Raw genomic sequence first — 133,767 nt, forward strand, 5'->3', positions numbered from 1 at the left:
TTAACATCGAATTGTCGTAAGAAATTGATTAATTTGTGTTTTAGCATATTTTTCACTCAAAGTCCCATGTGGGATAACTGATAACGTAGATGGGAGTTATTCACGGAATTACACTCACCAACAACTGCTGCACCCAAGAATGGTATCGGTATGCTTGTGGACTCACACCGCTAAAAATTGGGTTTTGATATTCGTGATGGGTCGAGCACAGATAACCCATTGAGTATCTCTTCTTTAATCCAAATAAGCAATCCAACTCTTAAAACGTTATTTTCTAACCGAATAAGTGTGATTTGACTTTCATTCTGAAAGCATACCCACAGCCTTAAAGATTGAAGTATCTTCTTATGGCGATGAGATATGAACCATAATACACGCGGGTCTACTTTCTTTTTCTGCTAACTCTAAGGTCAAGCCCTGTCCATTAACACTTTCAACAGGAAAAAAAACATAAAATTATTCGATATGACCTTGTGTATTGCCTCTCTTCAGTAGTTAAAAGCCTGAAAAAATGTCTGTGATTTGAGATACAAGTCAGGGAAAAAGGATGCGAAATTGAGCATGGTTAATAATGACCCATTTGCTCCAGGTCACGTTGTAATACTAACAGTTATACAACAAACCTCATTAAAAGAAATGGGATAATTACGCCTATATAATTGTAATTCGCTGTTTCGCATGTTTTAATTTATTTGATGTTGCTTTAAGCCACAATGAGTTATTACTTGTTTTTCTGCCAAAAATAGTTGAATAAATTTCAGTATATGATTAATATATTAAAAACATTGAGTTGTTAGTTTGGGAAATCCTCACCTGTAGAAAAAACGCAATCTAATTTTTCATGTATTTCGACAAGCATAGTCAAACAAATCAAATTAGATATTAGTGGATGAATTTTAGTTGGGTAGTTAAATGCAATAACAATGCAAATTCACTACAAATATTTCACTATTCATATATATATGTATCGTTTTGTTGGTTTCAGGAACATTTGTAACCCGGATGAGGGACTGTGAATCATCGATTTTTCTCTCTGGGCTTCTCGACGTAGGCGATGAGATTATAGAGGTTGACAAGATTAATGTAAAAGAAAAAGACATCGACGAGGTAGACCACCTAATAATGAAGAAAAACAAAGTACTGTTGAAAATACTACCTCGATCAAAACGGAATAACAACTAAAAAGAAAGAAAAAAGTTCATCGACCATCGCCAGCGTTTTTATTATTAAACATACTTTTGTGAAATAAAATTAAATTCTATTAAATTCTATATTTACTGTATTATATGTGTATTACAAAATTTTATTTTACATCCGTTGTTTCTCAGTATTAATCTTTAAGTCGTAGCATATATACATATGTACAGATTAATACTGAGAAACAACGGATGTAAAATAAACTTAAATTCTATTCTTATTCTTTATTATATGTGTGTTACAAAATTTTATTGGTCAATAAACTGAATCATACCCGCAGAATAGCTATAGATGAATCAATCGATGAGAGATTTAAGTTCTGTATAAAGTTTTACTGAGACTAAAGGGTTTCAGTCCCTACAACCAGAATAATTAAACAATGTAACTGTTTTTACCAACAGATCTTACGTGGTTGGCAGCGCTTTAAAGATAAATCACTGTTGAAAACAACATAAACAGTAAAAAAACAACAAAGGTTATGTGGAACATTGCATACAGAAACTTTCTACTCAAATTATAACAAAAATTATAAACTCTAGTTTACTGTTGTTCATCAAAAATATTTTTGTATGACCGAACTTTTATTATATTTTTAGTTTTTTCCATGCAACTTCTAACTTTATGTAATAGTTATGAAAAACAAAATATAATATCCATAACTAGTTACTCCGGCTCTTGTGCAATACGCAGTCAGATGTATGTAGGAATCAGATGGAGAGATGGTGTCATACACAACATGACACGTTTACCAAATTAACTTTTTGGAACAGCATGCAGCCTATTTGTCCATCTTAACTGTTTCATCCTCTAAACTAAATTAAAATAATTTTAAGAATTATAGTCAGCCGTTGAGCATCTGAAGGTAACCCATTTCAAACGCCAACCACTCTCTTGGAAAATTGAAACTGTATGAGCTGAATATGACTTCTACTCTGTCAAAACTTATATTTGTGTTCCATATTTCAATCAGATCTACCATAACTCTTCTTTTAGCAAGAGAAAACAATTTCAGAAGATTTAATATCTCCTCGTATGACAACCCCTTCATCTCAGACACTGTACTAGTAACGCTTCTGTGAACCATTTCCAACAATTCAATGTCTTTCTTAAGGTAAGGATCCCAAGACTGAACACAATATTCCAAATCTTACCAAACTTGTGACAAGTTCAATGAAATCATAACCTCTTTAGACTTATGTTCAATATTTCTGTAGCTACAATTTACATTTTTATTTGCCCTATCACAAGCAACATCTCACTACTTAGAGGGAGACTGATCAATCATTAAACCACGCTCCTTTTCTTTCATGATATTGATAAGGTCGTTCCCATTCAAACTATACTTATTATAAAATTATAAATACTCACATGTAATATTTTTCGTGTTCCATAATTAAAACTCATATCCCGTTTATTTTCTCTTTTTATATAATTTACAAATATTTTCCCACAACTGATGTAAAACTAATGGGTCTACATTCACTGAGACAATTTGTGTTACCTCTCTTGAAAAGAGAATATACCTTAGCTAACTTCCAATCCTCTGGTTTTTGACAACTGTTTAAGAACTGATAAAAATAGTAGTAAATGTCCCACCTATCATAATCTTTAACCTCCCTCAAAACCATTAGGGAAATGTTATCTGACTTAGGAGTCTTATCATTTCTTTAATCTTCTAATATTTTTCTTAACCAGTTCAAAATTAATTCAGTAAAATACTTCAAACTCGTTTACATTAATCAATTGTTCAAAACGTAGAATACTGCTTAAATATTCGTAAATAAAAATCGAAGAAAAACAAATTTTAGTAACTCAGCCATCTCATAATCACGATATACTAAGCTTTCTATATCACCCTTGAAGGGCCCGAACTAACAGCATTCTTACATTTTGTTTACTCTTTATGTACGTAAAGAAATCTTTACTGTTAATTTTTAAATTTCCAACCAGTATTTTATCATACATCCTTTCCGATGTTCTAATTTCGTGTTTCACGATTTTTTAAATCTTCTATAATCCTGTGAAACTCTTGTCATACAAGTCAATTGATTATGCTTTTCTTCGAGTTTATCTCTTAAACCCTTTCTGAGCCAACTTGTTCTTTTTTTTTACCCTCCCCGCTACCCCTTTCTTTCTCTGAGGAATATATTTAACATGAATATTGAAAAATTATCTTTAAAAATATTCCACATTTGAGCAGTGTCGCCACATAACTTACATGACCAATTAACAACAGATAATTCTTGTTGCATCCTCTCAAAACATTTTTTGAAACTTGTAACCAAAATATCTTTATCATTTATCTCCATTTGTACCAAAACATTAAACCTAATAAACCAATTATCATTTGCATCGAGATGTTCTCTAGCTCCAACACTCTTGATCATTTCCATATTTGAAATTAACAATAAATGTAAAATAGCATTGTTTCTGATAGGTTCCTTGACTATTTGGTAAATAAAGTAATCCTGAAAAGATTCCAAAACATTTGTCGTCATGGTTTGACCCTAGCAGTTCCCAATATATATGCCTAAAATTAGAATTGTCCAAAATTATTACTTCATTAACAATTTAAATCGTAATCGCATTGTAGAGATTCTCAATTATTACATCAGCATCATTTGGTGATCTGTAAGAAATTCCCACTAAATAGCTTTTCTCTTTTTATCCACTGATACAGACCGTAATGGATTTAATCTTCATACTATTATCTTTAGTATTTTCAATTACAACAGGATGTAACCTACATTGTGCATATACAGTCACTCTTCTCCTACCTCTTTAATACTCCATCCCTAATAAATAGCCAAAAACCTTCTACTTCAAAACAACCTCCATATCAAAATCATCTAGGGTTAGTCGTGTTTCGAATATTTTCATTATATAAAAATCGTCCATTCCCACCAGTACTCTAAGTTATCTTTACGTCTAGTATTACAATAATAACGATTAAACTTATCCTTATAACTCCTTCTATGCTATTACATATCTAAAACATTTATTTGCCTCTTATTTGTTTTGCATTTAGTTTTTCAAAATTTCCATGTTACACCAAGTTAAAATAAAAATCTGAGGAAGATAGATGGGCTGTAAGATCAAAGGCAACGAGTGTATATCGTCCCGTGTATTCGTCATATCTTATATCGATTTGTTGATCTTAAAATTGTTTTCTGTTGAATTAAATATTTCATAAAGCTCTTGTCACGTTGTCTCTCCCTCCATAAAAGGCACCTGGTAGATCAAGGCATGAAAGTACTGCCTCGTCCCTAAAGAAATTCATTAAATATGTATAATTAGACTTCATTTTCTTTAACATTATCCCCAATATTGTTATGACCTCTTATCCTAAAGTTTTCCATAGTTTACATTTATCAAATATACGATTTCAAATAAACCACATGGGTCCATTTAGAACAACATTCTTTGTGTCAATGTCATAACATTTATTGCAGCCATGTTAGTGGCACCCGCAAAACTCGTGTATCATATTTTATTCCATGCAGAAACATTCTAGTCTATAATTCAAGATTTGTTTCTCTTCACAGTTATGAACATGTGGTATATTTACTTCACTGGTCTTTTGTAGATAATCTAACCATTGAATATTTACTTGGCTGTACTTTTTGGTGGTAAGGTATTAACGATTAGGTATGAGCGCTATCGACCGTAGTGATATAAACCTCTGAATCCAGTCATACATATGGTAACAATAGTTAAAGGTGTGTTATCTAGTTAAAACTAGATAGGTGTGTGGTCATATAGAATTCCAGTTTCATCAGCCACTTTTCCAATAAACGTATGCAATCGTTAAACTGTTTCTGTAATTTTTTTTTTGAAAGTCATTTTAATCAACCACTCGTGGCGCCACTTCTCACATATTTGGAGAAACAAGATTGCGTTAACATTTAAATAAGACCTTCAAATAAAATGCAATTAATTTTTCATATGTAAAAGAAAAGGATTTAAGGCCTAAGGGTGAAAACAGGTCATCTTATTGAATGTATTTTTATTTTTTATCGTACTTTTCAAGGGTGTCATTGTTTAATGGTTACTGTTTTTGGATAATCAAAAAGATGCAGTTTCAAAGTCTTCCTGCCTCTAATGACAAGTCATTGTGCCCTTAATCAAGAAGTTTTTCCCCAAATGTGCTTCAGTCTATCAAAATGTACAATTTGTTTGACAGTTAACAGACGGACCAACATCCCTCCAGGAGGAACGTGTAAACATCTGTTCTCGTTACAGAAAATTGCGGCTAAACATCCAATCAAATCAAATCCTGGTATGTAGTCAGAATTTAATTGAAGTTTCTCTTCGCTTCTTCTTTGGATTGTGCAATAAATAAAACTCAGGAGACATTACTATGTTTTTCGTGTTCTTTATTTCCTTTACTGGGTTCCCGAGAACAAGCGAGAAGAGAAGCCGATAAGCCAGACCAGAAATGTTTCATCTTACTCATGTTGAAGTGAATAGAAACTTTAAGGCCGAGAAAAAACATAAGACCAGAAACATTGTTTATTAACAATTCAGAGTTACAAAGACAATGAAACTTACAGAGAACAATCAATAAGAGGAGAGATTACAATTTAGCAACAATAGATACGACAAGTCAATAACTTACAAACTACATAATTATTCAACTCGTATTCTATTCTGTATTCCTAGCAATGTGTATGAGCAGTTGTATTTATACACAAGTTACTTGTTTAGATAGAAAAGCTATTGAAAAAATAGGTTACCTACCCCACTGCTTAGTGCTCTTTATTTATAGCCTGAATAGCAATTTTATGCTTCTAGTTGGGGGGAGATACATATAATAAAAAGAAAATTGATATTATTTATTGGAATTAAGCACTAAGCCACACAATTGGCTAGCTGTACTCTACCTACAACGGGTATCAAAACCCGGTTTCCTAGCGATATGAATCCTCGTCACACCAAATGTGCTCGTTTTTTCAGCCGTGATGGCGTTATAATATGACGGTTAATCCCACTATTAATTGGTAAAAAAGAGTAGCCCAAAAGTTGGCGGTGGATGGTGATGATTAACTGTTTTCTCTCTAGTCTTACACTGCTAAATTAGGAACGGTTAGCGTAGATAGCCCTCTTGTAGCTTTGCGCGAAATTAAGAAACAAACAATACTATGACGGATTAACTGTTGCATATTTATTTTAATATCGATGTTTTTTTCAGTTAAATATATATTTAAAAACGCATTAAAGGTATAATGTTAAATTTATATTGCAAAATTACCGCCTATTCATTAAATTTGTAGAAGGTTCTTGAGTGCAAGGATCAACAATGTATTACGTGAATACGTAAAATAATAGTGATCGCCAGCATTGTTATTTTAGCTAAAGTTTCTAGCAATTCTCCTCTCAAGCTTATAAAAGATAGTCATCGCAATACGCGAAGAGAAAGTATTTTATCTTAGTTTGCTACAACTGGTATACTCTCAACCTCGGAAGCTGTAACTGTGATTAACGCTTATTAATCGGAAAACTACAGATATTTGACCAGGATATTTATAGATTTCGAAATTCACAAGCCGTTTAACTTCAGAGGAATACCATCGAACGTTAATATTTCTACGAAGACATTATATAACTTTGGTGTGATTAGTGAAGAGCTAGCTAATTCCTCGTTAAGTGAACTGTACCGATACAAACTCGAAATTAATCTGTTCATCGTAAACTGTCGATGAAATATTCAGTTCCAGACCAAATAGAAGCCTCAATATTGTTTGTAACTTTGTAAAACATTTCTATATAAATCATTATTTGTAATAGCAGTTATTATAAATTGTATAATTACTTGTATATTAAAATATATTTGTATTAAGAAGGAAAACTGTGTGTATCAATATTGTTGAAAAGTAACAGAAATTTAATGCATATGAATATTTAATTAAATACTAAATTCAAATTCAAATTACTCGTTATTTGAAATAGTAATGTGTAACGTACGTAACATAATAAATCGGATACCTGTCAGAAATAAATTATAATATGTAGCAATAGGGACCCAGTGTTTTAGGAACTGTACAAGAAGAAAAAAAACACGAAAAGCATACAAGACCTGATATTCGAGATGTTTGTTTGTTTGAATTTCGCTCAAAGCTACACAAGAGCTATCTGCGCTAGCCGTCTCTAATTTAGCCGTGTAAGACAAGAGGGAAGGCAGCTAGTTATCACCACCCATCGCCAACTCTTTGGCTACTCTTTTACCAATGAATACTTGGACTGACCGTCACATTATAACGCCCCCACGGCTGAAAGGGCGAGCATGTTTGGTGCGATGTGAATTCGATCCTGCGACCATCAAATTACGAGTCAAACGCCTTACCCCACCTGGCCATGCCGGGCCGTATTCGAAATTAACTGCTAAAAGTCAGGGTTCATCAGATTATTTGTGACGTCATCCATCTAAGATATTAAAAATCATGTGGTAAACTCTGAATCATAATTGATGAAACAATTGACACTGTTAGATATGTCGACGTCACTTTTCGAGCCCAAGAAGCATTTTTGAAATTTTATATAATATCTCATATGTTATCAGAGACAATACTACAAACACTTGGATATGTATTTTGCAGGAATGATACATCTGTTCCGAAGTCATTGTTATGATGAAAAGGCTTCGATGGTATGGCAGTACAGGTTAATAAAGTAGGGAGGAGGGCAATTTCTACTTATTGTTTTGGCCATGTGTTAAAGCTTGCCTGTGTGTGTGTGTTTTTCTTATATCAAAGCCACATCAGGATATCTGCTGAGCCCACCGAGATGAATCGAACCCCTGATTTTAGCGTTGTAAATCCGTAAACTTATCTCTGTACTAGCGGGGAGCAAACCTTGCCTGTTAGAACATCTTTAGCAAGCTGTTATTATAATAAAGTTGTTTTTAACACTGCATAGGAAATCATTAAGCTGGTAAAAATGAATCTATGAAATAAAAACAATTTTAAGCAAATAAAGCAAGATGGTGTTGGTATCACAATATTCTGTCAGGTGGATAGCGAGTGATGTCTGTCAAATCTTGGGGAGATTCACATTGACCAAATTACTGGAATCCAGAAATCAGTTCAATGATATCCATGCATGAGTGAAATGCGAGGGACAAAAAACATGTCCCCTTCCCCGAAAATGTTGTTAACTTGTTATATATTTTATTTCATAACAGAAAAATGTGTAAAACTATATGTTTTTAGAACGCATTCGACGAGACCTGTTCAAATATGATCTCAAATCTTACTTTTAACTCCGGCTTTCGTAAATACCTGAACTTTTATTATTTTAGTTACATTTTCTCATATGAAGTGTTGTCCACCTACTGTAGCTTCTTGGATCTTTTTATTCCAATTATTATACAGAATTAACAGACAAGCTTTTCTGCAATAATCTAACATAAAATTGAAACTCAAAATGACACAAACTAATTTCACAATGTCATTTATATAATTCTTAAGTGAAAAGATAATTCATGCAACTGCAACAATTTCAAATTCTTGGCAAGGAAATATCTATTTTGAAATAGTTGAATAATAACCACTTGATTTATTACTAAAAACCCTTTTACAGTCATGATTGTCAACTGTTTTTGGATATGTTTATTTGAAAAATACGTGTTTTATACTTTAGAAGACTAATAAGGTTAAATAATATATTGTGCACACAGTGAAATTTTGAAAGATACAGAAATATAACTTCTGGTTTTTCTGTGAATTTAAATGCTTTAGTCTAAGGCAAATACATGGGCCAAAGCTATCTAAACTTCCTTTCAGCTGATATGCTTCGGTAATATGTTGAAATAGCCCACACTATTTGTGTGTGTGAAACTGGTTATTTGGTCTCAAAATCGTTTGATGGCAAACATATAACAGAAAAAAATGGTAAGTGGTACTTATGTAAAGTTGTATATAATCATTTTTGACAATCAGGGTTCATCAAGCTTTTAGCCTAGATGCAAATACTTTACAATCAGCAAGAAACATAATCTGTTAATTTTCCTACAGAAAGTTATGAACATAGTTTTATAATGTTTTACTTGTAAAATAGAAAGACAAGGTGCATTAAAATCCTACAAAACAATAGAAATATTGTCCTTTGTAACACTGACCGCCTCAAGTAACATTATCAATAGTAAGACTTTCTAGCATGGCCAGGTGGTTAGGGAGCTCGACTTATTATCGAAGGGTCGCGAGTTTAAATCCCCGTCGAATCAAACATGCTCGCCTTTTCAGCTGTGGGGGCGTTATAATGTGACGATCAATTCCAATATTCGTTGGTGAAAGAGTAGCTGAAAAGTTGACGGTGTGTGGTGATGGCTAGCTGCCTTCCCTCTAATTTTACACTGCTAAATTAGGAAGGAGGTATAATGTGAGCAGCACCTACATTGAATATATATATAAACTGAAATTTGATGTTTGCATAAGTATTAAGTCCCTTCAGTTAGTACTTAGTGGAAGAACCATCAACAACAATTACTGGTGTGAGCATTTCTGGATAATCCTCTGTCAGCTTTGCAATACAAGATGTTTTGACAGTTTCGTTGGGAAATATTGATGGAAAGCAATATTTAAGTCTCACCAAACATCTTCTATTGGATTAAAGTCAAAATTTTTACTGAATTATCCAGAACATTCACATTCTTCTTTTGAAACCGCTCCAGTGTGGCTTTTATCTTGTGCTTCAGGTCATTGTCCTGAAATGTAAATGTTTGACCTAGTTTGAGATTCTTTGCTGACTCAAGCAGGTTTTTATTCTAGAATTTTTCTGTACATTGCATCATTTATTTCATACACCTCTCAGTAGCACAGAGGTAAGTCTGGGGACTTACACCACTAGAAACCGGGTTGTGATACCTGAGTGGTGGGCAGAGAACAGATAGTCTATTGTATATCTTTATGATTAACTTGACCAAACAAATATTTCTCTCAATCCTGACAAACTTTTCAGTTCCTGCATCCCCTTCATTACATTCTGCTGCCACCATGCTTGACAGTTGGGATGGTGTTGAAAGGACGATGTGCTGTGTTGTGCTTGCTCTAGACGTAATGCTTTTAGTTTAAATAAAAAAAAAGACTCAATTTGTGTCTTGCCTGACCAAAGAAAAAAAGCAAAACCCGCGATATGTTTTCAACATCATTTACATGCTTTGCTACAAACTCAGTACTAGATTTCAAATGGTTATTTTCAGTAACAGCTTCTTTCTTGCCACTTGCCCATCAGGCCAGTTTGTGTAAGAACCGGGATATTGTCGATGTATGAACACTAAATGTCGTCTCATAAATGGAATTTTGCACATCTTTCAAATTCACTGTTAGCTTCATAGTGGCATCTTAGTTTAAAATGGCTGTATGATCTCTGTAGTTATTAAGTGGTCTGAAGCACATTCTACTTTGTTTGTTTTTTGAATTATGCGCAAAGCTACGCGAGGACATCAGAATAAAAGCATCATCTGTTCAAGCCACAACTCACATTGTGAAGATCAAGAAACTTTCTAAACAAGTCAGGGATAAAGTGGTAAAGAAACATAGATCAGAAAAAGGTCACAAGAAAATTTCAAAGTTGCTAATTATTTTTTCGAGTACGGCAAAAGTCCATCGTTAACAAAGTGGAATGTTCTTCAGACCACCCAATCACTACCGAGATCACACCGCCATTTTAAAGTAAGATGCCACGATGAAGCCAACAGTGATTTTGAAAAATGTGTAAAATTCCACGTATGAGACGATATTCAGTGTTCATACATCGACGATATATCAGTCCCTACACAAAGCTGGCCTGATGGGGAAGTGGTAAGAAAGAAGCCGTTACTGAAAAGAACCATCTGAAATCTGGTACAGAGCTTGCAACAAAGCATGTAAATGATACTTCAGACATGTGGCAGACTTTATTTTTGTTAGACAAGACGCAAATTGAGTTTTTTTTTTATCTAAATTAAAAGCATTACGTCTAGAGCAAGCAAAACACAACCATCGCCCGCTCAACACCATCACACCTGCCAAGCATGGTGATAGCAGTATCACGTAATGGGAATGTTTCTCATCAGTGGGGAAAAATTTGTTTGTTTCTTTGTTTTAAGTTGATCACAAAAATACAATCTGCTCTACCCACCACACGGGTATCACAACCCGGTTTCTAATGGTGCAAGTCCGCAGACATACAGCTGTGTTACTGAGGATGGGGGAGAGAGAAATGGTTTGATTTGTTTTGAATTTCGCGCAAAGCTACACGAAGGCTATCTGCGCTAGCCGTTCCTAGTTTTACAGTGTAAGGCTTCAGGGAAGACAGCTAGTCATCATCACCAACCGCCAACTCTCGGGCTACTCTTTTACCAACGTATAGTCGGATTGATCGTCACATTATAATGCTTCCATGTATAAAAGAGCGAGCATGTTTGGTGTGACAAGGATTCGAACCCGCAATCCTCAGAGTAGGAGTTGAATACTTTAACCACCTGAGCATGTCGAGCCGGGGGAAAAATAAATGGTGAGACATGAAGATTGCATTCCATCAGTGTTCCCCAATGAAATTGTCAAAACTGAAACAATTTTGCCAGGACAAATGGGCAAAAATTAAACCATCCCATTGAGCAAAGTTGGCAGAGTCTTATCTGTACAATATATATATGTCAATACCGCATCAGCAAATTAATATACTTACGAATAACTTCACTGACTTCTTTAAATTCAATTTTTGAAAAATTGTAAGTACTCGTCTTGCTTTTTATTATCAATAATTTGACATTGTTACGAATGAATATCACATTAAGGCCTAGCAAGTTTAGTGGTTTGTGTGCCTGGCCTGTGAATCCAGCTACACTTCGCTTCTTCGTTGTGGGTATTTGGGTATGTTTAATTTCTAAATACTTAGAAGGGTCAGGTGCACAAGACATCTTCCTCCATCCCTAGCTTTCCATGTCGGCTACTATTAAGAATTTGTTGTTGTAGCAGTGCTTTTTGGCCAGAGTATCCCACAGTACTCCAGCCCTTTTCAGGGTAATGTTCATGTACTGTCTTGGCTTGCCCTTTTTTTTTATCCTTTATCCATTTATTATTTTTCCTTTTTTATTTTATTCTATTTTTTAATTTTTTTATATTTTTACTTTTATTCGTGTGTGTGTGTGTACATACATATTTCCTTTTTCCATATATATTTATCGGCAAAATAAAATAATAATAAAGAGAAAGGGAAAAATAAAACACAAAAAAGAAAGAAAACTAGTTTTAAACGTCTAATGCATGGTGGCCAGCTTGATTTATATTTCTTAAATATATATTTATAGTAGAGAGGTACTTAGGACTATGTTCATCATGTACGTGATATCTGTCGAGATAACACATTAAGTCATTTTATGCCAGTTCTTATTAAAATAATTTAGTACATTATGCAAGAGTCTTACAGATGTTGTCTCTATGTTTGTATACCTGTGCATGAATTTTGTATGTTTTGTAGTTTATATAATTGTTTTTGTGCTATGTTTATCCAGGAAGGAAATGCGTATTCTATTACAGGTCTAATGAATGTTTTGTACATTTTTATTATATTATCAGGTGATGCACCTTGATTTTTACCTGAAAAGACTTCTTTCATCATTTGCTCTTTTCCAGATTCTAATCAGAATATTGTTTGTTTGCTGTATCCACGTTAATTTGGTATCATAAGTTAATCCTAAAAATTTAGCAGAAGTAGTAGCCTGTAAAAGTTATCGGTTCATGTATAACTTTGGTGGATCTTTTTTCAGTTTATTTAATCTGCTGAATAATATTACTTGGTTTTTCAGAATATTTATTTTTATTTTATATTTCTGGCAGTATTCTTCTAATCAGTGATGTCGAGAAAACCCACTTGTAGAGAAAAATATATATGTAAAAATGGTTCGTTTGGGTTCACAAAATATTTTACGTAGAGGAGCGAACCTGACGATGACCGAAGAAGGTCGAAACGTTGTTTGTTCCTCCACGTTAAAAAATTTTCTCAATCCAAACGAGCCGTTTTCACATATATAGTATTCTTCTAAATTATTCAGGACTGGTTGGAGGATTGTTGCTGCTGTTGAAGGAGTGGGGGCACTTTTCCAAACCGCTACATCGTCAGCAAATTGTGATGCAAAACCTAAATTTAGGTCCGACAGTGGAATATTACTCACATACATTATAAATAGGTAGGGCTAACTACCCCTCCCTGTGGAACTCCTGCCTCAGGTGAAAAGAATCCTGAATGGGCCCCATTCACGTCTACCTTACACGTTATATTCTCCATAAAGTTAACTAGCCAGCGAATAATTCCCTGGGATAAATCCATTTCTGATAACCAGTGGCGTCATCCGTTACGCCACACTGTGTCAAATGCTTTCTCAATGTCGCGAAAGCAAGCTACAGTGCATTCGTTTTTGTTAAAGCTATCTGTAATTGTTTCTGTTCATCTGATTAGGTTGGCTGTATTTTCTAAATCCGTTTTGAATTTTAGGTACTTTTTATTTTACTTCTAAATATATAGATAGTCGATTACTAATTATTCTTTCTAAAATTTTGCCGATACAACTGGTTAGGCTAATTGGGCGGTAATTGTTTGGTTTCTTTGCTGGCTTTCCTTCTTTCTGGAACATTAATATTACTGCTTCCTTCCAAGAAACTGGGATATATCCGGCTAATAATAAGTTAAATAAGACTGTTAGGTGTTCATATAATTTCTGAATACCATGTTATAGAAGGATAGCTTGTATAACATCTTCTCCAAGAGCTTTGTTTTTTGTGTTTTTGATAGCTGTTAGTACTTCCGCTACTGTTATATCTTTTATTAGTTGATGAGTGCTCCAGTCTATTGTTTTCTCTGGTTTTATTAATGTGTTTACTGGTAATTTTGGTTTTGTTATGTTCAATGAAGTTATTGACTTTATTATAAAAGTATCGGTTCACGTCTAGTTCATTGTGTGTTTTGTAGGTGGTCTTTAAATATTTGCTTTTTTCAGGTTAGTGTAAGCTGTTTTGTCACGTGAATCCAGTAATTCATTGTTTTCGAATTTCGCGTTAAGTTGCACGAGGGCCATCTGCGCTAGCCGTCCCTAATTTAGCAGTGTAAGACTAGAGGGAAGGCAGCTAGTCATCACCACTCACCGCCAACTCTTGGGTTACTCTTTTACCAACGAATAGTGGGATTGACCATGCACTTTATAACGCCCCCACAGCTGAAAGAGCGAGCATGTTGGGTGTGATGTGGATTCGAACCTGCGACCCTCGGATTATGAGTCGAGTGCCTTAACCACCTGGCCATAATTCATAGTTTCTATGCTTATTACAAGAAATAAAACCAGCCCAAATACAATGGAGGAAAACAATATCGAAGATATTATTACAATTCCAGAAATTCCTGCACATTGTTTTACAAATTTTATCAAAATAACTCCAAATTTAAAGCTTAAAACAAAAACTTGTTTTGTTTGTAATGTTTTAATGAGAATCTTTTGTTCCAGTTTTAAATTTAATATAAATAGGGGGTGGAGTTAAGTTTAAAATCCAATGGGAACCTACCAAAAAGTTGCAGTCATCATTGATAAAAAAAAAATTATCTAACAGGTGCAAACACCTTGTTCCTTCCTCTTGAAGTGAGGTACCCCTAACATTAGTTTTTCATAAAATGAAAGTAAAACGCATCTTAAGATCAAAATGATTTTCGATAAACACAAAGAAGAAATTTTCTCATAATTAACATCTGAACAATATCCAGTGTGTGTTCTAAGTCATGACATTGAAAGAAAAGGTATTGAAGCATGTACAAAAATTACAATGTTTTACAGTTTTATACGTAATGTGGTTTTAGTTAGTTAAGATGACATAGCATCAATGGCATTGTTGAACCTCTTGAAGGATACCTCTACTTTTGAAATAACATTTGTAAAATAGGTTTTTAAGATTCACTGTGTATTTGATGGTGGAAATTCTTTTATAATTCCTTATAAGCCTGAAGATGTCATTCGCTTTAGGTATAGAGAAGGGATGTATAATGAATATAAGACTTCTAAATACATTTTTTCTCCATTTTATTGTTGTCCACACTACTTCTCTGTACTCATTAACCTCTGCTGGGGAAGTAAAAGGTCCTCCCATACCAGATCTTTGTTCTCCCAGTTGTCAATAGTAAGGCTGTCAATCTCCTTGTTCTGTAACTTTTGCATGTTCAGCTCTTGCTGTTTATAATTCCTGACAAACATTAATTCTATAGGGTGTTAGAGACTCTAACAGTCCCAGACTAATTCTTTTTGATATCAGATTACAGAACATAAACTTTACCTATGATGAAGCAGTAGCAGCTAACTATGAGGCACCTCTTCTCAAAAGTTTTAAGCTGTGAAGTTAATGCTTCTTCCACCATCTATAAAATGTACTGAAGTATTGTCTAACTTGTCACTTGGCATCTTGGAGAGATGGTGTAGTACATCTTGATTGTAGCCCTTAAAGTTGAAGACACCCCCTTCATCATACCTTGTGCTGCTGACACAAAATTGAAAGCAGGTTCCATTGACATTTAGTAGTTTTCCAAAACCTACTGTTGTCAAATCCAAATACAGCTGTTGATATGCAAGTAAAACCTTAGAATACTTAGTGCTGGTTGATTTTGGTTCCACAAGATGCAGGTCAATCAAAGCTACAACACAATACATTATTTTGAGAAAATACAACTATAGAAGTACTGCACTATATAGGCAAGCTGATTGGTAACATTTTCATACTTGTGAAGAAAGACATATCACATAAACGACAGAGTGACACAGCATTCATCTTTAACACCAACTGATTTGTTATTTCTAAGTGTTATGTGGGTTCTTGACAGTGCTGCAAACTGTGGTTTATTTAATGTTTGAGCCATGTTAATGACTGGTTAATTGCCTGCAAATAGAAAGAGAGATTTACCATCACCAACTTCTATGTGCAACACCAATGTCATATGATTCTGTGAAAACTAAAACTATTTATGCCATACAGACAAGCTAAAACTAATATTAACAGTACAGCAACTCTTGTATTAATTTCTAAATTTATCTTAATATCAGATCATCACTCAATAAGATATTCCAACATTTTACATTTCTATTTTAAACTATTTTAAAAATAAGTATATATTTTTATAAAATGCAACAACCTACAACATTACATTAGAAACATTAGTGGTTGCTTACTGTAACTGGCCTTTAGGCTCTGCAGTATAGTATCTTATTAAAATAATAATATATATTTTATTTATTATTTAAAGTATATGACAATGAAATATATTTAATAATCAACTGTATGGATATTTACAGAATTAAAACTTGTTTTAATGGTAAATAAACATATTTAGTTAAGTACATGACAATACAATCAACAAGGGCCCTAAACCACTCAAAAATGTCAATTTTAAGGGGCTAAGTAAAGGGGATAAATCACTTCCTATCATAAAAAAAAAATTATTTTCATCTTTAGAACAACCAACTCCATGTTTGAGGGGGGCAGACCAAATATATCTCCAACTTTTTAAATTAATGCCATGACTAAATATAAATATATAGAACAAACACATGAATAACCAAATTGAAAATGACGTACCTTACATCAAATTTAGTTAAAGTGATGTGTTTGGTTTTTTGAGAAATGTTTATCATAATTAATAAAGTTACTCAAATAATAAAAATGCAACCAGTTTTCAAGAAATCTGATAATATTTTATTAATAGAATTTTATTTAAGCTTTTTTAGAAATTTGAGGAAACAGAGTAAACAGTTAATAATTGTGGTCATTACAGAATGTAACAAGTTATGTCATGTTGATTAACAGACTCCAATTTAAAAAAAAAGTGTACACATATTTGTGCATGTGTGTGTATACAATTCTCCTTTTCCCTCACCTTGACAAAGGCTATTCATGCATTTATGATTACCTTGTAATCTACATTAGTATATTTCACAGTAGTATTATTGTAGAAGTTCCTTATTTTTTACTAAAAATAAAACCAGACATCTTACTTAAAACAAATAAATGTTTTCTTGAAATGTCTTTTATTCTAAAAGTTGTAATTATAAATACATTAACCACAAGTCTTGAAAAGTTAATTCTTGGATACTAATACTAACTGAAAAAGTCTTAATTGTAAAACTAATGACAAAATTAAATGTCAAAAGTCAAACATCATAAAAGTACACGGAGAATGTAAGCGTAAATGTTTTACCAATGAGGGCAAAGCATTTAAAGAAATTATAAAACAGATTAAAAAAAAAAAAACAAACAAACAAAAGGTGTACCCATGAAGATGTGGATTGGTTACAGCTTTCAAAAGAAAATACCAAATGAAGGAGAAACATTAAGCATTAAAACCAAAGTCTTAATTTAAACAGATGAAAGAACTATTGATTAAGACATAGATTTCTTTCAGATTCAGAAAGAACACTGTTAAAAATAAGAAGTGATATTATGTACAACAACCAAAACCTTAACTTAGACAAAAAAAAACAAAAACTACTGTTTAAGACATAGATTTCTTTCATAAAGCTAAACATACTTAGTAAGGAATGCATTAGTTTAGGATCTGCAGGGGAAAAAAAGTTACAAGAAGAAGTAAAACTAAGTAAAAATCAATATTTTAGGATGAAAGAACCCCATAAATTAAGCATAATTTCATATTTTGTGAGGGAAGTCCCTTTGGCATTAAGCTAGAAGATGGTTATGCCTTAGGTAAGACTGAGATAAAAAATCACACATACTTTAATTTACTATTATCATGTTTACACTTGGTTTTGAAAAACCAATATGCTAAAACTTAAAACAAAATTAATATTATGGCTAAAAACTAAAACAGTCCAGTTTCACACAGTAACAAATCTGGAAAAATTTAATCTTAACACATATGGATAACCAGAAAATGTACAATAACACAAGACTCAAATTAATAAAACAAGTAAAATTTAATAAAGATTCTAGTTTTCACAGACAACATTTGTTTTTTCTTGCTGTCAGACTTAAAAGCTTCTACCTGGTAAAAATTCAAACTTTGAAACTTTCAACCATAAAAGCTTTTTTTGCTGAATCATATATACTTTGATATTTGAAGTACTGGTGACAGGCGAGTAAATAACATCTCTTCCCAGCATAAAATCATTCACATCTAAGCCAAATTACCAGATCAAAATACAATTATTGACTAAAACAGACTTCCACCTACATAACAGCTTATGCTGTGAAACAGTATTTATTTTATTTTAACTGAAAATGTTGGGAGGGGGGAAGAGAACTTAAGACTCTTTAATAACAAATTCTTCAACCCTTTCCAGTATAGTTTTATTATATAGGCTACACCTGCATTTGCAGTGATAAAAATTAACAATTCATAAAGAGAACTATCAGAAACACAGATGTTTCAAATACAGAATATAAAACTATGGAAGATTTCTGAACCTAAGTAAAATTTTTTTGTTCAAATATAAAGTTATGATATTATAAAACTATGTGACACACATCTTTATGTCAAGTTGTCATGGAACACATAAACTCATTGATTGAAAGCCAGGTTTATCATGTTTATTACCAATAATATAATCAAAATCCTAATGACAAAATTCATTACTAGTCCATTTCGTTGACAGACATTTTGCAGTAAAATATCTTAGACTGTTAAGATAAGTACAAGTACAGCAGTCATCTCAATAACATTTACCTATATATTATCATTAGATATTATGTTCAGCTTAAGCCAGGTAAGTACATCATAACACTACAGTTTTAAATCATAAGTAGCACACTTTGTAAAGCAATTACACCAAAAAAATTAGCAAACAGGATAGAGCACTATCCTAGATCATTTATAGAAGAAAATCAATAACCTTCTGACATATTGTGTAGAAATTTATAAATTTATAATACACATAAATAAAAGATGCTATACAGCAAGTAGATTGTGAGAAACAAATAATGTCATCACTTGGACAAAATATTTAAAATTATTTTAGCTTTATCAGCTTGGAAGTTGCAAAAAGAAAAATGCAATTAGTTAAAACTTACAATTATTGATATGATCAATTTAAAAAAAATTTTTTTTTAAATTATTCAAGCTAGATCACATATATATATTAGCAACAAATATGTACAGACTTGCATTTTTGTTTTGTATGTCGAGTACTTTTATCTGCAAAAGTTGGAAGTTTTATATATTTCTGCTCCCCAAATATGAACTCAGGAGTGGGATCAAAATTAGGGTTAGGAGACAATTTTTGTTTTGCTATATAAAACAGATGTTTTTAAAATATACATTAAAAGATCTAAATTTAAACATTTTAATTTTATTCTGCACGTGATTTGAGGAGGCTGGGTAATTTTTATAACTTTAGTAATTTCATTTAACCTCATAAGAAAATGCAAGATACCAAAGAGGAAAGGGTTATAAAGCTTACAATGGTCCATGAGTTACATTCTTTACTTAATCTTAAAATACTTTAAGTATTGTACTTTGCACAAATACCAAACTTTAAGTAGAAGCCACAATATAAGCATGGTCCTAGGCATAAAATAAAAGTGCTGTTAAAAAAACAGATATAATAGACATATATACAAACTTAAAGAAAAATATTCCAGTCAGAGTAAACTATGCATTCAGAGTGAAATTAAAAATTAACCTGGCCATCAATGCACCTACACAGATAAAGTCCAATAAAAGTAGTTTAAATTTATTTTTCAGTAACAGAACAAGCAACAACAAGTAGACACAGCTTGATACTGACAAAACCTTCCCACAAACATGGGAAAAACAATTTTCTGACAATTTTATAGCACACTTAGAGATTTAGTGTTGGTGATATGAAGCAAGTAATTTTGCTATATCATGTTTGACATAAAATTATGTAAAAAAAACTACAAATCTGTATTTTTTGCACTTAATAATGACTAAAGCAGTTTCAATATCACAGCTTCACATTATAAAAGACAAAATGCCAAGCAATAAATTTCCAGTTAAATATGTTAGGAATCAATATTCCAATGGTTACTTTTGGTCTGCAATAATCTGGCTTCTGACTGAAATACAAAAATTCTCGTTTTGTTTCTATGTTCTATTATTAATGTTGTGATATGCTTTTCAAAATATGAAAACATTTTCTTACTTAATGTAAAATTGGAAAGAAAGCATGGAAACTTCTGATCACTGTCATGAGCAAGTTTGGTACTTGGATAATTTTAGCTGACTAACAGATTAAGAAAACTCTTAACTAATTTGCAAACTTACATAAGAAACAGCTACAGAAAAAGCTTCATATTTAAGTGAGGGCTATGAGACCTGACATTCACTTGTATTAGTTATGGTAACAACATTAACAACAACATGCAAGTAATGATAATTAACAAACTGACAACAATGTTATTGTTCTCTCTTATTACAACAATTTTTTTTTCAGATTAACAATAAAGTACATCGTGCTGATGTTTTCTTGAAGGCAGTAAACGTTATTTTTGAGACCAACTAAACGAGTTGCTTTCCTTGATCAACTGAAAAACTTCGTCATCAACCAAACATATTTTTACTTGATCACAAGAGTTCCAGTAATAAAAGCTCAATGCTGAGCACCGTTAAAATTATAACAAATAAATAGAAGAAACAAAGACTACACCACAACCCAGTCTTCACTACTACTGTTGTTAGGCCCTTTTCGTTTTTGTCGTTGCTTGATGATAAGTTCTAGTTGTACCTTTAAGTTTTGTCGTAACTGACAGAGGCTCTCCTGGAACACAAAATAACGTTTAATCAGCAAAACCAAATTTTTTTTATTGTGGACTTTATTTTAAATAACCATTGATGTGGTAAAATGAAACGTTGTTTTCTAAAGCGATTTCATATCAAGTCCGTTAGTATCTTTGCTTCACCAGCTTACAGTTCTTACTAATTGTAACAATTTTACAATACATTTGTGAACAATATCAGAAAAATTCTTTCTCACATTATAAGTTTCAGTCAAAGATATTCCATCTTCGTTCATGAAAAGATGCTGTATTAGAAATAGTTTCTGTTGACATAACTGTTGAATCATAACTATAAACTAAAGCGACTACATTCTTACCACTTCACTTCTTAACTGCAGATACTCTTCCATGAAACTGCTTGTTTTTTGTTGATCTTCCTGTAAAGCTTTGCTCAGTTCTTCTCTGAAATACAAGAAGAATCTGATTTATCCTGAAAAACAACTTAATCATTTTTAGATCTTCAGAATCTAATGAGGAAATAAGAACATCAGAGGAATTATTTAGTAGTTAAATTGTATTAATATACTTCACCAAAATTTGTGAAAATATTGATTACTAACACACCTAACAATAATTAGTTTTTAAAATGTACAGAAATTATTAATAAAATATGGTGTGGCTTAGTGGTTAGGGCACTTGACTTGCAATCTGCAGGTTGCAGGTTCAAATAATTATCACCATACATGTTCACCCTTTAGCGTTGCTGTCAGTGCCAGCCACCCACGTGTCAAAATTCTTCACTGATGTAAAATATACGAGTAGCCAACCCCAATTCTAGATGGAATTAAGTTCTTTTAATTAAATATATACAATATGTACTGAGCTAAAGAATTGCTACAAGTTCTGCCATAAATGTTTATAAGTGTTTTGAACCTCTGTCTATACATGTAAAAAAGTATTTTTTGAATATTACAAATAACTGCTTAATACCTAAAAACACAGAACTTATTCTATTAACAACTATAACAATGAAGATGTTCAAAATATAAAAACATTTTTCATCTCAGAACGTGGAAAAAACTTTATGATCCTCACTGAAGACAACAAGACTTATTTTTTGTTTTCATCTAAGAATGTATGTCAAACAACTCTATTTTACATTCATATTTCATTATCTATAAAAAAAGTTCACTTTCAGAAGTAAGTTGCTGGTTGCTTACCTCAAAAATAAATTATTTTAACTACACAAAAATCTCTAATTAATTATAACACAAAGATATTAAAAACAAAATGTAATAAATAAACATTTTTGCATTTCACTGAATAATGCAAAGTAAAAAATAAAAGCACTGGGATAGAAACATGTTCTATGGCATCAAAACTCAACAACTGGTTCAACAGTAAAGTCATATTCTGAAATAGAAAATGTACAACACAAACTAGTAAGCAGATATACATTATCATCCATAAGAGCTCTGTGGCATCTAAAGATATAACATTGACTGTATAATTGAACAGGAGAGCAATACTTAGAAACAGACTATCAACATTTCTTCTTTTGTTTATTGTTAAGTGTAAAGCTAGACAATGGGCTATCTGTGTTCTGTCCACTACGGGTATCAAAATTCAGTTTCTAGCAGTACAGTGGAGTGCCATTAAGCCGCGGACCAGTAAACCGTGAAATCGCTTAAGCCGCTGTAGCAAGTCTTGTCCCAAAATTTTTTATGTATTAAATTTACTACCTGGCTTTTTAAAGTTTCTCACACTCTCCTTGTCTTTATAACTTCAAGGGGATATTTAAAAAGGATTTGCTTTAATTTGGGAAATAAATAAAATATATTACAATAGAAATCGACCATTAATCTACCTTATCCGCTCTCTGTGTCAGCTTTATGGAGGCTGCCATTGTTACCGAATCCCACCTCTCCATACATTAAAGTTAATCCATGGTAAATCCGTGAAAAAAGTGATCAATAATTAAAGTATTATTTTTAATTTGATAATCCGATATTTTTATGGAATTGTATAAATATTGGCCACAAACCCAATAGAAATCACTTCAGTTTCTGAATTAATAGTGAGCATATCATATTGACATGGCGGCCTGCATGTTACACGGGAAGACGAAATTTTACAGGGAAAAGCGAACCATCGCAATGCATTGGTCATTTGTGTTAAAATGGCACTTGTCAATTGTATCTGAATAGTCTATACATTAATATTATAATGATCACGCAATGGCCCGGATGAGGCTCCTCGGCGGAGCTGTTGGCGACTTCGGCTTTTCAGTCACAAAGATTTAAGTCGCAGACCACTTAAGCCACGGTTAAGCAGGCTGACCCCCCAAATACCGCGGTTTAACGGCGCTCCACTGTATAAGTCTGCAGACATTGCTGTGTCAGGTACAATACCGATGTTAATAGGTACTGGACATTGATACATGTATACAATATCATCTGTTTGATTTTTACAGAGCAAAGTCACATTAAGCTATCTGATATGTGCACCATAGGGAAATAAACCCTTGATTTTGGTGTTGTACATCAGTAAACATAAAGCTTTCCCACTGCGAGACAGCTATAATATCGTTCATATCAGTTAATAAAAAGTGATAGTTAGATATGCAGTCAAGCATAACAACTACTAGATGGTGAGAACTCGGGATACAATATGATCCATAATAAGTATTGAACAAAAGTACCCACAGAAATGAATCATAAGAGCTACTGAATAGTAGTACCTAAGGATATAGTACCACCCATAACAGCAACTGGACAGTGGTATATACAGATAGAATACCAACCATAACACCTACTCAATAACAATACCTTGATATTAAGTACTAACCATAACAGTTACTAATCAAAGATACATAGGTATACAGTGTTAATCATACTAACCACTAGACCATGATACCTATGGATATAGTGTCAACCATAATAGCTTCTAGACAGTGATACCTATGGATATAGAGTCAACCATAATAGCTACTAGACAGTGATAACTATGGATATAGTGTCAACCATAATAGCTACTAGACAGTGATAACTATGGATATAGTGTCAACCATAATAGCTACTAGACAGTGATAACTATGGATATAGTGTCAACCATAATAGCTACTAGACAGTGATAACTATGGATATAGTGTTAACCATAATAGCTACTAGACAGTGATACCTATAGATAGAGAGTCAACCACAATAGCTACTAGACAGTGATGCCTATGGATATAGTGTTAACCATAATAGCTACTAGACAGTGATAACTATGGATATAGTGTCAACCATAATAGCTACTAGACAGTGATACCTATGGATATAGTGTTAACCATAATAGCTACTAGACAGTGATAACTATGGATATAGTGTCAACCATAATAGCTACTAGACAGTGTAACTATGGATATAGTGTTAACCATAATAGCTACTAGACAGTGATAACTATGGATATAGTGTTAACCATAATAGCTACTAGACAGTGATAACTATGGATATAGTGTTAACCATAATAGCTACTAGACAGTGACACCTAGACATACACTGTTAACCATAGGTACATCTGTGGAAGAAAATCTTGACACCTTTTCTTAGAAAAGGTATTTGTAGAAAGGAAATGTTAAGAGCACATTATTTTGAAAGTTCATTAAATTTGTTGTAACACTGAAAGAAGCTTCAATGTATTCTAATGGATACTACAAAGACTGGTTATTTATTATCAGAAATTTAAAAATGTTTGTGGTAACCCAAGTTCCTCATACAAAGAGAAACTTAAACTTTACAAAGTGCACAATAAAGCAAAGGTAAAGTCTCATTACTATCAAAGAAATGTATGGATGCAAATCATTTCTGATGTGGTAACTGGAAATGCAAAAAAGGTGCTGCTGTATAATAGTGTATATGATAAAAACTTTTAAATTTTGTGAAATTTAGCATTTTGTTGTTCTCAGGTTTATGTGCTAGTTATGTGAAATTTCTGTACTGTGTAATATGGATGTCAAGATACAGTCTCAAGTCACACGTTTTAGTTCACTGAGGAACTTATTCAAATGTTAAAGAAGTTGCCAATATTCACACTAAACCATTTTCAGACATATCTGTGAAGTCACCTGACTAAGTGTATGTGTAGACTTTTGTCCATTTGGAATGCTTAAATGCGGTGTTGCAAGCTTGGTTGATTTAGTGTTTTTTTGGCAGAAAGCAGCTAGGCTATCTGTGCTAGCTAATATCCACATATGGTTGAGAATTTTATGCAAAGTTTTACAACAGGTGTTATGCAAGACTGATCTTGATAAACTGTGATGTTAGCCATAGTGAATAGGCCATGAGAGTGAGCACAAGTGACAATGGATATTTTACATTCCCAAGGACAGCATAAGATCTGGAGCATTGTTCTTACATTATGAAAATCCTTTCTAACAGATGGTGAGTGTTATCTGCAGATACAATATCAACCATAATAGCTAATAGTCACTGATATCATGACAGTAAAACAACAATTTAATGATATCCTAGACATCTTGAGAAGCACATAAGTAGTTTTTGACCAGTGGTATGTAAACAGTACAATGGTAGCCTAAATATCTACAAGCCAGTGATATCAAGGTTGTAGAGCAACTTAAGTAAATCCTGGGCAGTTGTGCAGTAACTTAAGTAACTCTTGGACAGTTGTGCAGCAACTTAAGTAAATCTTGGACAGTTGTGCAGCAACTTAAGTAAATCTTGGACAAAACAACAACATAAGTACATCCTAAAAAGTAGAAAAACAACAGTAAATCTTTGAGAGATGAACAATATTAGTAAATGCAAGACAGCAGAACAGCACCATGTATAGATCCTGAACAGAATAACAACAACTTAAATCAATTCTAGACAGCAGAAATAACAATGCAAGTAAATAAATTAGAACAACCATTTAAGTAGCTACTAGACAGTATTATGTAAAAGGTGCAACAGTAAATTAAATAGATAATGGTCAATGATACCTAAACAGTAAATGTGAAATACAGAAAGAAGACAAGTAACCTGGGGTGACCCAAATATAAAAAAAAAGGGAACATAGAGTTTTACCGAGAGAAGGACTTCTGGAGGATGTGATATTGGGTAATAAATTAGAGACAAAATGCTTAGGTTAATTGTAAATATATATATTTTTTCCTTTAAGATAATGTGTTAACAGGGTCATATATTTTTGCTAAATTTCATCTCAAGCAATAATTTTTCCAATTTCACTGCACAACACAGTTTTAGCTTCTTGAACACTGGTGGGTGTTCCTTATAGATTTTTGGCTGCTGATCATGAAAATCACATCCAAATTTGCCCATCACGTACCATTTTATCAAAATCTTCAGTTTAATCAGGACATTGCTACAATGGAAAAATGATATCAGGGCAACTGGAATCCATCAATGCTTGCTTACTACTGTTGGACACTGCAACGTGATGCACAGGACATTGAATACAAATGAAAATCAGGAGCAAAACACTTTTAATTATGTTAACTTAATAGCGTATTAAAAACATCAACGCAATTAAATATGTTATTGCTGGTAAACAGTTAACTGTCTATTTCTCAAAGTTCCTACATGATGAAGCAAAACCAAAACTATATTTGTGCATACCCACCAGGTACCTGTCACAATCAGCAAAAACTTTTCAAAAAAATTGTTGTGCAGTGTTTTTAATGCCTTTTTCAAGTTTTTCATATACATTTTAGAACTCTATGCTCTTAAAAAGTTGTGCATCTGTAAACACTTTAGAATAACAAATTATTTCTAACCAGACAACTTAGATAAAAAATATTTAGATCTAGAATATAATTCAAATACACAAAATGAAAACTAGTTATATAAACAATAACAGAGCAAACCTTCTTTCTGTTAAGAATTTTATTTCTGTCTGGACTTGGAGATACTCTTGAGCCATCTTGCGATGCTCCTCAAATATAGCAACAGACTCCCAGCAAGAGTGGGCAGGTGGAAGTGGCTAAAGAACCAATAATGTGTAAAAGAATATCAAGCTAATTTTTTGTAACAAAATGTGTATTATATATATATATGTATATATTATAATCAAATTTTTAAGCCATAAAGAAAACACATTAAACTTAAACAAAATATGCTGCACATTTTTAAAAGATCCTACGGTACAAGCTACAACGTGGGATAATAAAATGCATCCTAGGTTTTGGAAGTGGCTGCAGAAATAGGACCCACATTCAGGTGGAGATACACCATTTATCAGTCTTAACTTCCAATTTGATAGTCTCACATAAGAAGATTAGAAATTAGGAGAGCAAGATGTGGGTGCTCAAGCCCACAGTGTCCCACCTCTATATCACCCTTTACTGTCTGCAGACACTTTTTATGAATCAACCTTTAAAAAAAACTTTTAAAATAAGATAATAAACCTTAACAATTAAAAAAAAGGAAAGGTAATTAAATTATTATTTCTATTAGACAAACAGAAAATATTTAGTTCAACATAAATTTTTATTTGAAACATATATGTTGCTGGCATTAGGGACAAGTTATGGTTTACATAATTAAATAATATCACTATTTTATCTTATGTTAACAAATAAATCTTAAAGCATGAACATAATTTTTTTTTACAGTTTTAAGATAACACTTTAGAATTGGGAAAAATAAATGCATCAAACTGTTAATAAGATAATCAGTTATTTTAACTCAAATAAATACTTCAAGATCACGCTAAGCCACCATAATTAAAGGCTAGAAAAGCTATACTTAACATAAAAACACAGCATCAGATGCAAAGAAAAATAAACCAAGATTCAAAATCATACTGTTGCTCAGCTCAAGTTGAAAAGAAATATAAATTTGTATCATAGAAATGACTAGTATCAGGGGAGAAATTAGATCACAATTTTTATTCCAAAAACAAACAAAAAATACTGTTATTATGAGTCAGTAAGTTAAACTTAATTTCCCATGCCTTGAATTTCAGCATCAAATTGTGAAAAAGCTAGCATTCTACTTTGAGGAATACTCCAAAACCATGTTTAAAAAATAGATAAGATTCATAAAAACACTTGATACAGAATAAATGTTAAAAAAATTATACTAATGGAACTACTGAGCACTGGGAGATATGAAAGTAAGAACCACTCTATATCATAGTTTAAACAAAACGGTTTATAGTCAAAGAAACATCACAGAAAGAGTAAAATCTATTTACATTGGGATAACTACTCAAGGTAGAAATCAAGAATGAAAATGTGTATGAATAGGACAATCAGTCAGTGGTCAAATCAAGACAGGTATATAAAATTTATGTCAACAGAATCAGTAACAATTACAGGGTTAAAATTAGTACTCAAACTGAAGGGCAATAAAAAGGAACATTATCTTCCTTGTTAACAGAATATAAAAGAAATCACTGCAATCTGAACAGAAGGAAAAACATTGAAACACTGACTGTCAAATGTCTGATTGTGGGAACATGCAAGGTTTCAGGAGTTCCCTTTGTTAACTTTTCACAACTTGAGTGCTGGTTAAAATCCATTATAAAAAGCAGTGTGCTTTCTAAAAATTATTCATCTTGGAGTGAAAACGGGAAGTATAAGTAATTTATTTAAAAATGAAAGCGTATATTGATCTAATGATCAGTTTATAGGGCAATAACAGAAACAAATCACGTGAATAAAAAATAGCAGAATAGAAATAATTTTTTTTCATATAACAGTGTTTACCTGTAGCTTAGGTTCCAAAAGCAAGTATGCATTTAAGTCTTGTGATGTTGAATTTTCCCTCTGAAGATTTCCTTCTATAAAAAAGAATGCCAAAAGGGTGATAAAATATCACATTTTACTAAATTATTACATTTAATAAGATTTACAAGCACTTTCTGTGATGCATTGAAAAATGTCTACAAATATTATCTTGATTTTTATTCCCATTACAATTTTACTGAAGTGAAAATACTACAGAGGAAAGTACACCACTTTTAAAACAGGCATTTCCAATAGACTGATAAAGTAGTTGTTATTATTATTAGATAAATCTTTAAAACTAATAGTTAATGATCCATAATTATTACCTTGTATTCAGTTTTTTTCATTACAATTTTGGCATCTTATCATGTCATTTCCAAAATTATAAATTGCTACAATCCTTATTCAGAGATCACTTTATCAATGAAATGATAACAGTATGTTGTTCAGTAATCATATTGCCATCAGGATGATAAAGGTATTTACAATAAACAATTACTTCAATATATGACATGTGAATAACCAACTGAAAGATCAGAATGCCCTCCTAGTGGACTTATCAGCCACTTGACAGGAACCCATCTCATTCTTTTGAACCAAAATTTCATGCAGGTAGGTTGTGTCTTTAGTCTTCTTAAAATTACATTTTTTTAAAAAACAATATGGAGCTCAGTTACTAAACCTGATAAATTATAGTGGATTTCTATTGTATTGATATACAATTATTTATGATATTTCAAATGTATACATATAAAACCTAAAAAAAAATTAATTTTGTTTCACATCCTTCACGTATAAAATTTGAGAAGGCTTAGCAACCTTTGGCAAACAGCAAACAAGTACAAAGATCATTGTAATTAGAAGATATAACTGTTTGCTATACTTACTTATTTACTCTTCTATGTTTTAAGAAAAATAAGTCTGAGAACTTATTTGTAAGTAGTAATAATCTATACACACATGTAATGTATAATAATTAAAATATGACTGAATTTTACAAAATACTAGTCCACTAAAGCACAGCCAAGACTGGTCACTTTATAAATACTAGAGGCCAGTTTTATATTAATGGATACGATTACATGAGTGCACATGCACAACATCAATGGAACTTTCATAATGTTAACCAAGAACAGCTGGATGGTTAATACAATACAAATAATAAATAAATATAAATGTATAATGTTATGAGATTTAAGCTATTTAGACAATACATTTGTGTTTTTGAAATTATATTCTGTAGACATTCTAGAATGTAAAAGTCATAATTTATATTTATTTCGTAATTTCTTATGGTGGTTATGAAGTTGGTCAAATTGACAGACCCTATATAGTTAGGGTAGAGAAAATAACAGACAAAATATAAAGTTCTACTGAAAACAAATGCTTGAACTGTACTTAAGAAATTTCAAAGATTATATAAATAATATCTGAAATTCTAGGGATGATGAACAGTATTTTAATCATAACATGAAAATCACTTCGCACTCAGATTAGCAACGAAACAGACTATAATTTCACAAACAAAACTTTAGTAAAAATATGTCATTAACATAATTTGATATTTTTTTGTGTACAAAAGACTTGTAAGCTTTACTAAGTCTGCAAAAGTTGGTGAAGGTATACATATTGAACCAAAAGTTGCAGTATAAATACTTAATTCATGTATATTATACTGAGCCAGTCATGAAAGTGTTAGAAAACATGTGACTTTATTATTTTATACAAAATTATATCTAAAAATAAAAAAATTAGAAACATGTTTAGATTTTTCTTTTTACCCTTCATAAAAAAATGAATATTTTATTAACAATTTTATTTAAAAATAAAAAAATTAGAAACAAGGTTTTCATATTTCTCTTTTTATCATTCATAAACAAGTGACTTCATTATTTTATTAATGATTTCATCTAAGAATAAAAGATCAGAAATATGCCATGTTCAGATTTCTCTTTTTATTACAGTTAACTCTCCAACTCACTGCTTCACAATTTTTTTTTATACCTCATCATTTCCCAACTTACTTTCATGCATAAATTACATTTAAATGTTTTGACTGATAATGCTGTTAAAACAACATATGTAGTAATAAACTGTGTTTAATTAATCAATTCAAATAATAAATTTCTCTGCTTAACCTGAAGTTATAATTTTCCTACACTGAAAATGTGTTTCCAATTAGTACTTATCTTCAGTCACAAAAGATTAGCTATTCTTGTTTGGTGCTGTCCTTTAACATGGAACTTTTTTACTAACACATGTCATGAGTCTGTTGAAATTGGAAGATTCCAAGATATCTTACATGGAAATCATCATGTATCACTTGTTAACCAACAGCAGCATTACATGCTCACATGATGCATGTGGTTCCCTCTACACTCCTGTACCTAACCATCACTTTAAAGTTAGGCAGAAAAAGTGAGCATTGGCAGTAGTAGGGAAGAAGGATGGGAAGTGTGAGAAAGGGTAGGGTAGGTAAGTACCAATCGAAAATACATTTTCAATGTAAGAAATTTATACCTTATGATATGGTACTTACCTTCACCACATTTACACGAAGGATCAGCATGAGGGAGAAAGAGATACTTCCAAAAAGTGTCTGAAGGAAACCTCTAATCAGGAAAGAAAAATGGGGGCATCTGACTATTTTCTGAAGCTGGTATACTCTTCACCTTTGTGTATAATTTTGAAAATATAAGGTGTAATGGATGGTACATAGCATCCAATATCTATACTCCAGGAAACCAGTATCCTTAAAGAGTAAGATTATGCCCATGCCCACTTAAAATCTAATCCAGGAATTGGAGATTAAGATCTACACCAATCCCAGGATATTTCTACTCATGCAATGAATTAGGTGGATTTGTTGACTCTATTCCTAAACTTCCTCTTTGGTGAACCGATATCCCATGAAAGTAGGACAAGAACACCCAACTAAAGGGATGAGCTGCATGTAATACCTCAACTCCAGGTGTTGCTAAAGTGCAGCCATTGTGGTGTATTGATTCACTCTAATCCAAAACCTCCTTTGCAGGGAACTGACATCTAATGAGGGAAGGATGAGGACACCCAATCTGAACATGCAACACTAGTAAAGGACACATTTTTTTCCTTAACATGTTTTACACCAGCATCATGCCCTACTCCCAACTCAATGGTTATATCCATCTAAGTGTCATACATCCAGGAGGAAACTTCCATGATCCACCACCCCAGCAGTTTCAAACTGGTAAGTTGCAAGGATTCCTGTAATCAGCTTGAAGAAGAGGAGGAAATAACATGTGGAGAAGTATGGAGAGCTGTTGCCAATGGAGACAATGCAATGAGGTGACCAAGAAACCATATTTTTAAAAGCAGATCAAACCAAGTTCTTCATTCAAGGTGTAATAGAGGTGGGCAGCTATCTCCATCTGCTTTACCTATGTCATCCATGGGTGGTACAATCTAGGATGGGCATATTTATGAAGCAGATAGTGAGTTTTTAACCTACAAATGATCTTGCACAACACCCCATCTTTTTGATGACCGTATGAAGCCACAGATGAGGGCAAGCTATCAACATGGCATATAATGCAAATTTAATAGTTAAAAATAACTGGTAAGGCAGCACTTGCCACAGAGAGGTACCCTTGAGCAAAGTAAGGGGCACTGTAAGAAAAAATAAAAGAATTAAGAAAGACTTATCCAGTGTCCATGCTGCACCAAAATGTGAAGTAACGCCACAGGCAGTAGGCAATACCCAGAGGATACAGAAACTGTGAAGCAATGGGAGATGAACATCGGCATGAAGTACATGTCCTAAAGTTAAATCTCCTTCAAGGCCAACCAAAAGGAGAACAAGAAAAAGATGAAAAGATTGGATGAGAAATGTGAACAAATGGAACAGAAGGCAACGTGAGGAACAAAACAATGGATGAAACCACGACCCAACTGTGAAAGGTAAAGGGAGAAATATCCAAGGAGGAAGAGGGTTGCCTGTGAAGAAACTGCCAAGAATAGAAACCAATGAAGAAAACTGTATGGACAATATAATAACCAGTAGCATTAACACCACATGGATCTTAACAAGGATAAAGGATGAGAAAGGAAATTAAGTGAAAATGAGTTAATATTACAAGTAGGTAAAGACAAGGAAAAGAAATGGAAACAGGGGAGGACATGGACAATGGTACAGTGTGCAAGGCAACAGAATGGAGTATAATATGAATGTCCAATCTGGAAGCACTGGAACATGTAAATGACTAATGCATCTTGAAAAAAACAGGATAAAGGGTAAGAACAAGGGAAAGAAAGATGTTGAGGTAATGAAGAATGAAGAGAATGAGGAAAAGGAAATGACACCCAACATGAGAACCAGATCATGCCATCAGGGACTGAAAAGTAGTTGGGCATGAAAAAAAAGAACAGGAAAATGGTAATGTAGAATTGGTGACAGTGATCAAAGAATGAAGAAAGCAAAGGAAGAATAACTGCAAATAGAGTAAGAGAAAAACCACACGTAAGAGGACCAGAAATGAGCAATCTGAAGGACCAAGAACAGAATCTATGAGAAAGAAAATAAACTGACAAAGATAAACAAAATGGGATGTGTTCAACCAAATATAAGGGAAGACAAAACCTGATGATAGGGAACAAGTGGCCAAACCCACTAGTGAAAAAAGGAAATAAATGTACAGGCATAAAGGTCAAACCACTAAATGCCAAATCAGTTATCAAACTGAAACATTACCAAATGACCCCTGGAAATAGGAAACAAGAATACACTAAGTCCAGCCAATAATAAGGAGCTCTAGGATGGTAATAAGAAGAGAACATACAACCTCAGACCGAAAGCCCAAAGGCACACTGTGGTTGACACATGCAGCCTAGCTCTTATGTGACCAATCTGTAAATAAGAGAAAATCTATACACAACAAAGGGAGCCTGCTTCCCACAGAAGTATTAATCTGGACTCACCACTAAAAGAGATAGTCAATATAGTAGTAAAGAAGGGAGAATCCAAAGGATTCCAAGCAATGATTTCATCAGCCATGGAAAACCCATTAAAGGGACCTTAAACGAGTTTGACCAAATGGTAAGAAAGGAGCCACCAAAAGTGATAGAACCACTGGAGGAGAAAGAAATGGAGCAGACATGGTGTACTGAATGGCTCATACCAAAGAATAACACAAAAAATGAAGGCTGTGTCTGGCATATAAGAGTGACTAAGAATCCTTAAAAAGTAAGGGACTGAGAAGGATGAGTGGAAGGACTTCAATTGGGTGACAAACCCAACTACTCAAGTACTGTTGTTAAGAAGCTAATAAGTAGGACAGGCCAACATGCACATGGAACAGCAAGAAGAAACCAATAGTCCTAGGAACAGGGAAATGGAATACCAGAAAGTTGTAGGTAGGATATAGGGCCACACCATTTAGAAACCTCAAACAGGCAGGGATGTCTGAAATACTGTTAGGCAAGGAGAGAGAAACCAACAAAAATTGATGCTGGCATGACCAAGGATCCTAAGGAAAAAGAGAGAAACATGCAAGCTGGATCCAGTAGGAGGAGGAAGGGGATAAAAAAACCTTACAACAAGAGGTTGAGCTATACAGGAGCTGATCTGAAAAGAAAGTTAACAGATGAACTCCCACTGAGCAGTCTCCAGAACCAATGTTAGTGTGCCTAACATCCTTGGGAAAAAATGATGAACTACATCAACATATGAAGAATGAAAAGCAAGGACACAGAAGAAAAGGTCTGGTAGACAATGATTAACTGGGACAAAAGTGGAAAAGAAAAGATGGAAAGGCATTGGACCCAATAAACCAAGGGTTCTGGAAAAATGATCAATATGAAATTTTGCAAAAACAGGGCCATATGTGGGACCTTTAGAAAAAAAAAGCCAGGAGAAAAGGTGGATGAATGAAGGCATCAAAACCCAAAATGTTTTATCAACAAAAAAACATAGGTGTCACAGCCAGAGACAAGAAGTGGGAAAATGGAAAGTAAGGATAGAAAAACACCACCTGGAAACCCTTCCTGGATCTCTGGACAACCTCAGACATAAAAAGAAAAAAATGAGTAGAACTGAAATAATAAAAAAAAAAGAGAGTAAAGATAGAAAAGCAGTGCTAAACAAGAATTTTGGAACATGTCCCACAATCTGGTAAAATGCAACCCACATACTTTGATTTCTAAAGACAGCCAATCCAACAATGAGAGAGATCAGAGTGATCCAAACAAAGGGAAGCAAAGTAAAACTCAGGGAAAATGGATATCCTTCACTGTGCATGATACAAAGTTTTAGTGTCTTACATTCAACATTTTATTAAATCACTTTAAGTTATACTGATTAGTATAACATAAAATCATAGCCGATAATCCCTATTTTAATGGTATATAACTTCTTACTTCTACAGGGCAATATTTTAAAAATTCTGAATTTACCCTAGTGTGACACGACACATTTCTTCTTAGCATGTCATCATCCCTATTTTAATCAATCACTTTTTAAAATAGTATGAAAATAAATGTAAATTACTCTCTATAAGATTGTCATTGCTCAGATAAACCACATTTATTATGGTCTTAAACTCTGGTTACAGAGCTATCAAATAGTTTACCACTTTTGCCACACCCACCTGTCCTCTTTTTAAAGATTTTAAAGTTCTCTCTTATGCTTAATTATATATCACCTATAACCAATAGAAAGCCAAGGTTTTCATTTATCATGTGTATTATAGTGTGTTATGAACAGATAACCATCAATTTCACTTGTAGTACAAGCTTAGGTCCCACAGGAAATATAATGACCAGATTGGATAAATTTGCAAGGCTCTTGTGACATGGTTATAAAGCCAAAAAATTTATGATTTTCAAAGGAAAATGTCATCTTTGTGGTTGTTATTATTCTATGTTCTTTGATGCATAATATAATTAAATAAAAATTATTTAATGCATAACAACCATTAGTATAAAAAAAGTAGGTTTAAGTGCCATTGACAAAAAAAAAAAGAGTACTTGGGTAAGTACTTTATTTCTTGTTTTTCATATTTATTAGTTTTTATTATCATAATAGTAACTAAAATGTAAAAATTATGATCTCTTTGAGTTGGTTACATTTAGATAAAATACTAATAATAATACAATAAAAATATTTAACAAGGCATACACATGAGTAGCTTATGGGTAAGATAATTCAAAAACTTAATATGAGCTGCATGCAACCTGTGTGACTTACAACTTGTAATAATGCGAATAGTAGTTAGACACAGTTCAAATGGCAATAAAACAATAGTATAAATAGATGTATACTATTACAAGTTTAAAGATATTTAGGATAAAGAATTGTAGTTTCATGTTACATTTGAAGTTATTCTAGAAAGTAAAAGTTGGTAATTTAGATTTATTTTTTTTGGTGGTTACAAGGTCAGTAAAATTGATCAACCTTGTATACAGTTAGAGTAGAGAAAACAGGATATAAGACAAAGTTTTACTGAAAATAAACATCTGAATTGTATTCAAGAAGGTTTTGAAATGAAGAAAAGTATTTTTAACCTTAATATGAAAATCATTTTGCACACGGAATATTCATAACAAATACTTGATATATTAGATGTGTCTTTTGTTTTAAAGTTTATTAAAAACACTTCACTAAAAAAATTATTTTTTGTACGTAAAAAACTAATAACGTTTACTGAAAGGTTGACAAATTTCACAAAGATAAATACACTACATAAAGAGACAGTAGCACCAAATCTATAAAGACTTCGAACAAATACAAAGGGGTCATGTGGTTAAACTGACCAAGCTCATATTGCAAGATTTAATAAATGTTACAAGTCTTTTGTGCACAAGGGATCAGAATTTTTAAAATTAAGTATTTTTACTAAAAATTTATCCACAAATGTATGAAGTTAGTGCTAACTGTTCTGAATGCAAAGTGATTTTAATATTAAGATTTAAAGTATTTTTATTCACCTGAAAATTGTCAAATCTCATTTTTATTGTCTCTAAAAACTCCTAAATATTAAACATCTTTTAAGTAAAACTTTAGATTTTATTAGTTATTTTCTGTACCTTAACTGTATGTGCATTTGAATACCTTGACTGACATTATAACCACCATACAAATATGAAATCTAAATTAACCTTTTTCTCCTTTCCAGAATGACTGCAAATCAAAATAAAGAACTACAACTGTTTAATCTAGACAGCTTAAAGCTCATAACAGTCTAAATCTTTTTACACTTAAATTTTATTGCTGTTTGACCAATGCCTAACTAATAATCCCACCACACAAGTCATAAATCACCTAGCAAACGTACAGTTCAAGTTACTGCACTGATATACTTAAATCATGAACTGCCTGCAACCACATGATGAATTTGTTTGTCATTATTTTATATAATCTAACCTAATACACCTTTAATATTGATTTAGGTTAATTTTTACTTTTACATAAATTTATAATAAATAAGGAATAAACAAAAAATAAAAAACATGGTATTTACCTTTATCCTCATTTTTTTTTACTTTTGAATGCCAGTGATGTAAACCTACCTTTTTTATACTAACGATACTAGTACACCAACTAATTTTTATTTATTTAAATAATGAACAGGCAAAACTCTATATAGAGAACAAAGCAATATATCACATCATTTGATAGATTTAACTTGGGCTTTCTGTTTGTTATAAGTAATATGGAATAAAGTATCGGAAAGAACCACTGGTAACTTGTGAAAGAAAGGAAGTGACAAGTTGGTGTAGTTTATGGCTCTGTAAACAAATAAGATAGTAGCTTATAAATATTATCTCTTGACTTAATAATATCTATATCCCAATGTGTAATTTACATTCTTTACTTCTCAGGGTGGTGGTAAATAAATTAGAAAACAGGGAAATTCTGGAAAACAAATGTCACAATTCTCACACAAGGGGGCAGATTGAGAATTTCAAAACAAAAACTTCCTTATAAAATTAAGAACATGAAACTTACATAGTATTTACAGATGATTTATTATCTATGTTTTACTGCAAAGTTTGATTGTAAAGAATGATAATGAGATAGTTTAAATTTTGAATGTAGCTCTCTATAAGATTATGATATCACTTTTTTACCTTCCTATAATGAAACGGTTAATTAGTTGTAAATAATATGTTACGATTGTTTAGGATTTTTCACTACCTTATGATTGACCAAGTTGTTTATGAATGTGTGCCATATATTTACTGATTACTTTAAACAGAATCTCATGAGCTTTCTCAAGTACAAGCAAGTAGACCAACACAAAGTACAACGTACTTCAAATATGATAGAACAGTACAGTTTGAAAGATTATTAAAACTTAAAAAAAAATTATAATTTATAATAGAGAACATTCACAGAACCAAATAGCTACTTTCTTGAATTACACTGAATCATTACAATACTAGTATCCATAATCCCAAAAATAAATATCACAGTTTAGACACCCCAGTAAGTTTGTTTTCAATCTACAGAAGAAACTTTTACCTACGTACCAGGTAAAATAGCGACAACAAAAAACAGTCACTATTTACAAGGCATATGGACACAAATTCTTTCTTTAAACTGACAAACAATACTGACAGTCAGCTTTTGTGTGCTTGCGACAAAATATAAAAACCTAAAAACAATACATACCACTAGTCAGTTTCCAAGAGATGGATACTAACTGTTGTGGCAGTGAAATAAACAGGTGATGCTAAAAACATAAACAGCTGGAGTGACTTGAAAAACGTTATGATGCAAGGTATTTTCAGTTATTATGAAGAGCTTTAGAATGGTTGCTTAATCATGCAAACTTACGTGTTATGATAGGCCAAGATGTTTTTCTGGGAAAATTACCCATATCTTGCAGATCTGATGTTTTAACACCAAATTCTTCCTTATATTTGGAACTAGGTTTTTCAGTGGATAAATTGGTTGCTGATGCTGCTTCATCTGATCCAGTTGTTTGATGCTCTGTTACAAATGTATTACAGTGTCTCAGTTTTACAGGGATGAAATACTTCAATTTTCACATTGTGACATAGAACATTAAAACATCTACAGATCATTCAGTAATATCTGAAAACTTTAATTAAGAATTGTTTTCAACATATCCAATGAACTTCAGGCCTCTTGTATGGGCACCTGATTAATCTGTTCAGAATAATTTCAACAGAAGTGAAATTCTTTAGTAAAAGTTTACAATGGAAACTAACAACGACAAGAAGATGATGTTCCTCAAAATAATTTCATTTAATTTTTTAATTAAACAAAATATATTTCAGCAACAGAGACTCAAAATCTAACATATACATTAAAAAAAAGTTTGATCTTGGTTTTGATCATTCCTTTTCCTCAGAAATACTTATAAACTAAATTGTAATATCTTTACTTTTAGAATATTTTAACAAATTTTTACATAAAATGTTTGTTCTACATGTTAGATATCTTAGTAACTTATCTCTATAGAACTAAGATGTTCCTGGATAAGGACAACATGTTTTATTATCACACATTTTATTATATGCTGATTACTAACAACTTATATTTCAGGAAATAATACAACATAGTTTCAACTGCATTAAAAGTTGATACAATGTGAGTAAAATAATATTGATAATATCATGTATGTTATAGTTGAAGTGTTACTGACAACACTAGATCCAGTGTGATTAAATTACTGTTGACAACACAAGCTCCAGTTTGATTACAATATTGTTGACAATACTACAAGCAGTGTGATTAACATATTGTTGACAACACTAGATGCAGTTTGATTACACTAATGTTGATGACACTAGATGCAACAAGATTACAATATTGTTGACAACACTAGATACAACACACTTACAGTACTGTTTACAATACTAGATGCAACTTAATTACAATACTGTTGACAGCACTAGATGCAGTTTAATTACAATACTGTTAACAACAATAAATGCATCACAATTACAATACTGTTGATGATACTAGATGCAGCTTGATTACAACACTGTTGACAACATGATGTACAATAAATATCAATATAGAGCATCTAATTGGGAACATACTGTACTGTTATTAAATACAGGGTAAATATTTTCATAACTATATAATAATCAATAATTCAAACTAATTAATCTAGAATTATACTTTTGAACTTAGTGTGAGATACTAAGCTATATATACATGCTGCAACTTTATTCACTTCTATGTCTTACCAAGGTAACTACACTCAAGTGTTCTGACACTTGAGCAAGTTCTAAGTTCAATGTGACATGGACATAACAGATTTGAACTATTCTGCATTTTACTAATTTATCTTGTAACTTAAAAAATGTCAACTGCATGTGCTATAAATGCCATAAAAATAAGTACAACTTTGATAAAATATTTCATATTATAAGGATAATTTCTTTGTACTTTTGTGGGTTAAAGACAGCACTGAACTTAAGAGAAAGAAAGAAAAGAGACATACTGGCTATTGCTTATAACAGTAATTTCCAATAAGATAAACATGAATACTCAACAAAACAGGAAATTTATGATAAAATGTTTTATTTCACAGCACAAAATCATTTATGGTTTCTCAGAATAAATTGTAATAATGCAGAGCTATTAACACAGAATCATATTATTATTAAAAAGTGACAAAAACTATGCAATTTTTTTGGAAATGAAAAAAAAAAATCACCAACACTATACGTACTAAACATAAATTTTACATAAAAAACAGGAAAAAATCATAGCAAGGCTTACCAACACCTACTTCTACAGTTTTCACTTCAGCTATATTTGTATGAATGTTGGAGGGAGTCATGTTGCTAGATGTAGAAGTTGCAAGTCTCTGACTTCTGTCTGTACTGTCACCAGCTGCAGAGCATTCAGTGTCAGTTCTTTGTAAATTATCTATACAGATCAAACATCAAAATATGACTAAATATTCTACTGTAAAAAAATTCAAAATATTTCTTGAAGTAAAACTGAAGAGATCACAATAACTACACCCTGCTTTATCTACCTTCAGATCTACTTTACAGAACATACTGCAATAATACGTACGACTACTAGTGTACAATAAGCAGTGTAAGATTTTTTCTTGCAAAATTTCAACAATGTAAAAGGGGATTTAAAATACTGCTGAAATATAAATTTGATTGTGATTCCATGCTACTCTTGCAATTTTTTTCAACATAGTTACCTAACTTACTACATAATAAGTTCACATCAATTTAACTTTTATCATACTTAGCTTTTTTCATTCTAATTAAAACTATCATTTCAATATTCAACTGAAATATTTCTTTGTCTTAGGCTATTAATAGACCACTTTAGTTTTCACGTTATTTATATTTTTCCTTTTTTAAACCTCAGGATGTACGTGGATTAAAGTACACACCATAGCATTTTACAGAGGTACATTCAAAATTCAATTAAACCAAATTTTTATAAACTTATGTTCATAAATTTAAAAAAAAACACAATTGATAATTCAGTTTTTAATGTATATGTTTATATTTATTAATTTCATGAGGAGATATTTAAAGAAATTCTCAATCTTCATTTCTCTCTGTCACATTATCTTCTTTCTCTCTGAATCATCCGTTTAAGGTTCTCTTTCTACCACAATACAGTTCTCTACACAAGGTTCATTATGAGGCAAATTAACTTGCTTGCCAGGTTAGAAATACTCATCCTCAATTTCATTGTTTGCTTTCATGGTGATAAGCTGAACCAGCTCAAATAACTTCCTTTAACTTATATATAGCTTAGTTAGAAATCCAGTTAATTTATAGTAGTTTTAGGATATCCTATTTTTCTGTGTTTAATAATATTTTGTTTTTTAAAGCTGTATATTTAAAATATATACATATATTAAACCATCAACATTGTTAGTAAAAAAAAAAAAATGCCAACAGTGCTTTGTTTGTTGATAGCAAAAGACCAGAGTTCAGAGAATATGTATTAAATTTCTTAATTCTCATAAACATAACTAAAATTTAGAAACTAGATATTCATTAGGGGTGACAAGAAAACCTAACTGAAGAAATTGAAATATTTCTCATAGGATTATAATTTCTACCATGCTCACACTGTGTTCCATGACTGTAATTTAACTGTGACTTGATAATTTGTTTACACAAAGCTGTCCAGCTGTGATAAATTATGACTTTATGCATACACTGAGAGGGTCCAAGTGTAAAGTAAAAGAAATAAATGTGAAAAGTCTATTAACAATGGCTAGAAAGGTAAATAGTGTTTAACAGACTATTTCAATATGCCAGTAACTATAGAAAGAATATAAAGGGTAATTTAGATTTATTTCATGTTTTCAACTTTCCACTTACCTTTCACTTCTGGTCTCCCTACAATTTTAGGGTAAAGAAAATAAGAAATAAAATATAAAACTTTACTAAGAAAACCTTTTGACATTCATTTAGGAGGTTCTAGAAGTGAATGAAGTATGAAAATTTAGGATGAAAAGTTTTTCTATTCTTAACGTGAAACTATTATTGATACTATACCAGTAAAGGCTTCATAAGTTCCTAGACATATCTTTAATTAAAATAATCTCCTAATAAAACCTGATTGTATGCAAGAGATTTTGTAACATTTACTAAAATTGTGCCATATTTTATTTAGATAATAAATAAATCCTTTGAATAGGATGTCCAAAAATCTGGAACTATAGGTAATTTGCAGAAATTCTTAATTTCAGGTATATGACTGAGCTTGGCAATGTTAAAGCATGAGAAGGTTGAATTAATCCTGCTGTGTAACAAGGAAGGTTGCTGTCAAACATAATACATTTGTGTACAAATATAATATCAAGAAGACTGAACATCTGAAACAACAAATTAACAGTAAGTGACAGACCACTGAAAATGACACAAAAATCTTTCACAATATTTAAGAGAACCTAAATATTATCTCCAGACTTGTTTACAATTACAAGTACAGCATGTAAAACACATTCTGTAAAACTTGTTGAAGTGTCTATGGTTCCAGAATTTTTGGACATCCTGTACATTCAGTTATAGTATGTATTGTTTCATGGTTACAAAGAAACTCAAATTGAATACACCTGAATTTATAGAATCATTTCTATAGTTTTTTTACATCTTCCTTGAAACAATTAAATGTTTTTCCATCTTTTTGTACACTAGAGGTCACTCATGTTGTCAATATTTCAAACAGCAGTGAACTTAAATATTTTTTGGCTATCACAGTCAGCTAATTTTCAAACATAACCTTATTGAAGATCATTTTACATTTCTTATTTATTCAATTTAAAGATGGATAATCTACCCTTTGAGAGGGTTCAGGATATTGAAGATTTAATTTTATAATTAAAGTTTTATACTAAATATTACTTAAGTGTTCTGGATTTCAAAAGAAATTATCCAAGTATATAGATATTAATCGTAACGCTTATGATACATAATTGCTTTATATTCATCTGCTCAGTCTTAGTTGTACCAGAACTTTGCTATTGTCAGTGGTAATAATCATTTGATGTTCACAAAATGAGCTGTAATGTTTTCCATTTCTTTCTTTCAACCCTTTCTCAGTAAGCTCGGTATAACATACTTGAGTTCATCTACATATTTGCACACGTTAAGTATTTGTACTGTAGCTTTAGATTTGGCATGCATATCTTCACAAAATTTGGTAGACTTTTAGTTAAAGTATTTTGCACACAAAAAATTTAATTTACTAATAATATAATTTAAAATAATTTTATGAAATATTTTTACTAAAGATTTATTTGTGAAAATATAATCTGTTTTGTTACTAGTCTGAGTGCAAAGTGATCTCATGTTATGATTAACAACTATTCTTCATTCCAAAAATATCAAATATTATTTGCGTAAGCTCTTAAACCTCTAAATATATTTCAAACATTTGTTTTCAGTTAGGCTTTATATTTCATGTTATTTTCTACACTCTAACAACATGGGGTCTGACACTTAATCAATCTTGTAACTATCATGAAAAAAAGTATAATTTATATTTATTTCCTAACATTACATAACTTGCACTGACACAGTGCACATGCACTCAGGTCATGTAATATAAAACTGACCTTTAGTCTTCCCTGTCTTAGCAATGTTTTAGTGGACCAGAATTTTGTAATATACAGTCACATTTCAATTATTATATATTATATTTATGTATATAGATTATTACTATTCAGAAATAATTATTAAACATTTCTTAAAATATTGAACAATAAATCAAGAAGCAAACAATTTTCTCTTCTTGCTACAACCTTTGTACTCAGCTTTACTGGACATATGTTGCTGTGGTTGCTAAGCCTTTTAAAATTTTACACATGGAGGATGTCAAACAAATATTTTTGAGGTTTTATAAATACAGTTGAATAGCCAAAATATCATAAGTAACTACACTGATATGATACAATTCTACTACAATTTATTAAGCTTAGTAACTAAAATTTATTTAGGTTTTAAAAAATATGAAAATTTAGGCAAACTAAAGTCACAACTTACCTCTTTAAAAACTTGGATTGAAAGAACATAAGTTTTTTTAAATATTAAAACAGCAGAAAAACCACTGTGTGGACATTTTAAGCTGTCGATTAGTTATTCACATGTCATATACTGTAGTAGGAGTACATAAGGGACTGTTTCAAAACATGGAAAGAGTTGAATGAGGATACTGGAATACGGCTTAGGTACTGAATCAAAAGATATGAGGTTCTGATTTTATATTCTAGCTTGTTAACATTAGTAACTTGAGTTTCTAATTTGTATCCATACATGATATTAAAGTTTGAATTATAATCTAAATTGTGATTCTAAACTTATCAACATAAATTAATAAATTAACAGTTCAATAACATTTTGAATTCAAGTCAACGAATGTGATATGGTTTTTGAATCCTGTCCAGTTGTGAAAAAGTTAAGAAACACCCTAGATATCTTGCAGATAACAGAACAAATATAAATATGATTTATATTTGGTTGGAAATATTATAGGTTGGAAAGAAAAACTCCTTTACTAAACCCTAAAACACAAATCTGTATATTTTTCTGCTTTTCACACTGACTCCTAAAGTTAACTGGTCAAAAATAAGTGCTTTAGCTAATTTAAGGTACAAAAATATCATAACTTTAACCAATTCCTCAGAAATAATAAAAAATAAGTATTATTAACAAATATAGAAAAATATGAATCATATCAATAACAAATAATCTGATAAAAATAAACCAAACATACATTATATTGTTTTTAATTATATTCTTAACCATAATTAATTAGTATTTTGACCAACAAAACATATAAATTGTAGCAAATTTAACAGTAAAAAATTAATTCTTTTGTTAGTCAAAAACTTATATAACTTGAATTTAGGTTTGGTACTAGTCTTATAAGAGGTTTCTAACAAGACTGGTTTGAAAGCTTCTACCTTGAAAATATATTTGTAAGAATAAATTACAAAAAAAAAAAATTATTTACCACTGTGTGAAATGGGATATGTAATTGGCTGATCCCCACCAGGAAAAAAAGAAGAAAGTTTATTCATTGTTTCTTCAACTTCTGTCATAGAGGGCCGATTACTAGGTTCTTTGTCCCAACACCTGACAAAATTTTCACATATAATACAATTGTTATCATGATACTACTGTTTAATACAGCTTGATTACTACACTGTGAGCCTTCAAAGTTCTCTCTAGAAAAATGCTTTTGGATATAAAAGTCTTTATTAAAATAAATTTTTAAACTTTAAAACAAATTACTGCATCAAACATAAAAGTTTTGAAAGAAGCTTTGGTTAATTAATTAATTCTCACAGGGTACTTCAAAGCTTAACAAGTTACACTTACTATGCATGACTTGTAGTGAAACAAAATATTTTGTTTGGCTTTAGAGTAAAACTACAATAAGTTATATGTTGTGTCCACAGCAGAAAAACAAACCTCGGATATTAAAATTGTAAATCCATAAACTTATTGCTGTCCCATTGGAAGACAAAACAAAATTAATAGAATTTGAAAAAATCATTTATAACAGAATAAAATATGTTCTTAAATGTTAATGAGCAATTAAGATCATGTTTGAATTTCATGGATGTGTTTTTTCCTTGTAATAAATTGGCATATTTCAGTGATAAAACCTGTTCATACAAAAATGAAGATCTTTCATTTCTCACTAAAAAATGATTTGTTTGTAAAAACACTCTCCAGTTCCTTTGAAATAAAATAAATTGAAATGAGTGAATTTCAACTCAGAGCATTTCCTTTATGTTTTAACAAATATCTTAGTTATTCAATGTCTGTCACTGAAGATTGACTATTTGTTTCTGTGTCTCAACACCTGATATGGAATTATCATAGATAATACAATTGTTAATATGACGTTTCTGATTTAATATAGCATACATATTTAGACATCACATGATGTAACCTGAATTTTTCTTTATCTTAAACTCTCCATACTCTTCCTTGAAGGTTTCTTTGTATTCACAGTACTTGGACAAGGTTTAAAGAACAATAAAAATAAATGAAAACAATCATTGTTTCTTCAACATCTGTCATTTATTTTCTTTAAAATTGGATATAAAGCTTCTGCCTCATGTATCCTCCATTTTTCCCAGTTTGCTTTTTGGACCATGTGTATACATTTTGATTTCGTATCTCTTATTCTGAATTTCTAACAACTTAACCTTTATTTCACTAGTTTTAATATTACTGCCTACTTAAGGGAGAATCATTGGATCTTCATGTAATTCTTTCTGCTTTTTTCAAAACAATATTGTATCTTTGCAAAAATATGTTTGAAACTAACAGTTTTAGTGGTTTATGTTGATGAAAAACTTCAGAGAATAAATAGTTACTGCTTATTGAAAATCTACTCAGTGAATGCGAAGAAGCATATAATAATATGTAAACCACACTACATCTACTATGTTTATGGTCTACTAAAATGAAAAAGTATTCATATTTTCTGACGTGCATGGGTGGAGTTCAAAGTGTGCATGTCATGACTTTTACAAAGTTACATTAAACACCTAATTTAAAAGCTTTATTATCAAAATATGTCAACAAAACTGGCATCAAAACGATTCATAACTCAAGGTTTAACATACAAATTTTGATATCTTCATTTCAAATGAAAATACATAAATTCTCTATGTACAACATAATGCATTTCTGCTCTTGATGCATGTTAAATTTTCTTTATTCTCCTATAAGAATTTCAAAATGTCCAACTAAAGAAACTTCCACCTTCTTTATTCTTTGAGATGCCAATACACATTTTACACCCACCACAGTAGATCCTCCAAACTTGTGCTTTTCAACATACTCATTCTCTGCACAACAAACTTAAAGTGAAAAACTCAGGGTAAATGACCACTGGCTTTTTATCCTGAAATAACTGCTAAATTTCTTATTTTTACGTGTATCGTTTATTAATTTATGTGTATTTGTTTTTCACAAACATTACTAAAATATAAAAAATTAAAACTATTATGTTAGATAATAAAAACTTTAATGAAAAAAGAAAAACATTTTCACCGTGAGGAATATACATACTTAGATATGGTATGATAAAACTTGACATTATCTTCACCTCTTTAATTTTCACCAGGTAATTTACTGGTATTCACAGTAGTTAGACAATAAAAGTAGATGATCAGTGATGTTGAGAAAACCCACTCGTAGAGAAATATATATATGTAAAAACAGCTCGTTTGGGTTGAAAAAATGTTTTTGCGTAGAGGAGTGAACAAAGTTTCGACCTTCTTCGGTCATCGTGAACCTGGCAATGACCAAAGAAGGTTGAAATGTTCTTCACTCCTCTAAGCAATAAAAGTAGATGAAAAAAGATGTGAATTGTTACAATATTGAAACCGATATATCACTGAATTTTTTTGTTACAAACTGCAGTAAATTTAGAAAAAAAAACAGTAATTTATATTTTGTGTGTGTGTGTGTGATGGTTACTGAGTCACTGAAATGGGCTGAATCCATTTAATATTAAGATACAGAATGTAACAGATAAAATACGAATTTTTACTGAAAAAAATACTTTGATATTCATGTAAGAGGTTCTTATAAGCTATATGAATGAAAGTTGAAATTGTAAAAGAAAAACATGTTATACTTAACATGAATACCACCTTACGCTCAGACTAGTCAGACTTAGACTGACTAAAGTAAATTCAGAAACAACTCATTAATAGAAATACTTTTATTTAAAATTCCAGTTTCTGTTGTACAACATACTTGTAACACTTACTTAAAGCCTGATAGATTTTATAAAGATGCATTGAGTAGATAAAAAATGATAGAATTTATTGTAAAATTTAATTTTTGTAATACAGGTTTGGTCCAATCAACTGACCATGTGTTTGTTTTGATTACGATAACTTGTACTGAAGAGTTATCTACTGCTTATGACAAGTTCTTGTTTTAAAAAAATACAACAAACTTCTGTAGAGAAGTATCTATTGTTAACTGTAAGATATAGTATGCAATAATCTAGCATGACCACTAACAGATCTTAGTTTAAAATATATGATTTTTCCTAACAGGACATCAAAAACTAATTTTCTTCAACACAGTTTATCCCAACATACTTTGTGAAAAGAAACATATAATTTAACAAATTAAGTATTAAATTGTTTATACTGTCAAAAGTAATAGCTGTATTAAATTATCACAATTGTTAATACATAGAAAGAAAGCATAATCTAAACCAGATATAGAAGACAGGAAGAGGATATTTTTTCTTTCTTTCTTAAAACAATTATTTGTAAAAGAATAATCAACAACAACTAAACAAAAGCTCTAAATACCTTGTTAATAATGACTCCAAAGTTTTAGGACATCCTTTAATCAGTGGAGGTCTTATACCTGGAAAAGAAATGAATTTATAAATTTGATCAGATAAAAAAAATGATATTTTTCAAAAGATATAAATTACGCTACAAAATATACTTAATTTCAAGCATCTAAAACTATATTCAGTTTAACTGTTCTCATATTTTATACTTAGAAAAACAAAAAATATATGTGCTACAGCTGTACAACAAGATTTTCAAATACAAAAATTATAAGTTACGTGATAAAACATTTCACAGTTAGTGAGAACTTTGTTTACCAATTATCTTGAAGAGAAATTTAAATAGCTGAATAGACACATTAAAAATGCAAGACGTTTAACAATTCACTACAGAAACTAAATGAACAGTTTGTGATGCCAGACAAGAAGTTCAGTGTAAATAAAAATTACTCTAAAAATTAAAGTTGATTGTTGAAGAGACTGAGTGAACATGATACAAAACTTTAAAAATAGAATATGGAGTGTTTTCAAAAATTCTTGCACTTGTATTCTCAAACTGGTTTTGGAAGCCAAAGCAGTAAAACAAAAACAATTACACTGATACAGAACTGCATACAGTTATATGCACAATGCAGAAATAAATAAAATTAAAACTGCACAAAGAATTCTAACAAGTAGCAATAAAAATAACAATTAGAAAAATAACATTAATTACACATTGCCAGTTCATACAGTGCTTTTTTTCCTAAAATAAAACACACAAACACAGGAGCACAAAAGATTTTTATTACACATTTTGGAATAACAAGGATTCCATTAACAGCAATCTACAGAATATCTATATATTACTAATTTACTAAAGACAGAATCCTTAATAACTTAAAATATGAAATAAATATGCTTTGTGCCCTTGTGATTATATTTGTTGTGTGATGCAGTTACTTTTTACAGACAATTCAATCAGTATTTATGTAGTGATATATATATATATATATTTAGAAAGTTGACCATCTAAATACTAAGGCTTCCTTCTGTAACAACTTCAACTAATAGAGTAAGCTCGGTCAATTGATAAGGAAACCGTCACACAGAGTTTTATATGTTTTGAGGTGAATACAGCTTGGATACTCATGTATTTTTAATAACTAAAACTAGGACTATATATCATTTCACAGAAACATTCAGCTCTGCTTTCTTCAAACAAAAAATGAAATAAAAGTTGTTTAGACCTATAACAAAATGATGGAATAAACCTCTACACTAATTGTGATTTTTTAAAATAAAAACTACCACCATGAAAGATTATAGGAGTATATCCTCTGTATTTTGTAAAACTAACGTCTCATTTGAATGTTCTCACCCAGATTGTGAACCTCAGAGAATGTAAGAGTACAAAAGTTTAAATCAACAAAGTTTATGGTAGATTTACTCTTTCAACAATTATAAAGTGAAGATTATGACATTCAGAGAAATTACAAAAATATTTCATCTGTACTAAAACCTTTAATAAATGATAAAATATCAAATGCATTTGGCACACAAATGTTGCCACTACTTTAAAGTACTATATAATTCCTTAAGTTTGTCAATGAATTCTTCCATGTTCCTAAATTTGAAATCATTAGAAGTTAATTTAATGTTTATCAATAACTTATCTTAAGAGTATTCTCTACTGTCGCAAAATCTCAAAAAAATTGATAAAGAAAATCTTAACTATAGTTAAAACTCTTATAAAATCAACTTCATCTTCTCTACAAGTTATTCACTACATATTGACATTTACATTATGATTTAAATAGTTTGTAAACGTGCAGGTGAATTCTTTGTTTGTTTGTCTTTAATCAAACATGTACTGTCATCATCAGATACAAGATTAAATGTTGACTGCATATGCTGCTGAATGTTTGACCATATTCTTTTAAATAAATGTAATTTTACCCACTTAAATCTACTTAGACTCTAATTCATTCAATTACATAAGCAAAATCCCTTTCTAAAAGAACTATATTTAATTGAAGACTCCACAAATCATTTTGCTAGACCAAATATTACTGTTTTTCTACAACTATAATAATTTTTAAATATTTATATTTTTGATTTATTCACACATATTTTTAATGAGCTCATAAACAGCATGTTTGGTTTGCTATTATAGATGTGGCTTCATAGAAATAGCAAAATATATTTTCATAAACAAAAAATTAAAAGGTTATAACTTTCTAACAGTAATCAGTTTGTTGATAAACTGAGTAAACTTTTCTTCAGTTAACTGATGAATTCTCCATATTTGAAGTCAATCAATAACATGATTCACAATAAAAGGATTAAAGTTACTGCAGTAAAACCAACCTGTGTGGACAGCCCACATGATTCGAAATGCAGGTCCTCCTATATCATCAAATGGCTTTCGTCTGGTAAGTACTTCCCATAAGATTATTCCCCAGCTGAAAACATCACATTTTTCACTATATTTATTGCCTGGAGAAGAGAAATATATAGGAAAATTTGAACCAAAATAAAAAATAACAAGTAAATAATATTAAGAAAAGTATAGTTGATGCAAAAACAATCCAATGCATACAAGTACCTTTAGAGAAGTAATACTGCTGTGTACTTTCAAGATGGCTGATATGGGTATTAAAACTTTAATTAAAATACAGAACAATGTTTCAAACTTCTTGGATCATCTTCAGATTAACAAAGAGAGTTTGCAACTGCCATGAATTCATTTCATTACAGTTATTACAGGTTATTTACTACATTCTTAAAAAAAAAAACAGCAGAAAAATATACAAGATATCAAGATACACACTTTGTAATGGTATTAATACAATCACATTTTACAGTTACATAATCTGTAGAAATATTTTATTGGTAGTTTATATGACATTACAACACACTAAAACTTATGATAATTTTGAACAGATCATTTTCTACTAGCCCTATGTGGTATCCAGTAAAAAAATAATATCATTTTAACCACACACAGCTACTGGAAAGGACTTTTGCTCCATAGAAGAACACATCAGGTTGAGTTGTATCCAGCCCAAAAAGCCTTAATCAATCTATATCACTTTTTTTATATTAATTACTAGAGTATATAATACCTCACACGTAGAAAATAACAAAACACACACAGTAAATAGAAGCTGACAAAACTATTTTTGAAAGATTTGTGTGTCCTCTCCAGGCTCACATTTATTTCACTATTTTCAATACTCATTCAGTTTTAACTGGTGAAATTGCAACTTATGAGGGGAACTTTAAGTTTTTTGGCCTACGTAAAATAAAGAAAAAAACTGACTCTTCACTAATCCCCACAACCTTTGAAATATCCTGTCAAGTATTCTACAAAAGATTTTAGTGCAATATAGGCCATTTCGAGCAATTTTATTTTCCTTGTAAGTCTAACATGCACTTTTTTGTGCATAACCTTAGCAATCAATAGTAAAGGTTTTAAAGTGTTGTATGAACTGAATCTTTATGGTTTAAGGAGCGTTTTGGCCAAACATTCTATTAGGATATTGTGCAATTCCTTACAATTATGATATTATGAACCACTACTGTGGTTCACGGTATTACATTAAAGTTTTGCTGGACTCCTTCTAAAAATGCCACTTCAAGCAAAATAAAAATGCTCAACACTCCTCTCTAAGCATTGCTACACCTTAAAAAATACATCAGAAAGTAACAAAAAATTAAATTTAATGTTATAAAATTTGTAGTTACCTTATTTGTGGCCTAAGTATAAACAGAAATCCACATTTAAAAAAACACTTACTGATCCATAAACTTACGATATTGTATTGTTTACTTAAGAATAAAACCGAAATCAGGACCTACCAATCATAACACCAGATTTATTTATTTCAAGTTTAACTTTATAACCTTACAATTTTTAATATTATCAATAAAATTGATATATTTAATTTTTTCTGACTGAGAGCATTAGCTATCACAGAAACGAGAGAGGATTGATTCTACCTAAAAGTTTAAGAATCCAGTAAAATCTTCCCAATGACCAAACAAAATTTTATAAACAGTAGGTTTAAATAACTACAGAAAAATAAACAAAGCAATCTAAGAACAAAATAAAAAGCAGTTACGACCACAAATGTTTTGGTCAACAACTACAGAGTATAATAGGTGACATCTTTCAGAGGTTACTGATTAAGCAGAAAATTTACATACGGTTACATAAAAGACAGCATTAACAAATTAGAATGGGAAATATATGCCAATTTTCATTAGTAAGATATATCTTCAAAGTATGTTCAATACAGTATTCTTGAATTAATTTTCTGGATGTAAGTTTGAAAGCAACAACGAAAAGAAATAACCTAATGAAAAGTTATTAAATTCTCAGAAGTAAAGCCTTGAATAAAGACTTAGTGTTACAGTGAGGAAATAATTACATCATTAACTATGCATGTGCTTTCTTTTACTTAATAAAAATAAACCACTTTTATTTATTTTTTACTAGTCTTTTTTGACCTCCGAAAAATGACAGATTGTAGTTTTATATATATATATATATAAAGGGGATCCCCACCCTTCCTTCAGTTTGTTCACCAGACATCCCCTTTTATCATACAAAACAATAACATTATACTGCAAAACAAAAACATTTTTGAGTTACTGTCTTAAAAAATAAAGAATGGTGCAAATTTAAAATAAAAATTATTCATAATATGAGCATTGCATGCACAAAAGAAAGGATAGTTGGATTTTATACACACACACACACACACACACACACATTACATTTTATTCAACAGAGAAATAGTAGTATCATGCCACAGTTCATGACTTTTATATAAATTTATGAAAATTATATAAAATTCTTATTCAAATGATTTTTATTCTTTTCATTTTATTCTCTAGATTATGACCACATCACAAATCCATCCATATTTCACATGTACCAGAATATATTATTCTAATTAATTCATACAGCTTTAAAAGCAGTAAGAATTTGAAGCACAACAAACCAATAGGCCTAAGGTTTATGGTAAAAATTCTATCACAAAGTTTAAACCTAAAATGTAATTTCAAATACCATAATTAGTTATGACTATTGGTCATACATTTTGGAGACAGCAAAAAAGAAAATAAGACAATTAATGCAAAAAGAGTAATAATTAAACAAAATAATGTTGGAAATTCTAATAAAAATTATAAAGTTAGTAGTCTTTAAATTGCACATTTAAACTTCATTGAGAACTTCAACATGCTTATGTCAAGCTAAATATATGCATAGACTAACACATAAAGCAACACATAGGAATGGAGCATTACCAAAAGAAAACTAGCCTTTACACACACACACAAGTAAAGTACAGGCACACATTGTAGTAGGATACTAACAGACAAAAAGAGGATAAATTATATTCAACTATGTTTGAATAATTATATTAATTGTTATATTTTAATTCTTGCCTGTTCTATTACGTAGGAATTATGCAAATACCATCCCTACTATATTATTTACATGGTTTTTAAAGGTTTGATATAAGCCATCACTACATTTACTTAATTTTTTGAAAAGTTTTTGTCATTACTTGTTTGATTGTTGTTGTTGTTTTTAAAGCAGTGTTTCGACAGGCATAAGAAACTTGTATTTCTAACCAAGTTTTAAAAACAATGATGTTCCACTTGTAATATTTATTAATTATCTATTATTGGCTGATAATTTCTGTTTCACTCTGTACTTAAGCTTTCTTAAAGCAACACTAAATTACCATAAAAACTAACTTCAAGGAGTAATGATAACACTGTTTATGCTAGAATTATGATTTTTTAAAATTACTATTTATTAGTAACATTTATAAAAGCAGATACTTTATTTGAAACTGGTTTTAGTTTTTGAGTTATCATGTAATAACAAAAAAAGCAAAAGAAAGAGGAACACCAAATTTAAATGTTTTGCTATGTACTGCAGAGCAAGTTTGAACATCAGTAAAAAGGTTCCTTGAAGAAATATACTAACATAAATATAAACAAAATGATAATTTTTCAAGTGACTTTTTTTAAACAAGATAAACAGACACAAAAAATTTAATCAAAACTATGGAAAATTTGTAAAATAAAATAAAGGGAAAAATCAACAGATCACGACAAGAGGATTAACAATGAAAGGAGTGGGCTCTGTAGCCAATACATGCTAATGAAGACTACATATGTACATTGAAGGTTGTCATAAACAAGATGGCAAAGAAATTCACAGACAGAAAATCCCTAATCAATAGGTATTTGATGGATTAGCTACAAATCTATCTAGAACACAATACACTTCTAATTTCAATTACTTTTAGTGGAATTGGTATAGTAGTTATTAATATACTGAATAAAAGGGAAAACCTTTTGTTTTGATCACACAAATTATTTAAAGTTACCCAGTATTGGGTCATGCAGCCCAAAGAACCCACAGGAAACTGTGTGTATTAATGGGAGTGATAGTTTAATGATTTTTTCATTTTTTACAATTCAGACTGTGGCAACCTAAACTATCACACTTTTACAGTACATGTGCTCTTACTGGACCCTTACATAATGTACCAAACTTTAAAGCAATTCATTAAGAAATGCATGAGATATAAAATCTCCAATTTTTAATTTTGATTCTTTTCCTTTTTATTTTCTTCTTTGCTCTAAAAGGATGGAAACTTTATTTGATAAAGAAGCATACATAGCTTTCATATTATTTTTTTTTTAATTTGGTTTACCAAAAGATCTTTATAACCTAAAATTAGATGTCAGATTTGGTCTAATTGCAAGCCACATGCACAAAGTTATTCAACAAAAACTGATAACTTTTGCTTGTGCAAAAAAGTAATGTGAGCTTCTAGACTGAAATGTTTACTACAGCTTTACTTAAGAGCAAAATTGGCAAAACTACAGGGTAAAAGTTCATGCATATAAATCAGTATTGGTTAGGTCAAGCAAACTAGATTATAGATGGACAATTATTACTCATTATCCATTTCAATTTTAAGCACATATTTGCTAAACTTTTTGAAATTCTCCTAATTAAAGAGTGTTTAGCATCACATAATAATAGCGTAAACAATTTGAGTAAATGGTGATGCTTGATACAGCTGTACTGAGTGCCTGTGGGTCATAACAAAAACCTGTTGATGTAGAATCCATGGTACTACTGTAAGGGAAACTATTAATACTATTTTGGAAAGAAAAATCTATCACCATATATTTTAAATAATCTATTTGGTTCTGTAAAGTATAATTTGGTTTGGAATAATTGGGTTGCTGTCATAAAGGTAATTTTAGTTACTACTGAGTGTCACTTTTTAATTTGGTGTAATGTTTTTGGTGTGTATTGATAAAAATCATGATATCTAATTAAAAAACACCTTAGGTGTGAAAAAAAGGTGTGGTCAGAAAATAATTTAACATGTGAATTAAAAGAATGAAATCAAACTTGGCAGCCATGTTTTCTGTTCAACTTGGGGCATGAATCAATATTTGCTGTAATATTCTTACCATGCTACATATGTAGTTACCAATTTTGACTTAATTCATTCAAGTCACATGCTCAATCCTTGTTTGGTTACACCTTTCTTTTCACCCTAAGGTGTTTTTTATTAGATTACAGTAGCAGTAACTAAGTCACACACATAAAGAAAGTATTCTTACTTTCAAACACTTCAGGTGCCATCCAAGCAGCACTTCCTTTGTTATTTGTCATATGAGTTTGAATATCACAGGCTGTTCCAAAATCACAGATTTTGAGCACAGTTCCACCCATTACCAATAACAAGCTGAAATAGACAGAAACAATACAGATTTCATTATAAAGTAGAATCAGTTAGTTAAACTCTAAAGTATAAGTTCAGTAAGTAAGTACATTAATCTCAAATCAAATGCTGAAATGTTGACCAATACAGATGACATTTATGTGTCAAAATGCACAACACATCCAGTTCAGTAGATAATAAAAAAAAATTTAGTACAACCCTTGATATAAAACAATAAATATTTTAACATATCTCCAAAAAGTACTGCCCCATTAAATATGGTCAGGTTTCATAATTTTATTCAAATACATATATTCTGGCCATGTCTACATACAGGATACACAGCACTTTGTAACTGTAATAAATTGCAGCCTCACAGCTTATGGATGAAAACTATAAACTTTGTGTCCATAGACCTGGACTATCTAATTGCAAACACGAACAAAAATGACAAAACCTGTGCCCATAAATCTGAATTACTTGATCTCAGACAATGGTCAAATACGTATAAAGATGTTCAAAAACATTGACAAGATATGTGTTAGATACAAGCAGAAAATTACCAAAAGGTAAGTAAAGCAAAACACAGGAGAAACTTTTAAGATCACAAATTCATGTTGTAATTCACATACACAATAAATGTATATTGAAACGTAACTTACAAAGTGATAAATTTAATTCAAATTCATGGTGACATAAATTGATGTTGAGACTAAAAGTATATCCTCTTTTTTCAATCATATTTTTTAAATTGATAATCCTTGAATAAGATATAAGCATAAAAGGCAATGATTGTTCTAAGGAGGTAACTTAAAAAATATGTTGTACTCTGGCAGGCTCTTCTCATTATTAATTTTCCAACAACAACAAATATATGTGATTGTATTTCAACACAAACACTGATGTATTTTGTCTACTACAAATAATGATAGAAACACATGCTAATACATTTCTTAAGAAATTACCATTATTACTGTGCACTATTATTCACTGATAAGATAAATACAGCAGCTTTTGAATCACAGATTTCTCTCAATTTAAAGCAATTAATTCATATCTTGTGTTTTGTTTTGATCAATACATGTTTGTTTCCATTTCTCTTGGTGTAATAACACTATTTCACATGTTATGTTGTCTTTTCTTCATATGTATATACATTAGGTTTAGGACAATACCATTTCCCAGGTTATCTTAACATCCTACTAATGTTGCTTTTGCCACTAACCACCTTTTCTCAATGAAATTAATAATGTTTAAATCTAGAAAATGATCTTACTTATGAACTACAACAATAATAAAATGTACACTATACAAAAAGTATTATACTAACAAATGTATCTAGCTGGGAATGTAACTAAATTTTCAAATGGAAAATTAATACACAAGGTGTACAACAACAAAGCCAGCATATAAGTACAACTGGCATTATCTGTTGCTGACTATAGTATGATGGATCTATTTGCATGTGTTTTCTCATTTCTCTTTTTAAATGATTTTAAAATAATCCAAACTTTTCCTACTTGTGCCTACAAGTTATAGAATGTTTCAATTGTACTTGATAATGACATCTTTGGTAACTAGCAACAGCGTAAGATCAACATAGTACTGAGCAGTAACACCTTTAATAACTAGTACCAACAAAATGTTTAACACGGTAGTGGACAATGACATCTTTGATAACTAGTAACAACACAAAGTTCAACATGGTACTGGAACATGACATCTTTGATAACTAGTAACAACACGAAGTTCAATATGGTAGTTGAACATGATATCTTTGATAACTGGTAACAACACGAAGTTCAATATGGTACTGGAACATGACATCTTTGATAACTAGTAACAACACGAAGTTCAATATGGTAGTTGAACATGATATCTTTGATAACTGGTAACAACACGAAGTTCAATATGGTAGTGGAACATGACATCTTTGATAACTAGTAACAACACGAAGTTCAATATGGTAGTTGAACATGATATCTTTGATAACTGGTAACAACACGAAGTTCAATATGGTACTGGAACATGACATCTTTGATAACTAGTAACAACACGAAGTTCAATATGGTAGTTGAACATGATATCTTTGATAACTGGTAACAACACGAAGTTCAATATGGTAGTTGAACATGACATCTTTGATAACTAGTAACAACACGAAGTTCAATATGGTAGTGGAACATGACGTCTTTGATAACTAGTAACAACACGAAGTTCAATATGGTAGTGGAACATGATATCTTTGATAACTGGTAACAACACGAAGTTCAATATGGTAGTGGAACATGATATCTTTGATAACTAGTAACAACACAAAGTTCAACATGGTACTGGAACATGACATCTTTGATAACTAGTAACAGTAAAATGTTAAACATAAATAAAGTCAATGTGAAACATAAATAGGGATGCAACTTTTTCATAACATTTTTGTTTCTTCCCATCTCTAGCAATCATACTTATCTGTTGGAGACCATTATTTAAATATAATTTCTAGCCAAAAAAGGTCATTTAGTAACAAGCACTCATTAACTGTTTCTATTAACAATGTCAAGTTCATTTGAACTTATTAAAATACTGCAACAGAAAACAGTTGGTGGAGAAATAATTATTTTTATGACATGGTTAAGCTTTATATAAAAATACAGCACATGTAAAGAACACAATGATAACCTGAAACACGAACACAGAATTTTGAAATACTAACAGTTTTTCATTTGTCTCTCATCATTTTGCTAGAATATACATATACCATCTGTCTTGACAATAGCCACATCATACATAATACATACACTGCAAAAACCACACTGGGATTCAATAATACATCATCATAGAAGAAAGGTTACAATTGTTCAAACCTTTCTGGAAAGAAAATTCTAAGTTGTCTGACTACAGAAAGAATTAAATTGTTAACAGACCATAAAAAATTTATATTGTAGTTATGTTATTTATCACTAATTTTCATGCATTTCCTAAATACAAAGGGCTTTTCACAATATATGGCAATAATATGTATATTCAGTCATCTTGTCCCTGGCCTAAAGCATGGTTTGTGATTACACATAAAAAGCTCTTCCCTTCTGTTACAGTTAAGATGAAGTGTGATAATGTGTAACTGCAGACAGTGCCTCAAATTGACCCACTCTTGGAGGGTTACACTACACAACTTTATGGAGTAACGGAAAATTCATTTTATCATTTAAGAAAACAATACTTATAAGGGTGAACAGTATTGCTAAAGCAAGGGAAGATATTATTCCAGCTGGAAACAAAAACAAGACAGACTGTTCTATGGGACTAGCTACAAGTTGTATGCTGGAGGTAACAAAAAAGTTAAATGGCTTGTCAAAGAAAGTAGTCCAAAAGAACAGCAGTCCTGTGGAGCTGAAATAGAGGTCCCTTTAGAACTACAAAAAGGATCACTCATATGGATTTAAATCTATTCAAAGGACACAAGAGCAGTGTTCATAAACTTTTCTTAAAGGAAAAAAACTGAATGGAATTGGATCCAGCAAGTGTTCTCATATAAAAAAATCAAAGTAAGGGTCACCACATTAAACAAAGCAAACTTATACTTGAGTAAATGATAAAACTCCAAACTACATATTAAAATCCTGACAGTCACACATTACAGAAATGATAAAGGGAATGTGTCAAATGATTTTACAAGAGATGTACAGTAAGTTACAGATATAATGGTGAGTTAAAAATCAGGAAGATGGAAAAAGATAAAGTCAAGATGTATTCTGTACACTATCAGGCTAACATGATGACACCACTGTACCATGAGAAAATATCTTGCACTAACTGGATGCCAAGAAGATGTAGTATCATCACAACAAAGCATCCAGTTCTAAGTCCAAATCAACATGTCAGTTTTCCCACAAGATGCAAGAACAAACAGAAATATATTCTTTACAATTTTCATACATCTCACCTGGACTTCTTTGATTTTAAGTTGCTAAAGTGGACCCTCAGAAGTCTCCACTTGAACAAAGTTGATGTTCTTTGGAAAGCATGTAAAGAGAAGGAGAGGACAATATTGACCACAGTACACTATGTTAAAACCTCTTGCAGAAGAAATGTTTCAGAGCAATAGACCATAACTCGGGCAAACACACAGAATGCCATCAGTAGCAGAAGAAATGGCTGTAATACCAAGACACTTATACCGGTATCATTACTGCAGACTGTAAACTTTCCACTCTCCCTTGTATTAAATGTTACTGTCTCATCACAATTTAAAGTTTAACACTGAAGGTATATATTACCTTATGTTATAAGACAGTCAGGAATTAATGATAACAAATTTATAAACCTGAGAAAAAATTTGAAGAATAAATATTTCTTTCAAAAGTAAAATCATAATAGAAGGTAAGAAATGAAATGAATGTTATATGTTGCATAATGTTTTACATTACATTGTTTATTATTTTATGACATATGTATTTATGAACGGTCAAGGCTTAATACTTATATGTATGCTCAAAAATCAGCAGTGATAGAAAATTTTAATACAAAATATGACTGTCACTCACTTTTATTTGTTTCTCTACCTAAAAAGCTCCTAAGCAAGGAAAGAAACCATTGCTAATATACCAAACCAGAAAGTGACCAATTCACCAAATCTGTTCATCTTTCTTCTTCTTTCAATCAAGATAACTCTACAACTAATTTATCATTAACGTTAGTTTAAACCTAAACCTACTTTGTGTGTTTCTGGACAGTGCATAATGTCAGTGTTTAGTCATAATAACTAGTAGTAATTGAAAAAAAAAATCATAATTCCAGTGTAAACAATGTTATTATTACTCCTTGAAGTTAGCTCTCTAACTAAAACCTAGTGTTCCATTAAGTAACTTATATACAGGGTGAAATAAGAATTAACAGCCAAGTACTGGTGAACATGTAGAATACTCAATGCTTTGTACACTAGACAATTGGTCTCTTTAAGGAGCTAAACCCTACATTACATATAAAGTGAAGTAGTATTAAAAAAAATAATAATAATAAAATTCAATGCATAAATATATTTCAGCTGTACTGGAATCAATTTCATATTTTTGCCCACTTTGTCATCCATTGTTCACTCTTTTACCCACTTTTATTAGACAACTCTCCATTCAAAACATGGGTGAATTACTGCCTAAGCACTTATGGGATAGGGTAGTTGTCACGAATCAATGAGCACTGATTGTTAGGATGTTCAAGAAAATCACCTAATTTTATCTTACTTAACACAAAATAAAGAAAGTGTCATCCCCATACCAGAATTATTTAAGTTGTATATAGTCAACAGATGTACTGCATAATTTTTAATTTCTTCTACACCAAGTTTGCATACACTAGGTGATAAAGAAAATTCCACTGGTATATTTCATCAGTAATGTGAAAAAAATCTCCTTTCTTCATATATTGCTTTGATGTTTATTATTAACTTCTTGCTTGCAATGTTGTCAACACGTGTAGTGTATTAAAATGCATTTATATGTGTGCAATATTTATTGTTTAAACTATTCCCTTCTAAATAAGATGAGTTCTTGCAAGAACTTGACTTGAAAGCTTATATTTGAAAAATAAAAAAACCTTAATACCTGGTAAAAAAAAAAAAAGCCTGTAAATTCTATGACTTGTATGTAAATGTGTTCTCTTCTCACACACAACTAGTAAAACACTTCTGGTCTCCTATTCCATAGAAAACTGCTTATTTACATGTGAGGTGTATCAATACTGTTTTGAATAACAGAAACAGTGATTCATCACATTTTAGCCTGATATCTTATCAGCTGAAAGTTAAAAACTGGAACTATACTAAATAATTGGACACAAGAAATTTATTTTTGTTCAAACCACTAAATTTACAACAGTGGTATTGAACATTAATAAAGTTATACCAATTTTGACAATAATACTTTCAAACAGTAACAAATTAGATTAACTGCAACATTAATTTTTTTTTATTTCTCTGTGGCACACATGTTAGGAATAATGTAATGATAGAAGTTATGGACATACAAGTAATTTAATGCACATAAATTTTAGAAAAATGTGTTTAAAAAGCTGATAGGGTCTGTACAAACTTCACTGATATATGATTATAAAAACTAAAATTAACACTTAAAGTAATTGTGACAGTTCATAAAGATACACCTACATATGTACATCATTAATTGTTTTTTTGTTTTAATGTGGCAACAATGTTTTCAAAAAACAAAAATTCTTAGAGCTGCATCACTTACTTTGGGGGCTTAAGATCTCTGTGTACCAAAGCATTGGGCTTTAGATTATGGAGATAAGCCACACCTCTTGCACACTGAAGAGTCCAGCTGATTGCATGAGCTGCTGTATAATGCACTTCAGGCATGCAGTGTAGTACTGAAAATAGTAACTGTATAATAAATACACACACTTTTGAAATCTATTTTAACTGTCCATAAGAAATAGGGGAAAAATAATAACTAAAAACTAGTTTTAAAAGAAACACATGCCAAAATAAGTGCTATTTATCACCAAACAAAACAGTTAGAAATGCCCCGACTAGTACAGATCCTGAAATGAAAAACACAATCATCAAAAGTACAACTAACTTTAACACTTTTAATGTCATATAAAACCATTATAGAAAGAAAAAGAAGGGATAACAAAACTTTAATATTTATTTTAAAATCATTACTGTCTGAAAACCACTTTATTTAAAATTATAATTTTCATAAACAAAAATGTATTTCTGATAGGTACTTCATCCCTCTCACAAGAATAGTTTTTCTTGTTTTGTGCTTATCTCTCTTTTTGTGAACTTTTAAGCACACATTCTACAAGTCTTCAACCCTCCCTCTATTGAAATTCAAAGTTCCAACATGTCTCTCATGTAAATCACTATGCAACACCTCTACACCAATAAGAAAGCACTACTATCACATGACACAAATGACTCCTCTATGAGCCACCCCTTAACTGTCACTTCGAAATTTGACAGAAGACATAAGTACTGAAAGGTAGTGGGAAATTTGAAAAGAAGGAAGTACCTATGCAAAAATTATAACTTTCGATACTGTACTTTCCCTTCACTCACCAAATGAGCTTGAATTCCATTTTGAACTGGAGGAGGGACTTATGTAAGGGAAGCACAGACATATCCCCCGAAAGTGTCTGAAGAACACTGTTTAATTCAGAGGAACAGACCCAAAGATTTAAAGATGGGCATCTCACCACATCTGAGCTTGGTATCTCTTTGCCATGAAAAGTGAAAAGGTCAGGAAGAATATATATGGCAGAACAAAAAAGGAGCACATCAATGTGGGAAAGAATGGTGTAACAAAGAGACATAAAAGAAATAGCATTGCTCAATCTCATGATGGAAGGGTGTTAATAAGTGATGTGCCCCAAGGTGTAGAAAGCCGAGAGCATGACAAACTGCACTTGACAAGTCAACTACATCCAAAACTTTATTTGTCAGGTACTGACATCCTCGTGAGGATAGGATGAGGACCTATATCTTCTTCACCTTGAGTCCCAGAGTCCAGAAGAAACCTATGAGAAGACTAAGAATACAGAATTGTAAACAACCTCAGAATGAGGAAAAACCCACAACAGAAGCAAAAACATGCCCTGAAAACCTTTTGTGACCCACTTCACAGAAGAGCAAATGCAAGTGGAAGATGGACAATCTAAAACTTGTGTGGGGACTTACGTGATTGATTTGCTCGAGCTCCAAAACCTCACTTGCTAAGTATCAGCATCCATGCAAGGGTAAAAGAAGGGCATCAAATAAGAGAGGTGAATTGCATTTTGGCAGCTCAACTCTGGGTAAATCATTCATCCAAAGGATTTTGTAACTCCCTCTACACTGGCAGAACACCACCATCCTACTTTGAACTGAATGGTTAGAGCCATCTTTGTGGAATCCATCCAGTAGTTTGACCCCATAGTCAATCACCCAGCAGCTTGAAACTGATAAGTGGGAAAGACTCCTGCACTCCACTAGAAGAATGAGGGCAGGAATACTCTGGAGATTCTGAAGGGACTGCAACATCATGAGACAGTGCAATGGGTGATCATGAAACCTTATCTTTAAAAGCAGAATGCACCTGATTTATTCAATCTAAACATGGCAGGGAGAGGCAGCAATCCCCTCTGCTTTACCCAGTGCTGTCCATAGGTATGGTCTGGTCAGGCATCACTTGCCACAGAGCAGGTTTCTAAAATGAAGCTGAAGCAGGGACCCTGAAAGAAAAGAAAGCATTATTAGAGACTTACCTCATGTTAAGTTGAACTGAAGTTAGTATAATAGCCATAGGCAGGAGGTAATTCTCTGGGGAAGCAAAAGAGCAATGTGTTGTAGATAATGAGAGATAAAGATGTAAGAAGTCCTTCACATCCTCTATAATAGAATCTCTTCCAATGACTAATAAAAATGAGAGACAAGTGAAAAGGGAAGGTGATGTAGCTAATGGGAGTAAATGTTAAAGAGATCATATCCAGAAGTAGACAAGAAGGAATAAGTCACCTGGATCAAAAATCAAACCCAGTTGGTTATGGCAACTGGGTAAAGGTAATGGGAAGAAGACTGCAAAGGGAGAAACAGGTAGAAACAAGGATCCCAAAAATAAGCTACATGAGCAATATAACAATGGAGGGTACAGAAAGGACAGAGGGGTCTATATGGATCAGGAGGAGGGCAAAATGAGAAACTGAAGATTAGCAGGTGTGAGAAAAGGAGACCTGAACATCATGAGTCTCAGATGCTGTATGGAGAAAAAACCTATCCAGATGAAGAATAAGGGAGAAAGAGCTGTGCAAAGACCCAAGAACTTTGAGGACAAAATTAGCTGACCTACAATGACTGCAGGTCAGGAGGAGAAAAAAATATGCCATCAAAGAAAGGTGAAACAGGGAACACACTTACAAATAGAAGTATGGTGAATGCAGAAACAGCCATAAGAATGTCCCACACCTGCAGCAACAGATACCTCAGTAGCCAATGGAGCCAGAAGGAACAAATCAACATGGAAAGGATAAAAGAAGCAAGGACCATGTGAAAATGGCATAAAATGAAAGGCATGGGATAATGCTGCTAGACACCCAAAATCTGGGAGACTGAAGAACCCTTCTCAAAAAGTCACATGAGATACTCAGAGATACAGGCAACTGTTGGGTGAAAAGCCTGAAAACCTAAGTCAATATTCTGGGGCAGTAAAAGCCCCACTTGCACACATAGAAAGCCAAAGATGATTGACCAATAACAAAAATCTATAATGCAAAAAACACAAGGAATGAGAATCTTGTGCCCCCTGTGTGACCATTAGAAGCCACACCAAAGGATACAACCAATTGTGGCTGAAGGCATTGACAGTAAAGACTGGAGGATGGGAAACTATGGACCAAAACCAAGGTAATTAGGGGCTTACACACCAACAAATGGCAAGATGCAAAGACTATGCCTAGGATAAATGAAAACAGAAATGGAACACACTGACAAATTGAGATATGGTGAAGGAAGGAAGAGTAAAATCAAGGCTGGAAAATGGAGCAGAGGAAGAATGAACAGAAAATTTTGAGATCTATCTCATAAATAAGTAAACTGAACCCACAACTGGTGATCCAAAATGTGGTAGCCCACTCAAAAAAAGTTGCAAGGATAGACTACTGGAGACAGGCACATCAATGTCACCACCAAAAGCGATGGCAAAAATACAGTGTAAACCAAAACAAAAGGGTTCTGGGAAATAAGGAAAAATAGGAAGAAATGAAAGAACACATACCTAAGATATAAGCTTTGAGAAAACCAAAGAAGGTTAAACAGAATCCTCAGGAAGATGTGGGAAGACACAGCAAACTTTAGGAGAGGGGGAAACAAAATTATCTTCAGCTTACACCTGTAAAAGGTTCAAAAAGTACAGGAAGAATAAGGACAAGAACAAAGGGGCACTCATGCCTGCAACCAAAAGTGTGTTAACAGATGAGTGATGTTCATCCAAAGTGGAAACAGTAACTTTGGAATTCATGTGTGATATGAAATGAGTAAAAAAGGTATGGCAAACATGGGTAAATCAAATGCTCTAAAAGAAAATTGAAATGAAATTAAGGATATCTGAACTAAGTTAAAGAAGATTTAAACAACTTCTAGGATAATAAGTGTTCTAAAGAAAGGCATCTACAACCGAGCAAATAAGAAGTGATAATTTGGTGGCAGCATGTACATGAAGTCACAGGTCCCATGATAGTAGTGCTCTCCTACTGGTGGAGAGGTAATACATAATGATTTTTATGAGACATATTGGAATTTTGTATTCCAATAGAGAGAGGCTTCAAGGCTTGAGGTATGCATTCAAAAAGGGTGGAAATAAAGGGTAACACAAAACAAGTAAAGCTTATCTTGTGAGTGGAGAGTACCATATTGTGAAGAATTATTTAACCAAGTTTGAAGAAAAAAAAATGAAAGTAAATCTTGCCATAACACACATAAATAATTATTACCTATAATCTACCACTTGCACAGATTTTATCACAAAATTAGTGCTCAGTAATTGACCTAATTGTTTGTAATAATCAGTTTTATTTATTATAACAACTCGCATCACATAAAGTAATTGTTTAATAGAATTTATAGTTAACTCAAATGATGTTGCTAAATAATCAACTCATCAAAATTGGTGTTTCCAATTATTACAAATATCTAAGTTATCAAAATGTGCCATTATGATTTATAATTATTATTTTAATTAATGTATGTTAGTTCAGCTTAATCATGTAGCATCACAATTCACAAAAATAATAAACTAATTGAAGTTATTACAGTTTCTGGTAATTAGGTGTGTAGCCTTATGATTCAAGAGTTTTGGGTTCTATTCTTGTTTCTACTACAGATGATCATAATTTCAGCCACATACCTTTTTTTTTTGTTGTTTTTAGTTGTGCCAAAACTACCAAGACTATCTGCTGTCATTGTTAATTATTAAAAAAGCAAAAGCAAAAATAAGTGAGCAATAGCACCTACATTAAACTCTTGAGCTAATTTGTTACCAATGTATGACAGAATTGACTACAACATTATAACATTGTTATGACAGAAACAGCAAATATGTTTGGTGGTATCACATACCAAATCTGAGCCTCCAAGTTCATGAGGAAATACCCTAAACACTAGGTTTAAATATTTTGGGAGTATACTTCAATGATAAAGAGAGTATCTCAAAAGATGGTAGTGGGTCTATCAGCTAACTACATTTTCTATGGCTGGCAGTTTAAAATTAAGGACAGCATCCAATAACCTTAGTAATTTTGCCACAGCTCAAACAAACTTGTTCAGCTTCAAATACACACCAACTGAACCTACTACACACATCAAGATACACAATACTGCTGCTACTGGAACATTACAATTGTCTTCTACTTTTATATGGTTTATGAATGTGAGAACCTTGAGAAAGTGATTGTTGGTTAAGTGCTTAACTACAGTGATGCCTGTCATTCTTGTTTACCTTGTTTAGAATAAATAATATCACAGCTTTAATTTACTATACTGCTTACTTATTAGTGTTACAATACAGCCAGTGTCATATTACTTATGGTGCATGTACAATGTAGTGTAGGGCTTAGATGGTTAAATACCTCCTCCTAGCCATAAACATTTACAATTTGTGCAAAACAAAAACAGAAATTAGAAAAAGTTACATTTATATAACTGAATAATTATCCCTAAGATACTTTGAAATAATGAGAAATACACTTTTGTTATTTGCTCAATAACAATCATAATATACAGAGAAGACTTCTGAAATTTTGTTTCAACATTGCAACAGTGTGTTCTCCTTATATGTTTAAAAATGGCTGGTATGGATAGAGATCTAAATATGTAATTTACTCTACAAGTGGGTTTTCTCGTCATCATGGATTATTGTGTGTTCTCCTTGTTTAGCACACGAATCTAAGCTGTGTGTGTAAAAAGTAATAAGGATATAAGTATTGACTTTTTGTTTTGCTTATTGCTACAGCAATACTTAGAGCCCAACTAATATTTACTTATTTTCAGTAATTTAATGTAAATTTGTATAATAATGTTCAACTATTTTTTAAAACAACTAATCATATCTTCTGGTAAAAAAATACAGGCTTTATGAGAATAATTATTATTAAAATATTTTGGTATCATCTTATACCCTTAGAATTGATTTGGTAAAACAATTCTTATTCTAGAAATCATGTATCTGCAAGCAGTTGTGCTCAACATTTTCCATTTGAACATATCTCTAAACTATATTTTATCTAAAAAAATATTTATAAATTGAAGTAAATTTTAAAATAATTAAAAGCAATAAAACAAAAATAAAGACGATCTCATATTATGCAATAACTTTTAAAACTTTTAAGTATTTTAATCTATTATACCTACTTTATTATTTTCTTATTCACTACATTTGTAGAAGTAGGTCTTTCTCATTTGTGGATTGAAAATGAGTCATCACCTTAATACAAAATCCTGGTTGCATGCAAGATTGAGGGTAAAATTGCTTTAAGACCAAAACTTTAGTAACTAAAGATTTTTTTTGTCATTTTCTAATATTTCTTATAAAACTTTTACCTCCACCTTGGTAATAATTTTATTTGCTACAAAATAGTAATCTAGTATCATTGTGTTTTCTTACCAACTAGTGATGCTTTCATTGTTTTTCTAATATGAGAATGAAATTGTTTCTACTAACTTATATGTTATCTACCAAACAGTACTAAAGCCCATAATTATCTGTAACAATACTATATTGTTTTCTTTAACAACACTAATTTTTAATGAAGAATGTTTATTCAGTGATAATTATTCCAGTTTTATGTAACAATCTTATATTCATTTTTTCAATCTTGCTCTGAAGCCTCACTGATTACTCAAGCAGTGCCACTTACTAAAATTGTTTTAAAGAACATCCACAAGAGTAATGTCCAATAAAACCTGAGAATGTTACATTTGAAATCTTTTTGATTTGCAATCAGTGTCACAAAACAGTGTTTATTTTCCTGAACAAAACTTACAATCACTAGAATAGTCTTGTAAAAATTTTAGGGGGAAATCCAAGGAACAGTGTTAATTGTATTTTCAGCTTATTATATGTTTTGTATTATGTCACATATATATTTTCATGTACAACACCTTAGGATTAAAAAATCTTAATTCAGAATATTTGTTCTTGAAGATGTTCATCACATAAAACAAAGAGTATTCTGATAATTTATTTAGATTGTTTGTTTTTATGTTTTTGAATTTCACACAAAGCTACATGAGGTTTATCTGCACTATCTGTCCCTAATTTAGCAGTGTAAGACTAGAGGAAAGGCAGCTAGTCGTCACCACCCACCGTCAACTCTTTGGCTACTCTTTTACCAATGAATACTGGGATTGACCATCACATTATAATGCTCCATGGCTAAAAGGGCGAGCATATTTGGTGTGACGGGGATTCGAACCCATGACCCTCGGATTACGAGTCGAGTGCTTTAACTCGCATTAAAATAACTAATCAAGTAAATGTAACTGATTAAAGAGCCCAATGATTAATCAAATTCCTCTAATCACTGAGTTCCAGATGAAATGGAGATAAAACATGATAATTTCAAGGTTTTTGGCATCTTATGCATAAAGAGCTACTAAAGGCAGAGCTTTTCCAAAATACAAACTTGGCAACAAACTTTTGTGTGTCTCTAAGATAGGGATGGGAAGTAACTTCAGTCTTTATTTAGAACTAAAGGATAAAGGCTTCAAATGTTTTTATAAACAACTAGAAATTACAGGGTATAACTTTGCTAAATAACTTTCTGCTAACCAATGTAACATAGTAATAACTTTACCTTATATAATGAAGAGGTTTCTTGTTAATAACTTGTTTACCTGTAAAAAGTATTTGAATATTTCATAAACAATTCAGGTTGAATTGCACAAGATCCAAGGTCAAAACCTTCTATATATACCTTCTGTATTTAGTTAACAAATGCTGATAATTATATCACACACATACATAAAAAAATAAAAACAACAGGGAATCTTCAATAGTCACAGCACTTCTTTTAGGAAGGATAAAAGTAAATTAACCTATGAGACCTTTATTTCCCTTCTTATTAGATATATTTTTGTTCATCAGCTGCCTACCCTTAAACTGAAATTCTTTTATGCAGGATTAGAATAAATTAATGTATAAGACTTTGGGTACGGTCAAATACATCAAATACATGGTTTGACCTCTGGAGTTCAAAACTGTAATCAGATCTCAAATTAGTCAAGAGATGATGAAGCTAAGAGTTAAAAGTTTGTGCTTGAAGAAACAAGAGAGAATCTTCAATAGCCACAGCATTTTAAATTCTTTTAGACAGGATTAGAGTAAATTAATCTATGAGACCTTTGTTTCCCTTTTTATTAGCTATATTTTTGTTTGCCAGCAATACCAAGCATGGGGCACTTGTATACATGGTTCAGTTTTATTACTCATCAGGAACTCAACCAGCCTACTTGCAAATTGAAATTCTTTTAGGCAGGATTATAATAAATTAATGTACGAGACCATGTGCATGGAGAACTGCATTAAAATGTTAGTACCTGTATTACTGAGGCTACTTTACATATAACCTTGGTAAAATTGATAATGGATTTAACTGTAAAAAATGGTCTAACTTCTTACCATTGTATAAAGATCCTCCTTCAGCATATTCCATAACAAGACAAACATTCTATAAATATGGAAACAACTTGTTAAACATAATATAACTGAATGTAAAGCTCATTATTGAAAAATAAGTAGATTACAAGTGTTTTAATTATAATATGTTAGTATTTTAATTACTTCTTTAAAACAATACATAAAAATTTCAAGTAAATTACACACATTTAACACTACTGATAGTAATAATGATGTCCTACTGATCTGTATTGTTAAATAAATGAATAGAATAATCCAAAAGTTTAAGTTAATAACATAAGTTTAATATAACTTTTTTTGGGAATACAAGACTATTTGAAAGATTTAATGATAATCTTATAACCTTCATTATCACAAGTAGAAAACTACAAACACAAAGCACTCACATTAACTATGAAGATGTAGTAATAATAAACTAATACTCTTCATAATTGCAAGCAAAGAACCAATTAATACAAAACAATCACCCTCATTATAAAGGCATAATAATAATTTGGTAGCCTTAATTATCACAAGAAGATAAAATTATACAATCTATAAACTTCACATGGGTTCAACATCATTTTGTTAACTTTCATAGTTATAAGAAAAGTACTATAAGATGCAAATAATGTCACATACATTAATATATGGTAACCTACACTTTTATATGAAAAGAACTAAATAAAAAAATAATATTCATTATCTCTAAAATGCTAAGGTGCATCAAATCAACACATCTGACACATGGATTATTATATTTAAAAATAACTACTAAATGAAACTTCACATAAAACTTCTACAGGTTATAAAATAGTCACCCCTGTAGTAAATTTCAATTAATGATTTTTATGTATTTCAACATTCTTGTGAAGCTTTATGATAAAGTTTTTGGTTTATAAAACAGTAATTTTAATCTTTGTTTTGATTCAAAAACTACATAATTTTGTTTTTACAATGTCTGGTGTACAACAAAACTAATTTTTCACCACACTAAAAATTACAAGTCAGTAACTTTTTTAAACTGTTAATCAGGTCTCATTTAATAAATTAAATTTGTCAGTTATCATTTTTTGCCCCTTTAACCAGTAACTTAGACCAGAAAATGCTAGTGTAATAATAACTTAACAAGCAGTAGCTTTGTAAATGAAATAAAACTTGATAGATCGAGTGCATGTTGAGTAACTAAAATATTTATTTTCCTATCATATTCCAATAATGCAATTCAAACGAACTATAAAATAAGAATCCAGTATTTTCACAAGCTGTAAAAAACATCAAGACAGTAACTGTTGTGCAACCTGTTGACAAGTATCTTTTCTTCTAGCAGTATAGTACCAAGATAAGATATTTTTCATTTTGTTCTAATCTCTTTGCAATTCTTTGCTGAACTGGAAGCCAAGATGAACAGAACAGAAAAAGATCTAATACTACTTAAATCAATACTCTATGACTTCTCAAAACTAATGTATAAATAATTTATGTAACACCATGTAAACTGAGAAACAATGGTTGGTTAAAATTAAAATTACAACACTTGCATAAAATTTACAAGATTTAAAATGTCACTATTTCGTTCAGAACAATTCTGACTTTTTTTATACAGGATTATAATAAGAATCAATTCAAAAAACAAAATTTGTATGTTTATTTTCATTTTTATTTATAAAATTATCTAATTGCAACTGTAAATATTATTAAAAGATGTATGGAAGAACAATTTCAAAGTTATAGAATATTTTGGTCCAGTATTGCAATTTTACCCTCGGGGAAGGATGTACCAAACCACCCACCACAGAGTAAAGCAGGCTCCATAATATCCTGTTAACTTTCAATGTTATAAAATGAAATTAATCTTACTAAAAAATTTGAGTAGAAGTGCTCAGTAATATTTTGTAAACGATGTTTTCTTCTCACTTCTAGAGTATCTTTTGTAACGTCAAAGCTCAGTGGTTGAGCAGCTACATTATTACTTCTTAAGCTTTCAATATTCTTAATAAAACATTAATATCTGCAAAATGTATTAATAGTTTTTTAACAGAAACTGGTAAAAAGATTAGTGTTATAACCTTCAAAGAAGCAAAATTTAATATAATATTTTTCATATAAATTATAAAGATTTTAAAATTAACTACCTATTTTTTTATTACAAACTTTACTTAGTTGATCTGCACATAGAAATTACACAGTCTCAAGCAAATGAGGTACAGTGTTTGAATATCTCTGATGTGACAAGTAACTCATGTATTTCAATTTCAATCTCAGAATAATGTAGTAATTAAGTTGACCACATTAAAAATACTGATCCATTTAAACTTACTACTTCACTCAAAAAACCATTAAAGAAATACAGATTATAACATATAACTAGAAATTTTAAACTTATTACAAAATAATGTCTCAATTAGTATTATTAACACTAAGATGATACAAAAAAATAACAAGTTCTAAAACTGACAAATGAGATTCTTCTTTCACTCAAACAGCTTAAAATGTTTCCAATTATTCAATCATCATAAAATACACTAAAACACCTGCAATATGTAAACTTCCAATAAACAAATCTTATAAAACAGAATATGAAAACAAAAAAGGCATCTTGTTTAAAGCCTGCTTTCAGCATTACTTTCTAGCTTAAAGACTGCAAATGATTTTAGAATGTGTGTGCTTAAGAGAAAAACAAGAAAGATCAAGCTTATCAAATTAGATTTTACTTTTGGTGGCTTCAAAATAAACATGTATAATTTGTTTCTGTATCCTAGATTGTTTGCAAAGTAACTGAAAAGTGCAAAGCTAAAATTTTGGTAATGTGAAATTAAAAGTTGTAGTTAAATGTTATAGAACCTATCAGCTAAATTTAAGTAATTTAATTAAATGTTTCTTCTACTTTATTTACAAGATCAGCATAAGACAAAAATTATTTGCTAATTAGCTAAAAGTTTACATTTTCCCCAACTGAAAACATATTTCTGATAGATACTCACACTCCCACATGTGAAAAAAGAAATTTGCATGCCATAAGATTAGAAACAACTTCCATCTAAATTTCAGGTGCTTTACCATGAACTGCTCTGTTGTATGATGGTGTCATCATGCAACACAGGATCTCCCCAAAAAGGAAAGTGACACAATTTCCAATTGCAATAACATCCCCTATTCATTTGCACTTGTGATAATTTTATTCTTTGATGAGACAAGACAAAACAATGTGTACCATCAGTGGGAAAGACAGGTGGAAGTGTGTATGAAAGTAAGTGTCTATTGGAAATGCATTTTAAAATGAGGAAAATGCAAACTTAAAAGATAATTCACTTCCATACACAGAATAGCTAGAATTCCATGTTAAACTGGTGAAGGCACCAGTGAAAAATTTTACCATGTTCTACTCTTTTCAGAAAGTGCCAAAAGGGAAGCCTATGGTGTGCAACACCTGATAACAGGGGCTCCATAGGAATACACCTATAGAAAACCATATCTTTTCTCAACTAGGATACACTTTGTCTGAAAAGTATGGAGAAAAGAGACAAATAAACCTCATGTGTTGCAGATATGGGCAGAATGAAAACATAATATCTGCTTACTTGCACACAAGCTATCAGTTAATTAACATGTGTAGTGTGGTTGGAGCATATTCAGACCATACCTTATGCACTCACTTCAACTATAGTAAATAGACTCTGAAGTGGTAAGGATCTCCTGAGCTCCACCTGAAGAAAAAAGGGAAGAATTCAAGTTGGGAAACTTAGAGGAGTGCCTGGATCCCAATCCCCATCAGATCTCCCACCAAGAAGGCCCTTTACTTGAGACAATGCAATGTCTGACCATGAAACCCTATTTTGAAAAGCCAGCAAACATGAGCCAACTTCTTCCATGATAATCCATGGCATAGGTAGGATTCTGCACCAAGCAACTGAGTAAATATATATACTATTAAAAATAACTCAAATAGTCTTGTAGAAAACCACCTCTCATAACAATAGTAGAGCCAAGGCAGACAGTATAACTTGGGAAGCAACACTAATCACCTGGCAAGATAATATGAAATTAAAAAGTGGTTCTGAAAAATAAATAAAGATTGTTGCATATGATGGCAAGGACCTGGGGAAGAAGAAAAAGAGGAGGATAGAAATGTGAAAAGAGGTAAAGACAAGGTTTGGTTGAAAGCACTGACAACCACAGCTAAAACATAAGAAAGAGAAGACTAAAAGAGAAGCCTGAGAAGGATGGCAATGAGAGGCATGTCCAACAAAAAGCAAACCTAATGAAAAGCCTGGGTGGTGTAGAGATCACTCCACTGGTTAAATGCAGACTAACTCAGACATACAGTACACCACTTAAGATTTTAGCTCCCATAAAATGACAGGCAGCCAGGCAAACTTGATGTGAATGGGTCAAGAAGATTATATCAAATACTTAAAGCAAAGAATCTTGGAATTGGTGTCCCTAGAAAATTGATGTAATAAATTACCATGAATTTGATGGAGTGAATCATAACCATAATAATCATAATCATGGAGTGATCCATCAACAGAAATAGGAATGGGAACATGCCTGATGAACAGCAAAAATTTCAGGTATGTTTATGTGAAGTAAATGTTCATCTTGTGTACAGATGTCAGAAGTCACGTCCTTGTCCAGGTTTCTTTCTTGAGTTCCACTGCTTTCATTTGTAAACCTCTTCTCAAGGACTTTGTGTGATGACTGAATTGTGCCCAAACCACATTTGATGTTCCCTTACTAAACCTCAAATTGGACCTACCTCTTCTCTGATGCTTCCCTCTCTGATTCGCTCCTAGTGGCCTAGAGGTATGTCTCCATATTTAAAACTATTCAATGCTCATGGGGAAGCGCTCAGATAGCCCATTATGTAACTTTGTGTTTAACTTCAAGCAAACAAAGAAATACACCACATGATATGTATGTGTACACACCCCAGAGGGTAGAGTATAAATAATGGGAAGACTTGAAATTGTTGAACAGAACACATAAACATACAGAGAAACACATCAAGATTGCTGTGAAGGAAGGTGTCCAACACACTGACAATGGTCAACTGCTGACTGGAGGAAAAAGACCACTGATGGGGTCAGAGAAAGGAGAAAAGGAAATGAAAAAAAAAAGTGAAGAGAAAAACCAAGATGGAGAAATAAAAATAAATGGTGGCAGAAAATTAAATTGACAGTTATGGAAGAGGAAGAGATGGATAAACACATTAATCAGGAAGCTACAGATATTTAACCAGGAACATTCATAGATTTAATACAGTAGATTAACTTTGGATGTTAGTATTTCTATAAATATGTTATATAATTTCAGCTGTGAAAAACTTGCATGTAAAGAACTAGCTAGCTTCCTGTTAAGTGAATTGGACCTATATCAACTCAGAATTAATTCAGTCATTGTGAACCCTTGACAAGATATCAAGGAAGTTCCAGATTGGATAGAAGGCTTAATATTGTTTGTAAAACTTTTGTATATAAATTATTATTTGTAATAATAATTATTAAAAATTGTACTATCATTTGTATATCAAAATATAGTTGTATTAAGAAAGAAAATTGTGTGTATCACTCTTGTTAGTGAACAATAAATTTGATACATCTCTATATTTAATTAACTTCTAAATTAAAACTTAAAATTTAACTCAGTTTCAGACTATTTGAAATAATAATATGAAATACAATAAAGTGAAGACTCGTCTGAGATAAATTACAATATGTAGCACAAAGCAAATCAGGTTAAATATGTGGTCCAATTGATCATTCCTAAGTAGAAAAATATTCAGCTCAAAGGACAGAAGTGGGTTGATTGATTGATTGATTGATTTAGTGTTTTATGGCAAAAAGCAGCGAGGCTATCTGTGCCAGACATTCAGTAAAAATGTAAAAAAAAAAATAAAAAAATAAATAAATGTAGTAATAGACATAAATGGAAATGAAAGTAAAACAAAAAAGTATAAAACCAATGTTGACACCTAGTCTACAATGTTAAGATAGAAGGCAGAGTATAAGAAGTTGTAAGGTATTTACTCTAGCAAAAAGGTAATGATCATAACCCGCCAGGAAGAATAACAGGTAAGCTCAAGAACCACTGTCAGTCACCTGAAGTTGGTCTTTCCAGTCCTGGTTCCGGGTTATGTGTCATAGCAACCAGTATCAAAATGTAAAAGAATAGAAGTTTTAAAAGATACATAGCAAAATTGTAACAATGAGTAGCCAAATGTCCAGTAAAAAGATAAAGTCAAGTAAATGGAGTAAAATTTGTAAAAGTAAATGAAGGTAAAAACAAAACAGCAATTAAAACAAAAAATGGTGTAAAAACCAATGGTGACATTCAGTCTTCAAAGTTGTAAAATATTTACTCTAGCAAAATGGTAATGATCATAACCCGCCAGGAAGACTAACAGGTAAGTTCAAGAACCACTGTCAATCACCTGAAGTTGGCCTTTCCAGTCCTGGTTCCGGGTTATGTGTCATAGCAGCTATTATCAAAATGTAAAAGAATAAAAGTTTTAAAAGACACTCCACAAAATCGTAATAATGAGTAGCCAAATGTCCAGTAAAAGATAAAAGTCAAGTAAATGGAGTAAAATTTGTAAAAGTAATTGAAGATAAAAGCAAAGCGGCAATTAAAACAGAAAATGGCGTAAAAACCAATGTTGACATCCAGTCAACAAAGTTGTAAAGAACTACCTGTAGCAGAATGGTAATGATCATAACCCGCCAGGAAGACTAACAGGTAAGTATAAAAACCACCATCAGTCACCTGAAGTTGGTCTTTCCAGTCCTGGTTCTGGGTTATGAGTCAATATGGCCAGTACTAAAAAGTTAAGTAGTAAAAGTGTGAAATGATATGCAGCAAAATATAATAACAACTCGCCAGGACGACTAACGAGTAGTTCAAACGGATAGTTCAAACAGTAGCGTTAGTCAACTGAAGTTGGCCTTTCAGTCCTGGTGTCGAGTTATTTAATGTTCTGGCCATTGTCCAATGTCAAATTGAAGGAGAGAGATTAAAACTGTAAAAAAGGAACCACAATTAAAAAGGTGTAATGAATAAATATGCAACACTTAAATGAGATTAAAAGATTAATGGCCATTAAAAATTAAAAACATTATCAAGGTGGACAGAGTCACCATCACCAATAACTCTGTCCAATGTTACAGACTGACCCTGGGAAAAAATATGTTTAAAATATTCCCATCGTTGAGAATTGTAACGATGGCAAGAAAGTAAAACGTGGCTGATAGTGATTTGAGTGTTACACAAACTACACATTGGTGCATCAGTTCCAGATAAAAGAAAATGATGAGTTAAAAAACTGTGACCAATGCGTAGCCTAGTGAAAACAACTTCCTCCTTCCGAACTTTACGGAAGCTAGATGGCCAAAGTCCAATTTTGGGTTTGATTTGAAAAAGTTTGTTGTCATGTTGCTCACTCCAAGTGGACTGCCAGCTGGCACAGAGCCGAGCCTTGAAGACAACACCATAGTCCATGTACGGAATAGGCATAGGAGTGATGGTGCTGAAGCAGACATATTTAGCTGCCATGTCTGCAAGCTCATTCCCGCGAATACCAACATGGCCTGGTATCCAGAAAAACTGGATTGAAGTAGCTGCTAATGAGAAATGGGCCAGTCGGTTTCAATATCAGCGAGAATAGGATGTGAGCTAACGTGTAGCGATTCCAAGGCAAGTATAGAACTAAGCGAATCAGTATAAATAGTGCAGTTGGAGTACTGCTCAGCTGCAATATGATCCAGGGCAAGAGATATGGCATACAGTTCAGCAGTGAACACAGAAGCTGTAGAAGGGATTCTGCACGCAACTACTGACCCATAGCAAACCATAGCAGAGCCCACTGAATTACCTGATTTGGAACCATCTGTATAAATGGGAACTGAATGATTGTTTGAAAGATATTCATTGAATAAAAGACAATACTTCCAATCTGGAGTATCTGCCTTTTTTAGGTGACTGAAAGAAAGGTCACATTTGGGGGCTGTAATAAGCCATGGTGGGATGGGCCGACCTGTGGAATCTGCAATGTTATCCAAGGACAGACCCAATTCATCCAATTGCGCCCAGATGCGAAGGCCAAACGGAGCAATGACAGATCGTCTGTTCTGAAAAAGTACTGCCACCGAGGAAGGAAAACACATTTCCAGGTGGGATGCTTTGGTAAGGAATGAAGTTTCGAAGTATATTGTAAAGATAGTTGCAAACGGCGAAGGTGTAGAGAAGATTCATGAGATTCAATGTATATACTTTGAACTGGAGAGATACGGAAAGCCCCAGTGCAGAGTCAAAGTCCTTGGTGATGAATGGGGTCCAGCATCTTTAAGGCCGAGGGTCTGGCAGAGCCATAGACCATTGATCCATAATCGAGTTTCGATCTAATAAGAGCACGATATACCTTTAACAGTGAACAGCGATCTGCCCCCAACTGGTAGAAGAGAGAACACGGAGGATGTTCAGTGCTCTTGTGCATTTGACCAAGCTGCTTTAAGTGTGGTATAAAGGTCAGTTTACGATCAAAGATAAGCCCCAAGAACTTGGTCTCGGGACCACTGGCAGCAAAACTTCACCAATATAAAGTTCAGGATCAGGGTGAATACCCGTCGACGGCAAAAGTGCATGCATACAGTTTTGGAGAGAGAAATTAAAGCCATTCGCCAGAGTCCACTTCCATTACACAATTGAGGGTGGTTTGTAGTTGCCGCTAAATATATCTCATGTTTGACGACTGACATGAGATGTGAAAGTCGTCGACATACAGCCCATTCGCAACAGTGAGAGGGAGTTGTTCAGTGATGGCATTTATCTTTATACTGAAGAGTGTAACACTCAATACACAGCCTTGAGGGACTCAAGTTCCTGTACAAAAGAATGGGAAAGTGTCGAACCCACACGAACTTGGAATCTCCTGTCCATTAAAAAATTTTTAATAAACATGGATAGATGGCCACGTAATCCATATGTATGGAGGTCTCGCAAAACGCCATACCTCCATGTTGTGTTGTAAGCCTTCTCTATGTCAAAGAATATTGATACATGATGTTGGCGGTTGAGAAAGGCTTCTCTGATAGATGTTTCAAGACGAATTAGGTGGTCTGTGGTGGAGTGCTGTCGACGGAACCCACACTGGGTGGGCGAGAGGAGGTTGTTTGATTCAAGGAACCAAACAAAATGAGCATTAACCATCCTTTCTAATGTCTTACAGAGACAGCTCGTTAAAGCAATTGGAGGGTAGTTTGAAGGAATCTTGGGATCTTTCCTGGCTTAGAGAAAGGTAAAATAATAGCCTGGCCAGGCATCAGGAAAAACATTCTCCTGCCAGATCCGGTTGAAAACAATCAGAAGGACATCAAGAGAAGCAGGAGATAGATGGTGCAGCATGTCATAATGAATATCATCAGGTCCAACAGATGTACTGGCAGACCGATGAAGGGCCATTTTTAGTTCCAACAGGGTCAAGGGACAATTATAGTCAAAGAAACAGTCAGTTCGAAAGGAAAGAGATGATCGCTCTGCCCGAGTCTTGATGGCCAGAAAGGTGGAGGAACAAGCAGAAGTGCTAGATACCCGGCAAAAGCTTTCACCTAGAGTGTTAGCGATGTTCCGAACATCAGTCACCTCCTGACCATCAGAGAGTAAGATCGAGAGGGGGATAGAATTGTAGTGCCCATTAACCTTTCAAATCCTGTCCCATATGATCTTGGAACTGGTGGTAGAAGATATGCTGGTTGTGAAGTTAATCCAAGATTCCTTCTGGCTTTGACGTCTTACCCACCTAGCATGTGCACGGGCCGTTGGAAAGCAACCGGTTTGAAAGTGTGGGATATCTACAAAAGTATCCAAGGCCCGCTTTTAAGCCTTCCGTGCTAAGTGGCAAGCAGGATTCCACCACGGACGAGGATATCGTGGAAAACGTGTCGAGGTTTTAGGAATACACTGAGCAGCTGCATGTGTAATACAGTCAGTTACCTACACAGTCGTCTATTGATGGCTGATTTACAATGGCAGGATCAAGTTCTGCGAGAGCAGTGAAAGTGGACCAGTCTGCCTGATCCAGCTTCCACCGGGGCACGCTGGGTAGGGTGGCATCGACCACGGCCAGTCTCTCTCAAAAGAATCGGAAAATGATCACTGCCTAGTGGATTACTGTCAACCCTCCATGAAAAATGGGAGAATAATGAAGGGGAGCAAACTGAGAGATCAATAGTGGTAAAGGACTGACTAGGTGCATGAAAGTAAGTGGAAGAACCAGTATTGAAAAGAGAAAGATTGTGATCAGAGAGCATCCGCTCTACAGATCGGCCCCTCCCATCAATAATAGCACTTCCCAGAGGGGATGATGTCCATTAAAATCCCCTAGGATTAGAAATGGAGATAGCAATTGTTCAACGAGAGCATCAAGATCTGATTGATCATATGTCTCTCCAGGGGACAGGCACAGAGAACAAACAGTGATGGTATGACCCAAGGAAACACGGATGGCTACAGCCTCCAAGGATGTGTTGAGTGACAAAGACAGGGTGGGCACGTGTTGATCAACCAACAGTGCCACCCTCCATGTACTCGACCATCACACAACTTATCATTTCTGTACAGAGAAAACTGCCGAATGGAGACAGTATCAGCAGTTTTGAGAAGTGTTTCTTGTAAAGAAAGACAAACAGGATGATAGGAAGCAATCAACGTTTTGATATCATCCAGATTAGAACGTAAACCTCGACAGTTCCATTGTATCAAGGTGGCCATTTTTAAGAACGGGTAGGTGAAGTGGCTGGAGAACCCTTCGGTTCTTTACTGTCTTTAGTCGGAGGAGGTCTATCAACCTCCATGGATCCTGCTCTGGGTCGAGTGGGCAGGTTTTTGTCATTGGAAGGGGAATCCAGTGACTGAGGATGCGAACGAATAATTGTTTTGTCTCTTGTGGTGGGAGAAAAAGATGTATCAGAAGAAATGCCTGTATTTGAAACTGAAGGACGTGGATCTTGAGGTTTGTTGGAAGGTATGGGAGGAACAGAGATGGGTGTGGAAGTCGATTCATCAACCTTTTTAACCACAGAGGTCAAAAGGCTTTTCATTTGTTTTGAAAACGATTCTCTTGGAGGCACAGAGAGATCTGTCTGCACTCCCACTGTAGTTGTGGAATGAAGTGCAGCAGCATATGTCCGAGATGGAGTTGTGGACAGCAATTTCCGAGCCTCAGGATAACTAATGTTATGTGTCGTTTTCAAACGCTGCACCTCTTTTTCCTCCAACCATTTTGGGCAAGAATGAAAGTAAGAGGGATGAGAACCATTGCAGTTTACGCAATGTGGGTTCACGTCACAGTCATAGGCATCGTGGTCCTTGCCTCCACAACGAGCACATGTCAGGGAACCACGACAAGATGTCTTTGAGTGGCGAATCTCTGACATTGGAAACATCGAAGAGGGTTTGGTATGTATGGCCAAACCCTGCAAATGAGATAACCTGCCTTGATGGTGGCAGGTGCACGTGGTGAAGTAAATGTTAAAACGAGGGTATTTGTTGGCAGTGTAACTCCATCTTTGTGAGTGGAGATGCGCCTCACTGCAGAAACTCCTTGAGTGGAGAGACCAGCGAAAATCTCTGACTCGGGAACGTTCTTCAAATCCCTTTCAACAATAACTCCTCGTGAAGAATTCAAGGTAGCATGGGGTGTAACCTCAATAGGTATATCCCCAATTGCCTTTGAATTCAAGAGGAGTTCACTGTGTTGGGATGTGGATGTTTCAACCAATATGTCACCAGATCGAAGTTTCTTTACTGACTTTGGAGAGCCAGCAAGTCCCTCTAGTCCCTTTTGAATAAAAAAAGGGGACATTTGCCCTAAAGGTTTTCGAAAGAGAATGTAATATAAGAAAATGAGGTAATGCGTGTTACTGATGTTGAAGATTGCTGTTCTGAGTATTCAAGACGTGGTCGCTACCCATTGACTGTTTTTTACAATTTTATTTAAATTTTTAGAGGATCCATAGGAAAAGAAAAATTTCGGTACCCACTGACCCCACCCACCATGGAGCCCTACAAGGGGACACACTACAAAGTCACGCAAGGATAATGCAGCAACGTCAGGGTTTCGTGAGCACTATACCCAAACACCAGCATCAGGCACAATGTCCACAACACCCGTTGAGAACTTCCAAAACTGGTACTTGGTTGACACTAGCCCAAGTGGACCAGCCGATTGACCAAAGGGGGGCCACCCAAAGGCCGCCCGTCTACAGGAATTCGAGGCCAAAGTGGTGTGTTAGAGTTGGACCCCTCAACCACCAGGATCCTCTCCTCCCCTTCACAGGTCGCCACGCATGGCAAACACGTGGGTGGATGTTTAGATCCCAGAGAAGGTAACCAGACAGAACAGAACCTTCCCTGGGAGGTCCCCTCACCACGTACAGGAATCCACACCAAGGGGGACAGAAGTGGGAGACCCAGTAAGCTACTGACCCAAAATGCACTGAAAAATGGCTGTAAGATCTCCGAACACTTAATGGGCCTCCAGAAGCCATAACAGAAGTAATGCCTGTGTGCAATAAAGGTGCTCATGCAGGACTAACTACAGTAAAACCCATCTAAGACAGAATCACATGGGACCGAGTAAAATGTCCTGCTTAACAGGTTTTGTGGCATAAACATAGTGAACATGCATTTCCTTAATTATATATAATTTTTGAGCTGAACATTATACTTGCTTGACTCAAGGGAAATAAGACATTTGTGAATAAAGTTATTACACTGTTTATTCTATATTTATTAGGATAAGAACAAAAATAGACATTCAACATATACATAAGTACACAAAATCTTAATCAAATTTATTTGAAGAAAGTGTCCAGTTTCAACTGTTTTGTTTTTTAATGAACTTTCTCATGTGGTTAAAAGAGAATACCAATTCTACAGCCTTTACATGAAGTCCATTTTCCCCCTTTATTTTTGCATACAACTTGATGGCATTAATATAACTTAACACTTGTGATGAAGTAGGAACTTCTATTTCCTCACTATCTTTTCCGTTTTGTTCATCTTCTGAATCTCTCACACTGTTACCATCTTGCAATTTTATTACACATTTTAAATCAATTTTATCAGTTTCTGTTAAAACATTCTTATCAGCGTTCACAAAATTTTCTGTGTTCACAGAAACATCTGCATCAATATTTTCAATCAGAGTTAGGATTTCACAAGAATCGTCATAACAAACAACTTCTCCACAATTTCCATCATTATCAAGAATAAATCCACAGTTTTGAAAGCACTTTATAAGGCATTCATCTTTTATGCATTTGATTGAATGACTTAAAAATGTAATTGCATCTCACATGTCAATTTTTATGGTCATTTCAGATGCTTTCTTACAGTCATCAATGTTTGCAATAATATGCTGATGCATCAAATTTCTGTATTTCAATTTTATAGACAGTATAATTCCATTATTTAGTGACTGATGTTCTACATGGAGGTAGAAAGACTAAATGAATGTTTGAAAGTTTAAACAAAGTATTAATTAATCAAGAACTTATTAATATTTAAATAAATCATTGTTAATTAAATAAGAAATTAATATTTAATCAAAAGCATTTTTGCCACCTTACTCAGGTTCTAATCCTGTTCTAACCCTACCATATAGAGGGCCTTTTACGAGAGAAATCTTAAGATAATGATGCAAAATGTTGATATTTACAGCTTGTACAGGTTTCTGCCTCATGCAGGTTTTACTGTACAAGTCACCATTAGTTGAAAATTCATAAAAACAATTAAAGCTTTTGAAACAAAAACAATTAAAGCTACAACCAAAGTTTTGTTAACAAATGAAAGTCTCATTAAATTGCACTCAGATAAGAAATTTCGAACATGTGTATCTACTTAAATAATAAGGTGAAGACTGAAGTTATTATGAATACAAGTCCATGGAAGAAGTTACAGGTCATGGAGGTTGTATAACCTCACATGTCACGTGAGGACATCATGTATCAACAGTTTTAAAAATAAAAATACAAAAATGATTGATAACTTTGTTTATCTATTTCACAATTTCTGTTTTTCAACTTTGAAAAAACATTTTCAGATTCTGTTGTTCTTTTTATTATACCTTAATTTTTATACATAAAAACAATAGATTATTACATTGTATTTAGAAATTAATTTTCTCACAAATATACATTAAAAGAGATACTGTATGTGATATTCTGTAAACTGTTCAAATAACAAACATAACTTAAAAGTGGTATCTTACACTTGGATGGGTGCAGGCACCATACAAGGTTACAATATTGGGATGGCTGACTCGAGAGAGTTGTCTTACCTGGAAAACAAATCAGGGTGTGTTTTACTACATTATTATAAAACACAAATGTACAGAAAAAAATTAAAAGTTGTTGAGAATTTGATAGTTAATGAGAATTAGATATTGCTTATTGTGTTTCAGGTATATACATAATTCACAGTTGTTTTCAAAGTGGTATTAACAAACCTTAAATATATACATAAGGAATATCATATATTACTAAAATAATACGTAATACATTTGATTTGGTGGTACAAAACATTTTCATTTAAAATAAACTACCATATATCACTAAAAATTCTTTGAAATAATAGTAATATATTTTTGAGAAATACAACTTCCTTAGAAAGCAGCAGTAGTGTACCTATATACTACTTTTCAAAACCTCTTGTAAATAATGCTGTCTACTAAGGAAAAACAAGATGACAAGAGCATAAGTCACTTTGCCAGAGAAATCCACACCCAGAACAAATCTCAAAATTCTTATGTTATTTTGAAACGTTATTTTTCATTGGTAAATTTCTACCTTTAAACACTTATCGCAATGTTTAATTGAACTTACTTTGTAGCTGAAAAGGTTATAATGACATTCATCATCAGGAATTTAATGGCACAATGACAGATTATCATTTTAAAGTGCATTAATATCTAAAATATAAATTTGAAAACTAAAAACTATCTAACATATATATCTATATAAACCCAGCTGTCTATCAGTAACACTTCATTCATCTATGATCTAATACTGTTGTCTTAGTTAGGTATATAACACTTTGAACACCCATGAAGACCAGCAGGAACTCGACATTTTTTAGATTTTATACTTTATGTATATACTTGATTTAGACATTTCAAAGTTCTTAGCAAGTTTTAAAAACATCTAAGTTAAAAAGTTACTCACCATAATTCATATGTTTCATTACATTTTTATGAAGTTTTCAGTTTTATTATTATTTTTTGGATTAGATATCTTTTTCTTTCTTTCTCCCAAATACATTGCTACTATTTTCAACTTCTTATGGTACTTTAAATTAAATTTTAGGTTTAAATATTTTGATAGAATTTCTAACATAAAGTTTAATTATATTGAATTTGGTTGCTTCATCTTTTTAATATTTTAACCATAATTTTTAGGTTAAATGATATAGTTAGAAAAATATATTCTAGTACATGTGAAATTATGCTCATCACAGAGCCACTTGAGTAAGGCAACTTCATGAAATAAATAAATCAAGTATACTTCAATAATTTCTGTTAGGATATGGGTCAAGTTTGGTGTGGTCTTGGACTTCTACTACCTAGAGTTGTTTATTACAACCCTTGATAACCGGTCTAATACATATATAACAATCAGTGTCTATCTTTTGGTAATGAATGAAAAAATTGTTAACAATTACAATTTTCAAGTCATAAAGAATTGCTTCATTAAAACATTTGATGTGCCAGTAAAGAAATAAGTCATTACTTCCTAATGCAAGTAAACAGGAAAGGAAAAACCAACTTCTAGTTAACTGCATGCTATATCAACATGTCCACACTTGTTAATGCTTTCCTTGAACATATAATGTTTAAATTAATTTTATTCTAATGATAACTTATGGTGCTCTTTCTTTGACACTTTTTTTCGCATTCAAGAAAGAAAAATTGGCTGCTTTTGATTACATGTGGTTTTATTTATTTATTGCTATTAGCATTCTCAAGGTTAATATTTCCCTAATATGAAAATATATTTCCAATGGACACACACTTATACATGAAAAATGCTATCTTCCTTGTGTGTGTGCAAATAGTCTTAAGCTAACTCCCACCTAAATTTGCATGTTTAATGTAAACGAGTTAGTACATGATGACAACATGATGCAACAAAAGTCCTCCACCAATAATAAAGCAACATAACTTCCAGTCACAGTAACTCTCTATGCACTTGCACACATGACAACTTCATTCTTTGATAAAACAAAAAAATGTGCACTGAAAGTGGAGAGGACCTGTGGAAATGTGTATAGAGGTATCTTTCAGAAATAAATTTTCAGATTAGAAAAATATTGACTTCAAAAGCAAGAATACACCTCTATATACAACATCTATAATGAAAGGGCAAAAGGAGTGCTCACCAGTGCATTGGCATGGTCGAGCCATTAATAAAAGTCAGAGAATGGTGGAAAAGAAAACACATAATAGAGGATAAAAGAACCTAAAATGATTCCACAGTTACTGTAAATACCACTGGAAGTGGCACATGTTTAGCTCAAATGAATGTAGCTCATTGAATAGAACTTTAAAGACAAAATGCACAAGTTGCACCAACTGTGGTGACCAGGCATTGTGATGCTCATAGGTATAAAGGTAAAGGTCAAGACTGAAATAAAATGGAACCAAAACACACACCTAAAGGTAACAAGTAGAGGGATATATGTTAGAAGAGACATGGAATCACAGTCCTGTTCTGTGAAATGATATAGAGAAAGACATGCCCCTCAGGGTTAAACTTGCTGGGGTAGGCACCAATATGACAAGTAATAATATCATGACCAAAAAGGGAGGATGGGAATAAAAATAAGTCAGGAAGCTAGGAGAGGAAAGGGGAATATAGATTTAGAAGGCCTAGAAACAGGAACAAAAAGGTGAGGAAAGAAAAATGAAAAAACTGTAGAGTACAATGAGAAACAACTGTTGGGCCACCCAGACTCGGTTGCAAGACCTATGGACAAAGAAAGGAAGAATTGTAAAAACAATGGGTGTAAGTGCAAGGGACATGTACATTAGTTGGAAGTTCATCTTTATCCAACAAAACCAAAAGAAAATTATGCAAGACATGGTAAGTAAGACCTCTCCAAAAATCCCTGAGAGAACAATAAAGTGCCTAGGACATAAAGCCAAATGACCAGAGGTAATGGAGAAAAAAAGTAAAGAAATGACAAAAACAGAAATATGTGACACTTGAAAAGAAGATAGAAATGAAAGGGTTTCATCTCAATCATGTAAAAAAAGGGGGGGGATTTCAAGACAGGAATGTAAGAAATTGAAATGAAGAAAAGCTAAAACCAGAGTAGAAGAAGGCCAATACACAACTAAGACAAAGCATGGTAGTATGTGAGTTGAGTTCTTTAAAAAATGGGTTTAAATGGACTACAAGAGCAAGTGAATCAGGGAAGTCACAGTAGTCCTGGATATATATGACATGTAGCAACATAAAAGACAAAAAAGAAAGAAAGGAGTTTTATAAAAAATAATGGAATGCCTAAACCAAACTCTTCCAGGAAAAATAGTTGATCAAACATTATCATCACATCCAAACAGTAAGAAGGAACAGAGGCCTAATGAATCAGAGGAGAAAGACCAGTGTGCTAGAAGGAATCCACAAAAGGTCAAAACAATGGCTGTCATGAACACTGCAGATAATAAGCCCCTTCTCCTGATGATAACTTCTATTTTAGGATCATAGTCACAATCAAGGAATGAAGTAGAAGTTATCATCACTTGAGAAATCATCATGGGTAAAGTATGAAAAAATACATCTGTATAAAAGTGAATTTATGTCATCAATAACAAATGAAACCAGTTACACTTGAATGAAATTCAAGTGTCAGAAATCATTACTAATTCTACATAACTGAACAAAAAATTACAAATATGTCCATTTTAGACAGTGCTGAAAAAAATGTTAAAATTATCACAAGTGCAAAGGGTAAATTACTGTATCAGAATGCAAACATCATAGGTGAGTTATCATCTCAGAATACTTACATTTATTTGTGGTGGGGGATGTATACTTTTTTTGACTTTTTAAAGGAACAGCAACATTCCCATAATTTGCTACAAATGGTGCCTGTGTAATTTAGTTTAGACCATTTCCAAGTACTTGAATCAGAATCTCTAATAATTTCAATTTTGTTCATCTGTTGTTGCACAGATTTTTATCCACACTGATATACATTTGAAGAGATACACTATCTTCAACACTATTTGAATACTAGTACACAGTTATACATTACTAATGACTATATATATATTTTTTTTTTTTGGCATGTCACATTCACATTCTTGGGATACATTTTAAGATGTATGTGTGTGAATATATATGTGTACACACTTTTTTTTTGCTGAACATCATATATTAAATACTGTAACAATTGAGACAGAATATTCTTTGACTCAAAAAGCCAGTGCGATGAAGCTAGACATATATATATCTTAGTATCATAGCAAAGATGATAAATGAGAATTTGAAGCAAAGGCTTGCAATCCAAAGTTCACAAACTGCCAGTCACACATGACCTACATTGATAAAAAACGGAATCCTAGGTAGACTTGACACGAGACATTCATATATCCTTAAACAAATATATAAAAAATCAAGTCTATAAGTTCAAAATGTTTGTAATATAATCAAACACAAAGAATAAATAAGGGCTTCAACAAGTTTAATCAAATGTATCTATTCAGAATAAGTCACAATGTATCATGAAGTTAGCCTAATAAAAGACAAACACTAATATACACTACTATACACATACAAAATTAGAAACACCAGCAGAAACAAACAATTAGCCACTACTTGCAACAATTATTTATTCACACTAAACATTACACTATAAATGAAAGATTAACTATTATACATCATTAACTTTCATAATGTCACTCTAGAAAAAGACAGACACTAAGTCATTACATGTACAGTAATTACTATCAACACCAAAATCAGGAAGTACAGTCAGTCTCATGACTAGTCAAACTTTAAGTTACCAAATTTATCAGAAAAAAAGCTTAGCCAGTGCAAACAGGTCAGCAATATAGAGATCTTTAGAGTGAAATATAATTTAGGTAAAAAACATTTTGAAGTTTAATCATAAAAATGTTTTAACATATTTATGTATATAAACAACACTTCTGAAAGGAACATCTGCATTTTGAAAAAAACTTATTAAACGATGATAAGAAAATCACCATCAATTAGCATCAAATGTAGGAAGCAAAATATAAGATTTTAAACCACCAGTAACAGCACATATCACACTTTTCTTTATCCTTTAAGTCAAAAGTGAGCAAAGACTTCCATAACTTAGAAAAATGATTCTGGATCAGAAGTGCTAGATACAGTTATTATAATATCATTAAATCAGGTACAGTTATTTGGTTTTATACCATAAAAAATAAGACCAAAGTCTTAAACTATCTACCCTCATGTATAATTTTGTGATACAAAACAGGACAAACAAATTCCACAAATAGTGATCATCACAAACAATACATACCATTGACTACTACAATAAAGAAAACTAAATTTTCAGTAGTAACATTTATGACAAACAAGTCAGAAACTTGCTGGTAAATGGTAAAGTTGGGTCAAAACAGAAAAGAAATAAAACTTTTGTAAATGTTAGAACACAACAATATACACAGAACATTTTAAAACTTCATATACCTTAAAACAGAAATATGAATATTAACTACATTTTCCAAGTGCAAAAAGAAGAAAAGTAGGGAAGACTGATCTTGCAGCACTTCATATATTTAATAGAGAAGAGCCATAAATTATAAACAGTGATAAACTGATAATGTTGACTATTCTTATGAAATAAATATAGATGCTGTCAAGTACATACAAGTGCACAAAATATTACAAACATTTTGTACAAGGTTCAGTAGTGTGTTAATTTTTTAGAATAAATCCAAAATTGGGGAAAAAAAATTAAGAACTTGAATAGTATTGTAGAAAATATGCTTATCAAAATTACATGTTGAGTTATGAACCAAACCAATGTTTTCACTATCTGTACACTTACAGATAAATGTTAGTGATGTTTTACAAGTTTGAAGCACCTCACACACACATACACTGTTTGCATAGCTCCTAGTATTAAGCAATTTCTTTTTATATATTTAATCAAGGACACTTCTATTATCTAAATGTAATTCACACACACATGCCTCATACACAAAATGTTTAAAATAAATATTTACTTCTCCTTCAAAAGCTTTTCTTTCTTGTTCAGTCACAATCAATTTCACTGCAACATACTTTCCTCTCCATTGACCCTTACACACTGTGCCAAATGTTCCTCTTCCAACAATCTGAAGAACAATAAACAAAAAAGAAAATATGCAGATTAAACAGTGACTATCATACACTTAACCCTGCAATTATTATAAGTCTCAGTTTTCAAAACAAAAAAAAATCTAATTATTTAGATACCAAATTTCTTGCGAGTTTGTGACTATGTTGGTTAAAGTCACAGAAATGTAAACAAAAATACCATCAACATGTCAAATCTTTCCACAAATTGATGTTCAGATTTCCTTTGTATTTAAACAATGATTGAGAAATTTTACTCAAATGTTTTTGGTCAGTTATTTACATTAAATGTTCTCACAAGCAGAAATAAAAAATATACTCAAACTGATGTAGAATGTGGATCTTGCTAGGACAGAGCTGCCAACTTTCAGGACTCTGTTTGAGTAAAAATTTTAAAATACAAAAGTTTAGCATGCCATAAACTTTTTGATGCCAAAAAGCATCAAAGGTGGTTAGCTTTTGGAGCAGGGATCAGCAACCTCTTTCTGCACAGGGGCCAGAGGCCATGTCTGTGAGCAGATGGAGGACCACATTGACTTATAAACTTGAATTCTTTATAGGACCACCATGGGCTGGGTGGATGTGATATTTCATTTGTGGATTGAGGGACAGATGATTTCAGCTGGTGAGCTGATCCATTCCGTGGGCCATAGATTTCTGAACCCTGTTGTAAAGGAATCTAAGATTCTATTCTTTGAACCAAAATGGTGCATTATGACACATTTCCTGAATCAACGTGATGCTAAATTTAAACTAATTTCAGCCAGCTCGCCAAACACAATTAGTTATGGAAAGCTGCTAATGTGCCCAAAATGTGAATTTTTTTTACAAATGAATGTGAATATAAGACACACAGATACATCAATGATTGCAGCTCTGATAGTATGAAAGGTATGTAAAGAAGGCAGAAAAAGATTTGAATATATGTATTTGAGAGCCAAGAGTATAATGCACAAATCTCTAAACATTTCATTTTGTTTTCCTTATACAAAAACAACTTAAGATATAAAATAACTTGTAATATCTTAAATTACAGCACAGCAAAACAGGCAGGTGTAATAGTGCACATTTTCCTTAACACAGAAAGAACTGAAATATACTTACTGACTGAACTCATAGTTAAAGAAAAAGTATTTTAATACTGATGTGTAAAAGAAATTTACTTGTATTACAAGAATTTGGGCAGGAAGATTAGTGAAGGTGATGAAATTACAAAGTACTTTTTGTGATAACTTCTATTTCTTAGAGCCTTCTGTCCAGTTTTCTCACAGAAATTTTATTCTTTATATAAAACACTTGCTTGTTTTCTTATGGTATTTTCAATATTGATTTCTTACTACATAAAAGATACAAAGAAGTAAAACTACATGTATTACAATGACTCTCAACATTAAATATGTGTCTGTTTTAAAGCTAAAGTAACTGAAGCCACTTTAATTGTGGCATAATAGAATTGTGAAGATTTATTCTGGTACTAGTAAAAGTACCAAGCTTTTCTTGGATTATTAGGTAGATTTATTCCAGATGACTCTGTCAGTGTTTGTATTCTGAACACATTTTAACATAAAAGTATAATCTATATACTTTTGTTACTCCCTTACAGAACATGGCCTGTTTATAAAGGTAACCTTATAACAAAAAACAAACCTCTTTAATTAATAAAGCCTCTAAATTAGAAAATAACAAACATTTTTATTAATTTTATAGTTTATACATATTTTATATTTTCAGCATGTTGCCTCTTAACAACTATATTAATTTATACATTTATTGCTAAATATAATGATATAAATGCCATTGTTGAAATGCATTGTTACCAAAATGTAATGGCTTTTATATATATATGTATTAAAAGTTGTTATCTAAGGAACCACTCCTTTTCTATGAGATTTCTCACTAGGTTGCCTCATTAAAAAGATGCTTATGCCAACGTGTGTGTTTGTGATTTATATCTGTAATATGTAATATATGTAACCACTTCTTTACTATGCTTTTCTCACTTGCTTGCATGCATGTGGATAAGTAACAATATCCAAGTGCACACAATCAGAATCCACTTAGTATGAGTGCAAAATTTCAAGTGTCTGTGTTCTTTACTCTTAGAGCTATAGCAGTAACACACACAAACATTCACACATGTGCATGTCTGGCTGTCCATGATTTTTGTTCATAATATAACAAACCATTTTTCTCTATGTGGATTTTTGTTAGCTTGCTTCATTAAAAAGATGCACACAAACATGCACATGGATAAGTAATAATACCCACATGTACACCCTCAGGGTCCACTTAGTTTGTGTACAAAATTACAAGTTTCTAAGCCCTTTCTTCTTTGAGTTATTATGGTCACACATATCACAGATATGGCCTTTTATTATTATAGTTTAGAAATGGTGAAGGTAATATAAAATCTTCGTTCAAAGTTTAGTTAACCTTTAAAGTGACTAATTTGTAGAAAGTGATGATAGTTGCTGTTATAAAAGAATTACTTCAAATCTTAGTTGGATGAGTTATAATTTTTCCTATACTGAGAATGTGCTTTTGATAGGCACTTACCTCATCTCATATAAATATCATTCATGTTACATGTTGCCCTGTGTCTAAAATGTAAATCATCATGCAACAACTCTCCACCAATAGGAGTGAAACACACCCTCCCTCAACACACAACTCCCTCTATCTGATTCTATCAAGCTATTACCTTAAATCTTGGTAGAAAACAGAAGCATCAGTTTTCAGCATGGGAATAAGGGTGGGAAGTATGAGTGTGAGTATCTATTGGAAATACATTTTTAGTGCAGGTAAATTACAACATCTGATACATTACATTATCTCTTCTCACATAAATAGCTAAAATCTCACACCAAATAGGTGGAAGGACTAATGCAAGGTAAAGAAAGAAAAATGCTTCAAAAATGTCCAAAGAACACTCTTAAATGGGAGATCCATGCATTAGAGACTGTGGGAGACTATATGACTTCTGTACCAGGTTTACTTCAATCCCAGTGTGGAGAGAGGTAAAGCAGACATGGGTAGAAAAATGAAAAAGCACATCCAAAAGGGAGAAAACAATGACTGGACATGGATCCAAGTCACCTTATATCTGATTCTCAATCCAATAGATGATAGTAATGAATGTGTCAAGTAGTTCTATTCACAAAAATGAAACTTATGCAATCACAATTTTACCAAAGGGTGAAGTATGGTGACAGGTGGAAGATGGTACCCCAATGAGGAAGAAACAGCTACCTGTAGCAGATAATGTAAGGTAAATGTATGAGGTGTAGTCCCAGTGCTAGATGGAAAAAGTACCCCCAAAAGACAATTGGGGTGAAATGCAGCTGAAATGGAAGGTGTCTGATTGAAGTATGGACAATAAGAAAAGGAACTAATGGAAAGAAGTCTTGAAAGCAATGAAGCAACCCAGAGTATGTATGAAATGTAAACCATCCTGATCCTACCAGAAATAAAGATGGAAGGAAATGAAAAGGAAGAAAATGCCACATGAGCTTCCAAGGTTGAGGGTATGAAAATTCAATCCATAATAAAAAAGAACAGATCGAGCTAAAGCAGCCAGGAAAGCCAGATCTGTGTTGGCTAGGAAAGAGCAATAAAAAACCTGACATAGAGTGGAAAGGTTATATAAAACAATGTGGGGAATATTATGAATGGTATAAACTGTTCCCAATCCTGTATGATTGCACTGACAGACAAGGTAAGTGGATGAGTAACTGGAAACAAAGGCAAACAGATCTGAAACAAATTCAAAGGGCAAAGCATGAAACTGGTACCCAACTCTGTGTTGAACAAATCTAAGACAGAGCCATGAGGGATAAAAAATAGGAATGCAAGCATAAGAATATGAAACATTGACCTTGGGCATCCTCAATCATAGAGAAATGGCACACCAGAGTGTGATAAAAAACAGTAAAAATACAAAGAAACAAGAAGTGATTGAGGTAGGACAGATTGAACACAGAACTACAATTTGCATTGAGAACACATGACTAATAAAGGAACTTTTAATGTAGGACAAGTAACTGATGGAAAGGTGGAAGAGATGGAACATGAACAAAGAATGCAATGGCTTAGGAGATAAAAGAGCAACCAAAAAAAGGATAAAAGCAAATGAAGCAATTCAGATATCCCAAGTGTAACACCCTGAAAAAACAAACCAGTGGAGAAAAAACAGTCATCCACAAGTCCCAATCAGAGGTGGAAGAGTAACAAACATGATACTAGACAATCTCCCAGCCATGTATATGGAGAAAAAGCTTAAAATGGCAATCACCCCAATATGAAAGTAAGGAGAAGGAAAATATCCCAAGAAATAGGTGGAATGCATCAAAAAAAGGAGATGGCAGACAATACCAATAGGAGAGGCAATAGTTGAAGACAAAGGCTGGAAAACTTGGCTACTGATAAAGGGGTTAAGAGGGTCTACCCCCCACCCCATATAGGTAACAGAGACTTTTAAGTGCAGAGAATCAATAAATCAATTAATTTTGCAGATAATTTGTTTTTAAAGCTTAACAAGCCCCAAAGGGGCTTGAAAAACAACCACAGTTGTTTTTTTCTGTTTGCTCCACTCACAAAATTTAGGTTTAATTATTTAGTGAGAATGGTAATTTAGAGCTATTACTGGGGAGTTGGAAGCCAAATAGTTTAACAATAATTAAGATTATTTAGTACTTAATTTTAAAGTGTTTTGGAATATCATGGAAGGAGTTTTTAGTTATAAATGTAAATTATGGTGGTAGGCTAACTTGTGTGATTACCTCAAGAAATCAGAAAAATTGTGTTTGTGAACATTCAGGGAAAAAAAACGAATGAGAACTGCCAGCAGTGCTTAAGCTGTATAATCCAGGACCTCAAAGATAGAGGTGATGGAGTACATGGATTTGTTGATATGTTGTTGTTTTTTTTCATCCACGTGACTGTGACGTCAGTCAGTGCTGGCAGAAAGCAGTCGTTAAGTAGAGCAGCAATATGCAGACCAAGTACATACACTTCTGTTTGAAACCTTGCTAGAAAGTTAAAACTTATTTATTCAATTAGATTTGTTGCTCAACACCAATCTGATTTAAACATCTAGTGTTATTTAATTTTCTCAAGATCAGAACTTTATTAGGTTAAAGCATTCTAGGATGCCGTCCTTTTCAGGACTAGGATCTGTAAATCCAATACTACAAAAAAAAAATTTGCTGTGGAGGAAACAGAAATGCTCCAAGAAAACCAACTTTCACTAAGCAAGAACCAAATTATCTTTCTGCCCAGTGCCCTTGATGCATGCTGTAAAGAAATTACTTAGTTAATAAGCATTCTACACAAGTATATTGTGAAACAGATCCTACTTAAAAGATGACTTATGATATGGCATTGCTGAGATTATCAATAATGTTAAGAGGAGATAAATATTTTATCCAAATGGCTGGGGTGGCTGCAAGTTGAAAGAATTATTGTGTCTGTGAATTATGTCTGTGTGAAGATTTGTAATACTGACAAATTCTCATACTAATAAGGTTTAGTGTTCTTTCAGAATAGTACATATGGTAATCAAGCAGGGCATAATTCAGGAGGATGAGGGCTTTTTTATTTGCTCTGTTCTAAAAAATTTTTATTCTCTTATATTGGTACTCTATCATATTACATATTACAGCAGTGCCATATCCTAATAAAGGTCTGATACAGGCTCTTTAGATTGTGATAATGTGTTTGGTGTTGCATCCCTGTTAATATCACCTATGTGTCACAGGTAGTTAATTCTATTAATTGTTTTACTGATGATATCATTAACATGTTTGTTACAAGATACGTTTGAGCTAAATGTTAAACTTAGAAACTTCATGAAGTTAAAGAAAGTGATTGCTGTATTGTCTAATCTTAATCTCAAATTTCTCAATTCTCTCCTGTTTTTATCATTTTTTTGTTGTTTTTTTTAAGGAAAATAATGGCTTGAGTCTTAGAGAGGTTAAGGGCTATGTGCCATTTATTACATCCTTAACAAAATGGTATTAAGTAAGGTTTGGCTTTACACCTATCGACTGTCAAGGTCATCAAGTTAAGACTCTTCACAATTACAGAGGATATGCATAGCTAGAATAATTTAGTGTGCAGCCACACAACTTAGAGGCAACACTGTTTCCAATGTATCAAAGCTGATAATACCCCAGTCAAGTACTGCCACCTGAAGCCTAAGTAACTGTACTGGAAGCAAATAATGATATTTTTTTCAAAATGGAAACAAAAGCTTTGATAAAGAATAATAAAAGTTATCACTTAACAACTGGTAAAGTAGGAAAAAAATAAAACTTATCTCCATTTTGTACCAAACTAAAAAAAAGGCATGAGATGAGAGTACAAAGAGAAAGCCTTAATGATATCATTTATCAGTGATATCATTAAGGCTTTCTCTTTGTACTCTCCTGACACATGTGGATGTGGCACATGATGATTTACATGTGAAATGCAGTACATGTTTACTGTGGGGTACATGAGAGCTCAAGGTTTGTGACATGTGAAAAAAAGTTCTTATAGAGGTCAGCATTGAACAATAATAGCTATTTATGTAAGAGGAAGTAACATACCATACTGGAATTGTATTGTTTTTTTTAAATTTGAGAGATTTATGGGTTATCTCTAAGAGTTGACTGCCTTTTTTTTCTAATTCAATTGTTTCTTGTGTTTATGTTTTTGATCTCAAGTAAAAACTACATTGTTGTTACACATATACATACAGTAATAGAGATAATTATGAAAACATACCAACCATATATATACATGATGAGGTATAAACAATGAGTAATTACAATGAGATATTGAATTTATTGATGGTACATATTATTTGCAGGTTTTTGTTCAATCATATGGTTGTTAGATTATATTAGATCATTTCATATTAAATGGTCAACTTATGCTCAGTTAAAGAGTGACTGAGATTATGATAAGCTGAATACAGTAATTTGACTGTATGCTATTCAATATTGATGAGAGCTTTGCTTTTTATTTGTCTGTTATGCCAAGTTGAATTATACTTGTTTGTGTGTTTCTTTGGAATCCTATACAAGATGATGTCTTTAAAAGAATTGAGACTACTTTTTTTTGTACAAGTTTAAATTGGGAAAAATGTAGTTGAGGCTGTTAAAAAACATCAATTTGGCATTTGGACAAGGAACTACTTTTCAGGAAACTATTTGATGTTGGTTCCAGAAATTTTGTTCTGGTGATATGAATGTGTTTTCTTATTGCAAAGCCACATCGGGCTATCTGCTGAGCCAACCGAGGGGAATCAAACCACTAATTTCAGCATTGTAAATCTGATGGTGGTAAGAACCTTGAAAATGAATCCAAAGAAAGGCCTCAATCTGTTTATAATGAAGAAAAGTTAAGAATTATTGTGAAAGTTAACCCACAAGTGACAGTTTGGGCACTTGCAACAGACTTAGAAGCTTCCAGTGCAACTGTTTCTTGTCATATGGCTGCAATCAGAAAGGTTAGAAAATTGGACAAATGGGTACAGCATGAATTGACAGAAGGGTAGATACCAGTTAGGAACAAAAGGTAGTCACATTCTGAAAGCAAATTGTTACCTGTGATGAGGAGTTAGTCCTATACAACAACTGGAAGAGATCAGGACAATGCTTAGATGGAGATGAATTTCCAAGATGCGTGCCAAAAGTGCCTTCACACCCAAAAAGATTATGGTGACAGTATGATAGTCTGCAGAGGGAATTATCCATTACTCCTTTCTTCAACCAGGTAAAACAATTATAGCATGGTCTTACTATCAACAAACTGATAAAATGCATGAAAAGTTAACCACCAAACAGCTATAATTATAATAAGCTATGGACCAATTCAGCTGCAAGATAGCACCAGACCCAATAACTCAGAAATCATCATTTTAAAATTGAGAGAATTGAAATATGAAATTTTGGAGCATCCACCATACTCACCTGACTGATTATCATCTTTTCTGAAACTTGGACCTGTTTTATCAGAACAAAATATTTAGGAACCAGGAGACTACTGTCGAAGCCTTCGAAGAGTCTACTGTCTCTAAGACAATCAAGTTCTAAAGATATGGGATATTTTCCTTAGTATCCCATTGGAAAAAAATCACTGTAGCAAATGGAGCATATTTTGATTCATAAAATTGATGTTTGTTAAAAATATGGCATTTTAATTTTTATCTATACAATCAGTCATTTCATATGAAATGAACTAATACTTACATATAAGTTGTAAATTCTAATTATTCAAACAGGATACTTTGTAAACAGAATCATGCCTTTTGTGCATGAACACAATAGTACTAAATAATTTCCATAATAATATTTCCATCTCAGAAGCATATAGTAGTCTGATAGCCCACAGTTTCCAATTAAAACCAAAACTATTAATCCAACTCTGTTACACTGCACATGTTCATGTTAATTTTTAAGTCTTTATTCTTTCCTGTCCTCAGCATCTTGTTTGTTGCTTGAAAAACAGTACTTTTCCTGATATATTACTACAATGTTCAATTAATATAATTACTCAATGGTACGAGTTCATCTGTTTGTACAAAGATCCATAAACAACAGTCAGTAACACATTCTCAGAAAGCATTCCATGGGGCAAGTTTACTTACTGTAAATGAATCATTTCAGTATTTTTCAATTACATTTTTTCTTCAAGACTTATCTCCATATTACTGATATTATACATTGACATCTATATTTTGCTTTACACATTTGAAGATATGTTGTCTCTTACATGGTGGTCTTCATCAACTGATGCTGCTACCTACAACATTCCCAATGTTTAAGGGTTAGAGAAAGAATCTGTCAGGGTATCGTGTGTTCTATGACTACTGTCATGGGAACTGTTTTCAGTGATGTCGAGAAACCCACTTGTTGAGAAATTTATATGCAAAAACGGCTCGTTTGGGTTGAGAAAATATTTTACGTAGAAGAGCGAACAATGTTTCGACCTTCTTCGGTCATAGTCAGGTTCACAAAGAAAGAGGTAACTGACCAGAAGCTGACCACATGTTTGAAAGGGGTTGTGTAACTGAGTGTCGGAATGTAGAGGGCAGTGTTAGATGTTTGAATATATAATTTTATTTATTTTATTATATTAATATAGGTATAAAGGCGTTTGTTTATATTGGTTTATTTTGGGTTTAAGTTGTATAAGTAAGGCTTCTTTAATTTTGCGTTTGTTTATGTTTGTTTCTTTATTTAGTATTTGAGTGTTTTCTATGGTTATGTTGTGTTTATTTGACTTGCAGTGTTCGAAAACGTGTGAAGGTGACTTTTTATGTTCTTTGAATCTGGTTTCCATTTTTCTACTTGTTTCTCCAATATAGAAGTTGTGGCAGTTATCACATTGTATTTTGTAAATAATGTTGGTGTGGTGTTTGTCAGTGTAGTTTTTACACAGTATAGACCTCAGTTTTGTGCCTGGTTTTTGAATAAATTTGGTATTAACTGGAATGTCATATTTTGTTACTAATTTTTGCCAAATGTTGGTTATTTGTTTGCTGATGTCAGGAATATATGGTATACAGCAGTATATGGTTTCGTGATTTTTTGATTCGTGAGATATATTTACTTTAGTTGGTTGATTTTGCTTTCTGTCTAGGTGTGTGTGAATAATGTTTTCTATGGTTTGTGGGGAAAACTTATTGATGTTGATGAAGTATTGTTTTATTTTGTCTAATTCATCGTTAATTTTATCTGGTGAGCATAGTTTTGTGGCTGTGTTTATTTGGTTTCTTAGTATGTTGAGTTTTTGTTTTGTTTCATGTGCTGAGTCCCAAGGAATGTATAGTCCAGTATGGATGATTTTTCGGTGGATTTCTGTTTTGAATTGTGTGTCGGTTCTTGTAATTTTGAGGTTAAGAAATGATATTTGATTGCTTTCTTCCTGTTCACATGTGAAGTTGATGTTGGGATGTATAGAGTTAATGTGATTGAAAAAATTAAGTATGTGTTCTGTAGATTTGAATCCCACAACCATGTCATATACATATCTGTACCAGTATAGTGGTGGATGTAATGCTGTGTTAATTGCTTGTGTTTCAACTTGTGTCATAAAACTATTGGCTAGAACTGGTGATACTGGGTTGCCCATGCTTAGGCCATTTGTTTGTATATAGTTTTGGTTGTTGAACATGAAGTTTGTCTTTATCGTGGTGAATTCTATTAGGGTTGCTAACTGGTTACTGGGAATTTCTATGGTTGGGTTAGGGTCTCGGATATAGAGTTCTAAGGCTATCTTGCAGGCTTCAGTGGTTAGAACTTCTGTAAAGAGGGATATAACATCAAAACTGGCCATTAAGGCTTTATGATTAAGTTGATTTAGATTAGACTTGAAATTAAAAGAGTCTTTGATGAATGAGCTGGCTGATGTTACATATTTGGAGAATGCCCATGCTATGTATTTACCAAGATTGTAATTAAACGATTCATGTGTGAACATTATTGGTCATAATGGACAATCTGGTTTATGAGATTTGGGGATGCCGTATATTTTTGGTGTGCGTGAGTCGGTTTTAAGTAGGTAGGAATAAAGTGTTTGTCAAATTGTGTTGGCTGTTTTCATTTGTAGTAGTAATTTGTTCAGTTGCGTCTCGTGTGTCTTTGTTGGATTTGTGTGTATTGGTTTAATTTTGTTCGTGTCTGATAGAATGTTATTCATTTTTTGGATGTATTCATTTGTGTTCATTAAGACTATAGCGTTACCTTTATCTGCTTTTAGAATTTTTATGTTTTTGTCTTGTTTTAGGTTTTTAATGGAATTAATGTCTCTTTTTGTAAGGTTTTTTTAGTTTTCTGTTTTGTGAAATTATGTTGATGGTTTTGAGAAAAAATTCTTTGAAAAAATCGTGTAAGATGTTGTTTTTAGGTGTTTCTGGAAAATATAAATTTGTAATTTTACCTGGGAAGTTTGGCTGTTGGATGTCAATAAAATTATCTAAGTTGTCTTCTTTCTGTTGGTTGTTTTTGGTTGTTTCCTTGTTGTTGTTCTCTGTAGAAAGTATCACAAGTCTCCTGGCTAGGTCTTCTAAACATGTTTAGATTTCTAAGGTTGGAATGTACCTAGGTGCTATTGCGAAGTTGAGTCCTTTGTTAAGTAGATGTATCTCGTCTGTGTTTAATTGTCGGTCGGATATGTTAATTATGAGGTTAGTCAATGGTTTGTCGTTTTGGTGTCTTTTCTGTTGTTTGCATCTTAGTTTTTCTAGTTTTTTGTTGTGGCAGATCTTTTGTCTCTGTCGTTCTTAGTATTGATTTGGTTCATGTTTCGTTGTATAAGTCCGTAAATCTCTGGTTTAATGCAGCATGCCAGTTGATGGTCTAGGTTCATTTTTTGTTTTTGTAAGTCATGGAGTTCTTTGTATTTTGTGTTCACATTGGCTTTAAGTAGTTTTTTTCTGTAAATTTTGGATAATGTTTGTGTATGTATTAAAATTTGTTGAAAGTTTTACCTTTACAAAATTAGGGGTTAGTTGTTCCTTTCTACATTGTTGAATAAAATAAATGTCATTTCTTCTATTAATAATTCGTTGGTTTAAATTTCTTAGTTTCTTAACGATTGTGTGAGCGTGTACTGTTAATAGTGGTGTACGGTATGCTTGTTCAGACATAATGGTAACAGGTAAGTACAAATACACTGAGAAAAACACACAACCCCTTTCAAACATGTGGTCAGCTTCTGGTCAGTTACCTCTTTCTTTGTGAACCTGACGATGACCGAAGAAGGTCGAAACGTTGTTCGCTCTTCTACGTAAAATATTTTCTCAACCCAAACGAGCAGTTTTTCCATATAAATTTGGGAACTGTTTTATTAATACACCAAAATCCATAAGATCAAAATTACTTATCTAATGAAAACAGTTGGTTGTTTAGAGCAAAACAACTGGGCTATCTGCACCAAACAACTGGCAAAAAGATAAAATTGTTAAAATATGTAAAAAGAAATCATGATACAACAAATATAGTCCAATTTACCTATTAAAATGTTAGGTTTAAAAGACCAATGGCCCTTAAATATTGAAAAATACAACTGAAGTGAAAAATGTCACCATCACCAGATAGGCCTAATTCATCCAACTGCACCTGAATATGAAGGCCGAAAGGAATGATGGCAGACCATCTATTCTGAAAAAATCATGGCCCACTGAGGAAGGAATACACAATCCCAGGTGGGATGCTGCGGTAAAGATCGAATTTTGAAGTATACAGTAAAGACAGTTATAAACGGCAAAAGTATAGGAGGTTCATGTGACTTAGCATGTAAACTCTGGACTGGAGAAGTGAAGAAGCCCCTTGTGCAAAGCCAAAGCCCCTGATGGTAAATAGGGTCCAACATCTTCAAGGCCAAGGTCCTGGCAGAGTCATAAACTAGAAACCCATAGTCCATTAAAATCCCCCAGGATTAAAAGAGAAGACTGTAACTGCTCAATGAAGGCATCAAGTTCTAACTGATCATAGTTCTCTTCAGAAGCCAGGTAGAAAGAACAAATAGTGTTGGCACAACCCAAGAAAGCACAGATGGCTACAGCTTCTAAGGATGTATCAAGTGGCAAAAAACAGGGTGGGTACATGCTGATCAACCAGCAGTGCCACCCCACCATGCACTCATCCATCACACAACTTGTTATTTCTGTGCAAAAAAACTGCTGAAGGGTGACTGTACTAGCAGGTTTCAGAAATGTTTCCCATAAGAAGACACACACAGAATGGTAAGAATCAATCAAATCCTTAATGTCATCTATATTTGAACAAAAGCCCCAACAGTTCTGCTGGATCAGAGTGCCATTTTTATTTACGTGGAGGAGAATGCAATGGGGACCCATTTTGTTTTTGGCCACGTTTTTTTTCTTTATTAGCCATGGAGGTCTATCAACCTTCATGGCTCCTGTCTTGGATTGAGTAGGCAGGTCTCTGTCTATATACAAAGATTCCAGTGACTGAGGGCATGAACAATTGGTCATTTTACTTGTAAGGGCTGAAGAAGAGAAAGGACCTGAGGAAACACTCAAACCTGAAAACAAAGGAAGTGGTACTAGGGACCCATTGGAAGAATTGGCAGGAACAGATGTGGAAGTAGACGTACATTCATCAACTCTTTCAATCACGAAGAGCAAACAATTCTTCAGATGTTTTGCAAATGATCATGCTGGAAGCATAAAGAGATCTGTGTGCACTCCCATTATGGCAGTGGAATGGAGAGCAGTAAGAGGCATGGTTCTAATTACAGTTAACACAGCATGGTTCTAATTTTCACTCGTATGCATCATGGTCTTTGCCACCACAATGAGCACATGTTAAAGAACCACGACATGATGTTTTTGAGTGACCAAACTGTTGGCACTGGAATCATCTGAGAGGGTTGGGAATGTATGGCCACACCTTACAGTTCAGATAACCTATTTTGACTCTGGCAGGAGGAAATAATGGTGTAAATGTCAATATCAGAACATCAGTAGACACCATAATTCGGTCTTTGCGAGGAGAGATTTGGTGCACAGCAGAAACAGGTTGGTTGGAAAAACCAGCAAGGATCTCTAACTCAGGAATATACTTTAAATCCTTTTCAACTGTAACTCCTCTGGGAGAATTCAAAGTTGCATGGGGAGTAACCTTGATGGATATATCCCCAATAGCTTTTGATTTCAAGAAGAGTATGGTATGTTGTGGTGAAGATATTTCCACCAAAATGTTTCCAGAGCACAACTTCTTTACTCACTTAGGAGATTCAGCAGGCTCCTTTAATCTCTTCTGAATAAAAAAGGGAGACATCTGCATTAGAGATTTCTCAGATAAAGAATGGATAATTATACAGAGTTGTCCATACATGGTAGTTTCCTGTAATCTGTTTTTTTTTTCAATTTTTTCATTTTTATTTATTTTTTCATAAATGGGGGCATACATAATAAAGATGCTACATTTAAGTACCCACTGACCACACCCACCACAGATCCCTACAAGGGGATGCACTACAATGTCAAACAAGAACACTGCAGCAACGCCAGGGTTTTATTAACACTATGCCCAAATACCTTATCAGACACAATGTCCTTAACACCTGTGGAGAACGTCCAACACTGGTTGATTCTTGCCAATGTGAACCAGCCAAATGACCTAAGGGAGGTTATCCCAAAGCTGCCTGTCCACAGGAATTCAAGGCCAGTGGTGCATTGGAGTTGGGCTCTTCAACCACCAGATTCCTCTCCATCCCTTCATGGGTTGTCATGGATGGCAAACACATGGGTGGATGTTTAGATCCCAAAGGAGGTAAACTGAAAGTACAGAACCTTCTCTTGGAGATCCTCTCACCACATACAGGAATCCACCTTGAGGAAAACAGCCTATCTCTAAATAGTCATTTGTTAATAGCATTTAAGCTGCAGGAAAACAAATATCCATAATGTTTCAGAACTGTCCAGAGCTCTTATGCTCTGTTTAAGCAGAAAAATGGTTAGTTTACATTATCTATTGTGGTTGCCTTCATATCTTATGACAGATAAGAAACAAAAAAGGTTTTTGAGACAAAACAAATGTATATCCATAAAATACACATATGGATGTATTAACTGTGCCTAAAACTGTATGCAATTTGTTTGGTGTTCATAACAACTTTTTTTGCCATTCATGTCCTAAAAGCATTACAGAATCACATGAGATTCACTGAGTTTTCTCCAATTTTTGTCTAAAATTAAAAAGAAAGCAAAATATAAAGTTCACCCACTTTTCCCAGTTTGCTAGAACCATGTATTTAGAACAACACCTTGCCAGTTTTGTTTTTACCTAAAAACCTATTCAACAGATTTTGTAATTGTGTTACTAGTATTTGTTTTCAATGAAAAAAGACTGACTAAATGTGTAACTTAGTAATTAACCTTTCAAAAATAATATGTAAAAATATAAGAATTTTTACAAAAAAAATCTACATTTGTATTATTAATAATTATGAAAGATTTAAATATTCCACAAAAAAGTTTCAATTATATTATACAAGCTTTTCGTAATATATGTTTTTCCTTTCATATAATTTAAATACAAATTTTTAAAAAATAATCAATTCATTTTTATTAGTAAAAATGTGGTTAATTAAATGTAAATGCAAACAGATAATTCTTATTGTTAATATTTATTTTGGTAAGGTTAGTAGGTGACCGCTATTATAAGCTAACTTGTTTTGTCACCAGAACTGATATTGTTGTATAATACATTTTTTTTCTATAGGTGCACTTGTGCATGTACAGTAACCTGGATTTAAAATCTTGGTTCAGAACTACAATACACAGTTTGTTTACTTGTCTCAATATCTTTGAGGTTTTTTTTTCCTTCTAAATTTTAATGTTTATGTATTTTGTTTTTATATATAACTTTGAAATTTAAACAAAATAAGTACTTGTTTCTTACATCTTTTGTGTAAGTGATAACCTTTCAATATTTTATTTTTCAGACAAATTTGCCTTACTGAGTTATCTCCCAAAATTATGATAAAAATAGTTAATAATTAAAAGGCAAAAATGTGTGTTTTGTGTGTGTGTGTTCTTAAAACAAAGCCACATCAGGCTATCTGTTGTGTCCACAGGAGATAAATCAAACCCCTGATTTTAGTATTATAAATCTGAAGACTTACCACTGTCCTAATGGGAGTGAGTAAAAATATAGTTAATTATAGTACACGTGGGAGAGTACCAGCAGGTCAATATTCAGTAATAACTTGAAGACTTTTGCTCAGGTAAATGTAGTTAGAATAGAGAATCACAAAATATGCAGTAAAGTCTGTTCTTTTACACTGAGATGTTTCACTTGTCTGTTATACATGTACCCCTAGGGTCAAGCTAAGCACCAACCTTATTAGAGGTAAAGCATTAAATTAAACACAACCACTAGTACCAAGAGCAACAAACCAGAAAGTTATTACACCTTTTATAAGTTTTACAGAGACCACAAACAATTACTTTTACCAGTGCATTTGATTTAAAAAACATTAATGCACCAGTAGTGATGAAATAAAATACAACTGCAACCACAAATATCTCAACAATCCTTAAAACGTGGCATGTAAAATTGTTGAAAGCTTCTATCAAAAAATAGTATGCCTTTAAGTTATCAATAACAAACAAAAAAAAGAAGAAAGAACTTAAAGTATACAATGTTTTGTATAGAATTTACAAATAATATGTATTAATTCATTGTTAAAACCACAAATATTCGAGATTTTGTTGTGTTGTTTTTGCTCAAACAACACTTATAATGTTCCTTATGACGTTTCAAGATAACATATTGGTATGCATAATCATTTGCAATGACTAAATGAATATTTACAAAATTTGTTTTCTTTATTTAAAAAATTAATGATGCTCAAAAAAAATTGTTAACAATGTCATTTAAATTGTGTTTCAGCAAAACATTTTATAAACATAATTCTATACACGTTCAGTTTATGTATGAAAACAGGGAAATGGTTCAGATTATTTACATGCAATAAACCTGATTAATTTATCTCTAAATTATAACTGTTTAATTTGAAATACTAAAAAAGGTATTCTGTTTCTACTACTAGTTTTTTCAACATTTTATTTCAAGCTCTAAATACATTGTTCTACTATATATTCAATAAATAATAAAGGATTCATGCATCATGCATATATAGTTATTACTGAATTCAACAACATACAGAAGATCTTATACAAATGTAAGAGTTAGATAGTGTAAGTTTTTCAAATTTACTGACTTGTCTATTTATCTAACATCCTTCTACAATCTTAGTGGTTAGGATCAATCTTAAAATATTAGTTTAAACACTAAAAATTGTAAAGTTATTTATTTATAGTTGGTTGTTCAATTTTATGCAATGCCACTTGAAAGCTAATGTGAGTCAAGAGCCCTAACCACCATGTTATGCCAGTTGAGATAACTGGAAAGAAATTGTTTCTTTTGTATAAGGAGAAGTGAGGTTAATTTTATTTGAGTGTTAAACCTCTGAAATTAACAGATAATAATTTGAATGAAAAAAAAAATTATGTTTGTTGTGATTATAAATAAAAATACTGGCAAGCCATTGCTTTAAAGTATTATATATATATATTGTTTTAATTCCTTATTAAAAATAGATATCACATAAAGGTATAAAAGTAAACCCCAATATATATTTAAGTATGAAAAGTCTAATGCATAACTTGAAAAGTTATTTCATTCTTAACAAGCAACTGGCTCTGTGTAAGAATATATAGCATGTTATCTTATGGTATAAGCAGTTTATGTGTACAGTCCTAGCAATAAATATTTTAATACTCATTTAACTCTCTAACAGAATATCTGATGGTACTTTTAACTTTCCAGGTATACCATATTGAATAAAAAATTAATTTTCAATCCTACATTATTTTCAAACAATTTACTTGTGATATTATTCCAAAAGAAACAACCAAGAGTGACAAGAACCAACACAGGACTTGGGGCAACACCCTTGTCAGGCACCCTTTCTTTCTCTTTTTTAACAGTTTTTAGAACTTGTTAAAAAGAAGATCCTAAATTAAGACAGCAACAAGCTCATAGACTAGACAAACTGATAGCAACAAACATTTACAGTTAAAAGTGTAAGTGCAAAACATGCTTTATAGCATAATCAGGTTTCATTTGCCCAGGTCCCTGAACAGTTGCCTCCTTTGTTCCTCCCACCTACTGGCAGGTCTAGAATTGGAAACAACTTATACATTTATCATGATCCCAAATCAACTGATTATTAATGGTTGTAATATAACTAAAGGAATTTTTGCTCACCTCTAATAATGTAATTTCTTGATAAACTATTTCTTCTACAAACCCAAAAGGGAATTTTGACTGTTCTTCTGTATATCGAACTCCACCATGTATATGTCCACTTGAGGCACTGCTTCCAGTACTGTGTGACTGTTCCATTTTTACATCTATTTATACACTATACAGGCAGTTGCCAATATGTCCTCAGCTCAAATCATGCAGCCTATTGAAGAATAATACAGCTTTACTCCAAACTTATGAACTTAATATTTTCCTAGTTGTCCTTATATTTTGTAAACTAATAATTGTAATATGTGTACACTGCAACTTTTAGTTTTAGTTAAATAACTTCAACATCAGTACTAGTATTAATAAGCCTACTAGTACAACTAACAGTATCACTGTGGTTGTGCTACCTTGAGTAGCGATGTAATACTTGGCTATGTCAGTCTATGAACAACCACTCTGACACCAACACTGTACGGATATTCAGTGTGTGCCTCAACACAGATAATTCATAGTCCTACTCTCCGACATCAACTTACATAGGAAAAAGGTATTGTTTGTGTAGGACTATGCTGCTTAGTACCGTACTGTACTACACAATGTAAAATATTATATATTATCATAACTGTTATTAGTGTTAGTACAGCTGAGACGTCGTAGTACTACACTAGATAATCACTTAAAGGATTCCACTTCCAACAAAATTACTCATTCATTATTTAAAAACCTTCCTGAAACAAATGTAACAACTACAAACAGAACTTTTCACAGATATCTTTGTACTTAAAATCTTAAATTATGCATTCCTTCTAATTTCTCTCTCTCTCGTGTTTTTAATACTCTCCTAAACAACAAATACAGGCAAATAATAAGAAACAAGTTTCACCCATTAACGTCTTGACAAAAGTGACATCTACCTTTTATAAAAACTGAATTAAAGATTTATGAACTGTTTATTTTTTTAATTTCACGCAAAGCTACACGAGAGCTATCTGGGCTAACTGTCCCAAATTTAGCAGTATAAGACTAGAGAGAAGGTAGCTAGTCATCATCACTTACTGCCAACTCTTGGGATACTCTTTTATCAACGAATAGTGGGACTGACCGTACCTTTAGAACGCCCTCACGGCCGAAAGGGCGAGCGTGTTTGGTGTGACGGAAATTGGAACTCACGACCCTAACCACCTGGCCATGCCGGGCTGTTTCATGAACTGATATACAGTTAAAAATAAAAACAAGTATATAAATCTCTATATTAAAAACACAATAAGTATAAATGTATAATTATATTATACAAAATATATTAATTCGACAAATAAAAGTAATATTAAAATAGACAATACGTGCTTTACCAGCCACTGATATCGAAATCTGATTCTAAATGTCGTAATCCTGCAGACTTACCGCTGCGCAAAAGGAAGGTGATGGTACTGGTAAAAATAATAGAAATAATAGTATAGCACCAGTAAAAATGGCACTAGTTATAATGAAAATTGGGTTAAACAATTTTAAGACTGCACAGTGACTAAATGATCCCTATGAAAAAAGAGGGCAGAGAACCAGTTGTACATAAAAATAATAAAGATACATAATTTTCAGTATTTTGATTTTAGGAGAGAAATTATGTCATTTTTATTGTATAATACTTTCACTATAATTTGTTTTTAATTGTAGCATTATAAGCCCTAAAGCTTACCCTTGAGCCATCAAAGTACCTCGCTGCCTCATATTATCACGTATAATATTAATACCAGTGCCATTTTTTTCAGTATTCAATTCGTGTAGTATGGCACATTGTGTGTTTTCTGCCTCTGTATTAATGTACGAAATTTCAGAAGCTTCCATTTAGACTTATCATATGCATTGTTCTTCAGTTTTTGTTTTTTGATTTTCGTTTTTTTTTAATTTCGCGCAAAGCTACACGAGGGCTATATGCGTTAGCCATCCCTAATTTAGCAATGAAAGATTAGAGGGAAGGCAGCTAGTCATCACCACCCACCTTCTACGCTTGGGTTACTTTTTTACCAACGAATAGTGGGATTGACCGTAACATTATAACGCCCCCACGGCTGAAAGGGTGAGCATGTTGGGTGCGACGGGGATTCGAACCCGCGACTCTCAGATTACGAGTTGAACGCCTTAACCCACATGACTATGCTGGGCCTTTGTGGTTCAGAAATACCATTAAGTTAGTTTCGTCCTACATATATATATATATATATATATACATATACATATACGCTGTGTTTTTTTAGACTGATCTGCAATGGACCCTTCTCACATTTCAGAAAATTAAACTGGTCAGAAACTGTAGACATGACCTGTTCAATGTTGCATCTGACTTCATTCTCACCCAGTAATGGGTTCCAAGGTTGGGTCCTAAATCACAATTTACGCGAATCATAGTGCACTAGATTGGCTAATGGTCATCTCGTAGGCAACATAAAAAGTGTAAATTTCAGTTCAGCATAAATGTACACTTTACGAAATATATTTCATTATTTTAAGCCCATTAGTTAAGGCGTGCGCTTCGTAATCTGAGGGTCGCGGGTTCGCGCCAGAGTCGCGCCAAACATGCTCGCCCTCCCAGCCGTGGGGGCGTTATAATGTGACGGTCAATCCCACTGTTCGTCGGTAAAAAGAATAGGCTTAGAGTTGGCGGTGGGTGGTGATAACTAGCTGCCTTCCCTCTATTCTTACGCTGCTAAATTAGGGACGGCTAGCACAGATAGCCCTCGAGTAGCTTTGTGCGAAATTCCAAAACAAACAAACAATAAGCCCATTAGTTGCAATATCTTAAACCATGTTAACAGAAATGGTGTAATTACTCCAACAAACATTCTTCTAATAAAGAATATTGAAAAATACTACTTAGTGAAAGTTTAAGTATCAATGTAAAAAATAAAACACCATCATTGAATTTTAAAGAATGAAATTAATGTTTTATGCCAACTAGTCTAAAAAATAAGTTAAAGACGTCATAAACATTGGAGTAAATTAAATGCAGAGCACTTATTTTATTTTTAGATGCAAGAGAGATGCTGTTCTTATTGGTTGTTAAAATATTATTGCTTTATGTTATTGCATTGGAAAAAAAAGATTTGTGTTACAAAACATATATTAGGTATTGTGTACATATGTTTATTTATATAAATAGCTTTATGTATACGAATACCTCCATTTCAAGTATTCAAGAACTAAAATTTGTGCTGTTGCTACGAAACCCCATTGCACACTCAAAGGAAACACAACTCCCATTTAGCTTGTAGAACAGGCATACTTTCCAGGCAAATAGATGAAAACTTAATGAGTTCAAAATGGTATGCTCATATAGTTTTCAACGCTCAACTAGATTATTGTTGTGATTTTCTCAAAACAGTGGACGACATTCTACTTGAGAAAATTCACTCAGTGTTTTAGAAAGTAAGGGTTACAGAATTTTTAATCACTTAACAATTCTACCTTATGAAGTAAATCAAGTGATAAACATGAGAATGTAAAGCTTACATTATGCAAAACAGCAATTGGATGAAGATCAGAATCCAAAGCTTCTGTAATACTTCCCACAAGTTTAGCAACAGCAACCTCCGTTCCAAGCCCAGGCCGAAAGCCAAATTGAGAAGGAGACAAAACTGAATGTCTATCAAGAAATGATAAAATTCTAATCTTCATAGATTTTTCAAATAGTTTAGAGAAATGTATTAATAAGGAAATAGGTCTATAATTCGTAAAATCAGAAATATTACCAGATTTATAAATAGGAATGACCAACGATAACTTTAAAGCATTAGGAAACTTCCCTTGAGTAAAAGATAAATTAATTAAAAAAGTCAAAATTGGTGCAAAAAGATTAGCATTAGCTTTCAAAATCTTAACCGAAACACCATCTACACCATTAGAAGCTGAATTTGATAAGGAGAAAATATTATTCATAGTTTCAGATACAGTAACAGGATATAGATAACAAGAAGAAGAAGGAGCAGGAGGCATGCCCTGAGAACAAAATTTAGGATTGGAGCAAGTAGATTTAGCAACATTAACAAAAAAATAATTCAAATCAGATAAATCAGTAGTACCAAAATTACAAAATTTCTTATTTTTTTTTTAACATCAATAATAGAGTTAACAATATTCCAATTCTGTTTAATAGTTTTAGCATTCTTAAACAGGTTATGATAATAAGTCCATTTAGTCTTACGGGTCAAGCTAACAACATAATTCCTTAAACACTTAAATCTAATCTTTAGATAAATATCATCAGGAAATTGATGTACTTTCTTTTTTTAACTTATCTCTTTTAATCATTAACAAAACCAATTCACTGGTAATCCATGGCTTAATTTTTCTAAACTTTCGTGACACAGAAACAGTAGTAGTACAACTTTGAATACAATCAGTTAACACTTCAGCAAAATTATCATAAGCAACATTAACATCAGAACAATTCATAACACAGGACCAATCTGAAAAATTCAAACAAGAACTCAATTCATTAAACTTAATCTTTTGAACATTTGAGACATGTTCTAGATCCGATAAAATGTCTATACATAAAACAATTGGAAAATGATCGGTCAAAAAACTCTCAACAATATAAGAATAACAATTTTAACAGTATTTCCACTAATTAAAAAATAATCAATACAAGAATTAGTAACATTGGTTATCCGTGTAGGAGAAGAAATAATAATACGAAGATTGTTCTCAGACAAAAACTTAAAATATGCATTCTTATAACAAACATCATCAAATGCCAAAACATCTATATTAAAATCACCAACAAGTATATTAATATCATATTTGTATAAATTCAATTCTAATGAAAGCTCATCAATAAATTTCAATACAGGCAATCTAGGAGATCGATAAACAACAAAGAGATTAAATTTCTTATTTTGAATCATACAAAATAAAATTAAAGCATCAGACTTAATGTACTGTACTTCTTTTATCATAGTCAGTATCTCAAATTTAACAAAAACTGCCACTCCACTAGCCTTATTTAGACTAGAAGATGAAGAATAAAAGGAGTAACCTGGAATCGAAAAGGAAACAAATCCATCCTCAACAAACCAAGTTTCAGAAAAAGCTATTATATGAAATTTAACAACGCTTGATTGTAAAAAAACAAGAAATTGTGAACTATTCCCTGATAGCTCAAAAATCCCTTTCAGCGGAGTTTCAAAACTACTGTTTAACAAACTTAATAGTATGTTTGTTTGTTTGTTTTCTGAATTTCGCACAAAGCTACTCGAGGGCTATCTGTGCTAGCCGTCCCTAATTTTGCAGTGTAAGACTAGAGGGAAGGCAGCTAGTCATCACCACCCACCGCCAACTCTTGGGCTACTCTTTTACTAACGAATAGTGGGATTAATCGAAACATTATAACGCCCCCACGGCTGAAAGAGCGAGCATGTTTGTCGCGACGGGAGTGCGAACCCGCGATCCTCAGATTACAAGTCGCACGCCTTAACACGCTTGGCCATGCCGGGCCACAACTTAATAGTATGATGGTCACATGTCCTAACGTTGAAGTATATCAAGCAACTATCATCAGCTACCCCATTCGGTGAAACTCTGCTCAAAAGCATGAAAAACAAAGGTTGCTAAGCTCTTCAGTTCTGTTGCTCAGAAAATTAACATTTCATAGCTTGGAGATTAAGGAATACTACTTCCTTTGTAAACTGTAGTCATCCAGATCAGCGACTGTTTTAAATTACACACGAGTGTAACACGTATATGCTGTTTCATGTTACAACTTAAGGATTTGAAAGCAATAACCATGACATCTTTTCAGTCATTAGTTTCTGATTAACTGATCATTCTACCTTTTGATGATCGATCACTCATACTGATTGGGAAGTCGACATTGATGTTTTGTCCAACATATATATATCCACAGTGATTCCTTATCTGATTTGTCATAGACTGCCAGATAAGTCTCTTCAGATCCTTCTCTTCCGTTAGATGAGTTGATAGTTTCAATGGGTACCTCTCGGCTCGGACAGATTTATCACTTCTGGTTCTATTTGGCAAATGTACAGTCCTTCTCAGTTGGTATCTGTGGTCTGGGTCATAGCTAAAGCCATAGTACTCTTTCTGGAAATAGTCTAGGTGTCATGTAGAGACCTTTATGAATGATCTTGAAATCAACAGACACCAGTCAACGTCAATGACCATTTGGTCGTCATTGATTCTCTTTTGTCGAAATTAATCATTATTAACAAAGCAGAAAACTCTGCCATAAATCCCGTATCATGATATTTCCTATCTATTTACTTTCAAGATCCAATTAATAACATCAGGAGTGACCAGAAATTTTAGAGTTATCTAAAATTTAAAATTAGATGAGTTTTAAATTATGTGAAGAATAAACAAACAGGTCATGGTGAAACAGCGAAAATAATGTTTATTTTCAACACACACAAAAGAAAACAGGCGCATACTTGTATAGACAAGAAGATGGTCACCTCTACTGGAGCAGTGTTTGAACTGGTATATCTCTTTTTTTAGAACAATAATTACGTAATAGAACTACGTAAATTTAATGTTTAGTACTTACCTAGCCAACTGACTAGCTTATCCGTATTTATAAGTTATTCCTTGTACTAAATATTTCGAAAACCAGTCGTTCATTAAAATCCCTGAATGTTCTAGAAAATGTTAGCCCTAACATGTAAAATAACAACATCAAAATATAACTTATAACATTGTTAGCTTCTATAGAGAACAGAAACAAAACAATTAGAACAAGTACGTTTCAACGCTTTCCTATTCCACATTTTTATGCCCAAATTGTATAAAATCAGACTAAAAGAAAACCTCTAAAAACTTCTGTACTACTTATAGCAGAAAACATAAGATATATATCTCTACATGCCTACCTGGTGAACTAACAAATAAACAACATTTTGTTACTCTACGGTTCCCAGTTCATCCAAGAAGTATTCAACATGTTTATAAAATCAAACAGCAATCTTTACATCTCCTTTTTAAAATGGTTCGGCATGGCTAGGTGGTTAGGGTGCTTGAGTTATATTCTGGGGTTCGCGGGTTCAAATCAGTCCTATTATCCGTTGGTAAAAGAGTAGCCCAAAACTTGAAGGTGGGTGGTGATAACTAGTTGTCTTCCCTCTTGTCTTACACTACTAAATTAGGAACGGCTAAAGCAGATATTTTTAAAGAGCATAAATCTAAGTCTAATCTAGCAATATAGTGAAGTGAGGAAAGTTTCACTTAAAAAACTAAATGCCTTTGTATTCATTCTTGGTATCAAGATCAAACTCAGTACTGAAAGTGCCTATATGCTACAAAATAATTAATAGTTATAATAAATCAGAGTTTTTAAAACTTATTGTCCAGTTTGATAATTTCTAAGTTAAATTGTATATTTCTGTCATGTGATAAAAGCGCTCGACACGCAATCTGTGGGTTGAAGGCTTTATTCCCGATCACACCAAACATACTCGCCCTTTCAATCGTGGGAGTGTTATACCGTCATAATTTATTTCATTGTTTGTTGGTAAAAGAATAGGCCAAGAGTTGGCGGTGGGTGGTGATGACTAGCCTTCCCTCTATTATTTCACTGCCAAGTTAGGGACGGCTAGCGCAGATGCTTCTCATGTAGCTTTGCGTGAAATTTGAAACAACCAACGAACCATTTTTCTGTTGTTTGAAAATTAAATACAATATGCTACATAGCCTTCCTCAAACAAAAACAAAATTTTACTGACAAATCACAATTTATTCAAATTTGTGGAATCTAAGATGTTTACATTATGTACATTAAAAATAATTATGGTTGTATAACATTTTCCTGCAATTCTAATAAAATTAATATTACTTAGGTGAAATTGGAACAAATGTTTTTTTGTGTTTTTTTTTGGAATTTCGCACAAAGCTACTCGAGGGCTATCTGTGCTAGCCGTCCCTAATTTAGCAGTGTAAGACTAGAGGGAAGGCAGCTAGTCATCACCACCCACCGCCAACTCTTGGGCTACTCTTTACCAACGAATAGTGGGATTGACCGTCACATTATACACCCCCAGGGCGAGCATGTTTAGGAGGGCGAACCCGCGACCCTCAGATTACGAAGCGCACGCCTTAACGCGCTAGGCCATGCCAGGCCCCTGGAACAAATGAATTCATAATAAAGCAAGATTTAGATAAAATTACATACCCTCAAAATATTAAAATCTTGCGCAGTACAGTGGTATGTTTGTGGACTTATAGCGCGAGAAACCAGGTTTAGATACCCGTGGTGGACAGAGAACAGATAGCTAAATGAGTAGCTTCGTGCTTAATTACAAACAAACAAATTAAAATCTTGCCCCATTCCCAGTGACTAAAGAGTAAACTTGAGGGCTATAAGATTTATAGTCGACCAAGGCAATGAAATTCCAAAGGTTAAAAACTTACCCTAAGTAGGTTGCCGTAAGCCGTTTTTATACGTATATTTTACAGTATCAGATATAAATAAATTGTCTCGTGGTCTAAACTCTTGTCAAAAGTTAAATTTTTATTTATTAAATGCTGTAACTTACCTTTACGTTTGTAACTGAGTCATTTATTTTCCCATTGGTGTAATATCTTTATTAGCTGAGCTACGTGGTGGAAGTAAACTATTAAATTTAAGCGTATAAAAATAATTTAAGATTTGAAAGTAGTTTTCAGTTTTAGAAAAAAAACAGCATCGTTATTTTTTACGTTCATTATCATCAAGTCCAAGTGTCAGGTTTTATAAAGGATTGATTCTGTGACTTGTTGGCATTAAATTTAAAAAATAAATGGACAGCACGTAATCTACTTGTTTTAAAATAATATATTTGAAACAAGTTAAATATATGTAATTAGATGGTGCTGTGAATGTGACGTTGACAAACAGAAATTGCGATAAACAATCATTCACTCTGTCAAGCCTGAAAAAGCAAAAGACACTGCATGGGTTCTTTAAACCCATTCATGAGCCTGAACCTGATCAATCTGCTGCAGCCAATCAGGTTGAATGAGAATTGTCAACTGAATTGTCAGAGTCATTACCGTGGCCTTCTACCTGTGCTGCCACTACCACCTCAAGTCCAATCTGGGACATTTGAAATTGCATTTCTGATTATGTCAGCATTGGTAAACAGGTAAGTCGACTTCTCATTATATCAATTTTGTATTAAAAATCATGCAAACACTTTGATGAGTTTTAGACTGAATATTGATTGCTGCCAGTGATTGTAGGCCTACAGCCACAGGATGTTAGTCCTGCTCTGTGAAGTACAGCTCTAAGCCTTTCTCTTCGAGGTTATTGTACTCTCATAACAAACTTTCCTATGTGCAAAATAAGTTAATTAGAACTATGTCTTTCTGTCTCTTTTAGATAAACGCTGAAACCAAAAAATACCTCCTTGAGAATGCCTGGAAGCCAGGGAGTGATTATGTTTTCCCCCAGTGTGGTCCAAAAAAGCTACGTTTTCAACATCGTTGGCTTTCACAGTGGAGTTGGCTACGCTACAGTCAACATGCAAAGGGTGCTTTCTGCAAGTACTGCTGTCTTTTTGCTCCTGATGGTGCTGGTGTTGGAAGCCAGAAATTGGGACAATTAGTGAAATTTCCATATACAAACTGGAAGAAAGCTGTTGAAGACTTCAAAACAGCAAAGAAAAAGAAAAGCTAACAAGTTTCTACAGGACGTAAACACAAGTTCATCTGTGCACTTGCAGCTTGATGCAACTTACAAGCACGAAATTGAACAGAACCGGCAATATTTAATGCCTATTATTGATACTGTATTGCTGTGTGGGAGACAGGGTTTAGCTTTGAGGGAGAAAATATGATTCTGGTCCAATGTTTCTTGGTGAATGATGGGAATTTTCGAGCAATTTTGCGCTACAGGGCAAAGGGTGATGTCAAGCTTTCAGCAAGCCTTAAAAGTACAAAGAGGAATGCTACGTATCTGAGTCCTCAAATTCAAAATGAAATCAAATGCTTACAATACTCATGTTCTTGATGCTTTGGTCAACAGGGTTAATGCTGCAAAGTATTTCTCATTATTAGCTGATAAAACAACAGATATTTCAAGCATTAAACAGTTTTTGCTGTGTATTAGATATTTGCATGCCAATGACAACTCTATTGCAATGAGAGAAGATTTTTTGCAATTTATACCTGTTTATGATGTGATAGGCAAAAATTTCACTGATGTTATTATAACCAATCTGACAAAATATGGTATTGACATGGCTTACCTGCGAGGACAAGGGTACGACGATGCTACCTTTATGAGTGTGAAATTCAATGATGTCCAGAGACACATAACTGATAAATTCCCACTTGCACTCTATGTACACTGCAGTGCCCATTCCCTAAACTTGGCAATTTGTGATGCTTGTAAAGAAGTTCTTGTGCGAAATTGCATGGAAGTAATTTCTAGCATTGAAAACTTTCTCAATACACCCGAACAAAAGCACGTTTTGGCTCTTTCGGTGGAGAATAAAGCATCTTAATCGAAATAAAAAAAAAAGTTTGAAAGGTCTCTACCCCACCCGGTGGGTTAAGAGGCATGACTCAGTCATTGTCTTTCTGGAATTAATCCATGCAGTTGCAGATGCCCTTGAGACCATATCAGGTTGGCAAGACAGAGAGAGAGATTCTGCCACGTAAGCCAATCAACTATTGTGTTCTATAACACAGCCAGAATTCATCATCACTCTACTTTCCATTGCTAAATTGTTTTCCTTTAGTTTACCTCTGTGCAACTTACTGCAGCAACAGAACATTGATTTAGGTGCTGCGATGCATCACGCAGAAATAGTGGAAGATTTAATCCGTTCACTCAGAAATAATACTGTGAATGAATTTAACAACATTTTCTGTGAGGCTCAAACTCTGTGTAGTGAGCTTCAAATTGACATCATAATGCCAAGGCAGGCTAAAAGACAGATGTACCGTGCTAACCCACAAACCACTAGCCCTGAGGAGTACTTTCGTATTGTTGTATTTGTACTATTTGTTGATCACTTTCTTTCTCAAATATGTGACCGTCTGTCCAGTCACAAAACTCTCCTTACAAACTTTATGTGTCTACTACCATCAGGATCTACCACAGAACGGTCAGAACCTACAGCACAACAATGTGACCAAATTAAAGAGTTGGTCAATATATACAAGGCTGACATTGACAGCACTTCACTAGCTGCAGTAGGTGAACTTAGGGTTTGGTACAAACCATTTGCGAGCAATAGACCAAAATGTCATAGATGCATATGCAATGTGTAATGCAGAAATGTTACCAGTCATTTCTAGATTGTTGAAAGTATTTGCCACACTGCTAGTGTCAACGAGCTCAGTGGAACGTTCGTTTTCAACTCTCAGAAGACTCAAAACATATTTGAGAAATACCACCACTGAAGATCGATTGAATGGTTTGGCCTCATTGTACATTCACCGTGATATTAAATTTGAACCAACCTGTGTTGTAGATGTCCTGGCAAGAACGAACAGGCGTTTGAGACTTTCATAGATATTCGATTGTATTTCTCTAGTTCTGACAAAACTTTCTGTATTAAAAGAGTGTTCAATCAGAAATTTGCATTTGACCCTTTGTTGTGTGTAAAATTATCTGTCATGCAATCACGGATCTTTATGAAACTTCACAGGTGGCAAATGAACTTGTCAAAAAGTTTGGGTCCATGGGGGTTAACCCCCAATCCCCCCTTGGCTACGCCCCTGCTATTGGTTATCACAGTTATATCTAGAACTTTAAATAATTGTCTCATTTTCGTAAAAGTCTACACAGTTTGGTTCATTCACTTAAGCACACCCTTTGACAAATTATTCTCCACTGTCTATGTTATTACAGTACAATATGTGAAACGTACTTAAAAATCGCACGTTACGATTAAACTTACACATAGTTTAACTTCCACGTTTTCGTTTTTACTTTCAGTTTCACTAACCTTCTTAACGTGGTCGCCTATATATGTGTATATTGTCTGACTGAGGCATTAAAACTTTCTACAAAGTTTGAGATGTTATGGCTTAACAATACTCATTTAAAACAACGAAAAAAATTCAGAATGTTCGAGTAACATGGCGTCGGTTCATAATAACTGAACTACATAAGAAATTATTCTTAAGCAGTTGCATAAGCAAATTTACGATTAGTTATCGCTCAGGAAAATAATCAATTTAACACTCGCGCTTAAAAATTGTGTAAACTATAACTTTCGTATTAATTTAAATGAAAAAGTCGTCTCTGCCTAACACAAAGGTATGATGAAATATTCATATTCGGTTTGCAAGCAAATTATTTTTTGCAGGAGTTTGTTGTTATGGTTTATTATTATCTAGAACCTTATTGGCAATAGTAATGCTGTGAATGCGTTCGCTCTTTGTTGAATTTCATGCAAAGTTACTTTTGAGCTCTCTAAACTAGCCCTCTGAAAGTTGGAAGTGATATGGAAGGTGTATAGTGAAAATTGCCCATCACTAACTCTTTTTAACGACCGAAAACGAAAATTTGGTTTAACCATAACCTTATAACGTCCTCATGGCTGAAAGGATAAACATTTTCGTGGCAGGATTTAAACTCGCGAACTGTAGATTGCGAGTCAAGTGCCTCATAGCCTAGGCTCTAGAGATACAAATTCAATCACTATACGAGCAATACAGGTCATGCTGGACTGTGAAGACGAGGGTTTGTAGTTCCATTCCTTTTACCTCCCAAAACAATTGCATTCTGGGGCTGTAGGTATTTGGTTTAAATTTAAATCCCGCTCTTCGGTTTGAAAATGGTAGCCCAAGATTTGGTGATGGATGGTGTTAACTAGCTGCCTTCCCTCTAATCTATCACTTAAAAATAGGGCGTTTAAAGTTGATAGCACAGTGTAGCTTTGTGAGAAATCAATAAATACAGCTCACATATTCTTTGCAGAAAAAGATTATGAAAAAATATGCACATATATTACTTTAAATAATCTCCCCAGTGGCACACCTTGATGTCTGCAAACTCACACCACTACAAACCAGGTTTCATTACCCCTTGTGGGCAGAACACAGGTAGCCCTTTATATAACTTTGTGCTTAATTCCAAACAATCAATCAACAACGTAAATAAATGCAAATATGAAAGTTTTAATAAATGTATTTTATTAAATGTATTCCTTCGAAACATTTGTATTAATATAAATTATCACCATTTCTAAAACAAAGAAATTATTATATACCGTTTAAGAACTATGCTGTTTTTTTTTAAAACGTAATGGTCAAGACAGTTCCTATAGTAAAAAACAAACAGAACAAAAACAGGGTAAATGCATAAAAAAATATTGTTACTTAGCTCAAAATATACATGAGTTATGTTTCGTATGTTGTTTCAGAGTTATGGATTTTATATCTGAGGGTCCGTGGTTTATATCCCATAGCATCAAAATGGTGTTTCGTATTCTGGAGCTGTAGATTCGTTATAGGAGTTACGCCCAAGTTCCATTATATAATAAAATTTACTAATGAGTAAATTTTGTCGACTTGTTTACTCTCTTCTTGCGTATATGTTTAAAATTAGGGACGGCTAACACAGATAGTTCTGGGTGTGAATATCCGAAATACATAAACTAAATATATTTTTTTGTTTGTCAATAAATCTAAGCACTAAAAATAGCGTCAATACATTTAAAGTATCAAACACTAAAGAAATGGCAAAGTGAAAATAAATCCACACATACCTGAAGAGTAGACGGTGTTAAGTGACTTGCGATTGTACTATATAACCTCTCATTGCATCGAACTTTTCATTCCAAATTATTTCATTCTAATTGTATATTTCTTTGTTTAGTTGTACATTATTGGACTGCGCCACATTTTTTTGTGAAGCAACGCTCAACGTTTTCACTTTTCGTTACAACATCCTTGAAAATAATTTAATAAAAACAGTGCTCTTGAAAAGGAGGTGAAAGAGGTTCGGGAGGACATTTCTCTCAAACATTTTGTTGAAATTTTTATTTTATTTATTTGAATATTGTTAAGAACAAATCTAAACAATGGAGTGTTTTTTTTCTACCGGTTGTTAGTGTTTATAAGTCCACAGACGTACTGGTGAGCCATGGAAAAGGCAAAATTTTAATTAAAAGCTTGAATTTTATTACTTTTGTATCTCTGTTTGTTTTAATTAGTTCTTTTCAGATATGGAAGGTGTCTTATTGAGAAGCTTTTGTTTGTTTGAAGTTAACCATCAAGCTGTGTAATGGGCTATTTGTGATCTGCGCAGCACGGGTATCAAAACCCAGTTTCTAGGGTTGTAAGTACTCAAACATAACACTAGACCACTGGGAGTCGAGGCAGAAATGTCTGTTATTACCGTTAAGAACTATAGCATTCATTAATTTAAATTAAATATTATAAAACATATGAAGCGGTTTCCCTTAAACTATTTATAAGTTTAATTTACTCAGATAATTAAAGAAAAACGTGTGATTCTTAATGCATATGACATCAAGCGTAAATATATTATGCTCTATATTAACTTCACTGTACTTTAATTCTTGTCACACCTTTTAAAAATTTCTCTGTTGTTTTTCTTATTTACTCCTCAGAAATAAAAATATTTAAATGTGACCACATGCCTTTCAGACTCTTTGTTTTTCATTTTTACTGGTTTAAGAAAATGTATGTCATTCGCGACTGTCAGATACAGTTGTAAGTATTTGATGCTTATTGACTATGTCGGAGTGGACAGAATGCAGACAGCCCATGGTGTAGTAGCATTTCATTTAAAAAAGTCCAACTATTGGTTTTTTTTAATTTCGCGCAAAGATACACTAGGGCTATCTGCGCTAGCCGTCCATAATTCAGCAGTGTACGGCTAGAGGGAAGGTAGCTAGTCATTACCACCCACCGCTAACTATTGGGCTACTCTTTTACTAACGAATAGTGGGATTGACCGTTACATTTTAACGTCCCCACGGCTCAAAGGGCAAGAATGTTTGGTGTGACAGGGAATCGAACCAGCGACCCTCAGATTACGAGTCGAGTGCTTTAACTACCTGGCCGAAAAACACAACTAAAACATAGCAATACATATGCAGTTATATAAGTATGTTACAGTGACAACGGGACTTAAGTAAGGCGAGGCCTTCCTTATTTTTTATCACAGTTTTAGGAAAATATATTTATTAATCCACATACTCAAACACATTTTGATAGAATTTACAGAACAATGTACATGTATATAGGATAACAAAACAAACAAAAGCATTCATTTATATGTTATTAACATAGTAAGCACATTAACCCCTTCCCTATCACTACGAAGTATAACAAACTCGAGCCAGGATGGCCAGGTGGTTAGGGGCGCTCGTTCTTAGTCTTGGGTTCGAATCCCCCTCACACCAAACAGGCTCGTCCTGTTAGCCGTGAGGCGTTATTATGGGTGATGAATCCCACTGTTCATTGGTAATAGAGTATTCCAAGAGTTGACGGTGGGTGACGATGACATAGCTTCCCGAGAAATTCAAAACAAACGAACAAGCATAATAAACTTGTTTTGTTATGAGGACACAATGTAAAAGTATGGCCAAAAGCTTATACAAACGTCTGTTTTCAAGAAAACAGGAAGCTGTCGACTACTGGAATTATAATTATCTTTTATCTTATTTTTTCCGAGTAAAACTAGTTCCAAATTCTAAATCTAATTAGTGGCGCTCCAGATAAGTAAAATAGTAAATTTGATAAACTAAAGAAAACATTGCTTGTTTGGTATTTTAGGATCTTTTGATCTTTTTCACACGCAGGGTAACCCAGTTTTCTTATCGTTCCTATTTGGTATTTCTTGAGGCAAGTATTGTTAATGTTAATTGACAGGTAAAAGTGTGTATATTGTGTTTTGAATTTTAAGGTGTATGGAAAATCAATCTTTTAATCCGTTAGTTGGAATATAACTACCATCACGTATGGAGTTTTATGAATGTGATGAGTATAGCTATTATTACCCATGCAAGTGAATAAGAATAGAAAAACGGATGAAACTGCGGAGTGCAGATTCCAAATTTATCCCTAATAAAATATTTATTACTTATAAAACACAGTTCAGGAAATTTCTCTTTAACTCAAAATTAAAAGTAGAGCTCTACAAAATAACCACATTAAACATCTTTGTACATATTTTCGTTTGTACTTTATACATTTACAACAACTATAAGATCATTTATCAATGTCTGGTTACGTAATTTAGTTCTCTTGATGAGACTTTCTAAAATATTGAAGTTGACCAGTAATTCATGCGAATTAAAGCAAACGGTTTTTTTTGTAACAAAAGAAGGTAATTTAATCGTCTGCAAAGACAGGAAATTAGTTACACATTATTATAGCCTGCTGAAAACTATCGTAAACCGTAGAAATAAAACGACTTATGAAAACGTTGTTCGACTGAAGGTGTGTGTGTGTGTATGTTTGTTTTTGAATTTCACACAAAGCTAGTATCGTCCCTAATTTAGCAGTGTAAAACTGGAGGGAAGGGAGCTAGTCATCACTATCCACCGCCGACTCTTGGGCCACTATATTACCAAAGAATAGTGTGACTGACCGTCACATTATAAGGCCCCCATGACTGAAACGACGCGCATATTTGGCGCGATGGGAATTCGAACCCGCGACCCTCAGATTACGAGCCGAGTGCCTTAACCACCTGACCATACCGGGCAAATGCATATGTGATTTCTTATAGCAAAGCCATATTTGGTTATCTGCTGAGTCCACCGAGGGGAACCGAACCCCGACTGAAAGTGAAGGTGATAAATAATAACTGCAAAATTTAAATTTCCAACAATTTCTTTGACACTGAATTTTTAAAAAATATATATTTCTTTTTTTTTTAATTTCGCACAAAGCTACTCGAGAGCTATCTGTGCTAGCCATCCCTAATTTAGCAGTGTAAGACTAGAGGGAAGGCAGCTAGTCATCACCACCCACCACCAACTCTTAGGCTACTCTTTTACCAACGAATAGTGGGATTGACCGTCACATTATAACGCCCCCACGGCTGAAAGGGCGAGCATGTCTGGCGCGACAGGGATGCAATCCCGCGACCCTAAGATTACGAGTTGCACGCCTGAACACGCTTGGCCATATATATTTCTACACATAAGGTTTAAACGGTGATTTTTCATGTTGAATTTTATATTGTTATGAAATTATTAAACAATAGAACCTAGATTTTCAGCTAAATCAGAAGTTGTTAAGAAGTAGAAAATTGAAAAGTTGTTCTAACTATTAAAATAATTATTTGTAACATCGCACTGGAACGTCACAAAGAAATAAAGTTCGCCACTAAAATATATATATACTTTTGCAAGCTATGTTTTCAATGTAGTAATTATTCGTTTGTTATAAGGATTTGGAGGTCATAATAATGATGTAATGATCGAGAGAATTTACGAAATATCTTGAAATAAGTTTGCAAATATAAATATGAATGTCATTTTAGATAATAAACAGTGAGTTAATATTCAATTAGAATTATCGTTTTTTGTTTTGTCACTAATTTACTTGGTTTGTTAAATGTTTGGTTATCTAAAAGATATAATGATTAAGTTAATTTAGGTGAACGTCTTGCAGTTTGTTACTTTGTATAGAAACATAGTATTTGAGGATAGCCCTATATGTAATTTTGGAATTCGGGTTGAAACTTTATTTTCGTGATTAGGCATGCAACATACACATGAACGTGACTGTAAAATTTTGTAGAAAAATCAGAAGAAATGCATTAATTTATTAAAACGTAGATTGGACATTTCCCTTCCAAATGCCCGACATGGCCAGATGGTTAAAGCGCTCGACTCGTAATTCATGGGTTCAAATCCCCGACACACCAAACATGTTAGCCATTTCAGGCGTGTGGGCGTTATAATGTCACGGTCAATCCCACTATTCATTGGCAATAGAGTAGCCCAAGAGTTGGCGGTGGATGATGATGACAAGCTGTCTTCCTTCTAGTCTTACACTATTAAATTAGGAACGTCTAGCACAGATAGCTCTCGTGTAGTTTTGCGCGAAATTCAAAACAAACCCTTCCAAATAATTCAAAAGAGCCCGCCTTGTGATAAGCCACCTTAAAACAATGTTTTGTAATATTTGAATTACTAAACAGAAAATGTGAAAACACATCTTAAAATACTGGATACATTCTGTCTTCTATTGCGACAGCATTATAAAGTATTTATAGATCAACATGTTCAAACAATGATTAGTTGTCATATCAGCTTACTACAGAAAGTATTCACAGAGTTTGATAACAATTTACATATTCAGTTCTCTTGCCTATAGTTTGTGATTACACAGACTGTAAGCTCCTATCCTCTTGTTGCAATTCAGTTAAAATATGGTAGTTTGAAAAGTGCAAGTAGTAACTACAACTGAACCATTTTATGGAAGGTTAGATTGCATGATTTTCTGAAGCAAACTTTTCCCATTCGATAATTGTTAAAGCATGCAAGGCACAAAATTAGATTTCTTTTAAATTTTGCGCAAAGCTGTTCGAGAACTATCTGTGCTAGCCATCCTTAATTTAGCACTGATATGTATTATAATTTATTTCGAATGGATCTCCGATTTATTATGTTATGTATGTTACGTATTACAATTTCAAATAACCGGAAATTTGAACTTAGAAGTAAGTTGAATTTCGATATGTATCAAATTTATAATAATTGTTAACAAGATTGATACACACAATTTTCTTTCTTAACCCAAATATATTTTAATATACAAAAGAAATATAATTTATAATAACGGTTATTACAAATAGTTAATACAAATAATTATTTATATACAAAAATCTAACAATATTTAGTCTTCTATCTGGTCTGGAACTGAATATTTTATCAACGGGTTAGATCCACAAGACACAAATTACTTTTGTGTTGATGCATACCCTTCACTTGACGGGAATGGTAGCTAGATCTATTTTTGTTTGGCCTAATGCAGTTTACAAGTTCACTTTTTACCGATTGAAATATTTAATGTCCTCGTAGAAATGTCAACGTCCGAAGTTATCTCTCTGATCTTTAACGGCTCTTAATGTTCAAAATATTAAAACATTCCTGATCAGACTCTGTAGTTTTGTGATTAATAAGTATTAATCACAATTATAGCTTCCGATACTTATATTATACTGACTGTAGCTGACCAATAATAGTCTGTTTTGTCTATCGACGCATCGGTTTTATATACTGTAAAGCGAGATTCTCGAATGTTCAACAATGTTCAAAGAAGCGCCAGTGTTTTCGTAAACCATATATATTGTTGATTCTTGCTCTCGAGAATCTTCTCCAAATATAGAGAAAAGGCGGGACTTGCGTAATACACATCCAACAATATACGTCACACGCAAAAAGAATACGATACTGAAACAAACATAGATATTAAAATAAATATACAACAGTAAATTTGTTACAGCACTGATAGGCTAGAGGAAAGACAGCTAGTCAACACTACCCACCGCTATTTGGTGTGTATGTGATACTAACGAAAATGACCAACACATTATAGCTCTCCTATGGCTGAAAAGGTAAGCACGTGTGGTTTGAATTGGAATATAATATAGTAGAGTAAGAGAAGGAGAGATGCTAGTGGATTAAAAAAAAAAGGGCTACTCCGTGACTGGCTACCAATTGCACCCTGAAGATTATAAAGAAAGCTTGTCACTGGACGAAGCTCAGGATCACTGCAGTCTGCTATCGCTGAAGTGGAAGCCCCATTTCGAACTGTAAACAAGATAATTCACAGGTCTTTATGGTTACAAAAGCAACATAAGAGCTGTATTCACAAGCTTTTTTGAAAGTCGAAGGAACGACCAACTGTAAACAGCTGTTCACGCGCTGCTGTCTTATGAAATATTAAAGTCATCACATTCGACAAATCATACGTTTACATATGGATCTACAAAAGTCTGAGATTTGGTATTTCCTACCAGTGATACAATACTTCAAAAATATTGCAAATGCTTTTCCAAAGAGGAAGTTGTAGGTGACAGTTATAAAATAAGCTAAACATTTGGTGATTTCAGAAAACTGTCAAGGTAAGCCCTGCATACTATCAAGCTAGTACCACTGTACAACAAGTAAATACTCAGCCATACATGCATCCAAGCCAACTTGTTTGTTCTATTACAAGATTTACGTACAAACAACAGACATTTCTAGACTTTTGTGCAGCTGGGTTACCCAAATGGGCTTTTGGAAGTTGTTTTCTGTGTTTGACTGACAAACTATGGAAAACACTTAAGAATGAGTAGATCTGTATCTGATAATTGTAATTAATACATTATATAGAAACCTCACGCAGTAAAAATTGTGCCGTATAGTAATATTCCTAATCACAACAATCACATTACATAGCCCAGCGTGGCCAGGTGGTTAAGGCACTCTACTCGTAATCTGAGGGTCGCAGGTTCGAATTCCCGTCACACCAAACATAGTCGCCCTTTCAGCCGTAGGGGTGTATATTGTAACAGTCAATCCCACTATTCGTTAGTAAAAGAGAAGCCCAAGAGTTGGTAGTGATTGGTGATGACTAGCTACCTTCCTTCTAGTCTTAGACTGCTAAATTAGGGAAGGCTAGCGCAGATACCCCTCAAGTAGCTTTGCGTTAAATTATAAAACAAACCTACGCTTGCTTCTATATAGTTTTTGCCTGTGACGTATATTGTTGGCTGTGTGTTGCGCAAGTCCCGCTTGTTTTCGGAATTTGTAAAAGGTTCTTGGAAATAAAATTCAACAATGTACCAGGTGTGTACGTGATACAAGTGATTGAGGACATTGTTGTCAAGTGAGCGTTCGAGAAACTCGCGTGGTTTGTATAAAAGCAACGCGCCAAGAGATATTATTATTATTTGCCACCTAGAGTCAGTGTGCCATAGGCCAAGAAAGCTACACCCTTGTGCAAATTAATTGAAACAAGACGGAAAATTACGAATTTTTTTTCAATTTTTTGCGTTTTATTTCTGAGAATCCAAAAATTACTCACAAATTAATACATGATATGACTGCCTTTTTCTTTCAGAAGATCATTAATCCGCTTTGGCATCGAGTCCACAAGTTGACTGCAATCTTCAGTAATTTTTGGATCGTGGTGCCACACCTCAGTTATGGCCTCAATTAGCTTATCTGTCGTAGTACAGTCTTTTCCCCGAAGTCTTTCTTTACAAATCGCCCAAAGATTTTCAATACGATTTAAGTCATGAGAGTTTCCAGGCCAGCCTAGCGTTGTAGTCATAAAATTCTCTACAAGTTTCGATGTGTGGCACAGAGCCAGATCTTGCTGAAAAATGCCAGTTCCATCTGGAAATATCTTTTTCAATTCTGGAACGACTCTTCTCTGCAAAATTTCGATGTACTGTGGTCCTCGCATCATACCTTCTACGATATGTAAGCCTCCGACGCCATAGTAGCTGAAAAAGCTCCAAAACATCTTCTTCAAGGGATGTTTTACGAACTGATAGATGTGAGATTCCCGAAGTTTCTCACCTGGAGATTTGCGAACATGCAGACTTCTTTGACCCTCTACAAAGAAATGAGTCTCGTCACTGAATAGCACCTTCCTCCATTGTTCTTGTATTTCAAACCCTATTGATACCGTTTTTTCTTCATTGAGTTGGTAAGAAGTTGTTTTTTGACTGGTCTCCTTGCCCTTCTAATGCAATTTCGAATGACGTAATATTCCTTAACATTTCGTCATATATCCCAAAAATAGATATACCGCACTGCAAAACACAGCTAATGACGCCGTCTGTGTGAGTAAAAAAAAAGACTATTGAAGGAAATCAGCGGGTCCAGCGAGCCTACACTGGCCGCCATGCTGAAAATATTGTAAAATGATCATTTGTTTCAATTAATTTCCACAAGGGTATATGACTGTGATTAACGCCTGTTTATCAGAAAACTACAGAATTTTACCAGAAACGTTAGAGATTTCGAACATTACAAACCGTTCATATTCGGTGTATTGCTTCGGACGTTATTATTTCAACGAGGACATTGATTATCTTTGCTGGAAGGAGTCAGCTTGTAACCGGTGTTAACTTATGCGAGGCGTAACAATATCAAATCAAAAACAAATACATTGCATAACCCAGTAACTAATAAAGCTAGTTTAACTGGAGGCGGGTATTCAATGTTTAAAAAAATGTATTTATAACAAAACCGAAGAAATCTATAATTTTGCCACAATAAATTTGAATCTAATTATTTTCTGAACCATTTCTTAATTTTGCGACATTACTTAACGCCATCTTCTATATTTCTATCTTGTTTTGTTTTTTCATCTCTTAGTTTTGTTTCATAATATTTTTTTATTTTCCTACTTGTACATTTTATTTTTTGAATTGCCATTGAAAAAATATATCTTGGAACAATAAATCTCAGTTTATTATTTAACTTAAACCTTTTTTATTGTAGAAGGTTAGTTGTTTCTTTTCAATTTTTAATTTCCACAAATTTTAATTTTCCGTAACAGTTTTTTTTTTTGTTTTTAAATTTCGCACAAAGCTACTCGATGACTATCTGTGCAAGCCGTCCCTAATTTAGCAGTGTAAGACTAGAGGGAAGGCAGTTAGTCATCACCACCCACCGCCAACTCTTTTACCAGCGAATAGTGGGATTGACCGTAAAATTATAACGCCCTCACGGCTGAAAGGGCGAGCATGTTTGGCGCGACCGGGATGCGCACCCTCGACTCTCATATTACGAGTCGCACGCTTTAACACGCTTGGCCATGCCGGGCCCCGTAACAGTTGTTACTCTGTAGTTTCATTTCACCTTCATATAGTTTCCCAATGTTTCAGAAGTAAGCTTAAGGTCATATAATGCTAAAATTAGTTATTATTACACGGAAAGTCTACAATATTAGAACAAAGACCTCTGTTAAGTAGTTGATAATTGTAAAAATTAATCTCCCGTACACATTTTCTGTAAGCAAATTATATATTCGAAAGCGTACTATTAGGTGTCATCACGTCACGTTCGAGTTGGCTTAAATTTTGTGCAAAATCACACAACGTTATCTGCGCTAGCCGTTCATAGTTTAGCAGTGAAAAACTATAGGAAAGACAGCAAGTCCTCACCACTTGCCTCTATCTATTGGGATACTTTTTTACCAATGAATAGTGGGATTGGTCGTAAAATGATAGCGCCTCAGCCGCTGAAAGAGCGAGCGTATTTGATGGAAAGGAGTTTTGTGCCCTTTTCGTTCAGTGCATTATTCTATTCAATACGCCCAAGTCTCTCTCAAAAACCATTTATTTTTCCCATTAAAATATTTATACGATTCTCAAAGCAGGTGAAACACACTTACTTCCATTTGTGCTTTGTCTAGTCAAAATTACTATTTCATCATGTTCTGTATCTAACACTTTTATCTTCACTATAAGGAGTGTTGTATTTTCATACGCATTAATTTCCTCTAGCAGCAAATTGAATAGGATCTAGAAAATAACAGGAAGTTTGACAGATGTCTCATGGAATAATCTAAACTCTCTGACTTTAAAGAATAAAAGCGGCCGTACACAATTATTCATAAAATTAAACTTTATTCAAAAATAAAATGCAGTAAAAACTTAACGAGTGTGTATTTGCTCTCTTACAGCAAAGCCTCATCAAGCTATCTACCGAGTCCACCGAGTGGAATTGAAACCGTGATTTTAGCTTCCTAAATCCGTAGACTTATCGCTGTACCAGGGGCAGGCATATGTGTTTGTGGACTAGGGCTGCATTTTTACTAGATCTGCGGTACTGTTGATCTGAGAAAGCATAGTATTATATACATGAATTAATGTTTTTTTTTCAGATATGTGTGCCACCAATGCCACTTTTGGTTATTTCCATTTAAAAATAAGAGGTTTAAATCCTAAATATATTGTTTGGCCTGTTGATTGTAAAAACCATTGTCTACTTTTCTAGTATTCGGCTTTACATAAATATTCCCCACAATAAGTGAATGAACCAGAACAATAGGTATCTCGGGTGAAAAGAACTTAACTACATCCAGAGACGGGTTTCTGCCGATACTCACTGGTATTGGAACTTATTTTTAAGATGGTAAGAGTACTGGGATTTAATTGAAATGATTCATCTTTTATTTTCACACTAGGTTTTTCTTTCTTTTTTTTAAACCAGGCCCTTTTCATCTAGCTGCGTACCATTTCTTTTGTTTTTGAGTTTCACACACAGTCACATTCATGATAATGGTTTCATGTTAAAATTACACAACGTGCATATAATAAAATATAAACAAAATTTACATTAAATAAGGAAGTACGAAATAGGTACTACATTTCTATTGTAAAATAGTAAATTTAGAGTATTTATGTGATTAATAGATAACAATTCTTAAAAGTATATTCTTTCATGATAAAAAGACGAGGACAGTGCCAGAATAATGTTATTGAATTTAGTTTAAAATCTTGTAGTTTAATTTGTACATAAATTTATATGAATGTAATACTACTCTGTTGTATATCCATACAACTAATCCACAGGAAGTAGCTGGATATGCACTAAAATTGGTAAGGAAGTTATTTAATTCCAAGCAGGGTACACATTTTTTCAGTTTTAAATTTCACCGTTTTGCTCCTGTAGATGAATCTTCACCAAATGTGGGAGATATTCATCGGATCCATGGGTAGATAGATACAATTTGTAAACTCCTGTGTATTAACTTGATTATTATTATTATTAAAATATTACACTTCGAGTAATTAAAAAATAAGCTGCATATGAAAGTCAC

At 32.9% G+C, this 133,767-nt stretch overlaps 1 protein-coding gene across 7 annotated transcripts; it reads right to left on the reverse strand.

The window, feature by feature from the left end:
• Positions 1 to 18,487: 18,487 nt before the first annotated feature.
• Positions 18,488 to 110,134, reverse strand: LOC143223495 (mitogen-activated protein kinase kinase kinase 7-like). 7 transcript variants are annotated; one of them, XM_076451551.1, is made up of 17 exons: positions 110,116 to 110,134; positions 109,021 to 109,222; positions 91,117 to 91,227; positions 85,102 to 85,170; positions 70,839 to 70,887; positions 62,418 to 62,553; positions 60,116 to 60,184; positions 56,075 to 56,199; positions 50,771 to 50,899; positions 48,435 to 48,492; positions 45,092 to 45,213; positions 40,367 to 40,516; positions 38,444 to 38,599; positions 28,609 to 28,682; positions 26,764 to 26,879; positions 21,272 to 21,356; positions 18,488 to 20,935 (listed from the first exon to the last, which is right to left on the reverse strand). In XM_076451551.1, the coding sequence occupies exons 2-17, from the start codon at positions 109,156 to 109,158 to the stop codon at positions 20,819 to 20,821; spliced, it is 1,704 nt and encodes a 567-aa protein (XP_076307666.1). In that variant the 5' UTR covers positions 109,159 to 109,222; positions 110,116 to 110,134; the 3' UTR covers positions 18,488 to 20,818. The 7 variants fall into 7 exon arrangements, with proteins under 7 accessions (XP_076307666.1, XP_076307673.1, XP_076307669.1 ...); XM_076451558.1 differs by lacking the exon at positions 110,116 to 110,134 and adding an exon at positions 70,015 to 70,054 and having other exon boundaries at positions 109,021 to 109,910; XM_076451554.1 differs by lacking the exon at positions 110,116 to 110,134 and having other exon boundaries at positions 40,367 to 40,480; positions 109,021 to 109,913.
• Positions 110,135 to 133,767: the final 23,633 nt, after the last annotated feature.

Source organism: Tachypleus tridentatus, chromosome 8 (assembly GCF_004210375.1).
Source record: "Tachypleus tridentatus isolate NWPU-2018 chromosome 8, ASM421037v1, whole genome shotgun sequence".
NCBI lineage: Eukaryota > Metazoa > Arthropoda > Merostomata > Xiphosura > Limulidae > Tachypleus > Tachypleus tridentatus.

Bases quoted from the DNA above. Each gene is read 5' to 3' on its own strand.
- LOC143223495 (XM_076451551.1), bottom strand. From the start codon at position 109,158: ATGGAACAGTCACACAGTACTGGAAGCAGTGCCTCAAGTGGACATATA. The intron at 60,185-62,417 runs GTAAGTGATGCA...TGCTTTCCAAAG, and splicing joins AGAGATCTTAAGCCCCCAAA to AACATCAACTTTGTTCAAGT. The intron at 56,200-60,115 runs GTGAGATGTATG...TGTCTATTTCAG, and splicing joins TTAAAATCAAAGAAGTCCAG to CTTGTTATTGGTAATGGGTG.